Source organism: Podarcis bocagei, assembly GCF_964188305.1.
Source record: "Podarcis bocagei genome assembly, chromosome: 8".
NCBI classification, from domain to species: Eukaryota; Metazoa; Chordata; class Lepidosauria; order Squamata; family Lacertidae; genus Podarcis; species Podarcis bocagei.
This window is the reverse complement of record NC_138133.1, coordinates 46,981,087-47,125,265: the sequence shown is the minus strand read 5'-3', so window position 1 is coordinate 47,125,265 and position 144,179 is coordinate 46,981,087. Positions and strand designations below refer to the sequence as shown.

General features: G+C 41.6%; 3 protein-coding genes across 12 annotated transcripts; 1 reads left to right on the top strand and 2 right to left on the bottom strand.

Annotated features, from left to right (window-relative positions):
- Positions 1 to 40,514: 40,514 nt before the first annotated feature.
- Positions 40,515 to 56,454, bottom strand: IMPACT (impact RWD domain protein). Of its 6 annotated transcripts, none has more exons than XM_081206834.1 (11): positions 56,341 to 56,454; positions 55,490 to 55,618; positions 54,300 to 54,352; positions 53,767 to 53,829; positions 52,841 to 52,926; positions 49,675 to 49,806; positions 48,628 to 48,722; positions 45,087 to 45,160; positions 44,742 to 44,832; positions 42,207 to 42,341; positions 40,515 to 40,881 (listed from the first exon to the last, which is right to left on the bottom strand). In XM_081206834.1, the coding sequence occupies exons 1-11, from the start codon at positions 56,374 to 56,376 to the stop codon at positions 40,819 to 40,821; spliced, it is 957 nt and encodes a 318-aa protein (XP_081062960.1). In that variant the 5' UTR covers positions 56,377 to 56,454; the 3' UTR covers positions 40,515 to 40,818. The 6 variants fall into 6 exon arrangements, with proteins under 6 accessions (XP_081062960.1, XP_081062962.1, XP_081062959.1 ...); XM_081206836.1 differs by having other exon boundaries at positions 49,675 to 49,803; XM_081206833.1 differs by lacking the exon at positions 56,341 to 56,454 and adding an exon at positions 56,154 to 56,302.
- A 4,167-nt stretch (positions 56,455 to 60,621) lies between these two features.
- On the top strand, positions 60,622 to 129,731 carry OSBPL1A (oxysterol binding protein like 1A). Of its 4 annotated transcripts, none has more exons than XM_081206783.1 (29): positions 60,622 to 60,772; positions 69,044 to 69,169; positions 69,894 to 69,979; positions 71,179 to 71,253; positions 71,474 to 71,585; positions 75,103 to 75,188; positions 75,436 to 75,580; positions 76,106 to 76,173; positions 76,253 to 76,297; positions 77,798 to 77,871; positions 78,328 to 78,391; positions 80,885 to 80,980; positions 81,724 to 81,849; positions 86,389 to 86,470; positions 87,763 to 87,869; positions 99,554 to 99,716; positions 103,424 to 103,580; positions 111,957 to 112,032; positions 112,917 to 113,051; positions 113,445 to 113,542; positions 113,730 to 113,912; positions 114,905 to 115,012; positions 115,463 to 115,552; positions 116,344 to 116,470; positions 120,216 to 120,332; positions 122,002 to 122,125; positions 123,080 to 123,170; positions 126,790 to 126,813; positions 128,534 to 129,731. In XM_081206783.1, exons 1-29 carry the CDS (start codon positions 60,733 to 60,735, stop codon positions 128,634 to 128,636), a joined length of 2,928 nt encoding a protein of 975 aa, XP_081062909.1. In that variant the 5' UTR covers positions 60,622 to 60,732; the 3' UTR covers positions 128,637 to 129,731. The 4 variants fall into 4 exon arrangements, with proteins under 4 accessions (XP_081062909.1, XP_081062911.1, XP_081062910.1 ...); XM_081206785.1 differs by lacking the exon at positions 60,622 to 60,772 and adding an exon at positions 62,199 to 62,345; XM_081206784.1 differs by lacking the exon at positions 60,622 to 60,772 and adding an exon at positions 62,228 to 62,345 and having other exon boundaries at positions 69,047 to 69,169.
- Positions 129,732 to 130,598: 867 nt separating this feature from the next.
- CABYR (calcium binding tyrosine phosphorylation regulated) lies at positions 130,599 to 143,811 on the bottom strand. Of its 2 annotated transcripts, none has more exons than XM_081206821.1 (6): positions 143,560 to 143,811; positions 142,156 to 142,338; positions 141,917 to 141,970; positions 139,155 to 139,460; positions 136,049 to 136,690; positions 130,599 to 130,704 (listed from the first exon to the last, which is right to left on the bottom strand). In XM_081206821.1, exons 2-5 carry the CDS (start codon positions 142,301 to 142,303, stop codon positions 136,056 to 136,058), a joined length of 1,143 nt encoding a protein of 380 aa, XP_081062947.1. In that variant the 5' UTR covers positions 142,304 to 142,338; positions 143,560 to 143,811; the 3' UTR covers positions 130,599 to 130,704; positions 136,049 to 136,055. The 2 variants fall into 2 exon arrangements, with proteins under 2 accessions (XP_081062947.1, XP_081062946.1); XM_081206820.1 differs by having other exon boundaries at positions 136,049 to 136,189; positions 138,225 to 139,460; positions 143,560 to 143,808.
- Positions 143,812 to 144,179: the final 368 nt, after the last annotated feature.

The window sequence follows — 144,179 nt, the reverse complement described above, 5'->3', positions numbered from 1 at the left end:
GGAGCATTATTTATCTTTAGTAAATAACCCAAAATGCCTTTGAGGGTGCATTTTATAAATTAATTACTAATTACATTATTAATTGTTATCAAGTTTCATTTCTGGAAGGCTACAGAGATAGTTGAAATGCAGAAATTCTCCTGAGTCTGTCTTACAGTGTTTTATAGACCTCATGTTTAAGCAATGTGATTGATTTTTCTCATGTCCTCTTAAGTTTAAACTATATTATTCTGTTTTAGATAGATGTTGCTTTAAACTACTCTTTATGCAGGTTTCAATGAAAATGTTATGGTGGCTAATCATTCAGATATTTGTGGTTTCTCTTATACAAGTACAAATTTCCTTTCCCCCCAAAAAAAATCCTCTAGAGAAACAGCAAAACTGTAATTAACCTTTCTTTTTTTATTAAGTAATCCTCCCACTTTGTCATTTTACTTTTACTGATGCCAGTGATAGAACATAGAAATTTGATGGCATAGAAACAGAAAGGATTTGTATTCCAGGAGGAACTTGTAAGAAAACTGCTGGTAAAACTAATTCTGATCTTCCAACAGCCAGTGATGCTTATTTTATCTCTTTCAGCTGTGCTAATGAATAGTTTTATTAGCATATAGGTGTGTCACCCAAGACCCCTTCCTTCCCCAGTTTACATCACTTTCCATCATAGCCCACTCAGCTCTCAATGTATGCATGTGTTCCCTCCAGAAACACTGGCTGAAAGTTTGTTTCCTCGTAGGCAAAAGGTACCAGGTAAGACTGCTGCCTGAAATCCCAGAGAGCTACTGTTGATTGGTGTAGACCAGCCCTCCCCAACATGGTATCTCCTGGATGTTTTGGACTACAATTCTCAGCAGTCCCAACAAGTATGGTCCATGGTTGGGGATAACGGGAGTTTAGTCCAAAATGTCTGGAGGATACCAGATTGAGGAAGGCTGTTACAGACAATAAATACTAAGTTAGATGGACTGTTGGTCTGACTTGGCAGCTTCCTATTATTCCTCCCTCCCCGGTCCTATGTTCTATAGATCATAAATCCCTCCTATTCTTTTTTTCCTCTCCTCATTCCAAAGTCTTATGTGAAACAGGGGATCCTTGAGTCTTCTATGTCACTGTCCCCCAGGGGATTCCTGAGCCCCCTTGCAAGATAGGCATGTAAGTGTAAGAGATGGAATAGGAAGGCACTCGTGTATTCACCCTAATAAACTATCTTGACACGTTCAGAATAATGTGGCCTTTATTCCACTTTAAATGGGTCCCAGCAGTGCACCTGAAATTATCTTCATACAACTAGCAGAGTTAAACAGTTTGGAGAAGCTCCGTTTCCTTTCTTCTGGTTGCTTATAGTAATTTTCAGAAAGCAAGATGGACTTGACTGCCAGCCCTCGGAGAAAAGGGTTGCGGGTCCCATGGAAAGCCAACCATCCCACATAACAGATGGGGCAACTAGAGCTGAGCACAATTCCGGCATCACTGTCCAATGGATCTAAATATTGCTGTTATCAGTAATGCTAGACTAGGCTACTAATCTGCTTCTCATGTGAACCTATACTGTATGCTGTTGTGAAAGTAAGGATAGACAGTCATGTTGGGTCAAGTAATTAGAACTCTTAAGAATTCTGTATGAAACGACTACTTCTCCTGGGTGCTGTTTATGTTTTAAACGTCCGCATTCTAGTCGGGCCAGGTGCAACAATATGTTTATTCTCACCATCTGTGGTTGCATTGGGGTTTCAAAGGAACCCTGGAGGCTGCAGAAATGGTTTGCAAGTGGTGCCTGCCACCCTTGCTTCACACTGTTATTCTCTACTGGGCTTGAGAAATTGCTACTCAGGGCAGCCACTGTAGCTCTTTGTCTGAATTGTCGTAGACACCTGTTTATTGCCAAATGGTAGTAATGTAGCTTCAGGGTGTTGGTGGTGCAGGAGAGAGAGGCTGATAGTCGGAAGCTCTTGCCATTTCCTCGGACTACTAAATCAGCTTGGCTGCCCAGCCCTGCCATTGCTTCACAAACTGCAAGTAGCGGGTTGTAAAGCAGGAATATTCACAAGCCCAAACTTTAAGCTCAGTCTCTAAAACGAATCAGAGGCATCTGGCTGTTTTGCTGTCAGTGGGTAATGATGCAGCCGTGTCACAAACCCAGATGTGATTCTACATTTCTGCAGCTGTTCTGATGGGAATTTCAATGCCCCAAACATCTGCTACTGGGAATCATAGGCATGGCAACACAGACAACCTTTCAGGGCTGTTATTTTGGCTTGGGTTTTTCTTCTTCTTTCAAACTCCTCACCCCCACCCCCGGATATATTTTCCCCTATTTATCTAAAAGGTTTAAAACCTTCCTATGTGGGAATAAATGGCAATAATCTTAGATTCAGTACCAGGCAGTACAAAATCCCAGAAGCTGAGAGTTATGGCTTCATATGGCTGAGAAATGAGGTTTATAGAGGCTGACATGATAGGACACTGTCTGTCATGTAAATAAAGTGAAAGGGAATTCTTAAAATGAAGCCATTATTGTCTGTTGCATAAATATGTATTTAGATCATTTTAATAATGCAGCGGCGTGAGTCTTTCAGGTAATTACATATTTAAAATATGGCTCAGGAAAAGCTTTTTGAAGATAGTTGCATTTCAAATGATGTCAGCCATTTTAATGTATCAAATCAGAAGAAACTGGAGAAATACATCATGAAATAATTACTGATCAAATATGTGCATGAGAGAAGTACCTAAAAATAAATGTTTCTACCGATTTGTATGTGTGTCACAGAGAGAGAGAAACATTCTCAAGCTAAATCATTTCTATGCCATCTTTTATTATTTCATGGATAGAAGGGGGGAAGCTTTGCTGAAAATTGTCTGTATTCCAAAAGTTAACCTCTCAGCCATTCAGATGAACCAACAAAGAACTGAAAAGGGAATAGCATAGATTCCTATGGAAAATCAATTCATCTCTGTGGTTTTCTTTTAACTGTATCTAGCAGTCAGATTGATTTGTTTAAATCTAGGGAAACAATACCCTCTAAGTCATCTGCATGCCAAGTTCAGTCCTGGCATGAGATTTTATGACATAAATACAATAAAAACAGAATTTACTCTAGAAATGCTGACTTGGCAAAATGGCACACACCACCCCTGTCATAATTCTTTGATTTCCTGTATGTGAGACCATTAATAAACTGAAAGCAAACACAGGATATGAAAAATCAATACAAGGTACTGTAATGTTATAGCTGCAATAGCATTCCTAATTATGATTTCTTTTCTCAAGGAAACAATTTGGTGTCTAGCAGTTTTTCCTTGTCCCTGACCTATTTTGGAAAGTTTGTCTGAAACACAACCCACCACAACTGACAAGGTGTTCTAACTGAGCTTACTGCATAAATCGGATTTCTAACATGTTTCAGAGCAATAACAATGAGATCCCAGCTGTGATTTTTATCTCATGTTACCATAGAGACATGATGTGCTTGTAAAATGGTGGCTGCGGTGGTTGCTGCTGTGGCCTGCAGAGGTGAATCAGAATTACAATACAGGGTGTAGAGTTCATGGTCACATTTAAAGCATTCTTATGCCACCTTAATAGTTATGGCTTCCCTCAAAGAATCCTAGGAAATGTTGACCTCACAGAGCTACAATTACCAGCACCCCTAACAAACTACATTTCCCAGAATTCTCCATGACTGTTAAATTGGTATAAGAGTGCAGGCGCTTGAAATGTGCAACAGGGTGGATGATGAACACAGACACATGGGCAAGCTCCCCCAATGCACCATTTTTTCCTAACATGTTTTTCTCTCCCAATTAAGCATTGCATTGTTGTTTTAGCTTTGCTAGTCTCTAAAGGAGTTTTTCCAATGTCATCTATAGGGTTGGCTATCCCTGGCATAGGGATTTCAACTGCATAATGCATGTGAAAGACTCTTGAGTTCTTGAGTGTGTCATACAGATGGTAAGGATTACTAAATGAAGGAAAGGGCATGGTCCTATAGTAGTAATATTGATAGTGATCCCAAGTAGTCAATAAAACACAAGAACACGTGGGTTATTTGGGCTTAAGTTGCAGGTTCCAGATCTAAAGTTGCATCTCAAATACTGGAGGAAAGATTAGAAATGGGATATCGCTCTACTTCTGCTAAATCTACTTATTGGTATTTTAAAGATCCAGTTCACCTATATATTAAAATGAAATTCCTACACAATTATTTTTCTTATATTGCATTGACATCCTTCCATTAGTCGTCTTTTTAAAAGTGGCTTCTAAACATTGTGGAAGCATAGAAATTGGTTTAAAAACATAAAAAGAGCCGGCTAGATCAGCTCAATGGCCTGTTTGGTCCAGCATCCTGTTCTCACATTGGCTAACCAAATGCCTGTAGGAAACCAACAAGTAGGTCCCAACGCCTCCTGTGGTTTCCAGCAACTGGTATTCAGAAGTACTATTGCCTCTGATTCTATAAGAATATGTGGAGCTAGAATTCCCCTCATATGCCACTGCTTCTCTACTGATACACAAAAACTTTGAACAGGTCGGGAGCTGTACAACGATGCATGTTGACACATAAGTTTGTTACTTTCTTAATGTCCATACCCATAAATGCAGCTGGTGACCTGGGTCTATCTTGCAGCATGTAGTCCAGCCTTCCCCAATATAGTGACTGCCAGATGTTGTTGGACTTCAACTCCCATCAGGCTAGCCAGCATGGCCAATGGGGAAGGATGATGGGAGTTGTAGAAGTGGCAGATTTGGGTACTTTGACACCCTTTGTGAGGCCAAAACTTGGTGCACCCTCCAACCCCTGTTCTGCCTTTCCAAAGGTGGATAAGGATGCACCAAGCTTTGGGAAGGAGGTATGAGAGCTCTGGCAGGGTCCTAGAACCCTCCCACCTCCTTTCCAACCCCAGGAAAGTGTTAAGTAGGCTTTTGGAAGGAGGCAGGAGGCCTCAGGCCTCCTTCTCAAAGCCCATCATCTTACTTACCAGGTTTTGAGACAATGCTCTCTCAGCTCAGCACCCGGTACCCAGCACTGAGAGCCAGTGTGGTGTAATGGTTAAGAGCGGTAGTCTCGTAATCTGGGGAACCGGGTTTGAGTCTCCACTCCTCCACATGCAGCTGCTGGGTGGCCTTGGGCCAGTCACACTTATTTGATGTCTCTCAGCCCCACTCACCTCACAGAGTGTTTGTTGTGGGGGAGGAAGGGAAAGGAGATTGTTAGCCACTTTGAGACTCCTTAAAGGGAGTGAAAGGCGGGATATCAAATCCAAACTCCTCTTCTACTTCTTCAGTATGTGCGTACTACTTGTACATTCCCAAATCCACCCCTGGTTATAGTCCAGCAGCATCTGGAGGACATCAGATTGGAGAAGGCTCTAGTGATCAAAAAAATTAGTGATCTTCAAGTACTTCTCCATCCCCGTTCATTGGAGATTGCTTGTAGCAGATAGAGAATGCTGGTTCCTTTAACATCCAAGGGTTCTTTTGCTAAACATTATGACAGAAATGTGTTAGGGCCAAATGCAGACACACATTTTCTGTGACTTCTAGTCATGTCCTAATGTTATCTTCTGTTCTTTTCTGGTCAACATGTTTACCATTTATGTTCTAGAAATGACAACAAAGAACAAGAATTAGAGCTGTAAGCCATAGGAGTGTGAGGGAACCCAAATAAGAGGGGAAAGGCATCAAAGAAAAGAAAGGAGGGGTAGAGAAGATAATTTTTACCCAATAGAAATATTGGTTCTCAAACTGTGAGGACCCATACACAGTCTAAATGTTGCAATCATAAGTATGTGGGGTGATGAGGGAAAGACAGGGTTGTTTTTTTAAGTCCTGATGTTTTTAGTGTTTTTCAGAAAAGGAAAAATTACAAATCTCATTTATCAACGAACAATGTTATGCTTATAGAAGTATTTGGGAAGGAGGAGAGTGTCCCTTTTTAGAGGTTACCCTGGACATGTGAGATGGAAGCCGGCCTGCCAATAAAGCAAAGTTAGCTTTCTGCTTTGGAATTTCTGTCAGCGGCAATCATTGATACGGCTGTTCCTCCTTAATAAAATCCATCATGCACTCCAAAAGAGTAACTAGGACACTTAGTTTTTATTCCACATGCATCTCATTTGTCTTCAGCAGGTTCTTCCATAATCTCATCATTATTGCTATCACCCTCTGAGGACAGCTGACTTGCATTAATCAGCTAGGCCTCCCTCATTCCTCACTAGATTCTTTGCAGCTTTACTGTGCCCTTGGGCATCCTAACTTTACTTGAAAAATTAATAAACCTCCCCTCTCTTATCTTACCTTATTAATGTCTGTCTTTGTAACCCATTATCCCTGCATCTCATCAGTGACCATTTGAGGCTGTGGTGATCACCAAAGGATTGCACCCTGGTGAGGCAGCGCACAAGAGTGCCCTACATAAATGCAAAAGAGGAAGTTCAAAGCCCAGCTTTGTTGTTTAGGAGTCTGAATGGTTGATGAAGTGAATGTGTGGGAATTGTTAGGATTCCACAGGCGGCCATTAAGGCCCATCAGACATTTCCCTGTTGCCATCCTCATGCCTCCTTCCTCCACCCACCAACCAGCACACACCCAAACCTCCTTTTCTCTTTCTCTCGCTTTGCAAACCATGGGCTTGTTAGCCGTCCAGTATTTTGAAATACTGGTATGCTAATCACTTGTGTTTGCACATTTTTGGGGGTTGTTGTTGGTCATGGTTTGCAGTTATACTGGCTGTCTCCCTTGCTTACTTAAAAGTACAATCCAATTGAAAATAAAGATTTTGCAGGTTTGCTCATTTCACACAGAGATAGCAGCTGGTAAGTGTCTTTTGCAATTCATCAGAGGCCTCCCCGACCACCTGCTCTTGGCATCCTGCAAACAGCTGGCTCCGTGTATGTACCATAAGCTATTATCTTACTCAATAAATAATGAAAGAAAGAAAGAAGGCAGGATGGAGTCATTTCTTTGTAAATAAAATAAATTGATCACCATCTTTCTTTTCCCATCTAGAAAGAAGCCATCACGTTAAAGGTGTGTTCTGTTTAAACAATATCTAATACACAAACATGGACATGCATGTCCAGGCAACAAGCAAACTCAAATGCATGACAGTTTCTTTTTTCTAAAAAATTGCTGCATTTTATAGAGACCGTGGGGAGGTTTTTTTAGAACTTCAACTAATGTCACCAGATGCCCCACTATTGAGAGGGAAAGCTATGTTTTCCAAAGACTGTCCCACTTAACTCCCCCCCCCCCAAACGAATTTCTGTTCTTTAGTTCTTAATTGTAATGGATGTCAGCAAGTCACTCGTGTTTGTTTTGGCCTTGTGCTGCTGTTGGACGGCACCACTGCTGTGTTTTCTAGCTGCCTGGGTTTTGTTAAAGTAGGGCATTAGGGGGAAGCATTAGAAGCAAGAGAGATCAGTGCAAATAGTAAGCTTTCCATGGGCAAAGCTTCCAGATACAATGCACGTCTGATGTATGTTAAGATTTGTGTCACTATCTGCGCTTATTTGCATTGGTGGGGGTGTGCATTTCCATCTGTGTTTCAGTGCAGGAGGGAGTATACATCCCTGTACACTCTTGGGCTAGCTACTCATGGATAACACCATCTTGTTGCCTTGCAATTAACATGTAGTTCATACAAAGCTGATGAGTATCGCTGTGACTGAACATAATAATGCTGAAAGCCAGGCTATCAATTCCATAAGGAGATAGTTATTGCCGACCAGATTTAATAATAATAATAATAATAATAATAATTTATTATTTGTACCCCGCCCATCTGGCTGGATTTCCCCAGCCACTCTGGGCGGCTTCCACAGAAACCAAAAAACACTAAAATATCATACATTAAAAGCTTCCCTGAATAGGGCCGCCTTAAGATGTTTTCTGAATGTCAGGTAGTTGTCCATCACCTTGACATCCGATGGGAGGGCATTCCACAGGGCGGGCGCCACCACCGAAAAGGCCCTCTGCCTGGTTCCCTGTAGCTTCGCTTCTCGCAATGAGGGAACCGCCAGAAGGCCCTCGGCGCTGGACCTCAGTGTCCGGGCAGAACGATGGGGGTGGAGACGCTCCTTCAGGTATACTGGGCCGAAGCCGTTTAGGGCTTTAAAGGTCAACACCAACACTTTGAATTGTGCTCGGAAACGTACTGGGAGCCAATGTAGGTCTTTCAAGACCGGTGTTATGTGGTCTCGGCGGCCGCCCCCAGTCACCAGTCTAGCTGCCGCATTCTGGATTAGTTGTAGTTTCCGAGTCACCTTCAAAGGTAGCCCCACGTAGAGCGCATTGCAGTAGTCCAAGCGGGAGATAACTAGAGCATGCACCACTCTGGCCAGACAGTCAGCGGGCAGGTAGGGTCTCAGCCTGCGTACCAGGTGGAGTTGGTAGACAGCTGCCTTGGATACAGAATTGACCTGCGCCTCCATGGACAGCTGTGAGTCCAAAATGACTCCCAGGCTACGCACCTGGTCCTTCAGGGGCACAGTTACCCCATTCAGGACCAGGGAGTTCTCCACACCAGCCCGCCCCCTGTCCCCCAAAAACAGTACTTCTGTCTTGTCAGGATTCAACTTCAATCCATTAGCCGCCATCCATCCTCCAACCGCCTCCAGGCACTCACACAGGACCTTCACCGCCTTCACTGGTTCTGATTTGAAAGAAAGGTAGAGCTGGGTATCATCTGCATATTGATGGACACCCAGTCCAAACCCCCTGATGATCTCTCCCAGCGGCTTCATATAGATGTTAAAAAGCATGGGGGAGAGGACGGAACCCTGAGGCACCCCACAAGTGAGGGCCCAAGGGTCTGAACACTCATCCCCCACCACCACTTTCTGAACACGGCCCAGGAGAAAGGAGCGAAACCACTGTATAACAGTGCCCCCAGCTCCCAACCCCTCTAGACGGTCCAGAAGGATGTTATGGTCGATTGTATCAAAGGCCGCTGAGAGATCCAGCAGAACTAGGAAACAACTCTCACCTTTGTCCCTAGCTCGCCGGAGATCATCAACCAGTGCGACCAAGGCAGTTTCAGTCCCATGATGAGGCCTGAACCCTGATTGGAAGGGATCCAAATGGTCCGCATCCTCCAGGCGTGCCTGGAGTTGTTCAGCAACCACACGCTCAATCACCTTGCCCAAGAATGGAAGATTTGAAACTGGGCGATAGTTGGCCATACTGGCCGGGTCTAAAGATGGTTTTTTAAGAAGCGGTTTAATGACCGCCTCTTTCAGCGGATCTGGGAATGTTCCCTCACAGAGGGAAGCATTCACCACCCCGCAGAGCCCATCGCCCAGCCCTTCCCGGCTAGCTTTTATAAGCCAGGATGGGCAAGGATCAAGGAGACAGGTGGTTGGTTTCACTCGTCCAAGCAGCCTGTCCACATCCTCGGGGGTAACGGATTGAAATTGATTCCATGCAACTTGACCAGACAGGGCTCTAGCACTCTCCCGCCCCAGCCCTGCTCCCACGGTGGTGTCTAGCTCCTTCCGAATATGAGTGATTTTATCTGCAAAAAACTTTGCAAAATCGTTGCAGGAGATCTTGGGGTCTTTACAAGGCCCCGATGGTAAAGGTGGTTCCGTTAAATTGCGGACCACCTGAAAGAGTCTCCTGCTACTATTTTCTGCAGATGCAATAGAGGCGGCGAAGAAAGTCTTCTTTGCCGTCGCTATCGCCACTTGGTAGGCTCGACGTTGAGCTCTAACCTGTGTCCGGTCAGATTCGGAGTGAGTTTTCTGCCACCGACGCTCTAGCCGTCTCAGCGATTGTTTCATCGCCCTCAGCTCCGAAGAAAACCACGGGGCTGTCCGGGCTCCATGCAATCGGAGAGGGCGCTTCGGAGCCAGACAGTCGATAGCCCTGGTTAACTCCGCATTCCAGCGGGCCACCAGGGAATCAGCTGAAAGGCCATCAACACGGGATAAAGCATCCCCTACCACTCTCTGGAAACCATTTGGATCCATTAAGTGGCGGGGGCGGACCATCCGAATTGGTCCCACCTCCCTGCAGAGGGGAAGGGTCGCGGAGAAGTCCAGTTGCACCAGGAAGTGATCTGACCATGGCACTTCTTTGGTTTCATTTTTACTTAGTGTCAGATCACCCACGTCGCTAGAGGTGAATACCAGGTCTAAGGCATGTCCATGACTATGAGTTGGGCCCAACTTATTCAGGGACAGCCCCATGGAGGCCATGCTTTCCACGAAGTCCCGAGCGGCCCCTTGTAAGGTCGTGTCGGCGTGGATGTTAAAATCCCCTAGGACAACCAAACTAGGTGTCTCCAGGAGAACATCCGCCACGACCTGAAGCAGCTCGGACAGGGAATCCTTGGTGCAGCGGGGAGGTCGGTACACCAAAAGGAATCCTGTACTGCCCCTATTGCCCAACTTCCAGAACATGCACTCAGAAAGCTGGGTCTTCCCAGTAGGACGCCTGGTGCAGACTAATGACTTCCTAAAAATCACTGCAAATTTAAAGGGGGGGGATTCTGCAACGGACTAGTAATTTGATTAAGTCAGAGGTAGGTCACTGTTGTTAAATTATTGTGGAGAGTAGAGCCAAAGCTGATAGTAGCTTACTGAGCTCATATCAAAGACAAGGTGCAAACAGGGCCTTTTTGTTTCACAACTCAGTAACTTCCTTGCCACTATCCTACAATATGTACAGTAGCTTCCACTGACTTGAAAGAGAGCTTCAGCCTTATGGGACAGCGCCAGCATTTAGGGGTGTTGGGAAAATTAAAGCAAAGGTGCTCCACTTACCCATTGTTACTTACTGCCTCATCCCCGCCCCCGCAATGAGCAAAGAACTCACCTTGGAGCCAGAGAGATGTCTGTGGATGGTGAAGGGTTGCCACAAAGTTGAGAGAGGTCCACTAAGTCTAGCCTTCCTCTGTCCATTGTAAAATGAAGATGCTGGCAGCAGGGGCAAATCTCAGCAGGGAATAGGAAAACTCTGCCCATGTTGGTATGCCACCAACATCTTCATATTGCAAGAGTCAGGGGGGAAAGGAGGAGTTTGGTGGTGGCCTCTCCCATCTTCAAGGGAGCTGCTTCCACCACCTGCTACTCTGTGCTGGACCACAAGGTGAGTTTTCCCTTAGGTTAATGGGCAGCAGAAGGAACAGGATGTTTGGGTGTTCTTTCAAATGCTTGGGGGAGAAAAACTGAAGGTTTTAAAGCATTTGAATGGAATCCCTGTAGGGCCAGATTCATTTTCGAAAAGCACAGGGTTGCTTATCCATCATGGATGTCATTAGAAAATACTGCATTTTACCAAATTCTTCTCCAATAAAGAGTGGTGTTGTTTAATCTAGCTTCCTCAAAGTCCACCTAATCATTTTTAAATTATATCTAATTACAGCAAATAAAAGCAATCTGCTGCATGAATAATTTTATTAGGCATTTTAAATTTAGGATCTTATTCTAAATTATTCTTTGCAGGTAAGGAACTGAGGGCAGTACAATGGATGCTGCTTTCTCATATCTGTAGAACACTTTTTACTCCCTTCTGGACTTTTGCTACTTTGGAACAGATTTTACATCAAATGTATCTTCTAGCCAAAGTAGGTTTTACATTCAAACGCAAAAGCCAATTTAAGTCACAGTTTTAAAAACACCCTTTTAGCTGTTTATACCAGTTTGGCATGATTTTATGAAAGCACTAAGCTCAGCCCTAGAATTAAAGGAACAAAAGAAAAACAGTGCAGCTGTAACATAAGCTTTCTGTTAAGCCAAGTGGTTACAGATCTATAGAGGAATGTTAAGTCTCACAGTTCAGGACACTGAGAGAGAGAAAAGTGATAGGTATTAGAGAAAATGTTTTCCACTCCAGTTTGGATTCTGAATTCCAGAATGTGGCACTGGGTGGTTATTGCTTTACTACAGGGGTGGAGAGCCTTTTGAGCCTCCAGATGTTGCTGGACTAAAATTCCCATCCTTGACCATTGACCATGCTGTAGGGCCAGATGTCCCAAAGCATCTGGAGGGCTGCAGGTTCCCCATTCTATTCCATGGCAGCTATACTTTGGGATCCCACAGGGCTCTGTTGCATCCACCCATGCTTTTAACATTCATATGAAACCACTGGATGAAATCATTCGGAGATATGGACCAAGGTGCCATTACTATGTGGATGACACTAGATTTTATCAAATCTAGGTGAGGCAGTGGGTATTCTAAACCAGTGCCTGGATAAGGCCGATCCAAGGAACATTTGACCAGCTGAGTGTTGTTCAGCCAGTTCTTAAGGACAATAGCTGCAATGTGAGAGAGTTTTTGGATTCAGCACTGCTATTTAGAGGCTCAAGTGGCTTCTGTCGCCAAGACGCCTTTTATCAGCTTGGACTGATATACTTGCTGCAACCCTATCTGGACAGAGATAGACTTGCCACAGCTATCCACATTCTCTTAACCTCTTAATTGGATTGCGCGAGGCACTGTATATGGGGTACCTGGAAACTTCAATTGGGCAGCAAGATAGTTTACAAGGATTGGACATTATGATCTCATTTTGTCATCTGCATTGGCTTCCAAGCAGTTTCCAAGCAATGTACTGATCTTAACTTGGAGCCAGGTTACTTAGGATTGTCTCCTATAGACGTTTCCTACCTTGACTTTAAGATCTGCTTCAGGAGCCCTTTTTCTGTTACCCTCCACTAAGCCAGGTGCTGCAGGTGGCTACTAGGAAGAAGTGGTCTTCAGCTGTTGTGCCTCACTTATAGAATGTCCTCCCCAGAGAGGGTCCCCTGGCATCTACAGGCTGGCTTTTTGTACACCAGGACTTTGTTGTTTTATTTTTCACCTAAAAATGTTTTAATAATATTTCAATATTGTTTTTTCCCCCTGAAGTTTTAAGATCTGTGAAATGGTTGCTACTGCTGTGAGTTTTACTATATTGTTTGACCTCTGTGCTCCTGGTTTTATGCTGCATTTAGATTTTACGGTTTTAATTTCACATGCAATTGTTTCACTTTTATTGTAAGCCGCCTAGAGAACTTTTGCTATTGGATGAAATATAAATTTTGTAAATATAAACAAGCAAATAATCATTATGGAAACATACTGGAATAATTGGAACTAGTAAAAGTGAACGCCTTCCCATCAGATGTCAAAGCGATAAACAACTACCTGACATTCAGAAGACATCTTAAGGCAGCCCTGTTCAGGGAAGTTTTTAACTTGTGATATTTTAGTGTATTTTTGGTTTCTATGGAAGCCACCCAGAGTGGCTGGGGAAACCCAGCCAGATGGGCGGGGTACAAATAATATATTATTATTATTATTATTATTATTATTATTATTATTATTATTATTATTAAAGATATATAACAGGAGTTTGCTTGTGTACATGCAAAAATAGCTTTCTTAACAAATATATATCCCAAAACCAACAAAGAACTATTGAAGAGAAACTGAATTGTCTTACGTATTTCCAGTTGATGACATACGATATATAGCTGACAATTTATAGCCAAGTATATTGTATTGGATACAATTTCTCTAGGGATGCGGGTGGCGCTGTGGGTAAAACCTCAGCGCCTAGGACTTGCTGATCGCATGGTCGGCGGTTCGAATCCCTGCGGCGGGGTGCGCTCCCGTCGTTCGGTCCCAGCGCCTGCCAACCTAGCAGTTCGAAACCACCCCCGGGTGCAAGTAGATAAATAGGGACCACTTACCAGTGGGAAGGTAAACGGCGTTCGGTGTGCTGCGCTGACTCGCCAGGTGCAGCTTGTCATGCTGGCCACGTGACCTGGAAGAGTCTGCGGACAGCGCTGGCTCCTGGCCTATAGAGTGAGATGAGCGCACAACCCTAGAGTCTGTCAAGACTGGCCCGTACGGGCAGGGGTACTTTTATCTTTACCTTTATATTGTATTGGATACAATTTCTCTATTAAATCATCTCTATTAAATCTGGGATTGGATTTAGCTTTCAACTGATTAAGATCTTCATAGTTAATACTTTCCAAATGTTGTCATACTATCTATGAATAGTTGGAAGTTGTTTTACGTTTCTATTATGCTGCATTTTAAAACTTTACCCTATTAAAATCAGCTCCCTGCTAAACTGTGATATCGCTTCCTGGTTCATTACACCCAACAAGAGGTATTTTTCTGTGTGTGGAGTAAAAGTGCTTTGAAGAAATGCCTGAAACAAATGAGGCTGTTGTATCAGAGAGTGATTATACCCTGTAATCTTAATGTGCACAAGTGTCTGTGTTATCCTTGCACATCCTCACCAACAGTGAATACATTAGCCCATTTCACTACATCATTTCCAAGCAATACTTTAGCAAAACTAGTTTCAAGAAGGTATCCAGCACCTCATGAAATCTTGTTCATAAACAAGATTTATTTAAAAGTCTGCATCCCATCTCAGGCTGTTGTTCTCAGTCAATCTGGAGATCTCAGTTCCATTTTCCTTCATATAACGGATTAGCTCCCTTGGCCTCAGAAGTGAAATGAGCGCTTCAACCCCATAGTCGCCTTTGACTGGACTTAACCGTCCAGGGGTCCTTTACCATTTTTTTTTACCAAGTGTAGGAGCCCATATTATATCTAGCTGAGAAATAATATACCTAGAGTATCTAGCTCTATCATAAAAGCTTTAAGGCTTCAACCCAATAACCAATAATCTGGAACCAGGAATGGGAAAGAAATGTAATTCAGTTCACGTTTAAAGCCAAATTTCACAAATTTGTACTTTTCAAAACAATATGAGAACCAAAACACAGCCATCCTTTGAAATTTGCACTTATCCAAACAAAACAATGGGCGCAAAAATGCATAGATTGGGGGAAAGTGTTTATCAGAATGAATATGTTTGAAAAATAGCATGCAAAAATCCATTGCATTAGGGGAAATAGCATGCAAAAATGTGTACATCAGTCAAAACTATGAGTATCAAAGCATGCATTATGATGCAATGGTATTTCATGTGTGTAAGTGTTTTGCCTGGAGCCCAGAACAAAAGATCTCTAATGGACATAGCATAAAAGAACAGTGTGGACCCACACTGTTCATCCTAGATAACCACAATTCATTATGTAACTGTTGCATATTCATGGATGCCTAGCAATATCACTATTCATAGGACCCGTCTTTTCTTACATAACTTTTACCTTCCATAGATATAACCAGTTAAGCTTGTCTCTCGTCTTGTTGTGACCCACTCTCAGTACGTCACTAATTTCACAAAGTAAGTGTGCACTACCTTTCCACTCAGTACACAAAATGATGACTAAGGATGGATGATCACCCTTATAAGACTCTGGAGCAATTAATCACCCCAACTTCTATCACCTCTCCAACTTGACAAGTTTGCCATGTGACTAAGCAGTTCTAAGGGCGCACACAGTTGACACAAGAGCATCTTGAGATGGGAAACTGTGAAGGGGGTGGGGTGGGACCATCACTGCTGAGTTGTTGAGCACATCATTTGCCTGATCCTACTCACATAATAGAAACAATTCCCCACTGATTTCAGTGCACAATACAGACTGTTTGACTAGTACACTAGAGCATAATATTCCATATGAGTACTGTAGCACATATCTCTTTTTTGCTCAAGTGTTATCATTAAGTAGGAAATGCAGCATATTTTTCAAGCTGTCTGCAATTGCACTGGAAACCCACATATTTTTAGTTAAAGACTGAAAGTAAATTGAGGATATGGAATATCAATGGGAGGTAGTGCTCCAGCTGCTAGTGCAGCACTGTTAATTACACAATACTTTTATGGAGCAATTCAGTGGTAATTCTTACTGCTATTCCTCCTTAATAAGATCCATTGTGCACCATAAAATAGTAACTAGGACACAGTTTGTATTCCACATGCATCTCACATCTCTTTAGCTGCTTCTTCCATATCCATAATCTCATCATTATTACTATTACCCTCAGAAGACAGTTGACTTGCATTAATCAGACAGGCTGACATTCCCTTACCAGATTTTTTCCCCTGCAGTTTTATTGTGCTTTTGGACATTTTAATTAACTTGAAAAATTAATTACAAATTCCAACCTTATTAATGCCCGTCTCCACTCCCCAACTTCTGTAGTCCATTAGCACAGTTTTATTGGCACTGACCATTGCAATGCAGGGTCAACAAAGAATGGGGCGTTAAGTAAAGATCACACAGAAATGTTCTTAAGTGGGAGAACAATCATATCCACAAATCATGCCTGCTGGACAGGATAGGATCACATCCTCAGAGGCCATCTTCCATCCATTGCTGCTAGCCTACTGGTATGCTGATGCAAATGATATCCTGAATGTTGTGCATTGTTCTTTGCACTAGTACAGTTAGTTTCCAACAGAAGGAACACAGTGGCAGAAGTGGCTGCTCTTAGCAAGAACTGTTTCTTTTCTCCATGAACCCTACATGTTGAAGGCTCACTGGCAGAGCATCTGATTTCTATGCAAAAGGTTCTGAGTTCAGTCCCTGGCATCTCCTGGTAAAGCTGGACAATACCCCTCTCTGAAACCCCTGGAGAATCACTGCTGGTCAGTGCTACCAATACTGAACTAGGTGAACTAATGGTCTGAGTCCTATGTTCTGTGCTTGTTGTTGTTTATTCGTCTTAGTTGTGTTTGACTCTCCGTGACCCCATGAACCAGAGGATGCCTTGGAAACCCTCACTTTCTTCTCAGAGCTTCTCCTTTTTTATGTCCATGGAGTTTTCTTGGCAAAATACTGGAGTGGTTTGCCAGTTCCTTCTCCAGGTAGTCTAAACTCTTGGCTATGACCTGTCCATCTTGGGTGGCCCTGCACAGCATAGCTCATAGCTTCTCTGAGTTATTCAAGACCCTTCGCCACGACAAGGCAGTGATCCATGAAGGGGATTAAGCTTAAGATCCTGCAAACTTCAGTTGCATATATGCAGCAGTGAGTGGTCAAAGTTGCCACATAAACCTGAGTTTGATGACTGTGAAGCTCTTCATGGCGTAAGACGCATTCTAATGCTCCTTCCGCTGAAGGAAATCAGGAGTGAGCGAGTCGATTGCTCACTCTTTTCCAGTAATTCAGTAGCAAAGGTTGCACTTTGGAGGGAGCAGTGCTTCATGGATCCCACCAGATTTTTGAGAGATGGAGGAGTTCTGTGAATGACCAACATATTTTTTTTATCTGGAGCAAGAAGCTTTCTGAGGCAGTTTAAAGTTACACATCCTATTGCAACCAGGAGAAAAGCTCCTGAATAATTTAATAATCTCAGGCTGTTCAGAAGAAGAAGAAGAAACTCATTGCTTGGGTCCTTGGGACATGGATGAAGTTGTGTGGGTGGAAGTATATATTTATTCACTGTGGACTTTGATTAATTATTTACCAGTTCAACTGCCATTAACAAGATCTCTGAGTGGCAAGGTCTCTGCTGGAACGTAATTTAATCGCTCCCTTCATTATTTACACAGGTGAGATCCTCACCTTTTAATATAGAAATCTGGTACCAGGTTCCCTAAAGTCAGCTGAATAATTGGAACACCCCAGGCTACCAATTTAATTCAGCTTCTTCCGAGTCACTACTCTGGGCCCAGTTCAGACTTGCCTAGCATCAAATAAGAGAGATTACTCACTTGTACAAGAGCTGCAAAAATCAGGCTCTCGTTTTGCATAATTTGGCTTATACTGCAGGGAAACAAAGAGGAAAATCTGCCTGAAAGTTTCAAAATGTATTAAACGTTTCTTGTATTGCCAAACATAGTGTTTTCAGCTGTGTGTAACAAAGCAATAAAAAAGAAGCTCTGATACACACTTGCCATCAAGGTTAACTATGTAGTAGTGGATTTATATGGCAGGCACTTAACCACAGACAGCTTCTTTTGTCACATGAAAAGTATTCCTCATAGTTGGAGAGCCAAGTCCTATGACTATTATCTGAAATATACTCAGAGTCGAGAGTGGATTTCATGCTCTTTATTCAGCTCAAGTGGTGAGGAGGAAATGGAAGTTCCCCCCACAATATCTGCTTTATATACATTATTTACACAATGGGCTGCACGTGATTGGCTAATTCTGGGATTCTCCTGTAGGCCAATCAGACTTCCACCTGGAGCTGGATTGGGTGGCTCCTGCGGACCAATCAGACTGCTGCATTCTGAATCTTATTGTTCTAGGACCAATCAGACTGCTGCATTTTGGATCCTATTCAACTCAGTAATTAACATTATCTATGTGCGAAGGCGACATTTGTTGACTTCTTCAGTGGACTTCTTGGTGGCTTAAAGTGAACTAGCTTTATACTAAAAAAAAATCCTTCCAGAAGTGTATCTGAAGAAGTGTGCATGCACATGAAAGCTCATACCAATAACAAACTTAGTTGGTCTCTAAGGAAGGATTTTTTTTGTTATTATTTTGTTTCGACTATGGCAGACCAACACTGCTACCTACCTGTAACTAGCTTTATACTGTAACAAGTGCATATTTGTAAGTGCTTCTTCATGTCATTGCTTCTCTAGCCTTCAGAGTTTGTGCATCTGCGTCAAAACTGGTAAAAGTTTGGACAACAATGCTGGTAGGCAAAGCTTCCTGTGTCCATAATAGAGGATTTATTGAATGCGTTTCTCCAGTGGAAGCTGGTGCCAGTTGGGGCTGGTTAAGCAGAGGGTCACTTAAGAGCCTACATGGCGCCTAGCAATAGGTGGAGTTAATGCCAGGCACCATGTAGGAACTCTCCAGGACTAAAATCCTATGCACGCAAGAGAGTGTGCTCCTTGAATACAGTGGGATTTCCCTTTTGAGTAAAAAGGATAGGATTGGGGTGATACCACAGTGATACAGACCCCAAGCAAGCAGGCAGGCAGAGCAGAGAGTGAGAGATTTCATAAGGGAGGGGGAGGAGAAAGAAGGGGGCTCATGTTCTGTGAGGAAACTGAGTCCTGCTGCTGCCTCATTTCCCTTTATGGACCAGCAATGCCTTTCTCCCTCCCTCAGAAGAACTCTTGCACATTCTCTGTGGCACTGCTGTCCCCTTTAACCATGAAAATTCTGCCATAGCGGAGAGCAAAATGAATAATTTTCTTGTCAAAAGCTGAACTGTAGTGGAACAGAACCAGTGCTGCATGCAACAAATATGGGGTGGAAGAGAAGTCAATGTCTTCTTACATCCCTTGTTTTGGTGCTTCACTCCACACAACAATTTATTACATCATTTGGTATTCTTCCTCAGCCAGAAAAGTATATTAGGTGCGTAGGTGCCAAATCCCTGGGGCCCTGGGTGCTTGAGCACTCACAAAATTCCCCATGAAGGGGCCAGGCACCCACAAATTTTAGTGCCAGGGCCATGCACACTGCATAGCACCCGCAGCCCTGGGCACCCATGGTTGCGGGGCCAAGTTGGCACTCCTGATCAGAAGGTACCTCAAAGGTGAACTAGTCCACCTAACTCAGCCATTGTACTAAAGTCATTGGTAGTCTATCTGTTAGTGGCTGCTAGGTTGGTGGAGGCCCAGGGGTAGAAGGACGCTGCAGCTTTTACATTGGATAACTGGTTTAAGAGAGCTTTACATATAGCTACCCACCATCTGAAGGAAGTGAAGCAGGGCCAGACATTTGGTTGACTTTTATACTCCATATAAACAATCAGCCTGCAAAGAACCTTATTCCTCCTAAATATTACTTCATATGGAAATATTTGAGCTCCTACTTGTTTGCTTCAGACAATCCCTACAATTATCTGGCCTTTAGTCCTTGGTGCAGTTGATGCGAAACCTCCACTAGTTATACCCATTTTCTTACCTGTAACATTTTCTTCCCTGTCTGTCTGTCTGTCTGTCTGTCTGTCTGTCTGTCTCTCTCTCTCTCTCTCTCTCTCTCTCCACACAAACAAAACAAAACAAACAAACACACACACAGAGTATTTTTTTTTGTCTGTAACTGTGAAGATTTCTATGTTTTGTTTTACATTTTTTAAAAAAAGGTCACCTAGCCCAAACTGCTACTGATGCAGGAAAACTACCCCTTCAGCATTCCCTAATATATGGCCATCCAGCTTCTAATGGAAAATTCACCACCTTCCAAGGTTGACTGTCCCACTGTCAACAGTTTTTACCTTCAGGAAGAACTTCCTAATGCTCAGTTGAAATCTTTCTTCTTTCAATGTGAACACTTTTGATCCTACCCTCTGGAGCAACGGAAGACAAATTCATTCCATCTTCTGTGTGACAATGCTTCAATACCCTCCCACCAGATGTCAAAGAGAAAAATAATTACCAAACTTTTAAAAGACATCTGAAGGCAGCCCTGTTTAGGGAAGCTTTTAATGTTTAATAGGTTATTGTATTTTACTGTTTTGTTGGAAGCTGCCCAGAGTGGCTGGGGAAACCCAGCCAGATGGGTAGGGTATAAATAAATTATTATTATTATTATTATTATTATTATTATTATTATTATTATTACTACTACTACTACTACTACTACTACTACTACTACTATTAAAATAGTTAAAAATGACTATCACATCTTAATGGTCTGTTGTCCAGGCCAACCATACTCAATTCCTTTAGGGCTTGGTCTCCAGGCCCCCTCCAATCATTCTCTTCTTCCTCTGGATCCCAGTTTGTTAGTATATCCATCCTAATCTGTGCTGCCCAGAACTTGACACTGCACTCTGGGTGAGATCTGATGAAAACAGAATAGGGTTGGCACTATTCTTTGCCAATATATTTTGAATTCTGCACAAATTCAAAAGTTACCACTTGAACAGACAATGCAAACTGAATAAATGTTATATATGGGGATTGTGTGATCTGCATAATTCATTCTGATTTCAGAATCTAGGAGTAGCTCGGTCCCCTATGAAACAAGAAAGATATAAAGTTATCCTGGTAACCCTAGCACCTCTCTAAGAAATATACCATAGTTTTTGCTTTATAAGACTCACTTTTTCTCTCCTAAAAAGTAAGGGGAAATGTGTGTGCGTCTTATGGAGCGAATACAGGCTGCACAGCTATCCCAGAAGCAAGAACAGCAAGAGGGATTGCTGCTTTCATTGCGCAGCAATTCCTCTTGCTGTTCTGGCTTCTGAGATTCAGAATATATTTTTTTCTTGTTTTCCTCCTCCAAAAACTAGGTGCGTCTTGTGGTCTGGTGCGTCTTATAGAGTGAAAAATACGGCAATCTGTGCTGCCTCTTGAGCTAGCTTCTTTGACCTTATGTTCATGGGTTTGTAGTGAAATCGTGAGGAATACCTATGATTTTTATATATTTAAAAGCATTAAAGGTAGTCAAATACTGCAAAAGTTCCCTTAGAGGAAGAAACTCATGCAATGAGCTGTCAAAATGATTGGCTTGTAAACAACCTATGGACTTGAAGATGATTGACTGCTCAGAGTTGCTCAGTGAAATGCTTGTGAACTGAACAACAGTTGAATTTACCAAAGTAGAAAATCTGGAAAGAATTAATCCATGAATAGCAAAATCTGTGTGCTTCATATTGATTGTAGGAAGTTCAAAATGGTCCTTTTCAATGGAGTATGGAACCTTTCCCTAGATGTGCAGAAGCTGATACAACTGAAGTCATGACTTTTCTTTGATTTTCTGCTGTGTGTTGGTGGTCACTAGAGTTGGATGGCTTTAAAAAGAAATTAGAGAAATTCATGAAGGCAAAGGCCGTTGGTGGCAATTAGCCATGGCGCTTATATGTTACCTTCAGGTCCAGAGAATTATACCAGCTGCTGGAGAACCACAGTCCTTTATGATCTGCTTGTCAGCTTCCCAGAGACATTTATTTGCTTCAATTTATTTCTAGTCTTTCTTACTTACCCTTCATCCTTAGATACTAGGGTGGGCTTTATAACTAAAATACAATTACAAAATGATGAATAATCAGTAAAGCATATTGCAACAACAATAAAAGAATAAACAGTTAATAAAACAATTTACAGGGAGTATAACTAAAAAATAATGCTTCATTTCCAAAGGTAGTAACCAATGAAAGCTGCAAAGTGCTGGTGCCTGGTTAGCCTCTCAATTTGGGGGCCACCACAGAGAAGTTCCTGTCATGATAAGCCACTGCCTCCTGAACTTTTGAGGATGGTGGCACTACCAACGGGCTCTCTTCCACTGATCTGAATCTCCAAACTAGTGCATTGGGGTACAAGTCATTTAGGGCTTCATATGTTAATGAAAGCACATTGAATTGGGCTCAGAAGCGAATAGTCAACTGGTGCAGATGCTTGAGGACATTTGGCTGGCCAGTGTGGAATGCAACCCACTTCTAAAACTAGGAAATAAAGTGGAGAAAGTGGGTCATTATCCTGAAAGCATTCAGACAGAGCTTCATCACCTGGACATAATCCTCTGGAAAGCTCTTGCACATTAGGCCCCACTGAACTGAACCTTCTCTTGTGCAGTTCCTATCGATTTCTGTGAGGCTTTCACTGAACATCCCAGTAGACCGTGCCCCTTTTTTTGTACAAGTATTTCCTTCAGATCTATAGTTCAGCCCATGAAAGATGAATGGAGATGCCTGTGTGTATAACTATCTTTTAATTCTGGCTTGTCAAATTGTGACAGCCACTCTGGCATTGTCATGTTAGATTGTCATGTTCTGTTGATGTCAGAATTTTACCTAGAAATAGGAGCTGACATGATCTGAATTATGATATTTTTAACAATAAAGGCCAAACTATACCTTACACACAGATTTGTGTTACATTATCCTACTGGGCTCCCCCCCACCCCAGAAGGGACAATCCTAACATTAGTAGTAGTAGTAGTAGTAGTACCCTGCCCATCTGACTGGGTTGCCCCTGGGCAGCTTCCAACAAATAATAAAACAACAAACATTAAAAACTTCCCTCTACATAGCCTTATCTGCTACTTTCCTTTTTCATTGTGCCCCTATGTTGGTAGTGAGTGGGTTGTTTGAGGCAGCTGATTTAGACTTTGAAAATGGCAGGAAGGTGAAGTGCTGAACACCCTTTCCTTTCCATTTCTCCAGTGCCAACTACAAATCTAGAAGTGGCTGTTCCTGTGTAATATGCATCCAACATCTAGTTGCATCCTTAAGGCTGGGCCCAGCACTGCTTGTGCAATGGAAGGTCTATCTCCTCTCCTTTCTTCTGCAGTCCTCTCACCCCCTCAAAATCTGCTTCAGAGGGTTGGGGGACAACGACATTGGAGTAGATTTTGGGTGCACATGAAGAGAGGAAAGATGTGATTCCTAGCCTGGGTTTCTCAAACGTAAGTCATGCCAGGTGAATCTCATTTCTTTTTTTGATAGACTTACAAGCTTGGTGGATCCCCTGTGATATTCTTGTGGAGAAACTGGTAATATATGGGCTAGATGAGGTAACTTAGGTGGATTTGCAGGTGGTTGACTGACCAAACCCAAAGAGTGGGTTACCTAATGGTTCCTCATTATCCTGGAAAAAAAGTGACAAGTGGGGTGCCACAGGGTTCTTTCTGGGACCATTGTTGTTCAATTCCTTTGCCCAAGCTATAAATGACTTGGACAAAGGAATTGAGGGAACGCTCATCAAATTTGCAGATGACACATGGAAGATGGAGCAAGTTTGTTTCCTCCTGCCCCAGAGAGCAGGACCTGAACCAAGAAAGGAGATTCTGACTAAACATCAGGAATAACGTTCTGGCAGTGGAATGTACTCCCTCACAAGGTGATATCCATCTGTCATGAATGCATTAGTTGGGAATCCTGCATCGCAGGGGGTTGAACTAGATGACTCTCAGGGTCCGTTCCAGCTCTACAATTCTATGATTCTATTGTGACTCACTTTTTGTCCCAACTTAGAAGTCAGGATTAAGCCTGTAGTTTGGAGGAAAATTACAGCACTGCGTCTAAAGATTTCCAGAAGCATCACAAAACTGGTTATGAACATACTATTCTACAAAGTAATTGAAATGAAAACATGCCTGATATATGTCAAGGCATTTTGCCCCAGGCAAAATAAATTCTTTAGGCAACAGGAAAACTTAATGCTCCCTTGGAGAAATAGCTTGAGGTCAAAGGTAGCATTTGCTCTGTAGCCACATGTGTTTTCAATCTGCTTAGCCCTTGTGATCAGCAAAGCTCAGCCATGCCAAGGGGAAGATGGGAAGAGCTAGAAAGCAAAAGCATACAAATGAATTTCCTAAGAAAGATAAAGTACAGGCATAAATAAGCTCGTAAAAAATAGAAATAAACTTGATGCTGTACAAAGAGAGATTATATTGTGTCCCATTATTGCAAACGCCATATCTCAGCCTCAACAAAGCCTGGTGCATGTTTCCTAACAATGTTGTTCAGGGTGAGAGTGTGGGGACATTGAAGGGAGAGTTTGGAGTCCAGCCGTCTCTCAGTTGGGGAAAGGCCATAGCTCTGGTAGAACTTCTGCACTGTATCATTTTCGGGAACGGCTGTGAATGTCTCCAGTCTGAACTCCTGGAGACCCACTGCCAGTCTGTGTGGACAATGCTGAACCAAATAGATTCAGTATAAGGCAGTTTCCTACATTGTGATGTTTCAGGTAGCAGCAGGAAACTGGTGGCCACCTGGGTGAGAACTTGGTTTCTCAGCCATAGATAATAATCCGATGTGAATGAGTATTTTGGTGAATAGCTGAAGTTTTTATTGGTGTTGGTGGAGTTCTAGAATAAATAGTATAAAACTGACAGTGTTGTAGTTAGGTGTTGTAGTGTAAACATCTTGTATATATACCTAGGGGGCTGGTGGGACTGATAAATGCTGAGAGTAAGTAAATGTTTGTGGGGGGGTGTCTAAAAGTGTAAACGTCTGTAGGTGTAGTTTGGTTGAAGTTAGGGTGTTAATGGGTGTGGAATATGTCAAGGGATGAGTGAAATATTCAGTGAGTGGGATCATAGTTTATGGATTTTCATTGGGGGTTTTTTACTCACTTTATTATTTTAAATATTGTGTTCATTTTTTATTTTCTTTGTAAGCCTTTTTGCTATATTTTTGGATGAAGAGTAGCAATTAAATAACACTATAAATAAATAAACAGACCGACATACAGAGAATGTTGGGGGGGGGGAGAGAATGTGAATAACATGGGACAAGAGCAGCAGAGTTGATGGAACTGCTGGGCCAACAGGAATGGTGTAAACTCCCAGTACAGTGGTACCTCAGGTTAAGTACTTAATTCATTGCAGAGGTCCGTTCTTAACCTGAAACTGTTCTTAACCTGAAGCACCACTTTAGCTAATGGGGCCTCCTGCTGCTGCCGCACCGCCGGAGCACGATTTCTGTTCTCATCCTGAAGCAAAGTTCTTAACCCGAGGTATTATTTCTGGGTTAGCGGAGTCTGTAACCTGAAGAGTATGTAACCCGAGGTACCACTGTACTAGCCTTTGCTTCTAAACTCTGAAGCTCAGCTGAAGATGCTCACATAGCAGGGACAATAGCTCCTTAGGTGCAGAATTTCCTGATAGGACTAGTGTTTGTCTTCTATGCCTAATGGGGTCACTCTGTGTACCATATGAAGTGTTCTCTTATCTGAAGTACATTTTTGCAGCATGAAAAACGAATGCTGCTTTAACTCTTTCTGTAGCATGTTTTATTGCCGAGTAATTCACTATGATTTCCCCCAGCTTTTCCCCCTGCAACCTGTGTAGCAACAATTGCTGTTTGTACACCACCTGATTCTCTCTGCTCTTTTTCTAAGGTTAACTGTGTGCACTTGGTATGCCTGTGCCTTTTTAATGGGACTGCCTGAAGTGCTTTTCAACCCCTACTGCTTATCTGACTTTCAATATTCTCCAAGTGGGAGAATGGCAATTGTATTTTTCAGGGTCAGATATGATTTTGCTGGCAGCAGCTGTGCTAAATCTCTAGTTTGGTTTTTTAAAAGGAGGAGGAGGTGTTGGGGGGAGACAGTTCTAAATTGATACCCAATGTTTTTGATGCTTATGCAAGAGAAATCCTCAGAATGACAATTAATGTCCTCATACTGATTTGGGCAATGTTACATAATTTTGCTTTCTGAGGTTTTAGTCTACGACGTAACAGGATGAACTTCCAACTCAGCTGAGGCAAATGTAATTGAAATGTTAAACTTGAGGTGTTTTGTAACAAAAGGGCTGGCAAATACATTTCCAATGAACTTCTACACTTTGAACATTTACACTGAATCAACCCTAGTGCTCAGATTACAAAAGGGGGGGAGGGCGGTCCAGGGCAGATTACAAAAGGGGGGGCCTTGTTACCCCTTGTGACCGTTCACATAGCTCCTGTTTTTAAAAGAATATGCGTGTGATTTAGCTCAATCAATCAAACTGATAAACCCGGCACAGGATTATCCAGAGTTGATTCCATAATGTGTGAATTGACAGTAAACATGAAGCCAGCTGACAACTTGTTGGCTGGGCAGGTAGCATATCTCTGACAGGCCGGGGACATTCCTGGTTTTGAAGCTCTCCTTCTGCCCTTTGTTACCCATGATGAAACATTCATATTTTTCTACACTTGCTTTGCTATTTTCAGGGCAGGGTCTGAGTACAATTAAATCTAAGTAGCAGCTGGAGACCATTGTGGGGATTGTCAGTGACAGCTCAGATTGCAGGGGTGCCAACTTGAATGAAATATGGGGGGACAGGTAAGCCCCGCCCCACATAATTGATCACAGGACACGGCACATGCACACCATCTGAATGGCAATACCTATAAACTTTGGAGTCCCGCCCCCTCAAATATTTTATGGGGGGGGGGGTCCTGAAGACCTCTCTGCCCCTAGGGGTTGGCGCCTATGTCAGATTGTACCATGCTAACTAAGAAGTACACAGTTGATAGAATATTTCAGAACATTCCTATTTGGGAGGCTAGACAACCCACAACTCTGTAACACATATCAATTCCACATTCTTTGCCAGGACCTTCACGTGACAATAACATTCACATCTGCTTAATAGGATTATTATTTTTCATAATTTTGATGTGTGTTGCCTGCTTGTCATGAAGGTGCCATGCATCTAAATTCACTTTGATCTCTGTGGCTGGGGTGGTATGACAATAGTTTTATTTGAACTGGTCAAGAAGGAAATCCAGCCATAGAAGGAAATCCAGTTCATAGTATTATTGTCTCACCATAACTCCTTAATCTAAAAACTGAAATTAATGTACACTCATTTGAGAACTAGTGTAGTGAATGATGGGTTTATGAATGATGCGTTGGGAGTACCAGGTTAAAAGAACACTGGGTGATCCAAGTGAAAACACTCAAACTCACCCAATCCCTCGCTGCCTTCACCACGAGGCTAACAGCAGAGATCTACTTTACAGGGTTGTTGTAATTATTGCTGAGATTTTCCATCTTGAGAAATTTGAGCACTTAAAAAAGCACCATATAAGTACAGTATTGATTGTATTAATTCAATCATAAGACCTGACAATTCCAACAATATATGAGTCAACAGAAATTACATCTGCACATATGGGGTGGTATGCAATGCCATTCCTACTCAGAGTAGATCCATTGACATTAATAAACATGGCCAACTTAGATTCATCCATTTTAATACGTCTGTTCTGAATAGGACCTACTTGACTACAACCCTTGGATTGGAGCTAAAAGAAATAGAAGCTTTAAAGAGCTCTGCTCTTCAAATTCCAACTTTGGGGGAAAGCTATTATGAGTTTTCCAGTTATAGAGAGCAAACCCCTAACAAGAAGCCAGTACAAAGTGAAGCACCTCCTTTTAATCCAGAAATGTACTTCGGCCCATATTGCATCAGCTGCTCTGGATTAATAATACTCATATTTCCTTAACATTAATGACTGCAATATGAATGCCATTTGAGAAAGAGAACCTTAGCAGCATTTTAAACTATATTCCAAATTCAGATATTATCGTTAAAATGTGTTTTACATTACTCTTGAATTCCCCCTCTCCAGTGCAAATCTAAGCGTTTGCTCTTCGTTTTTACATACTAGATTGAACATTTTCAAAGAACCCTCTTCATTTCCCTTTTATCTCTTGGTATACCATTTCACTGCAGCCTCCGTTTCCCTCTTGTCTTTTTATTCAGTGTGTGACTCATCTGCAAGCGCAAATTACCTTCGCTAAAGTATTCTTAGGAGAAATAATTAGCCAGAAGCACCTCCTCTGCAGGCTCCCACATATGCCTCAGAGACCAGGGCGCTTGACATAAATCATTTAGTCCTGAGCCCTAGCACACACCTCTCCCAAAGGACTCCGTAATTGGCAAAGTAGTTGCCAACTGGGTTTAAAGTGATTTGAAATTGTTTTCCATACAGCCTTGCTGATAGCTAAAGGTTTCCCCTTTACCTCAAGCATGAGTTACAGTAACATGATTGAATGTAACCAGTTATTCAGTTCAAGCTGTGATTCTGATACAGTATAGACAATATAAATTCCCCGGAGCTCTGTGAGGCCACCTCAACGGTCCATTTAAGTCCAATTCAATTAGGCTCACTATAGTTCTTAGGATTTCGTAGGTATGTTTGCAGCAGCCTTGAGGCTTGAATGTGAGAACAGAATTCATCTAGGACTTTTAAATTAGGTCTCAGGTGTCATCATTCTAAATGAATTATTACACTGGTATGTTGTTCATGCCACTACAGTTAAGGTTATGTTAGTCTCTCTAGTCAGCCATTTTAACACACTGAGGGCTGAGAGATGCCTTGTAAGGTCCTTCTGTGGCTGCGACTTTTTAAAAAACCACATGAATTCTTAAAATAATTACACTATCAGGAAAATACATGGGCTTCTTTATATAGATAGATGGAGATATAGATTTAACAGGAAACTTCCTGGTAGATTTGAGTTTCCAAATGGTGTAAATTCAGGGAAAGCATATTCCTGTAGAGCTGGTAACATTCCCCCCCTCCCCGCCCCCTTACTGGATGCCATAAAGAAAAGGCATCTGCCCCAAACAATTAGCAATCTGATCCAGCAAAGATGACAGCATAATAACAGTGCATACTGTGAGTTCTTATTGAGCTCAGTAGGGCTCCCCCGTGGTGCGCAGGGAAATGCATTTTTATAAGAAAATGCACAACTGAAGAAGTGTAGAAGGCAGCAAGCAAGGTATGTAGCATTCCCAAGAAATAGAATTTATCCAGCATGAGCATATATTCTTAGGAAGAATGTAAAGCACAAAAGAAATGGATGAGCTCACTCAAGGGTAGCCAACATGGTGCCATTCAGATATTTTTGACTACAACTCCCATCAGCCCCTATCAGCATAGCCAATAGTCAGGAATTATGGGAGTTATTTCAATGACATCTAGAGGGCACTGCATTGACTCTACCTCATCCCTAAACAAATAACAAAGAATGGTTACTTGAGGGAGTGATTATTACTTTTTTCTGGGCTTACCTCTTGTTTTCTTTTAAGGTTGCTGCCCCTGAGTTAGGCTGCAAGTAGGTCTCTCTAAGGGATACGGGTGGCTCTGTGGGTTAAACCACAGAGCCTAGGACTTGCTGATCAGAAGGTCGGCGGTTCAAATCCCCGCAACGGGTTGAGCTTCTGTTGCTCGGTCCCTGCTCCTGCCAACCTAGCAGTTCGAAAGCATGTCAAAGTGCAAGTAGATAAATAGGTACCGCTCCGGCGGGAAGGTAAATGGCGTTTCTGTGCGCTGCTCTGGTTCGCCAGTGGCTTAGTCATGCTGGCCACATGACCCGAAAGCTGTACGCCAGCTCCCTTGGCTAATGAAGCGAGATGAGCGCCGCAACTCCAGAGTCGGCCATGACTGGACCTAATGGTCAGGGGTCCCTTTACCTTTAGGTCTCTCTACAGACCCTTTTGAGTGTTGATATCAGCTCTCTTGATATTTTCTCTGCCCTCAAAAGCTTAGGAGAAAACAGCCCTTCACTTGTGGAATTCCTTCCGCACAGAGGAGCACCTGTAACCTTCAACTGATACTTTCTTTCATTTGCTAAAGATGCACATCTTTACCCTGGCATGTGACAACACCCACACCCACCCACACCCACACCAACTCAGTCCAGTTGTGCTTGTGAGTTGTTTTCAGCTGTTTTTACAATGTTGTGACCCACCATGGAACCTTGTGGTGAAGGGTGAATAATAATAATTATAATAATAGCTGTTTGTTGCTGGTATTGTTATAAATATTATTTTCAGATGAATCAAGAAAACCACTGAGTTACTTCCAGGACTTCTTTTTCAGCTGGAACTTGCTAGAACTCAGTTCCAGCACCTCTCAGGTGGCCACCATTGTCATTATAAGAGAACAAGGGAGGCCTTCATGGTGAGTTCCAACACCTCTTTTTATAGAAAAATATCACTGGTTACTTCTTTGTATCCATAGACAATCTACAAGAGGACAGGCCAAGAAGGGAAAATGACAGAGCACCACTTGTTGTCACCTATAGCTCCCAGCTGAAACCATTCCAACGTATCCTTAATAACCTACACCCCTTCCCCATCTCAGAAAACAATCCTTCCCTTTCATAGCCCTTGGCTGGTAGGCCTTTCCTTGCTTATCAGACAGTGCCCTGACATGAAATAATTGCTCAGTGAAGATCAGAGATAGTCTAACCACCATGTAAGCTTTGTGCAAGCAAATCAGGATGAATTCTGAGTAAATTGGTAATCTGGGGGAGCCCTGACTCCCAGGGAAGTGCATATAGGGTTGCTTGCAGTCTAAATCTCCACCTGCTTTAAAATATTATATGCTGCTACACTCAAAGTTATCCAGTAACGGAACTTCAATGAGCCTATGAGTTGAGAAAGTTGACACCTGACCCCCTCCATTAAAAAGAAAGAAAACTGCTTACCAACATTGCTAGCAAAGAGCATGAAGAACACTATTTTTATTCTTTTTGTTTATCATGTCATATTGGTGATGTGTAGGTGGTGGCAACCCTCAGCACTAAATAACGAATAAACCATCATTATGCTGTGGCAGCAGCATTGATGTCCTGTTTGGTAATTATGGAGCAAAAGGATGTCCGTCTGTACTTGGTGGACTGAGAATAGATGGACTGAGAATCCAGGGTTCTGTTTCCCAGGGGGTTTGGACCAAGAGTTTGATATTATTTTTTTTTTGCTATTTTTCTAGCATGTTTTCTGTCATCTTTTTAAAGTGCTTTTTGATATATAGCCCCCCCCCCATTCCACCAAATGAATAGTAAATAGTTGTTCTTGATATTCTTTTTAAACAGCAAAATTTTCTTCCAATGGGAGGGTGGCAGAGAGGGGTCGGGACACACCAACCTTTGGTGAATTGAGATTAATATCCTGAAGTATTAGTGTCTTACCACTTAGAAAGCATGACACTCCCAGCTTCGTACAGGAGTCCTGTTTGTATAACTTAATTTGTCATACCTGCTTAATTCACAAGTGTCCTGTAAAGGATGATATCTCTATACTGGCTATTGGATGTTGAAATAGACCCATATGCCCCCCCTAATTTGAGTTGGGCAAACTACTGTAGAACCACATTGACATCTAGTGGCCAAAATGATACACACTGATATTGAAGGTATTTCCCAAGGAAAAGTATTTCTCTAGTGTTATATTTTTCTGGCATGTTTCAATTTGAAAGAGTAACATGTATTTTACATTCTTCATACTAATGTTCGTGGGTGTTTTGAACAATGGTTCAATATGTGTGTGTTGGTGGGGAAAGAAATGCAGAAAACCAGTGTGATGGAAAATGCAAAATGGGTTTTGGCATTAAGAATATTACCCTAATTCCACCTTCTCATGTTCCTATGAGCATTTGTACTTTCACCTCTGCCAGCCTCATCTGGCATCATTTACAACTGAGTGATTTATAGAGTGCAGTAAATATCCATTGTTGGAAATACGGGACCAGTATTATTTAAGTTCAACTCTTAAAACTAAAGCTGTATGCAGATTGTTTTCTGAAAACAATGGCAACAGCTCTCCTTGCAGCCAGAAGATAACAGCTGTTTATATTTTATTAGGTGTGGAGCAGTCTTACTCTAGATAATCTTGTTTCTCCCTTTCATCAAATAAAAGTTGTGTGTTTTTAATGCTTTAAGACTATGTCAGGTGGGGTAGCAAGAGTAGCTTTACTCAAGGGATATGTTTATTTTCTTTAAAAGGCCTCATATTAGTTTGATTCAATTTAATTTATCAACTTATACAATATTAAAATTAGGAAAACAGAAACAACACTCTGTTTTCTCTCTGGCCTGAATGAACCAGGTCTTTGCTGTGCTTGGAAGAGACATTCCTACTCTCCAGTAGCAGAGCAAAGCACAACGGTGACTGCCAGAAATGTTTAAACTTTGTTTTATTTACATCTGCCCTCATCCACCTTTAAACAAATGCTCCCTACAAAAATACCGAGACTAGAATAAATCACAGCGAGTTTGCTTTGGTAATGCTGTAAGTGAGTGTTTTCTCACAGAGTTTCCAAAAGTTGCAGCAAACAAGTCTCCATCAGCTGGCATCAAGACAAAGATGAAAAAAAAGCTTCCAAATGGCTTAAAAAGAAAACTACTTGGTTTTCTTACGAAAGAAATCATGCAATCTTTGTGTTAGCAAAGATACGGGGTCTAAATTCTCCTTTTAGAAAGATTCGTCATTCATGTACAGCATTTGCTATGTTGGGAGCAAAGCGCTTTCATGCATGCAAGTGTTACCTCTTTCAGTAAGAGTCATTAACTGTATATCACAACATGCCGCCCACCACAAAATAAAGCCAGGCATGCTCCTCTAGGGAGAGTGGGGTTAGATTGGTTACTTGTTAGATGCAGAGGTATGGTTAGTTCTTGTCTACCCAGGAAGTCGTTTGGTCTATCTACTCAGAGCTGGTGTCACTGTTCCACATCCCTTTAAATAAATGTTGGTCCACTATTTTAAAGCCTCCCTAGCCATGCACAATGACTGTCTCAAACGTACACACCTCAGCTTAACTGTGAAGTGAACATGGTTTTATGTTTTCAAACTGGATGGAAGCTGGTTTGAGGGGAAACGCATCCAAGAAGATAGGTGTGGATTTTGGCTAATGCTGTGTGTGCGCATGACTTCAATGGTGGAAGCGCATTGGAGCCAGAGTAAATGGCACAGCATAAGAAGCATGGATGCTGTAGGTTGTGTGTGTGTTTTTACTGCATCTGTTCCTGCGCCTTTAAAAGCACCTCCCCCCCCCCTTCCCTTGTAATTTATGGGTATTGGCAGGCAAGTTAAGACTGAAGGTCATTATTTTGAAGTGAAAAGGTGTCACCTTGTATACATGGCACCTGAATCCCCTTCATTTTAATAAAGCTGTGCTTTGTGTTTCTATGGCTCCTGCTCACCTGGAAAATTGACCGATTTGCCGTTGAATCTGAAACTTCCCAAGGGCCAGGCATGCTCCAGCTGGTGAGCCATCATCACGTGTAACGTGCCCCCCCTATGGAAATGATATGCTAATTTATGCCCCCAAATGAAGCATCTGTGTTGCCATTTGTGCTGCAGATACCAGCAGAAGATCTCTGACAGTTACTCAGGTGTTAAGAGTTAAGTGAGAAAAATCAGATTTATTCCCCATTACTGCCATAGCCACTAAAGCAATTGAGACTGGATTTTCCCCTTCCAGTGTTTCATGACGGCATCTTAATAGTTAGAGTCTTGGTGATGCATTACCAGAAAAACTTTCCCAGCTGAATTATTCATGTATTCAGCCTACTAAGCCAGATAATAAGAGATGGCAGAACCTTTCCTTCAGTCTCATGGGGCATATTCATATATTTTAAAGATTAATATTCTGGCCAAATATATACCTTTCAAGGTGTATTTTTGTCTAGCTTTTTCCATTCCATTCAATGAGTTTTCTATTATATTTGAATTTTATTCCCAAGAAACAAAACTAGAATGTACTCACTTTAAAATGAAATAGGTGTGTTGGATTACACACACACACACACACACACACACACACACACACACACACAAACCATGCACACAAACAGACATGTAGAGAAATCTTCCCGACTTCATTATACACCTTTAGGCGCCAGGCAAAAACATTCCTCTTCAACCAGGCCTTGGGCTGATTAACATTCTGTACCCTTTTAAATGTGTTTGTGGAAATGGGAGGGGGAGAGGGAGGAGTTAGTGTTTTGTTTTGTACTTGTTTTTATTATGTATTTTGTATTTTTATCTTGAGAACCGCCCTGAGATCTATGGATGAAGGGCAGTATACTAAATATAGATAGATCAATAGATAGATCCATACTGTCCAAATTGTGTTACCCTCCTACTACTGACTAGTAACATTCAGCCATTGCAAACTGTGCACTGATAATGCTGTAACAGCCCCCTTTTGGTTATAAGCATGAATATGGTCCTTGTCAAGTATCCATGTGTAATGGGAGATTAGAAGCTCTAGTTGCAGTCTGCCATTTTGTTCCAAGGCTACAAATGATTCTGAAATGAGAGCAAGGTTCAAGCTATGGACAAACTATGGCTTGCACAAGCCACGGTTTGCTGCATCTGGACAAAACAGCAAACTGTGGTTTGCGGCATATTGAATCGGATGTTTCTCATTTCCACCTCTTGAACATGAAGGAGCAGGAAAGAGGAGAAAGGGAAGCACACAGGCTCAAGACTAGCCATAGCTCATGCTCTTAACATCATGAGGCTTTCCATGGTTATGACTGAACTGGGCCCATACATGGCCTTTTGCAGGATTGGATTGGGAGTCTTAATGACTACCTACAAAATTGCTCAGTAATTGAAAGACCTGTGGATCAAACAATCAAGGATTAAAGGCACAGCAGAGGTCAAAAATGTTTATTAAAATTTATATCCACTGTTTAAAAAAACACCCTTAAAACAGTTTACAAAAAGATATCCTATCTTAACCATGGGATCAGAGTAACAATTCAGAAGGCAAACTGAGAGTTCAATTAGATTACCTTATCTGGTAGTAAGCCAGTGTATCCCTGTGCAGACAACCCACCCAAGTGTGTATTTTATTTATTTATTGCATGTACGTCCCACCATTCCTTTCATAAGTTCAAGGTGGCAAACATGATTTTCTCCCCCCCCCCCCAATTTTATTCTCCCAACAACCCTGTTAGCTAGGCATGAATGTATGCATGAAAGCGGGGCTGACGTTGTACTTTCTGGTTCTGCCCACAATTTCCATGTGTTTACTGTGTGTAGGATCTTGTGCAGCTGTTACATTCAGATTGTGCAACCAGAACATTTGGGCCCTACACAGAAGTAACAAGTTGAAGTCTGGAGATTGGGGTGTAGCCAGGAGGTTAGATCCTGCCTGCCTCCACATATCCATTTCTACACTTTGATCACCTGCTAACATAACTCTCTCTTGCATAGCCTTTAAGAAGATAGGCAGAAATTTGGCAGGACAGCTTTCTCCTTCATCTGATAAAGCAACTGTTTGTGTTCATCATAAATTTTACAAGTTTCAAATCTCCAAGGTTTTAAAAACTGCGGAAATTTGTAATGCAAATTGTGATTACTAATTCTCATTATAAAATAAATAGATTAAATAATAAAAAGGAATGTTGCCAGAATGATATAAAATCTTGGGATTACTTTTTCCTCTGAGATCAAGAACATCGATTGTACATTTACATTATGTACAATCGTGCAAAATACATTTTGCTGGATTATCTGAGGCAAAAATGACAAAACATTTTTTTAAATAATTACAGGATCATTAAGCCTAGGCAATTACACACAAATGGGCCAGCACATAAATGATTATTAACTGAACTGCTAGATAATGTTTCATACTGTTTGCTATTGTATTTGCTTCTGTAGGATGGCAAATCTGGGTTTCCATTTGGACAGAATAGCAAATAAACTGATGATCTGTTGTAAGCGCATTTAAACATGGTTAGGCACATACATTAAAGCCTACAATTTCCTCTGTGTAATTAAAAAAAAACTTTTAAGAATATGACTTTTGATCTATGCAAGGCTAAATTGTCTCATACTGCAGTGTAGCTAATCCACTATTTGCAACATTTAGGCCTTTGAAAAGTCTGCAAGGCTGAACCACATCTGGCAATTGAAATTATAATTTACCACACTCAGTAGTGATTAGATTACATATTTATTTAATGTGTATGAATCCACAGTTCCTGCTCATGGGGCACTTCCCCAAGAGGAAGAAGAGGAATCAGTTTTTGCCCACCTGCAGCAACCTGCCAAATCTGCTGGCCATAATGTTTTGGATGCCTCAGACTAAGGACCTGACAGCTTCCCAGCATAGCCTATCCAAGAACACCTTCACAGCTCTAGCTGCAGGCTGCAAAAATGGGGAGCTGTGCTTGGTGACTTTTTAGAGGAGAAAGTCACCAAGGTTTTCAGAGACAAGACACCAGCCAGTAAACACAACGGCACCATCTTTTTGTTCTAACTTATCTTCCTTTAATACTAAAGGTTTTTCTGCCACTGCAATGCAGCTAGGCCACCACATTCCCTCCCAATGACCAACAGTGCTGTATCATAACAAAATATCATTTCACATATTGTTGGGAGGAAAAAGTGAGCAACCCAACCCAAAAAACTTACCCTCTTTCTCCCTCAGAATAACTTGGCATTGTCTTCCTACTTAAAAGGTAAAGGGACCCCTGACTGTTAAGTCCAGTCGCGGATGACTCTGGGGTTGCAGTGCTCATCTCGCTTTACTGGCTGAGGGAGCCGGCGTTTGTCCGCAGACAGCTTTCTGGGTCATTTGGCCAGCATGACTAAGCTGCTTCTGGCGAACCAGAGCAGCACACAGAAACGCTGTTTACCTTCCCGCCAGAGTGGCACCTATTTATCTACTTGCACTACGACATGCTTTCGAACTGCTGGGTTGGCAGGAGCAGGGACCGAGCAACGGGAGTTCACCCCGTCACAGGGATTCGAACTGCCGACCTTCTGATCGGCAAGTCCTAGGCCCTGTGGTTTAACCCACAGCGCCACCCATGTCCCACTTACAGCTACCTTAATCCCCTAAATTTATCAGTGAAAACAGCAGAACAGCCCTACTAAACCCAGCACAGGACTGTATGCCATTAGAAAGCTGAGGTACATTAAAGGCTAGGTCACGGCACAATACACTTAACTGAAAGATTAATTTGTTGTGATGCATCTTGTTTGTGTTTGTGTCTTGTGTATGAGATACGCACACAAAACTTTCCTCCACTTCCCAACCCAGAAATTCAAGGAAGAGGATGCCCTGGATGGTACCACAGCTGGTGAGAAAATGTACACTGAAGAGAGAAAGGAAAAGAGAGAGGGGGAATTATTTATGTGGTGAAAAGTTGTACATCTGTGGATTTTACTTTTAAAGACAAAATATGCTTTACTATAGTGGATGCATTTCATAATACAGTAAGCCCACAACTTACGCACCTTTAACTTGTGCACATTCAGCATTATGTGCTTGGCAAAAATAATGATGATGATGATTGAAAATATGAAAATGGGGCAGAAAGGGGGTGAGTGTCTGAGCAAAAAAGACTTTGGCAATCTCCACCGCTACCGCCGCCATTGTACCCAATGTGTTTTGACTAGACATGATTTTGGCATTAGGGACATAACCCCCATGTAAGTTGAGGGCTTGCTGTATTTAGCTAATCTGTGCACACTCCAAAACAAAACTGACTTCCAAGATGAAGTCTGCATAGTCAATAGTAAGTACAAATTTTTAAAAAACCATATAGTTCTACTGACATCTACTGGAAAGAAACAACTCCTAATGCAGTACTTCAAAGTTGTTGCTTTATTTGTAAGACCATAAGTTTGTAAATGTAGACTAATATAATAATTTTAATATCAGGTGTAAACACATTTTAGATCCATTTAATAAATATTTGTTAAATATAGATAACGAAGTAATTATAAGTAGAGAAGCGAGTTTCAGGAAAACACTGTACCAGCTCCTCCTAATGATAGTGTTGGTGGATTAATCTGAACAAGACAGCATACAAGACCAAGAACCAATTCCGATTGTTAAATTTGCCTTCAGCGAATTTGAGCTGCCTTTGGCCTTGCTGTAAAATGTAATGGTTTCATCCCATGCATTTTTTGCAAGGCACTCATGTGCTTTAATTGCTATTAGCAAGAAGCCTTTGAAAACCTGTGTGGCAAGACATTCCAGGGCCAGTGACACAGCAGGGTTTAATTCCTCTGGATGATGAAACACAGTGTAGATTTATGGGTCCTCTGCAATGTTTTATTTATAAATATGCAAGTAGGGCACGCTGGAAACCAATAAGCAGACACCAACAGCAGGCAGCAAATTTACAAATCCTGCATCAGATTCCTAGAGAGCAACATGTGCAACCCTGCTAAGTCTATTATTGAGTTTCTACTCTGCAGTTTCCAAACAGTCTTCAAAGGCAGCCCTACATACAGTGCGTTATAGAAGTCAATGCTAAGTTTTACCAGAGCATCGCTAACTGTGAGTAGGCTGTCACTGCCTAGGGGGTGCCAGAGCTGGAACACCAGCCAAAGCCGATGAAAGTCACTACCTGGGCCAACAGTGACAAAGCAGGATTTAGAAGTAGCCCCAGACTACAAAATAGATCCTTTTGGGCAGTGCAACCCTTTACAGAACAGCTTGAACACTATCTCTCTGATAGCAAATCCCACATTTGGAAAGCCTGATGAGGCATGTGAAGGAGCTATATACACATACAGCACCGACACGTGTCTATGGCTGCTCTGTGCATGTGGGAAGATGCTGGTGAGATGCAGGAAATGGCTGCATAAGTGCAGTGCATTAACTAAAACACAGTGGTACCTTGGTTGTCGAACGGCTTGGCTCCCAAACAAATTGGCTCTCGAACGCCGCAAACCCGGAAGTAAGTGCTCGTTTGCGAACGTCTTTTGGAAGCCGAATGTCCAACGCAGCTTCCGCAGGAAGCTCTTGCAGCCAATCAGAAGCTGCGCCTTGGTTTTCGAATGGTTCCCGCAGTCGAACGGACTCCCAGAACGGATTAAGTTTGACAACCAAGGTACTACTATACAGTTAAACATTCCTACTTCTCTGAGTAAAAGGGTTTCGGTTTCGGCTCTCCAAAGCAAGCAAAGAGCCTTTTAGAAGCCCTCACCCTCTCCCCAATGCCAACGCTCGCGTTTGCAAACCCCATATCCTACTCGTCTTTCCTGCTAGCTACATTCCTACTATAAAGTGCTTCTCTGACCATACCCAACCACTTGCAGAGCACCAAACCAAGACCCCACACTACAGACAAGACTGCTTACTGATGACAAGGGCTGTTTCCTTAATAGCAATCAGGAGCAACAGGTGATGTTGGCAGCTAGGACAATACTTCCAATTTATAGAAGTACAGTGGTACCTCCGGTTACATACTTAATTCGTCCCAGAGGTCCGTTCCTAACCTGAAACTGTTCTTAACCTGAAGCACCACTTTAGCTAATGGGGCCTCCTGCTGCTGCCGCACCGCCAGAGCACGATTTCTGTTCTCATCCTGAAGCAAAGTTCTTAACCCGAGGTAATATTTCTGGGTTAGTGGAGTCTGTAATCTGAAGTGTATGTAACCTGAAGCGTATGTAACCCGAGGTACCACTGTATTATAATTTCAGAACTGAACTGTTTCATAACCCATTTTGTAGGTACTATGTGTTTCCTCAATTCTAACCAGTATTGACTCTGTCAATAGTCAACCACAAAAAAAGCTTTTGCAAATAACTATAAGAGCAGGTTTATTTCATTCAGTGTCAAGAGTAAAACTAAAACTAAAAATCCAAGAACTTTTAATGCATTTTTATAATGGAGTTACTGTCAGAAGCGATTTTATACTTTTGTAGTTGATGGATATCAAGTTCGCTTTTCTTTGATTTTGGTAAAGATGCCATAAATAAAAACCTAATCTAATCCATTCAATACAACTGTGCCCATGACATTTTACAGAACTGGATCGCAAATTGAAAAAAACAAATAAGACTAATAAATTCAGAGTAAAAGAGTTTGCCAAGCACATGAACTTGACGTCCTGTACTATCAACTTAGTGTCTCAGGTGTGTAGACAACCAAACAGCAATTTCCACTTGCAGACCTACAATCCACAAGAAGCGAGTTCAATCTTTTATGAAGAAACTATAAGCATTAAAATTGCCTCACAGTTCTATTTCAATATGAAATACACTTACAATCATCACAGTAGTGAGCAAGCTGTTCAAATGAGATTTTTTTTTTTAATCCCCAAGATTGCAAATCAATTAAAACATATGATTCAGCTAGCATTAAGAACTATTACATACCATTGTTCCAATGTCCCCACTGTGGAAGGACGTGTGGATCCAGAATTGGTCTCCACAGTCACTTACAGACTCATTGTTAAAACCATGTTTATGGAAGACAATCTTACTCGGTGATCGCCAAAGAAGAAGAAATGTTATGTATTACTTCAGGTGAACCTCACATATAAGAGCTAGTTTGATGGCCAGACTATAGCATAGAAATTTGCCAGTAAGAAAAACTGGGAAATGAAAATACAGTACAAACCAGAACTTGACAATAGGCTGAAGCTTCATTTTTCAAAGGTGTTTAAGATTCCTACTTGGTGCAATTAATTCTTCCTTCCCCAGAAAACCCTTCCCCAGAAGTGAAAGATAAGACAGGGAAACTCTGAATTTCCTCATTTAATTGTTCTTAACAAAGTAAGTAACTGAATACAGAAGAAATCTCATTTGTTTAAGGCCTTGGTTTCTGAGCAGCTGAGGCATTGAACAAACTGAAAACATTTTCTGGCCACTGAGTTCTGTTACTATGAAATATTTCTTTTTACTCCAAAATATTTCCATGTCTTCGAGATAAAACATTTAAGATTACAAAAAATCCTTTCACTATCTGAGTGACTGGTGTTTCAACTGCATACATACAGGGGGAAGATAAAATGGCTATGCGATTTTGAAAACTGAATTAATGTTACATTTTCTTCTTGTCCTTCCTTATTCTTTTGTTCTTCCCCAGCTGCTTAGATAAATTTTCCTAGAGAGAGGAGGAAAAAAATCAAAATGAGCACGACTTATTTCTTACTCTGCATAAGCTGCTGTGCTTTTCTGCACTGGTAGGATACTTTCAAGGTTAATGATCTACAATTAATACTCTGTTTAGTTTCATGTTTTCCTGATTCACTGAACGGATTCTGAAAAGATTGATACTTGTGTCATTAAGATTATTTCTGAATGGAAAAAGTTGTCTGCAAAATGATGCTAACCATTCATAACCATTGGAGACGTTACAGAACAGATTCCATTTCAACTTTTTGCCGTTAGGCTTTATATAGGAACTGTTTTCTCTTAGGTATGAGTGACAGACAATACAACTGGAGCTCTTTCTTGCCACCTGTGGGGCTTTCTGCACAGAAAACAGGCACTACATTAACAACATATCGTAAATAAATTACACTGTACTTTCCATGGCACACTGGTGTTGTTTCTGATTAATATAATTTTTAAAAGAGTAATGTTTAGACTATTATGCTTCATTTACCCCCTCTTTTATATGACCAAGATCAATAATACTATTGTATAACCCACTGAATCATAAAACACAATATGTTTTTTTCAGAGCAGGTGGCGTTTTAGGGCTCTGAAAGATTTTAAGTATTGGATGCATTCCAAAAAACTTAGCAACTGGTACAAAAGACAGTTGATTTAGATGAACATGAAGTTTTTACAGGTTTTATACCCTGTTTACAGAATTACCTTCAACACAGGGTAGAAATTAGTCTCCTAAAAATTCAAGACCCTCTGTCACTTTCTATAGCCTTTACCTTTAAAATTCTCCATCTCTCCCCACTGCCCACCTAATCTCCTCTTATTACATGTCTTAGCTTTGCCATGTTTCGTGGTGCTACTTGATCTTTCCCTCTCTGTCTTCAGTGCTCATCTTCCAACTCCTGTTCTTTCCTTTTGCCACAGAAATCATGCACCAAACACATCAAGCAGAAAAGGAAGCAAGACCGAAAAGTGGCGTTCAGCCACTCACAAGCATGCACCTCTGACTTTATTCCATTGTTTCCTTCTCAGAACCAGTCCCACGCTGAACTTGTGGGGAGGTGAAGGAGAAAACTGTCAGTCTGGGGATTGGGCATGAGAAATAATATTCACCAAAACACAACCTATTCCTTGAAAAAGCTTTCCCACCAAACTACTTTTAAACTTGGGGGGGGGGATTTAAATAGTAGTTTTCTCATGCAAGAAGTAAACTGAAAAATTCAGTTACGTGCACATGCCATTTTAGAGTATGTCTATGTGTGTGGCATTTCAGCAGCCAGTTAACAGAAGCCATCGCTATTAGGGTAGACTTACAGGGGACTTGGTGTAGTTCTGTTCCACAAGTATATTTCTGGCACAATTGTTGATGTGTTTAAAACGATCTGGTCCTAGCAGGATACCACCATACCAGCGGGACACCACCACCAGAACATTGCGGACATCCAGGATCTGTATAAAAACACTTGTCCATTAACATCTGGAAGATGAGCTGTGTGACTTGTGTCTGCCTGGATGCGCTCTCCTGTATACAATGAGCGCATGTCATTGTTGATGCCACGCTCTGGAATATTTCTAGAAACAAACATTACTCTTTTTTTGTTTTAAGCACAAGCCAACTCCGTCTTCCCTTGCCCAAAATTCTTTAATAAGAAAAGCTGACATTGGTCCAGAAACTCAAATTCTGCACTGGTACGTCAACAATTTAGGCATATCCAGCATCTACAGTGGTACCTCGGGTTACATACGCTTCAGGTTACACACTCCGCTAACCCAGAAAGTGCTTCAGGTTAAGAACTTTGCTTCAGGATAAGAACAGAAATCGGGCTCCAGCGGCACAGCAGCAGCAGGAGGCCCCATTAGCTAAAGTGGTGCTTCAGGTTAAGAACAGTTTCAGGTTAAGAACGGACCTCCGGAACGAATTAAGTACTTAACCCGAGGTACCACTGTACTTAATAAATTCGGCATCTGACTGTTAACTACTCTCGCTATTGGGGAAGAAGTACAGCAGGAAGAGGAGAGCTATTGTAAATGAAATGTAGAGGGCTGCAGGAGTGGAGGCAGCAGCGCCACCTGCCGGACCCCAGACGTCCCATTCAGCAAAGGCTAAAATCACTACAGGGGAAAAATCCAGCAGGTGAAGCTCTTCTGGCCATAATGTGTAAACAGGGGCATTGCGAGGGCATTTAGCTGAGTTTTAGGAGGATGCCCAGTGTGCTATCTCACAGTGTACGTAGGACCAAGAGACATGGATGGAGAGGAAGCTGCTGCAGTGACCTGCAACACCTGTGCCCTGATTGTCTTGCTGACTGAAAATGGGCAACACTACGCCTGCAGCAAGAGCAAGCTGGAAGAGAAGCTACAGCAACTTGAAGCCTCTTAGAGACCAGATATTAGATGAGGCTGGAGCATGACGGACTCGTGGAATGCTGGACACAATCTTTCACCTGCCCATTGCATGTATCTAGTTTTTAAATACAGCCATAAGGCTGATCAGCATGGAGAAACCAATTCATGGCCTTGGACCAGATTAGGACCATGGGCTATGCTTTCAAATTATCTCCGTTGCAAGATCCACAAAGATTCTTTAAAAGTTTTGTTGTTTTCACCAACATATACAAACAGTAAAGAATTCATGATAGCAAATATGTCAAAGAAGAGAATACTTTCCTCCCATCATTTAGCCAAGTAGGTCCTTCCCAAGGGTGCTCTCTGACGGGGAGTCGGTTTTTGAGCCATTGCTCAAAAACACACACACCAAATCTCTGGGAAGTAATTGCCGAATGCTTTAAGTCCCAGTTATTTTAAAACCACATTGGGATTTTCCAAAAACCAAATTCTGTCACAGACATCAAATTCCAAGTGTTCAAAACTGTAAAACATGAACAGGTCATGTTGTCTGCATCTCCCTTAGGAGGAGATCTACTACAGTAAAAGGAAACAGCACACAGACAAAGAAGGTGGTCCTCCTTTGTTTCAGACACAATTCATAGCAATTTCTTTTTTAATAAATCCCAGTTGCATGGCTACTCTTTTCACTGTTGAGAGACAGAGTACTATTAAGGCTTTTCTGGGTTCCCATGCCTTTAAATGAAGCGCTTCTAATTTACAGGTTCAAGCAATTTTATTGCCATCTATTGATTACATTGGGGGGATTAGTGACTAATCTCCCCTTGAGTAGCCTCCCTGAGAATTGCCCTGCGTCAATTTCCTTTCCCCACAGGGGAGGCTAATTACTTATTTCCTCTTTTTTTAATAGAAAGCTAGTGATTTAATTTTTTTAAAAAACGTACTTGATTCTTCTACTGTTTTAATCTGTTATGACCTGGCACACGAGGAGGATGAAGAACTTTTCAGCAGGTGCAGAATTTATAGTTAATTATGGTTTGATGTGACATATGAACTGGATTTCTATGTGATGTGATGTCACCATATTTTGAAACACTCAAGTCCCGTCAGCCAGTGATGTGTGGCATATGGGCAAGGAATCTCACTGCACCATAATGTAAATGTGATGTAAAGGAAACAGGGGAAATTAGGCACAGACTGCCATTTTCAGTGTTTCTGTCTCTAGTATCTTTCTGCGGATCTTGTAATTCTACACCTAGAAACTGAAATTTCCACTAAATAGTACCTAGATGGTAGGATGTTTTTATTACTTTACAGTCTTTCCATCATTTAGCTCCCATGTGTAAAAATACTCAAATAATGCTTCTAATCATTATATATCAGCTATCTAATCTATCTATCATCTACACTCAATACAGATTTGTAGAATAAACTTTATTTTAGAACTACAATACAAACGCGAGGGGGGGGGGAATTCTCCAATTACCAATTGGTTCCTTTTACCTGCATGAGATGGAGAAGACGTCCACCTGCGGCTGTTTCACCGTCATCTTCACAATCCTGTAAGAAAGTTTGCTTGTCTTCACAGTATATCCTAAAAGCAAAAAGTGTCAAGTAACAAAGCAAACATTCTTACATGTTTGCTGCTTATCCCATAATACATATCTCAACAATATTGTTTATGGGGCTCTTGCTTTTATTCAAACGCCTTAAAATCTATTATAACCACCTGTAGTTACACTGTATGACAGCGCGAGAGAGTTTTGATGCTATTAAGGTAACAATCAAGGCAGATGTTTCTCTTGTTCATCCCTCTGAAATAATTGCCACTGGAAATTGGCTACTCACCTGTATGCGTATATATTGTGAGTAGCACTGGCTATTTTCTTATTCTTGTACAACTCAGCAAGAACATTTTTCACCTATGAAGGAAAAAAATTTTTTTTTTCTCCCAACGTATAAATGCTTATATGCTTCACTTTTAAGGTTTTGCATACAAGGCTCATTCTCTGCAGTTACTGCTAAAACATTTCAATTAAATTAAATTAAATGCAACAGTGGTGCAGACTGCAATATGGCATCCATACTTCTGGTACAAGAAATTATTCATTTGCGCAAGTGCATGTTTCCTTGGCAGTAAATGCCACTGGATGCAGTGGTGTATACGTCTGTGCAAATGTGCCCAGGACAACAGCCTGCAAGCGTAAAATTTAAGACAGCCTTTGCCAACCTGGTGCCCTCAAGATGTTTGTACTACAATGCCTATCAGTCAGCATGGCCAATAGAATGACAGGAATTGTAGTTCAAAATATATGGCGGACGCAAGGTTGGCAAAGGCTAATGTAAGATTTGGTGTAATGGTAAAATGCACCCAGTACCACCTGAGATAGTGATGCTCAAGGAAGTTAATGTGTTAACCACAAAACTCCAAAGACCACAAGTGCAATGAAGATCTTTCCAAGACAACCAAGGGTGCCCCAGAGTACAACTTCAGCTACATGGACTGTTGGGGCTTACAAGGAACATGGACTGGGATGGGGGAAGAAAAGAAAGGAACAGGTTACAGATTGACAGAAGGGCTGATTCTTTGGGTTAGCATTTTTTTTACCATTGTTCAGCCTCCATGTTTGTCTGTAGTACCTTCTACTGCTTTTCTTTGGAGGAAAGTGTCTGGAACTTGGACTGTATCACCAATGTCCTTAGTTATGATAAAACTATACATATTTTAAAAGAATGGCTGAAAAATGTGATGCAAACATAAGCGGAGATCCTACATTTCCTTCTCTAGACAGCAGAGCTCATGGAATATACCTTCCCATCTCCACCCTCTCCACAGACCTCTGCAATTCTCCTCTGTGGGGTCCTTCAAAGTGGTATTGGGAAATGAGGGAGTCCATGAACGGAAGATGCACTTGGGATTCAAGCCATTGTCAAAATTTTAAATGAAGAGTGTGGGTGGAGTAAAGAGAAGGTAAAGATGAAGGATATAGCAAACTGTTGAGGAAGGAAAGCACTGGAGGAAGATCGACCTGCAGCTCTTAGCCTTGGGAAAATTTTGTATGCTTAGAAACGTGAGCAGCTAGCCAGGTACACAGGGCCAGTCTTGTACATTTGGCAAGGCATGTGAGGAGGTGAAAAATGGGGCCCTTGATATCTTATTAAAGCAAAACACTACTGATCAGATGCCTGAGAAGATGCACTGCCTGATCTAGAAAGTCACAAGGGGCTCTTTGTGTAAGAAAATGAAATACGAAGCAGTAGAAATAACGTCAACAGGCCTTTACAGATCAAGACATCAAAGGCTGCTTCTGGGGGTTGGCACCCCAGACCCACACACCATCTTCCTGTTTGAGCTCTAGATCACTCTGTGTAGCCTGTAAAGCCTTTTTCTCACTCAGAAACTTAAATCAACAGGATCAACAGTATGTGGATTAAAACAACAACAACAACACACACTGGGTTGCTGTTTTGCCCAATAGGTTACAGAATCTATTGTGTTAATCTGTGGAAATAATCAAGATTCCTCCAATACCCCTTTTACACATTTAATCTTTGTCTGCACTGTAGGCCCTAAGAGCTCAATAAAGAATTAGATGGTAATTTATTAGTTGTCCTTCCCCCCCCCCATATCTCCTTAAACGTAGTTATCTATTGTTCTGTTCTTATCAGATGGCTCATGTTTCCCTGTACTAGATAAACCTTGTGATGAAAAAACTGTTTTAATAAACAATGCATAATTAATACCACTTTAAGCAAAACATTATTAAAGCTGTGAGAGCTCGAGAAAACATGCCTGGCAAGCAAATTGCTTTTAATTCAAAAGGAGAGAAAAAAAGTCATCTCTCTAGAGTTATCAAAATACATCTCCAATATTTATCTTTGCAGTATTCCCATTATTTCACAGCAAATTCACTTACTATGCTGGGGAGAGGGAAAAACTGATATAGCATACCTCAAGACACAGTTCTGCAAAGAGAATTTTGCTTTGAAAACAGTTTCCCAAATCATATATTTCCCTTTCTAAGGGGAAAAATGCACCAAAGGAGGGCAATGTAAATAACTAACTGTGCTAATAATCAACCAGCAATTCTAGAACAGTTTCCACCACCACCACCACGCAAATGGGACTGAGCTGGCACAGTCTGGTATGTGTGCATTAATAGTGCATTCCTATGAATATCTACTCAGGAGTATGTCCCACTGAGGCCAGTGGGCTATACTCCAAACTCTAGTGGTGCAGCAATAAAACTTTTGGCAAATCTGCAAAACTAAGCAGGGTTTCAAATTGGATGGTGGACCACATGTTGAGATGCCTGCATTGCAGGGGGCTGGACTAGAGAACTGTCAGGTCCCTTGAAACTTCAGTCACCACAGGTATTCATGTCAGCAGAGGGGAACAGCCTAGGAAACAAAGGAGGCGTTTGCACTGCACCAAATCCCACTACGGTTGCTCACAGTTGTATTTCCCACAGGTAATTTATTTGCAGAGGCATAAAGCTGGCCAAGGGACGCGGGGGGCACTGTGGTCTAAACCACTGAGCCTCTTGGGCTTGCCGATCAGAAGGTCGGCAGTTTGAATCCCCACGACAGGGTGAGCTTCCGTTCCTCGGTCCCAGCTCCTGCTAACCTAACAATTTGAAAGCACGTCAAAAAGTCCAAGTAGATAAATAGGTACCGCTCCGGCGGGAAGGTAAACGCTGTTTCCGTTCGCTGCTCTGGTTTCGGTGTTCCATTACACTAGAAGCGGCTTAGTCATGCTGGCCACATGGCCCAGAAAAACTGTCTGCAGACAAACGCCGGCTCCCTTGGCCTGTAAAGCGAGATGAGCGCAGCAACCCCAGAGTCGTTCGCGACTGGACTTAACTGTCAGGGGTCCTTTACCTTTTTTAAAGCTGGCCACTGTGGATACTTTGGTCTTATGCTTTTCAAATAAAAGCTTTCACAGAACAGATAATGCCTGTAGGACTCTGTAAGTTATCCCAGAGCTGAGGATAACATGTGCTATTTCTGTGCAATCCACTGCTCAGTTTCAAGCCAGATATACAACCCTATCGATTCAAAAGGTTACCACTCATCTTTTCTTATCTGATTATCTTGAATCCAAATTACTGCACACCTCTTTTTTTACAAATATCCTGAATCCAAAAGGCTACCATGCATCTCTTCTTTCAAGATGATCCTGAATCTAAATTTTAATCTGGATAGCAATATTTAAGCCAATAAAACCCTCTGGAATGGATGACAGAAATCTGTATTTTGCAGAAGAAAACATATTTGTGGTGTCTGTGTTAAAGCAAATAAGAACATATGCATACATGCTTACAAATGTATACTTATAACCTAGAGAGGAGGAGACTGAAAGGCCTGTCAGAAAGCAGATTTTACTAACCTGTTTGGGGCTAACAGCAGGTGCTAAATGTGCCTGGAAAGTGCTTCTTCGGTCTGTAATTGGGTTTCCATGATAAATTGGAGGCAGCTCTTCATCTGCAAATTTAAGAATTTAGGTTTTGTGCAAAGGTGGGCTACTGTACCATCTCTCCAACTAATTCAGAATGCCCCTGCTAAACTAGTCTCTCCCACCGTCTCCTACGATCACAAGCCTCACTCCTCTCTTTTAAATCCTTTACACTGATTTCTTTGCTTGCCTTCCATCAACTTTTAAAGCTTTCCTTCTCTACAGCTTGCTACGAGTTTACTATGGGTTAAAAACTGAAAATAAAATGCTGCCTAAACTGGGAAGAAACTCAGGGAATAGCTGTGCGTGAGCCAAAGGCTCACTTCATGCTCAAGTACGCAACACATGCATCTCTTACCAATATTTATAAAGCGCAAGATATAGTGGGTGGAATCTCCACGCCTGACTCTTCTAATCATATAGCATAATCTCACCTAGGATCACACTCCTGTCTGTTCTGCACCATGCCATTTGCTAAGCCATTCACTGTACCAACAATAACTTCCCTATTGATCCCTTCACATAGAAAGCAGTGTGAGAGCTATGGCATTTTCTGATCCCACCTCTGATGTCCATGTGCTGAGTGAGGTGGATATCTGAGGAGGGAAGGTTCAGGAAAGAATGATCAGGGTTCCAGTTCCCACAGAGATCTGCACATGTAGTCTTCCCTAGCTCAGACACCCATCTCTAACATGCAGAAGTTGGAGGCAAGCCTTAGGGAATCAGTCCCTTTGTAAAATGTTCACCCCCTTCACAAAGGCATCAGTTCCTCTTTTTATTTTGCCAGACCCACTTTTTAATCAAAAGATCAGACAATACAGTGCAGATACCTAACACAAAGTCACAGGAGGACAAGGTGATTTGCAGTAGTGCTTTCACATGGCTTGGCTCCACTTCATGAGCGCCGTTTCATATATATATATATTTAATAGACACAAAAGTAAGAGTGGAAACATAACTAAACAGCAATAGCTACTCTACCTTCTTGGCTTTCTGACAGATCAAAATTCAGAGTTACAGCTGCACATTCCTGGAGGGGTTGATACTCCAGTGAAAAATTCTCTTCGTACTCCAGATCAGTTTCTTCTGTAATTTTTTTAACATCTGGTCCTACTGGTATAAAAGCAATACCTGCTTTAAAACACTTTCTTGACAGTTCAAACTATTTTAAGTGATTGGTAGCATCTGTGGGGAAGTTAGTGGTACAATTACATTTGCAACTGGCACTTCTTAAGAAACACGTATAACACATACTTTGAAAAATAAATAAAAAGGATGCATTGGTCATTCAGAGGGCAGAGCAAAGTATTAATTATAACTGTCTAAACCACATGTAAAGTACAGTGGTACTTTAATTCATTCCGGAGGTCCGTTCTTAACCTGAAACTGTTCTTAACCTGAAGCACCACTTTAGCTAATGGGGCCTCCTGCTGCCACCGCGCCACTGGAGCACGATTTCTGTTCTCATCCTGAAGCAAAGTTTTTAACCCAAGGTAATATTGCTGGGTTAGTGGAGTCTGTAACCTGAAGCGTATGTAACCTGAGGTACCACTGTATTATAAAATATTTTGGACCAAATACTAGGAATACCTACATGTGCAATTGTCACATAACAACCTACAGACAGGTTGCATTATTTTTCTGACATCCAAGTGCTTCCCATATCAGAAAAAAAGGAAAATGCATGAAGTGACACTCACACATCGTATTTTTCAGGGTTTAAAAGAAACACAAGGGTAAATTTTGCATGTGCAGATTCAGAGAAGAAACATAGCATAGCAAGTATTACACAGATCTTGCCATCTAACTTCTGTGCATTTTGAACTTGCAAAAATTACCTCCAGGGATCACAAACATGTGTGCAAACATGGTTTGTATGTCTAAATTTCCCATTCCCGCTGTGTGACACATATTCAAAAGCCTTGAAAAACGTAGTAAGCGTATCACTACAGATAAACTCAAGCAAAGTTCAGATGATTACTAGGAAATTTCAGCAATAATCTACAAATGGGGTAAAGCAAGGCAAATTATTTGGCATAGATTTCTATAACGCCCCTTATTTTGCTGAATGTTCACTATATCTCTCAGGATGCTCCAATCATTTTCACCCACATGCTGATTCCCTAGTACATGACACCAAAACATTATACCACTAGAGGGCAGAGAGAACTACCAAATGCAGGCATGGCTAAATGAACATCTGGGTTCAAGAATGCTTTGCAGAGGATAGCAGAAAAATATGTGGGCTGCAAATCCTGCAGTTTTCAAAGCCACACCAATAGTTGCCCCCCCCCAAAAAAAAAGTACAGCAGATCACATTAGAGATCCCACCCTAAGTGTTGTAATCTACCTATTAATTTCCCCAGTAAACGCGACACCCTTCAGGAAGAAACTAAACAAGAACAATCATACTGAAATGTCTCTTATTTATTTTTTGTATCAAGATGATAAAATTGCAATTTGGAGGAATAACAAAAATGCCAGACTACATGCCTGTATATTCCAACTGTGTTACTGTTCTGTTGACAGAGAAGCAAGACTTTGGTATGATGGCTCCCTCCCTTTGGAACTCCTTCCTCTTATAAATCAGTCAGTTCCATCTCAATTATTTTTTCAGTGTCTATGGAAGACCTTCCTTTCACAACAAGCTTGTTAAGTAGAGATTTTTATTCCCTGCCTGTATCGGCACTGGGCTTGAAAATTGTTTCTATATTGTTTAACCGCTTTTCATTTGTCTTGTTGGAAGCAATTGATACATGAAATAAAAATAAATAAATAAATATTCCAGAACCTTAAGCCACATACAATGTCAGTGGTGTAGCGTGGGTTGTCAGCACCCAGGGCAAGGCAAGTAATTTGCACCCCCTAGAGCAGGGGTCTGCAACCTTTAAGACAAAAAGAGCCACTTGGACCCGTTTCCGAAGAAAAAAAAACTGGGAGCCGCAAAACTCGTCATTATAAAAATAACTTTTTTGTCACTTTTTATTATTTCTTTGTTTGACCCCTCAGAATTACTCCTCCTCATAGAAATAAACATAAAATTAACAAGTTACCTTTTTGTGTGTGTGTGTTCTTCACTCCCCTTCAAAACAGTGACCAGCATACATGCCCCCTTTCAATGCAGTGACCAGCGTACATGCCCCTTACAATGTAGCGGGCGGGCGGGCAGGAAGGTGACGTCGGGACGGTGCGTGACTAACGCACGCAATGTCCCCATGCGATGTCACAGCCAGTACAGCGCCCGCCACAGTGGGGAGTGTCGGGGCGCACCATGCGCCTCCTCCCCTCGCTAATATCCGCCCCGGAGCCGCGGCAAATGTGTAAAAGAGCCACATGCGGCTCCGGAGACGCGGGTTGCAGACCCCTGCCCTAGAGTGAGTGAGCCAGGTAGGGGCAGAGAGCTGCGAGTGCGAGCGCCCCCCCCCCGATGTTGCACCCGGTGCGGCCGGCCCCTCCTGCACCCCCCACGCTACGCCACTGTACAATGTTAACTAGTACTATTTCCACTGCATAAATATTTTTGTATTCCTGGTTTCAGTTCTGCTATCAGATATTTTTAAACACTTACTAAACTGCAGCTGGTATTCCTGCTTTAATAGCACTCTCACCGTTTCTCACTTTAGGAGGACTGCTGAAGCCTCTGAGAAGTGGCTAAAAGTGCCTTTCTAATAATAATCTGCTGATCTAGTGGAACTAGATGTAACACTTTGCTTGAAATTGGGTTTTATTGGGGGGGGAGGGGGGATATAGAAAGCAAAATTGATCGTTTTCTCAAGCAACTGAAAGCGTCTTAGCCTGCCTCTGGCTTTATTTACGCTGCCTCACATGATCCAGCTGCACGGGGGCCTTACAGTGAACGAAGGCAAGACTGTGTAGACTGCCACAGCCCTTCCCATGTCTGATCATAAGCCCTGCATGTACTTCTGGTTATTGGGTCACATGGTGCCCAACAGGCTTTAACACAGCCTTCTCACTTCCCACTTGTGGTTTTTCTACATAGTAATGATCAAAAGTGATCATCTAGAGTTATATGCAGTGCCGTGTGAGCAGAGTTATGTGTGTGCAACAGGACTTCTCCTTCCTTTCCCCACGTGTTCCCAAAACCTGCTCCGGAGCGTGTCCCAGACCCGTTTGTTTAGCACCTTACCTGAATCAGAAGACTGCGATTTTTCTATCAAAAATTCACGTATCTTCTCCACCCATAGATAAAGGATGCTTTCACCAAGATTCTGTCTGAAAAGCATGGTACAAAATATACAAATCTACTCTAAAATTACTTTTTTAATGGATAGCATCATAGAAATCTATACGTTTCAGATGTGGTTTAGGAGCCTTCTTGTGTAAAAATATCCTATGATACACCACTTTCATTCCAGGGACACAGAGTGGCTTGTTCTTTAGGTTTTGGAAGAGAGCAGTCAGGAAGTGCAAACCTATGCATGCTTCCTCAGAAGTAAGTGCCACGTGATGTTACACCATAACGCATGGCCTATGCCTAGTTTTCCTATAACAGTTGTCTCATTAAAACAGAATGGACTATTTTGTATAAGATCCATAAATCTTCATTTCCAGCAAAAGGTTCTGCTTCATATTACTTTTTCAACATTGCTGCCATCTGCTGGAATTATGTATAAAACATTTCAGGACAGTATTTGGATTTTTAAAAATATAACCATGACATTTATTATGATTACATTTGTTTGCTTGTTTGTTTGTTATTCATTCATTCATTCCCCGCCTTCTACTCTGACAGGACTCAAGGAGGCTTACAAATAAAACCAAGAATAGCTAAAAACATAGAAAAAACGATTAAGCATTAACAGAAGTCAAGCACATATATAATCTGAAAACATACAAATAACTGCAATAAAAGCAGCATGGCAGCAGCTATGCTTCTTCCTCATCAGAGCACTTGAAAGTCGTGGCCCTTTTAATACGATTTACAGATACATCTGCACCCACTCTCCGCTGGTTTGTGAAAACATAGTTTTCACAGAAAGCAGATACTATGCTAGATCCCAGCTTCCCATGCTTCTTTCTATGATTCGTATTCCTACAAACAGTACAACTTACACATAGAGTTCTTCCAGATAATTTGCAAGTTCCGCATATTCCTGTCCAGAAAGCCAAGGAGCACTAGAATAAAAAAAGGAACATACTAGTTTAATATTTGCATCATTTTAAAACCATTTTCTACTTCAAGATACTAAAAACACCTCATCGTGATTATGATTTTATATGCTTTGGCAAAATCAAATCATGTTGCAATTATACCTTCTTCTTCATACTGGGACAGTACCCATATCACAAAATATGATAATAAAAAACTAGGAAGAGACACATTTTCACTTGCTTTCTCTCTTATGTTGCTATAATTTAGAGTTTGCTGAGTTCCTTTAAACCAGGACGATTAGCTGATTTTGGCCAGAGGGCTACATTCCCTGTTGGTCAAATCTCCAAAGCTGAAGTGTGTATGGTCACCACACACTCACTTGCTCCACACAAGCCTGTGTATCACACACACAGATTGGTTACATATTATGAAACTAAGAGTTTGGAACAAAAGGCACAGAAGCGTTTTTCAAAAATATTAACTTATCACTTACTTAATTTGATAAATAGGTGGTGCTGTTGTCGGATATTCAGGAGGAAGGATCACCTGAAAAGTTTTAAAAGTAGATTAGCCAGAAATTTTCATTCCAAATCTAGCTGGGGACAGGGTGGAAGAGAAATGCAGGACAGTTCCAAAACATTGTTAAGGTATTAAATAACTGGAAACACTAGTACATAAATTCTTAGATGACAGTCCTGCACACAAAGTGAGCCTTACTTATGCATAAACATGTACAGAATCAGTATCTTAGGTACCTTATGTCTCTCCCATAATACACAGATTTTACTTTTCCCATTTTTTTGGCATTATACATGAGACAGATGCAAACATTAAAGGACAGAACCCACAGAACTATCTTGCCAACATTAAAACATACTTGGAGAAATAAAAATCCTAACCTACAAAGAAAGTTTTGCTTTTATAAAAGTTACAGAACTCTGCAACGACTAATAAAGTAGGATGTGTCTCCCTACATCTGACTGCATCATTTATAAATCAATTGTGTGCTAAAGAATAGTCCTAGTTATTCTTAAGTAGGGCACCAACAGTTTCAAGACAGGGTGGGGTCACATTCCTCACCACATTCCCCAATGATGCATTGCCATGCTAGCTCTGACCTCTAAAGACTGCATGTTGAGTGCAGTCACCATCAAGGGAATCCCTGCTCATAAGCAGCACCTTGTGCTTACAGGCTTCACAGGATCGCGACCCCCGATTCTACAGGGTTCCTGACTGTGTGGATGCCCAGTGCAGAAGCGGCTGTGTGTTTGAAGGGATCCCCTTGCAGACAACCAGTTATGGTTCAGTTGTCAGAGGGTGTAGCTGATGCAGAAGAACTTGCCCTGCTCTAAGCTTGAAATCATGAATGCCTTATATGTGAATAATGCATAATGAAGGCTAAAGTTAAACCCAAAAGATTTGAGGCCAAGCCACAACCCAGAATTCCTTCATTCTTCATTTTACTTGTATGCTGCTTTTCCACCAAAAGAATCAAGCGCAAAGCAGCTTACAACAACAACAACAACACCTCTCAAAATCAATCATTTCAGAATAATGTAATAAAACATTTCAGTACATTTACAACGTTACACCTCCTGACAACAGCAAAAGTAGGTTCAAAGATGCCCATCTGAGATATCCAGTTGCAAACTCAAAGACCAATTATGTTACAGGAAAACCTACCTGCACACAGAGTCTCCACTTTGGCTTTTCCAGGCAGTCGCTAATCTGAATGCAGAATACTTTTGCATCTTCATCAATGGTGCACCATTCATCACCATATATAGCAGACAAGGCTTCAATTTCTTCTGTCTAACAGAAAATTATGCAGTAATATTTTATTTTATTTTATTTATATACTGCTGAACTACAATAATTCCTAAGTAGTGTGCAATAAACTTGATGCAATGTAAATCAGTTAAAATTACAAATTCAGAATTCAGTTGTTGGAATAAACAAAGTCTTCAGTAATCAGCACAAGCCGGCTACCCAACACGGTGGCTGCTTAGGAGCAAGGTGTAACAGAATCAGAACATATGAAGAGCCTGCTAGATACCCATCTCATCCAGCACCCTTGCCTCACAGTGCCCAAATCTAGGTGGACTTTAGGAGGCTATCAGAGAAATCCACTAAAGAAGGATTTATAAGCAGCAGCTAATAATGATGGTCGCATTAAGGTAGTGCGCCTCTGCATACCAGGTGGTGGGAAAGTTTCCTTAGGGGCATCCTGGAAGCATCTATCCGGCTACTCCTGAATTTGGTAGAATTGGGTCAGATCCAACGGAATTACGAATATATTAATATGCTTCAAGGTGATAGTAGACTACAATGCCTATCATTCGGTAACCATGCAAGTTGGGGTTGCAGGGCGATGGAGTCCAACCATATCTGGAGCCACATGTGCGCCCCCATCGCGACCTTAGCATGCAGGCAAAACCCCTTAGGCAAACGCCCCGTTTCCCTGACCTGCCCCCTTCTCCTGGAAGCCGAGCCCGACGCCCCGCCATCAGCCTCCCGCTCCGCAACGCGCTCACTTGTCTCTGGGCCGTTTCCGGGTCACTCGCCGCCATCACGGCGCGGGGAGGCGGAGCTCGCGCGTCCAATCAGCCCAGCACCCGGGACGCAGAATCCTTGCCCCCGAGAAAGAGGTTAGCGCATGTGCGTAAAGGCGAGGTGCAAAAAAACTCCAAAATTTTGGAGGACGTGTGTTGCGGCCTCTCTTAAGAGCCGAGAGTCGGAGGCGCTCGGGTTCTCGTGGGGAGGGCACGGTCCCCTTTAGGAAATGGGTATGGCTGAAAGGCCACGGGGAAATGCAATATGCAGCAGGAGAAACGCATGAAGACCAAAAAGATGCAAAAATAAGGTGTCTTTTTCAGCTTCCCAGTCGCGGTAAACAGCTGTTCTGTAATTCAGCAGAAAATGTTTATAGATTTGGGGGTGCTGTAAAAGGGATTTGGCGTTTAGTAAATATAAACACAGACTTGAACGCAGTCCCATTGGATCCAACAGAATCTGCTTTTTATTGGTGTTTATGGTAGTAGCTTGCATTGACGGTTTTGAAAAGCTAAAACACGGAACCATTGGCCAGCTTGCAACGTTGACAGGACTGTGTGGAAACTCTCACTATGAATAAATTCATCAGAATGGGAGTGGTACACATGGCCTCTGCAATTTGCATCATTATGAACTTGAAAGTACAGTTACGATATTGCTTCAGGACCAGGGGCAAAGCAGATGTGGCAACAACCACAGAAAATGTCCTTACCTGCTTGAGCACCTGTGCACATATTCTAGGTGCACCCTGTTACATACATTTAAATGCTTTTACCACATTTGTTGGATTGTTCACATGTAGTCTCCATGCCAAGAACGCGTTTACTAATGCTATACACAGTGGCGTAGCATGGGGGGTGCAGGGGGGGCCGGCCGCACCGGGCGCAACATCTGGGGATTAGGGTTAGGGGGCGCAAATCCACGGCTTAGGGGGCGTAAATTACTTGCCCCGGGTGCTGACAACCCACGCTACGCCACTGGCTATACAGTATGTGAGTAGACAAGTACAAGTGATAAGTGCATTCAAATGTTCATTTCTGTATAAAACACTTCCATACTAAGCATTGTATCTATGGTTGCCATTAAATCTGCTGCGATACAGCATGTTGAACACTCCCAAGCAGAAATCTATGCCAAACTGAGCCAAGCAGTGGCCCAAAACATTACTGGAAGCAATTACAGGGGAGCCATAGAATATGGGTCAAAACAGACATGGTAGTGGCCATAAATAAAGTGCTCACCCAAAAAATACACAAAGATGTCTACCTAGAACAGTGTTTCCCAACCTTTTTTGGGCAAAGGCACACTTGTTTGATGAAAAAAATCTCGAGGCACACCACCATTACAGCCCCGTGACGTCAGCGCGCAGCGTCACGCCGGGAGGGACGCACGAAAGTGTAATTTTCAATTTTTTCCCCTCCCCCTTGCCGGGGAACCTCCAAGCTTTGGGGGTGGGGGGGGAGGCAGCAAAGCGAGGCAGGAAGGAGAGCGCGGCTTGGCTGGGTGAGCTTTGGCAGGGGCAGGGAATGAGAGCCGCGAGGCGGGCGCTGCGGACGGAGGCGCTGCCCGCCGAGCTCACAGGCAGCCAGGCAGGCAGACGGCGAGAGCCCCGCGCTGGGTGGCCTCTGCTCACCGCCGCCGCCCCGCCTCTCGCCGCCCGACTCGCCCGCCTCCCTCCAGGCAACATCTCGCGGCACACCAGGCAACATCTCGCGGCACACTAGTGTGCCGCGGAACAGTGGTTGGGAAACACTGACCTAGAAGTCATGTGTTCCAACCTACAAGCCATTTTTCCCAGTTGCTAAGTCCCATTACTCATTTCCACTATCTACAGAAGTTAGATATATCTAGACTTAAAGGCTTTTCTGCATTTTTCCTTTGTGTGCTTTTTTTAAATATAAACTTATATGGCTAATTTCGTTGAAAATTCAGGTAATTAAAATAATGATTATCTTATGTTTTGACATTAAACTATGACTTCCTAAAGGAATGACGTTGATAGGTCCCTCTAAAAAGAAATGAAATACACAATATGTGCAATTGGGGGGGGGATCAAGAGCACTTGCCTTCTCACTTTTTGGTGTAATGCAACAGCAGATGACACATCTACAGGGGAAAAAATGAAAGGCCATGCTAGTCAAGTTAATGATGAAATAGTCTGGTTTTTTTGTGTTAACTCCTTCTAAAATCGGAATGTATTCCCATAATAGGCCTTACCACATCATTTATTTTGAATGTCTTATGGGCTTGATTTGAGGTAATTGTGTGAGACAGGTAGACCTGCAATCATAGGTTTGTTGCAAAGCAAACTGTGTTCAGAGTCTTAGGATTCATATTGCATCTGAACATGAGCAATGCAGTCTTTGGAGAAGACTGTTTATTATCATGACGGCTATGTTTTACATGTTTTAACCCTCTTTTTAAGAATCAGTTCAGATCTTTATGCTTTCTGTTCCCAACACTTCACCATCATGTCCAAATTAGAATGGTTTCATCTCCCCTTTGATGAGGTACCCTACTTCTGTGCTGAGAGTACACACATCCTGCTGTAAGGAGAGATCATGTACAAGTTAGGAAACAGGAAACGTGAAGCAATCTTGTGCTTCCTATTCCAAATTTCCAAGACTATTCTAACAGCAAATTCACACAGGAGACTGCAGCTGTATTAACATTTAGTAAACCTTGCAGATCCAAGTGAGAGTACCGTTTGTGAAAACTATGCCTCCACGTGGGTGGCTACAATTCTTACAGTGGTGGCAGCTCAATGAATTTCAGATCTTTCTCTGAAGGAACTTGTAATTCTCTGGAGGAGGAAGAGGTCTCAGCCACTCCTTGTGAGTATCCATGATAGCTAAACTCATTTTTGAATGGTAAGAGTTCCAGGAGAGATAAGCATCAGCACATCCTAAACACATTTTACACAAGGATCTTATGCCAGCTGGTGCATTATGTAAGCAGTGAGTCAAGTCGTTACTGAAAGTAAACAAAACATCTCATTTTTTAAACTTAATTTGAATTAAGTTTTTAGCATCACAAGGAACATTTATTTAGGATTGTAATATTAAATATAGGACAGAAATGTGTGTGTGTTGCAAAAGTGTTATTCTATAAAGTACGAGCAACAAGATAGGTGGGCATGATTTTAAAAGACCATGCAGTTAATATTAAAGAGAAGAATGTTAAAGTATACAGCCTTGCTTAATCAGAATGATGTGATCTATCTACCCCAATATTCTTTATCAAAAAGCACAGGAAATAATTTCCTGATCGCGTACTTAACTACTTAGGTATGGGAATGGAGTCTTGGTCCTGTTATCTTGTTTCTCTTGAAATATCCATCCCTCATTACTTTATCTAATCTCCTTAATCTATTATCACCATTGTGATAATGAACTTTGACGGTGGTAAATTCCATAGACCAAGGCTGTGATTATGTCATTGCAGCAACTTTTATTTGAAAGCTCCTTGATATTACAGCTTATGCTCTGAGAGCCATTTTTGTAGTTCTGTTGTTTTGTTTACAAACTTCTGCAAGATTATTTCATTGGCTAGACTCCAACCAAAATACAACAGTTGTTCCATTCACTTTTCAAAATAATGTGTAATGTTCTGAGCTATCTCTTTAAGAAAAGAAATGAAGTGTTCACATCCTTCTAAAATGCAGTCCTATACATATTTACATTAAATTAAGCCTTTTAAAAAACTCTGTAGGTGTTGCTTCCAAGGAAGTGTGGATAAGCTGCATGCTTCACTAACACAGGCTTTCAAAGGCCTTGATAGGTAGTTTTGTTTTAATACTGCCCCCTTCTCTGTACCTCCTACTCAAGAAAGTGATAGCCAGAACTCTACATATGCATCACCAGTACCATAAAAGCATAGATTTTGTATAGTTTTTGTAATGTTCATAACATTCAATTTCCTGGTACTTTTTATGTGATGCTATTTCACAATGTTATCACTATATTTTAATAAGAAGAACCAAACACCACTAATAAAAACCGCCCACCTCATTACATCTTCCTTTGCATCTTTCTGGCTTCTAGTTCCTTCGGGTTAAACATGTCTAGTCAAGGAACAACCTACTCTTGACAAATTTTCTCACGGCGCTGTAGCTCCTGGCCTACTTTTGCAGTACATTATCTAATGGGAAATGGAAATTACTTTGTTTCAACACACTGGCACATTATTATAGTCTGTAACTATTAGCAACACTTTACTACAGATCTGTCTGCAGTTTTGGCATTATCACAGCTATTGCAAAATTATTCTCAAGTGCTGAAGGCACAAGTTAACACACTATGAGCTACTGCAGAAAACTGGATGTAGGAATTAGGAGCACATGTATATAACCAGTCTGGGATTTATTTCATTCCATGCCACAGGGTCTTCTTCTGACGCAAATAAAAATACTAGGTAAGAAAATGATAATTAACATTTAGTGTAGATTTTTAAAAGCTTCATGTCAGCAGTTAAAACCTGTTTTCCACTGTTCCATTTATTTTTCTAGCATTGTTATAGCTTATCATTCAGTTCATTGTCCTTGTTTTAAAAAAAATGAGTTTTTTCTAAAAGTTTATTGAGAAGCCTGTTTTAATGAGATGCCTCAGCTCATTTATAAAGCTCATATCAAAATCAGATTATGCTATCTATATGAAGATTTTCTCTACATATTCTCTCCAAAACATCTTGCAGACATTAGTAGAAATGAAATAATAATCTAAAGTATTTATTAATATTGCACAGTAAGGCTTGGAAATGGTCTTGTAAAAGCTTGTCAGGTGGGAAGAGTTTTTCCTCAGTAAATATACATGTGGAAAGTGATTTGGTGGATCAAATTGTTCATGCCAAAATAAAACCTGTTTGCCTTAAGGTGCCACAAAACATTTCGTTTTTGCTTAGCTCTGTAATTCTGCAGGCACTCCTTACACAACTTACTATTTACTACAGACCTCAATTTAAGAGTGAGTCTTGCAGTCCAGTACTATCTCATTGGGTTCAGGGATACCTAACTTCTGCATAGCATTGGGCTGCTATCGAGATGCAGTTAGGCTGTAATCCTCTGAGCACTTATTTTCCAGAAGTCCTATTGTACACAATAAGCAATTACAGTTGTGCATTCTGGTCCAGCTATTCAAATCCTTGCAGAACCAAGCCCTGCCATGGGCATAGTCAGGATTTATGTTGGGTTTGGGTGTGTGTGTGTGTGTGTGTGTGTGTGTGTGTGCAGGACACCCACCTGTCATCATCCTCTGGCTGGCTCTGGCTTGCAGATTCAGGCTGAAATGTCTCAACAACAGTTGTTTCAAATTACTTTCTTTTCACCCTAAGTGCTCAGAAAAATCTGTCAACATCTTCACTAGGATGTGCCACAACATCATTGAAGTGACCCCAGGGAGTACTGTATTTCAATTTCAAATATTCTGATTATTTCTACTTTTAGTAAGGTATTTTATTTACTTGATTTAAGGGGGCAGGCCGGGGCAGCTGCTCCCCTGCCTCCCTGCCTAAACCCAAGCCCTTCAAGGTGAGAATGAGGAACCTGTGACCCAGATGTTGCCAGGTAAAACTTCCCTAAATGCTCTGCACCGGCCGCGCTGCCTGAGGCAGGTGGGACTTTGGAGCCTAGTTGCAAAGACGTGTTGCTCTTGTTCACGAGGTGGCAGGAGCACCCGCGGTTCCCTTACTTCCTCGGGGCGGTGGGGCAACAAAACCTGCGGCGTCTAAGGGGTGCCGGTGTCTCAGCGCCGGCCGAGTGCCTCGCGCGCCTCCGCCGCTGGGTGGAGCTTTGCCTCTCCGCTCTCGCCGCTGCCTCCCGGGAGCCTCTTATCTTGGCAGGAGGAGGAGGAGCGCGGCCGGGAGGGCCACGCGGTCACGTGCGCGGGAGTGGGAACTACAAGAGAAGCCGAGGGGAGGGGGCGCGCGGAGCGGACCGCGGCTGGTCGGAAAGGGTTGCGCAGCTGCCGGCCTGGCGCCGCCGCCCGAAGCGGTGAGAGAAAGAGGGGAGGTGGAGAGTGCGCGCACACACGAGGGGAGGGGGGTGTTGGAGGCGTAGAAAGCGCAAGCCCAAAGAGACCCCCCTCCTCCTTTCCCCCCTCGCCTCCTTTCCGCGCGCGCCTGCTGATTTGCTAGGTGGGGCTGCGTGGGGAGCTGAGGAGCTTCCCCCTCACTCTGTGTTTGGGGATGGGAGTTTGCGCCTTCTTCCCAGAACCTGTGAGTGCGCTTTCTGCCTCGCTCGGGGTGTGCTGCCCTGCTTGAACCCCGCTCCCCAGCAGCACCCACCCCCTTGGCTGGCAGCTGCAGCGCGCTTCGGAGTGGCGGGGACCGGGGGTTGCAAGTGGCGAGCGCGCTCCTGCCAAGTGCAAGCGGCGGGGCCGCTCCCTTGGCTGCGCTCTCAGGATGTGCAATAATAGCAGAGCGGGGCGCAGGAGGTCCGGGCAGGCTTTGCGCAGAAGTGCGGGTCCTGCTATATAGCAATTGCTTGCGTCTTGTTGGGCGGGGGAGCGTTCCTCCACCCTACCAAAAACCGTCACGTGTGACAAGATGTTTTAATTTTGCGGGCTAAGTTCGCTGCCTTTCGAACTCGAAAGTTCAGAGGGGCCAACAAGCCTTTATCTCTTTTTTGATTGGACCGCTGAAAAAGTGGCAGCATAGCATGGGGAATTTTAGTATCTGAAGCCTGTCGCATCTTAGGAGGAGCTTTACTTGCTGGGCTCGGTTTTTTTGTCAGAGAAACAGACATGGCTGGCGGGGGGGGGGGGCACGAGGTTGCAAACCCACCAGAATTCCGTTTCCTGCTATTTGCTAAGGTGTTGGTCATTCATGGTGCGATGAAGTGCCTTTGGTACACGTGTTACTCATAGATATGCATACACTCGTATATTAAGGTTCTGTGTGTATGTTGAGTCCTAGAATATGCAGTTTTATTCATATCTCTCCTTAAGGTAGTTTATCCTGCATTGCATCGTGTTGAAACAGATGACCCTTGGAATTCCTTCCAACTACACAATTCTGTGATTTTATTATTCTGTGATAACTATAATAATCAAACCTCTGAGCATATGTGATACCTCGGGTTAAGTACTTAATTTGTTCTGAAGGTCCGTTCTTAACCTGGAACTGTTCTTAACCTGAAGCACCACTTTAGCTAATGGGGCCTCCTGCTGCCGCTGTGCTGCTGGAGCACGATTTCTGTTCTCATCCTGAAGCAGAGTTCTTAACACAAGGTACTATTTCTGGGTTAGCGGAGTCTGTAGTCTGAAGCATCTGTAACCCGAGGTACCACTGTAGTTGTAACATGAAGTCATCACAGAAACTATTATGATGGATGTGCAGTTGAACATGAGAATTAACCAGTGTGTATTTAAAATTAAAATGGAAGCCCATTTGTACAGTGATTGAACACACATTTTCGGACATCCACACAGGACTTTTTGGCTCTTGTGTTTTTTGTGTGTATGGCTAAATGTAAGATAGGGAGTGAGAAGACTATCAAACAGATGGAGTATTCTAACTAGTGTCTTATCTTCTTTTAAACCTAAATTGGCATTGTAAAATTTGGCACACACCCACACTCTGTTGTATAGCATAGTTTTGGCACCCCCTGCAGTGAGGTACCCAGTGCAACCACACCAGTCATGCCACTCTAAAACCACCTCTTATTCAGTGGGTGCAGTAATTAAATCATGCAACAGGGATTTCAGGGCACTGTTATTGGCAAGATCAGAGTTTTGTGTTATCATGCCCATCACGGAGGAGTGAGGCCGTTGTACAGAGTGCATTCTGTTCCTTGATCCTTATGGAGACTGTGCAACATTGCATGGAGCAGGAAAGATGACGAAACATCCCATACTGGCATTATGCAGATCCAGCAGCGCTCTTTCAACATATCCAACTGTTAGAGCTCTTGACAGTTCTGTGTTTGCCAGTGTTTCTGCTCCTTTTTACAGAGCTTGGGGGGGGGGGGGAAGCAGCATCCTCTAGTCACCCTTCTCCTACCAGTGTAGGCAATAATGCTACACTGTTCTTTCAATCACTCTTATTTGTATCCAGCAAATGCAAATACCCTACCAAATGGAGAGCTGCGAGCTTACAGCAGAAAAATGACAATTGGCATATTAGACTTGGTACAAGCAAGTCACATTAAATTCACCACGGCTTATTTTGGGGATGCATTTGAAGTTTTCCAGTTTAAGGGTCTGATACTGTTTCACTAATTCCTGTAGTCTAAACGTGTGTGGTTCTTCAGCTAGTGTTGTTTCCATCTGGTCCATACAGATAAAACAGCAATTGGCATAGACAACTGTTTGAACTGTGCAAGCTGCATAGTTAATATCCTTCTTGCAGGCAGCACAGAGAGTTGGGTCAGTGAGAAAACATGCCTGTATTTCCACAGCTTGCTTTCCATTATCTCATCCATTTATTATAGTGCTGAATTGGGAGTGTGGAGGCACATAAAATTTGGGAGTGTGATAAAAAAGGCATCATTTAATTCAAGATCACACACCAAAAACTGCACAGAGGGGAAATTAAATAAATCATGTTCAGTCTGGTGTGTTTCCACTTTAGCATTTTCATTAGTAGTAGGTGTAGTAGCAGTAGTAATACATACAGTATTCTACTCTTCCACATTTTCATACATTAAGGAGAACAGTGTACACTGTTGCAGGAAGGGTGGCATTGAAATGTAGTAGTAAATAAACAAAATAGTAACAGCAGCATATTAATAGTAACAGCAGACAGAGCTAATAAAATCATACAGTCTGACAGTCTCTCTCTCTCTCTATATATATAACTAAACACTTAATTGATGAACAAATGGGATGAAATCTGCAGCAGCAAGGCCAGCTTCGTTGCTTGTTAAACCAATGGGGAATAATGTGTAGCTTACAAGTGAGTCACATGCAGGCCACCCCCCCCCCCATGATACTTAGATCCGGCCACATGATATTAGTAAAAGTCAGTGTCTCAGCTAAAACAAGCATGCTAAAATCAAAGCATTAGTTCTAGTTGAAAAGGAAAGGATAGCATGACAGTGGCAATGTGTCCTTTTCTAAAATAAAAAAACTCCAGACTTCTAACCTCATACTATTTCCTTTTTTCAGTCCTTGAGGATACAAGGATTGACATGCAATGGGATATTTTTATCACTTGATTAAAAACAAAACTTTGAACCTTTTTCTAGGAGTGTGGTGACTGCAGCACCAGCATGATCTTGATTATGCAGAAACCCTGAACTATCAAGATTTAAAGATAAAGTAGTCAATGCCATCTACTAGAACAATGTATAGGAGCTCTCTCACTGATCTGAAAGATCACAATGCAAACACATTCAAACATTGACATGTCTCCCAAAGAGCTTACCAAATGATAGGTAGGTCCATTGTATTATATAATTTGCATACTTTAAAGCAAGGGTAGCCAATATGGTGCCCTGCAAATGTTTTTAGGCTGCAGCTTCTATAATTCCTAGCTACAGTGGTAGCTTGGGTTACAAACACTTTGAGTTACAGACTCCGCTAACCCAGAAGTAGTACCTCAGGTTAAGAACTTTACCTCAGGATGAGGACAGAAATCGTGCGGCGGCAGTGGGAGGCCCCATTAGCTAAAGTGGTACCTCAGGTTAAGAACGGTTTCAGGTTAAGAATGGACCTCCAGAACGAATTAAGTTCGTAACCAGAGGTATCACTGTACTGCCCATGTTGGCAGGGGCTGATGGGAGTTCTAGTCCAACAGTCTGTAGAGAGCACCAAGTTGGCTGCCCCTGCTTTAGTGGTTCCCCTTCCCCTAGTCCCTAGTGCAGACTTTCTCAATCTTGGGTTCCCAGATGTTGTTGGACTACCACTCCCATCATCCCTGACTGTTGCCCTTGCTTGCTATGGATGATGGAAGTGGTAATCCAACATCATCTGGGAAACCAGGGTTGGGAAAGGCTGCTCTAGTGTTTATAGGTACAATCCTGGTGGTCCAAGTGCCCTTTGATTTGCTGCTATACTCCTATGTGCTGATCTGCTTTTGCTGTTTGAGTCAAAGACTGAATAACTGGAAACTAATCACCTACCAGAAGTCACAATGATTGCCCAAACCTTCCTTCATAAGGAATTGCATAAGAAGGCAAAATTGGAGTCACTATGTGCCCTGTTCTATGATAGTTGTCAGCATGGGTGAAGCCAGGATTTATAGGGGGGGGGGGAGAACTGAGCTATCTGTGATGTGATTGGTCAGTTAGTTAAGTATTTTTATTTATTTACAGCTTGCCCCTCTGGTTGCACCCATGGTTGCAAGTGATTAGAGTGGTGGAATATTGGAAATCTTAAAAACTCATTATAATGCTGCAATTGATTAGTGAGGATGCAGTTAAGCAAGAGAGGTGGGGTGGGAAGAAGGGACCAAAAATGGAAGGACTGTACCTCAGTGGATATAGTACACAATTTCTATGCAAAATTCTGAAGGTGACTCTTTGACTTCTTCACGTAGGGCTGGGATACTCCTATCTGAAATCTTGGTGAGCCACTAGCTCACTATTGTCTAGAAGGATCTAGATATAAGGCAACTACCTATGTTCCTAATTCTCCTACAACATCCCCTTAATATATCTTCATCACAGATCCTGATGTGCAACATTTGCTCAACTGTGAACAATATCTTCTGCATACTGCTTTGCTTAAATGAGAGGCTTCTACAGAGTAGAAAAGGTTACTAAACTGCCTGTTTCTAGAAGATATGCTGTTACCTTGTGAGTCCTTGAGTGTGAGGAGGTGGGGAGGGTTGCAGAGTAATAATATAATAGCCTGGAACACTTAAGCATGTTTCAAGAGCGGCACTTCCAGTTCTTCATGCACTAGCAAGCCTCCATAAACCTAAATAATACACTTCTGAGTATTTGGACCATTCTGTTGAACCAATGGAATTCTTGCAAATAAATACATTACCAGTCTAGTTCACCTGAGGACACTACAGAAATGTGAAATTCGTAAGTTTTCTGTTTGAAACCCTTAAGTTGCATTCTACTACAACTGAGAATTTTGATTAATGCCCAAACAAACCTGCTTAACTTAAATGGTAATCATCTAGGTAATGCTGAGTCATGGAATGAAGAGAAGGCAGGTTCAAACTTGTCTGTTAGATATGCAGCAAGGATCTTAACTATGCCATGTATATGTTGGAAGTGGCAGAATCCAGATGACACTTTTAATGGCACTGGAAACATTTCTGACCAACTTACACTGGTCACAAATAGACCCTTGAAATGAACCTAGATGATGAGATATACCCCAATCTTACAAAGTCCTGACTATTGTGCAGAGATTCAGTTAAGTTTATATATTGCAACTTTGATTGTCCAAAATGTGGGGTTGTGCCACCAGCAACATTCTTTGTAATGGCTAGTCAGACAGTTATTGATATACAGGGATTGTGCATAGACCACCTACATGCCCTCCAGATCATCTGAAAGGCATCAGATGACCCTAAACCCATTTCTGAAATTTGAGGGGTACTAGAATAGCTTCTGGAGAGCACAAAACCATACACATATGGTCAAAATATGGGCTGCACATGGAGCTGCTTGCATATGTATCCATACAGGACTTTTTAAATACCTGAGCTACTGTACCCTATTAAAAATATTTCTAAACAAGTGCAGATTCATTGCTTTTGGTTGATACTGCACTCAGACATATGGTCTTCATGCAACCCCTTCCAGCTGATCAGCCAATTGATTTTGGCTACATCAGGATCACTGAGGAGGGGATGCTTTGCCGTCCTCCCACCCATGACCTCAATGTAGCCCAAATCACTGTCCCCATGCTGCTCTTAGCCATTTAGGAACAGCAATCTAGGCTGCATTGGGATTGTTATAACTATTAATGGTAAAGCAGGTGTGAACTGCTCTGGAATCTTCAGATGATGGGTGGTATACAATTATGTTGTTGTTGTTAGTGATGGCCACCAACTTGGATGGCTTTAAAAGAATCTTAGACAAATGAATAGAAGATAAGGCTTTAATCAGCTGCTAGCGATGATGACAATGTTCTGCTTCTACTCTCAGAGGCAGTATAGCTCTGAATACCAGTTTCTGGGAATCGCAAGTCAGGGGAATGTTGTTGTGATCTGGTCTTGCTTATGGACTTTCCATAGGCATCTAGTCAGCCACTGTGAGAACAGGATACTGGATTGGATGTGCTTCTAGCCTGATCCAGCAGGTCATTCTAATGTTCTTAATTAATCAAAGGCAATTCTATTTGTTAATTAACATAGCAGAATCTGTTTAAAATATGCACCGTAATTGAACTGTGGAATTGGCATGCATTAATACATCTTGTGGTAATGAACTTGGTTGGCTATAAAAAGGGAATTATGAAATAGAAGATGAGACTATGTGCTACCTCTAGTACTGGAGATGGTGTGCTTTTTGGTTGCTGGGAAGCACAAGAGGGGAGAGTGTTACTGCACTCAAATTAGCCTCTGTGGGATCAAGGTGTTGGACTGCCATGATAGGCCTCTGTTCTAATTTCAGCAGTGCTTTCCTTATGTTCATGCTGTTTCTGTGTGCTGGGTTCTAATGTATTTTTAATTGCTAATTGTTATTTTTTTGTGTGAATGTTGTCACTGAGTACTCCTTTGTTTAGGGGAAAGGGGGTGGGATATCAATTATACAAATAAATAAAATAATTATCTGTATTTTAGTAGAGATGAACACTGAGGCAGAACAGCAGCTTCTCCACAATGCTAGAAATGGACACAGTGAAGACATCAGGCAGCTGCTGGGAACTATGGACAAAGGAGAGGCCGTCTTTAACATCAACTGCAAAGGTTAGTATAGGCAGCCTTTTGAGTAACACCTGGGACATTTATAAGTGTTGACACCATGGCTTCATTGGAACAAAATGTATACATTACTGCAGGATATTGGTCTTCTTGTAGTCCTTGGGAGAATGTAAAATATACTGGAATATTTCAGGCCAGATGTCATATCAAAATACGGTGTGTAGCTTCTTGGATCCATTGCGGGAAAAGATACATTTTTGAGAAGGTAGCAGAAAGACCTTGTGTCATCTGGCACCACTGCTTTGTAAAAGTGCCAACTATGTTTTGAATAAATGCCTTGATGGATTATGATCTACTCCCTCAGACAAAAGCTAAGCTAAAGCCATTAGCGAAACTCATAGCAACTCGGCCTTCCTTTTTAATGTCACCTTTCCTCCAAAGAGTGCTGTATGTTCGTTATCATAGCAGCAATCCTTTTGAGATTAAGGTTAAGCTGAAAGATAGCGAATGGCCAAAGGTTTCCCAGCTGAGTGGGGAGCCCATGTTTTCCTGGTCCTTGTCTGAAACTCAAGTCTAACTGCTATAATGCTTTTACTTCTCACTGAGGATGATATAAATTCAATTGCTATCAAACACATGTGAGAGCATCTTAAATTGGTGCAGTGCAGAATCATGTAGGATCTTTTTCAGTTTTCTTGGATGATATAACTTTGCTTGCATGAAGGGATGCTGTAGTTTAGATTTGTCGTGTTTTGTATTGTATCTTCAGGCAGAAGCAAATCTAACTTGGGATGGACACCTCTTCATCTTGCATGCTACTTTGGGCACACCAGTGTTGTCAAGGATTTGCTGAAGGTATAAACTTGTAATCTTCTAATGAATTAATATTTTCTGTGCAACAGAAATCAGCATTTCTCCTCCAAAGCAATTAGCATTTAACACTGAAATGTTTAACTTGTAGGTCAAAAGGTTTAAATAGTTAGATGCTGAAACCGTATGCAGAAGTTTATTATGTCCCCATTGCACTGTGCAGGTGTTTCCTGTTGTACATAGTGGGCATGAATTGGGCAGAATCTTTATCAAACCTTCTGGCTTCAACACTTCATCACACCCAACACCCCCTTGCATGTCCACTATGTGCACTAATCAGGAACCCTTGACATATTTTCAAATAGTACAATTGAGCTACTTTAAGTGTGTGCGCGCGCATGTGTATATGCATACATGCACACACACATGAAGCAGAACATGTTGATACTCTTAGCAAGTACAGTGGACTAGAAGGGATCATGCTTCAAACTGATTAAAATGTTCAAGCTGTGTCACTTATCTGTGAAGGTATAAAGGACTCTTGATGCAAGTAAGAGTGCTCCTTCAGCTAAAGGTTTTCAGCATTAATCCCAGTATTTAAAATAAATGGCATTGGTGGTTTCTGAGTCTGAAAGATAAGAAACCAAGTTGAATCGGTTAGCCCATAGGCCTTTAGGTCACCAGCAGGAGTTCGGAATGAAATCTAGGCCTCCTGGCTCTAATTTTGAATTCTGTATGTCTATGTAATTGTTAAACCACATAATCCATTTAGTTCTGCTGCATGTGTAGCTTGATCTGACCTCTTTGTAACCCTTTTGAGAAAGAAAATGAGCTGAATCCAATTTGAACAAACTGGATTAAAGGTGGCGATGAAGTAGACTGGCACACAAGAATTGTTACCTTCCCAAACACAGAGGGCTTAGAGCTCAGATCAAGACCAATATAGCTTGCACTTGAGCACAGAGCATAGCAAGTGGACATGGGTAAGGCAGGCTGGCCAAACCACCTTTTGGAAAATGTTAATTTAAAATGAGTTTGGCATGGAGCAAGTCTTTACTATGCTGGCTAAACTTTCTATTTAGAAATTTTGGAGTACTGTCATTCTAATACAGCCTGTCACTATCCCAGGTAAAACAGATTTTATGTGGAAGTATGCACCATTGAAAGCAAGAATAGAGTTTGTGTGAATGGTCAGAAACCAATTTTCTTGGATGCGAGCGCTACTAAACAATCTTTCTTTATAGGCTGGTGCTGAAGTAAATGTATTAAATGACATGGGAGATACCCCACTGCATCGTGCAGCCTTCACTGGGCGCAAGGTAAAATTAACAACTTCAGCCTCTTCTCAGAGGCGTACCATTGTTCCTTGTGACTGTTCTCCCTGTCACAGACACCTTGTAATTTCCCTGTTAGAAATGTTTGTTCTGTTTAATTATACGTGGCATTCACTTCCCAAGACCAAAAGTACAAAGCAAAAGTAAACTGGCTAAAAGGAGGGAGAGGTCTCTGTAGATAATGCAACAAAACTTTGTCTTTCAGGAGGTAGTTATGCTGCTTTTGGAATACGAAGCCGATACTTCCATTGTTAACGGGAATGGGCAAACTGCAAAAGATGTTACACATGATAAAGAAATAAGAGAGATGCTGGAAGGTATCCATTCTGTAAGATATATGAACTTTAGAGAATTGGCATTCTGGTAAAGATGCTTTGCTGCTGCATCATTCAGTATGAACAGTGGTGATGTCTTCATCCTTCTTAGAGACTATTTTGCCAAGGTGACAGAGCACTTCTTTTTCCTAATGATAAACACTGTCGTGGCTGCTTGAAACTGTGTCTGCATTGAACACATCCTGTATGGCACGATTAGACCCTGCTGCAAAGCTTTTACAACACTAGAAATGTGTTGATGATGTGAAGAAAACTGCTTGGTAGTTGCTGGTTCACATGATAAACCTCTGCACTGACATTGCATTGACACATAGATATGCAAATTTTGCCAAGGACCTGTGCCTTGAAGCTATTAAGTACCTAGCAGCATCCCTGTTAGTGTTCACAATTAGCACACCGGAAATCTGTGGTTTTCCCAAGAGCTTGATGTAAAAGGAGACAATGGCCTTGTGTATCATAACCCACATAACTTAAGCTTTTTTGCATGTGTAAACTTCTAATTTAGTTGCGACGGTAATACGTTATTGAGCCTTTGATGGGTTTTCTTTCCTCCATAAGTGATACAATCTTTGACCATTTCAATAGGTGGGCTGTTGTATGGGTGTATTCAATAAATGTTGAGTCTTTCACAGTTGTTTTTTAAGGCAGTAAAGTGCCATTTATTGCAGAAAAGTATATACACACACAAACACAATCAAATCTGATTTCAGTGGGGCTTACCAAGTACAATGTCCTTTATCCCAAATTACTTTTTTTAAAAAAATCTTATAAGATATATGATTTGTGTGTCCTATGAAACCAGTTCTATTTTTTTGTAAAGAATGTTCTAAGCCACATGTTGCCGATTATGTTTAGGGTGGCTTCCTTGAATTGGATACTCTTTTTACATAAAAGACCCCTTGTGCATTGTTTCATATGCCATATTTGTCTGAGGTGATACAAGGAGTTCCTTCAAATTAGAAGACCTCAAAACACTTTCCAACTTATGGTGTATATCCTAAGGTTTGTGGCAGAGACCAGTGTTAATTTAGGGGGCACTATTCCCTGAGACACACAGCAGACAATCTAACATGGGTTGAAACTTTTATTTGAATTGTCTGAGGACATTAGAAATAAGGAGTTGAATCCACTAAGTTCTACTAGGTATGAACCCACTGAAATTAATAGACCTAAGCTAGCCAAGTTTATTTTCATGGTCCTGCTCTGAGTAGAACTAATGTTGGATGCAGCCCAGAGTCAGCATTCTTTTTAATACTGGCATCAATTGCACGTTTCCTTCTTCTGTCCTAGGATAGGAGAAATGTGTACTTGAGTCACTTCTAACATTGACTTCAGAAGCTTGAATAGCATTTTAATAAGGTGCCTGCAGTATCATGCAATGCACCTTTCCCACGTAGATTTGTCAGCTATAACCAGTTTGTTGAAACTTAAGTGGAGGGTTTAGTATTTGCCAATGTAAATGTCAGTTCTACCTAAAGTTCCCACGTGATCAATTGCTTCTGATAGGCTACTTTTCTACAGTCAGGGAAGAAAGCTAGGTTACAACTTGCCTACACAGTTTGTGAGAACTAGAGACACTCGTGCTTAGAAAAGGATAAAACTTTCACAGGTTTGAGAAAGAGAGGGAGACAACATGCTGTGTGAGAGTGAAAGATTGGCACATAGTTCAGACTCACGGAGTTTCCTGTCACAATATATGATGATAATGACCTCTCTACTTGAACAAATTTATGGAGAAGAGGAGGTCTATCAGTGGCTATTTACAATGACAGTCAAGCTGAACCTTCATGTTACTCTGATTTACAAGTACCAGGAGACAAGCAACAGGGAAGGTAAGATGCCTTCACCTTCTAGTTGCACAGTTTCTGGAACGATTTGGCTAGCAGCTGTTGGAAACAGGGCACTGCACTAGGTGGGACCTTTGTCTGATCTCCCAGGGCTGCCCTTACCTGGGCTCAATGAATCACTTGCCTTATCCATATCTTCTGCTATTGCTGCCAAATTCTGTAGTGGTTCTAACAACTCATTCCCTTTTTAAAAAGATGCATTCCCAGCACAGATGATATTAGAGATAGTACTGTCTCTACTTCACAGGGCTAGAAGCACTGCTTGCTGGGAGTTGTAGTATGGCAGAAGCAGGAAAAGGGAAGGAAAGAACTGTTTGGGCATAGAAGAGGTGAGCAAAGGGTCTTATGTAAAAAGAGTGTGTTACTGGGGAAAGCTGCTATTAAAAGTATAAAATCCACCAGTATTTTGTTTTAGGACACACTCCCATTAGTTTGTGGCATTTATAATTATGTTGTAATTTGGGATAGAAGTGCTTTGGGATGGCTGACTGGGGAAAGCTCCACTAAAATTGTGTCAAACTTTATGTTCTGTATTTCTTTTTGGTTTTTCTTTTTGGTGGAGGGGCTACGTAATCAAAGCCCTGTAGTTGTTTTAAGACTCTATGATCTTTAATACATATAAGCCTTGGAATGATTAGAAATTGTATTACAGTACTTATGTAGATAGCAAACCTGCTTAGATATGATTCAGATAGCGTCTATATTTTGTGGAGAGAAATAATAAAGATTATATTATGATACAATTGACTTTCGCTATCCAGTATTGCATTTAGAGTTAACCCTTACTTAGCAGGATACTGAGTGCAGGAGTTGCTCAGTTTTGCATTGCTTGGTCTTCTAGAATTTCAGTTTGCGCTTAGTTTCAAAGAAATAAACCTTGTTGGTTAGCATTTGCCATTGAATTCCTCTGTAAGCAGAGATGAATGCTGATAGCACTATTGCCAAATAGCTGCACTCTTATGACTGCACGCCGTGGGGGTGGACATCATTTGCATGAACTGAGTGTGTACAAACCTGTTCCTATGGATATGATCTGGGTATAAAAGCAGGTTCGGTTAAAGCTGCTATCCAGATAATCAAAGATGTAGTGTGTTCCCTGCATGAGACTCTCCAAAGCCTGCTTACTAGGACCTTTTAACTGGAAAATACTGGGGACTGGACTTTTGGCTTTATGTATGCAAAACATAGGGATGTGGGTGGCGCCGTGGGTTAAACCACAGAGCCTAGGACTTGCCGATCAGAAGGTCGGCGGTTCGAATCCCCGTGACGGGGTGAGCTCCCGTTGCTCGGTCCCTGTTCCTGCCCACCTAGCAGTTTGAAAGCACGTCAAAGTGCAAGTAGATAAATAGGTACCGCTCCGGTGGGAAGGTAAATGGCATTTCCGTGCGCTGCTCTGGTTCGCCAGAAGTCGGCCACGACTGGACCTAATGGTCAGGGGTCCCTTTACCTTATGCAAAACATCAGCTCTACTGCTGAGCTGGTCTATATTGTTCTGGAAATTAACAGGCTTGAAGTTTAGGGAATATAAATCTGTGACCTACTGCTCAGGAGGGAAGAACCCACAAATGTTAATTGCTTTTTCATTGGGAATCTAGCAATGAAAGAAACTTCCCTATGGGAGGATGTTGTTTTAATTAATTATTTGTACTTAGCTGTAGAAAGGACTGAAGAAAGAAAACTTGAAGAACTCCTCCTGGGAGCTGCACGAGAAGGAGAAACTGAAAAACTCACAGCACTGGTACATACTGTGTTACCATTCTCTTGATATTTTTAAGCCATACTATACAAGTAATGATAGAGATACAGGGTTTTTAAATCAAAATAAATAATAGGCATGGTGGAAATAGATCTCAGGCAGTGGAATGGCCAGGAGCTCTGGTTGTGCTTTCTGTCTATAATTCTGCTCGGCTGTCTGTGGTGTGTTAGAAAACGTAACTGCAAAAAATTACAAGTATGATTAATATTTTTTTTATAATTGTCTCTAGTTAAACAGGTCAAATTCTCCTGACATCAACTGCACTGATCAGGTGGGAAATACACCATTACATTGTGCAGCATACCGTGGCCATAAGCACTGTGCTTTGAAGCTCCTAAAATCTGGAGCAGACTCCAAAATAAAGAACAAAAATGGTATGTAAAAGTTTCATTTTATTAGCTCTAGATTTCCCCTTTCACACGAAAAGCAAAGTGAATGTGTTAACTAAAAATAAAACATTATTTTCATCTAACTGGGTCTAGAGTATTGTATTTTAGCACTGTCAATTGGCTTTGTATTAGAGAATTTTAATCCGGGTTTGTGTTGCCAGTAAATAAGTGCCAGATGCCGATGAAAATAAATACCCAATAATCCTATTTTAGCTCTTACAAAGCCCATATGCTTAACCAGTACCGTCTGATGCATTCTTGAAAGGACTTCTGTTGCTAATGTCATTCTCACATTAAAAAATTGAGCATGGCTATGTTTAGTAGAATAATTTTTGAATTAATCCTTTGTGATACCTTGAGTAAAATGCCTGTTGAACAATGCCTCAAACCAAGAGAGCATCCTTTGCTTTTCCTCTCAGCTGTGAAACATAAGGTATATTCTCAGAGTTGCCAACTGTATTGATTCTGATCCAGCTACGATGAAGTAAATCTGTCTGCTCTTTTGAACAGGTCAGACGCCCCTTGCTTTAGCCCAAGGTGCAGAAATGAAACACATACTTGGAGGGGGCATTGGGAAGGTGGGTACAGCAGATTGTGTGTTTAATCTGTACCATTAACGTGGGTCGACTTGTGTTTAATTTCTCAATTCTTTTGTAGGTGAGCAACAAACCTCCGAAACGATATGAAGGACTACTCTGGAAGGTGCCTATCTTATTTCCCTTTTTTGTCTTCTCCTTATGTATTAATTGGCCAGAGGTTTTTTTATTTCAAGCCATAGCAATAACACAAATTGATAGACAATTCATTCACTGTACTAACTCTCAAGATAGAAGCAGAATTCATACCATAAATGCCCTTATCTTGAACTGCTTTGCTAAGGCAATGGCTCTTGGGAGCGGGCCAGAGGCCAACGTGTCTCCTTTCTCCGGGGCTGGATTTATGCTGACCTTTTTAGCGTTATTAGAACAATATTAGCTATATTGTTCTAAAACAGGCACCCCCAACCTTCAGCCCTCCACAAGTTTTGGACTACAATTCCCACCATCCCTGACCACTGGTCCTGTTAGCTAGGGATCATGGGAGTCGTAGGCCAAAACATCTGGAGGGCCGCAGGTTGACATTCTAAAATGTCACAGGGGATACAACCAGTGGCGTAGCGTGGGGGGTGCAGGGGGGCCGCCCGCACCGGGCGCAACATCTGGGGGGGCGCACTCGCAGCTCTCTGCCCCTACTAAAATCCACAGGTTAGGGGGCACAAATTACTTGCCTTGCCCCGGGTGCTGACAACCCACGCTACGCCACTGGATACAACTAAATAATGTTCATTACCTTAACGTTATTCATCCCTAACAGCAGCTCCCTTTCCTACCTGGTTCCTGGGTGCTCTGCAGTGCCCTCTGGTGTCATATTTTAATAAAGCATTATTAACATTCTTAGCAAAATGTAATGTGACCCTTACGTCTTCAAAATCATTCCTTGCCTCTTTCATCATCATCATCATCATCATCATCATCATCATACCTTTATTGTCATTGAACAACCTTAATGTTATAAATCATGAGAGTAGATCCGCCCCAGGTTATATCTTCCATTTGAGCTCTTCCATTTCTAATATAACCCTTCTGTTCCATATTGTTGTCTTAAAGGCTAGCGGGTGACAAAATGTCTTAACTTCCCTGACATGTATGAAATATAGGCTGCTTGAATCTTTTCTTCATATCTGATCAATATTACTTCAAGAATTGAACCAATTACAGTTTATTGCATTATAATGACCTGTGCAGCTAGATGCTTGGCTCAGAAGGGTGGAGCTAGATGCTTGGCCCAGAAGTCACAGGCTTTGGGGATATACTTGAAAAGAAGGCTATTGTCCCATCCTCACTTTAACTAAACGTCCACGGGGTAGCCTAGTAGTAACTGTACTTGGAGCCTTTTATACCTCTCAGGTGAAAATGTTCATCCTTCCCAGGCTCCAGCTGGAGTTTTCAAGTAAGCATTACTTCAGTTTACTATCAGTCAAGTATCACAGAACAAATAGCAGATTAGTCATCTTCTGGCCTCCTGAGATAATTAAAACAATTAAGGATGTGTTGTTCAGCATTAAAACTGCTTAGTAATTCTTATTATTGCTTGTCATGCAGCAACACATGGCAAATCAGCTATTGCTGAGGTGATAGACTCCATTTTTGTTTTGTTTTTAAGAGTTCAAGATTTTTTGGGTGGAAGCCATATTGGGTAGTACTGGAACATGGAGTCCTCTCCTGGTACCAAAAACAGTAAGTGTGAAATTGAGCATCTCTCTAAAGCCTTTTGAATGTATAAAATTGATACCATCTGCTTTTGAAACATGATTTTGAAATGGTTGAAAAGTTGAACTTTCTTTACCTATATATAAGCTGAAATTTATTTCTTAAGATTATAATTTTATCATTCCATATATTTGAAGAATGTGGTTTTTATTTATATTATGATGGATTGACTTGTATTACAAGGAAGACTACCTTTGCATTTGTTTTCAGCTCTCTGAACACTCTTCATGTGTAAATATAATGGGTAGTATTTTATTATTAGTCTAAGTCCACTGAGTTCAGTGGGTTTATTCCAAGTACGACTCAGTCAAATACCACCCAATCACATTCTACTATAAAGAAATTCTGCATCACTCCAGAAGCCTTTTGGTGGCTGTAATACTGATGATGATGATTAATTATTTGTTCTGCCTTCTTTTGAAGGGCTGATATTGGGAACAGTAATCGCCGCCAAGGATGCAAGCACTTAACACAAGCCATTTGCACAGTAAGCAAACTGGGGAACTCAGAAATATCTGTTATGATTGTGGACAGAATGGGCTAGTGTGTTAGGCTTAGGTATGGAATATCCAGGTTCAGATACCCAAGCAACAGAGCAAACATTTTTAGCCAAGTTTGTTCTGTTTTTATTTTTGGTGTTATGGTATTGTTGTTGTTTAGTTGTGTCCGACTCTTCGTGACCCCATGGACCAGAGCACGCCAGGCACTTCTGTCTTCCACTGCCTCCCACAGTTTGGTCAAACTCTTGCTGGTAGCTTTGAGAACACTGTCCAACCATCTTGTCCTCTGTCGTCCCCTCCTCCTTGTGCCCTCCATTTTTCCCAACACCAGGGTCTTTTCCAGGGAGTCTTCTCTTCTCATGAGGTGGCCAAAGTATTGGAGCCTCAGCTTCAGGATCTGTCCTTCCAGTGAGCACTCAGGGCTGATTTCCTTAAGAATGGATAGGTTTGATCTTCTTGCAGTCCGTGGGACTCTCAAGAGTCTCCTCCAGCACCATAATCCAAAAGCATGAATTCTTCGGTGATCAGCCTTCTTTATGGTCCAGCTTTCACTTCCATACATCACTACTGGGAAAACCATAGCTTTAACTATACGGACCTTTGTTGGCAAGGTGATATCTCTACTTTTTAAGATGCTGTCTAGGTTTGTTATTGCTTTTCTCCCAAGAAGCAGGCGTCTTTTAATTTTGTGGCTGCTGTCGCCATCTGCAGTGATCATGGAGCCGTTATGGTATTATCTGGTTCTTATTTGTTATTGTTGTTGTTTAGTCGTTTAGTCGTGTCCGACCCTTTGTGACCCCATGAACCAGAGCACGCCAGGCACGAAATTCTTATTTGTGAACCACTTTATAAGGAGTGTTGAGGCATAGATATTTTAAACAGCTGAGGAGAATTATGTATCCTCTACTTACGGCACATGATAATTCCTCCCATTCCTTAGAAAAATCTACTAGAATTCTACATGTTGGGGCATTGTGTTCCAGGGCATTCCTTTTTTTAGGGTATCATTTTTTAAATCAACCTAGCTTCTAAAAAGGCTAACAGTCAGGGAACAAGCAGTACAACTTATAGTTTTGCAACATGCCCTATCCACAGTAATAAACTTATAAAACGGCCTCGGTCCAGTATATCTGAAGGAGCGTCTCCACCCCCATCGTTCTGCCCGGACACTGAGGTCCAGCTCCGAGGGCCTTCTGGCGGTTCCCTCACTGCGAGAGGCCAAGTTACAGGGAACCAGGCAGAGGGCCTTCTCGGTAGTGGCGCCCGCCCTGTGGAACGCCCTCCCATCAGATGTCAAAGCGATAAACAACTACCTGACATTCAGAAGACATCTGAAGGCAGCCCTGTTCAGGGAAGTTTTTAATATGTGACATATTAGTGTATTTTTCATCTTTGTTGGAAGCCGCCCAGAGTGGCTGGGGAAACCCAGCCAGATGGGCGGGGTACAAATAATAAATTATTATTATTATTAAAAATAAATTACTGTGTAAAATTCACACATCAGCTTAAACTTATTGTGAGTAGGGGTAAAGAACGATGACCTCCAAGTGGGACTCAGAATTCATAGCCAAATATATTTTTGAATACAGTCACACAATGCCAAGGCTGTGATTAAAAAGCAGAATTACAACAAAGGGGTTGCAAACGCTGCAGGAAAATGAGGACTCTGCTCTGTGATTTGTACAGTATGCAAAACTAAGCAAGTTGGCATATATGCTGTTTTGCATTCTTCTTTTGTTAGTTACAGGGTGGGGGAAAGAACAACAGAGAACATAGAATTCCAGTAACCCTTTGGTTACTGGAAGTACTGCTGGACCTCACCTTGACTCCACGAACCCTGACATTTGCCCATAACATGTTCAAACCTATCCTTAACAGTCATGATTAATAAAAACTTTCAACAGGGTTTTCAACAGGGAACTGACTGCTTTTAATGAAAGGGCTGTGCTGTTTTCATTGTAATCATCTATATGTTTTTAATGTATCTTCTATTGATGTTTAACTGTTTCCTTAATGATTGGGGGTTGGTTTTTTTATTATTTCTCTGTTTTTAGCTGTTCTTCTTTTATTTGTAAGCCACCTTGAGCCCCTGTCAGGGAAAAATGTGGGTTAGAAGTAAAGACATAATAATAGTAATCTGATATTTTTTTTAAAAAAAATCAGATTCTCAGAATGATGTTGTTGGGTTTTTTTGCACCAAATTTTCTCTGAAAGAATGAAGTGGGCATGGATTTAACGAGACACAAATGCACCAACTGAATTATCTCTGACAAAACTCATTTTGCTTGATAGTTTGCTATTCATTTTTTTCCAGTTAGAGAGCTTTAAGTGAACAAGGTCCAGACAAACTAGGGATGCTGGATTTGACCTGTAAATTTTTCAATAACTTAGTCACTTTTGCAGATGGAACTTGTATAGGAAGCACTGTGCAGTTTGCTGACCTTCTGTTTCTGACCTGCTGTCTCTGCTTCCAATTGAAGGTAAAAAGTACAGACGGCAACCTCTTCTCAATCAAATGCTTTGATAATACGGTTCACAGTTTTAAAGTTCCCAAGACCAATCAACAGTCAAGAGAGGTAAGTATTTCTTTAACCGATACTTGGTAACTTGCGGATTCTAGCCAAGAACAAAACCACTGCTTGCCTAAATGTCGTTGGATAGGAATCTTTTCGGGCTGAATTTATTGAGTTTTTGTAATGCCACACTAAATTATCTTATTGCTATGATGAATGGTGCTGTGTCGTTGTTGCTTTGTCTACTCCTTGTGCTTCACAGGGAAAGCAAGGCAATAACTAAACTGCCTTCTTCTCACTCTGCCTGAAAATTTCCCTCCCAGTATTTTAACTTCGCTGCAACTTCCTTAGCTAATCAGACTAGGGAAGGCTGACATTAAAGGCACCCCATGTCCACAGTGCTCCATGCAGGGTCAAACCCAACTTTTCATGAAATGCCTATGAGAAATGACAGGGACAAATAAAACAAGTGTTTATGCTCTTATATATATTAATTCATATACTATTTGTGCCCCATAAGCTTTAATTAAGAAATGCCTTACAAGATGCTTGCCTGTTGGTCTTAAAAAAAGATCCCCCCCCTCAAGATCAGTCCTTTTTTTTAAAAAAAGTCTTATCATACCATTTCCTTCCTTTATTGCTATCTAACTTTTGCCACTCCATCTTTGTCACCTCTGTTGGTAAACTCTCAAGATAAGAGCCGTGGTGATTTGTGTGGACTTATACCCTATTAAAAATTAAAAACTAGCAAGTACTGCTTTCTGCTCAAACCTCCCCCCTTTTTTCCCTTTCCTTTTTTTCCGCAGAACTGGGTACAGGCAATAGAAGACCATTCAGCATACAGCACACACTATTGTACTCAGGAACAACTGAGCGATGAAGAAGAGGAGGATGACACAATATCAGTTGCTGAGTTACAAGCTTCCCTCAAAGTAAGAAAAAGCTTCTGTATCTCATGCTACGTAGAGTTCTTCTTGACTCTCTGAATTTCTGGATAACTTTTACCCTAGGCCTTTCCTCTGGAATACACCAACACGAGGTGCCTTGGTCTGTGCAACTAAGGTTTAAAGGTGTACATAATAGAACTTAAAAGGTCTGTTAAGGAATCGCTTTCCTTTTGCTTTATCACACACACACACACACACACACACACACACACACACACGGCTTTATCTTTAAGCCACTCTCTTGCATTTTGAGCTGCCATTTCCCTTTGTTCTGTATGAGAACAACAACGGGTTGAATTTCCTTGCTTTTGCAGCCAGATTTGGGGATGAGGCACAGATCTGGGGATTCTAGAGTATGCACTTCCAGTATTTTGAATTGCTGTAACAAGCTCTTCAGCTTCCCACTCCCGTCACTGCTATCAAGCTCAGAGAGATGCAGACCTTGTTGATATAGGGCTTCTTTTGATTTCTGCTACAAGTGCTGCTACTGTTTCCTCATTTTTCATTTATTAACATTATTCCTATTGTAGCCCAGCATTCAGCTAAATAGTCTTGGCATGAGTTGTATAAAAGAGCATGCAGTTCATGATAACTGTTAAGTTAAAAACCACTTCCTGAAGAAGTGAGACATTTACAGATAATGCTACACATTTTAAATTCCTTTGGATTTGGGGGCGGCACCAGAGACTTGTGGTATATTGGTAATACTTTGTTAGAAATATACAAACAGACACTACATGGCAAACAAATACTTGTAAAACAGCAGTAAAACAGCTAATCCTGCATCCGACTCCTAAGGTGCTTCACTTTACAATTCACATCTGTTAGTACTGTATATCCAACAAAGTAGTTCTGTTAGTTCAAGGATTTCTGGCTGCATATTGGAACTTCTCCTCCCTCTTCTTTAAAACAGCTTCACATATACATATATACAGTGGTGTCTCGCAAGACGAAAAGAATTCGTTCCGCGAGTCTTTTCGTCTTGCGATGTTTTTCGTCTTTTGAAGCACAGTCCGTCGCAACTGCGCCTCTTCAAGCAGCTTTTTTAAAAAAGCGCAAGACGTTTTCGTCTTGCGAAGCAAGCCCATAGGGAAATTCGTCTAGCGAAGCAACGCAAAAGCGAAAAACCCTTTCGTCTAGCGAGTTTTTCGTCTTGCGAGGCATTCGTCTTGCGGGGCACCACTGTATATACATGTATGTCCCAGGTCTGAAGGTCTTCATGGTGTTACTTAAAATAGTGTGTAGAATATATTAGCTTCTTCTACTGTGGTTTTTTTAAAACTAGCTATTGGGTAGATATAGTTCTTCTGAACACTTTCCTGCCTGCCTTTAAGTTGTCTAATAAGAAAGTAATTAACTTTTCCTCGGATACCAAACAAGAAAAAACAGTCACTTTAAGTTACATTCATTTAAGTCATTAACTGGATGTAATTCACTTCTAAAGCAACGTAACACTCAAAACAGGATGCTGTCCAGAGTAACACCTTCTCATTTACTGGAGGTGGGGGGGGGAGCGGGGAGAGGGTTTTACTACTTCAAGCCAGAAGAGGGAGCTCATCTGTTTTGTTTAAATATTTCTGAAGACCTGCGTAGGTATTTTTTTAAAACAACAACAACAGTATTTAAAGATTATTTGAAAACCTCTGATTATAGGAAACAGTTCTAGCATAAGAAAAAAAGTTCAGTAATTGATTTTCATTATAGTAATAAGGTAAATAAGTAAGTCTAACAAAATGCACAGTTGCAGTGCTAGTAATTTTTTTATCCTAAGAATAATTTGATTATGTATATCTGAACTCTTATCTTGCATAAAAATATACACTTCCTGTGGGAAGGGGGATTATTGGTTTGTTGTTATTATTATTACTATATATTTTGTGGTTTATATATTCTAATTTTATGTTGTGAACTGTCCTGAGATCTACAGATGAAAGGTGGTATACTAATAGTAAAGGTAAAGGTAAAGGGACCCCTGACCATTAGGTCCATTCGCAGATGACTTTAGGGTTGCAGTGCTCATCTCGCTTTACTGGCCGAGGGAGCTGGCGTACAGCTTCCAGGTCATGTGCCAGCATGACTAAGCCGCTTCTGGCGGACCAGATCAGCGCACGGAAACGCCGTTTACCTTCCTGCCAGAGTGGTACCTATTTACTGTATCTACTTGCATATTGGTGTGCTTTCGAACTGCTAGGTTCGCAGGAGCTGGGACCAAGCAAGCAATGGGAGCTCGTCCCATTGTGGGGATTCGAACCGCTGACCTTTTGAGCAGCAAGCCCTAGGCTCTGTGGTTTAGACCACAGCGCCACCCATGTCCCATATACTAATAGTACTAATTTGGAAAAGCAATTGACGATTTTTGAAAATTGGGTGGCCAATTGGGGTTGTAATTAGATTAAATTTCTCCAGTATTTTAAAACGTCTTAATAAACTTCATGAGTTTGGTCATCCCTAAATACTGGCAAAACTTTGCTTGAAACTGAATGGAAGGTCTTGGTTTAGTAGCACCAACAAAAACCCTGGAGGGGAAAAATGAATGAAATGAGTCCCCAGTGGTGCAATGGTTCAATGTTTCTGGCTGTTAACTACTACACATGCCAAACTAATACCTCTTTGGCTTCTTACAGCTTTTGCCTCTCTTTATGCAAAACATGTTCATGTCTTGGCTTGTTTTACTGCATTCTCCTGTTCTAGTATCTTAGATTAATTTTAAGCTACTTTATTTCCTGTAATCATCCTCTACTATCCATGCTTCATCCCAATTTCCTTTCTTTATACTGTACAGATCTTCCAAGTGGCATACCTGAGAACATAACTACAGCATGTGCAGAACTCCAAATAGGGCCAGTACATGCTGTACTGTTGCAGATAGTTTCTGGAGAAACCTTACAGCGCATTGCTCATTTCAGGGCAACTAGTGAATAATTCTGCTTAGTCTAACTTGCTTTATCAGTGCCTTAAAAATTTATGCTGTGAAATTTGAGCATCAGCTGTGTCACCTTGAAAACAATTGTACTTCTGGAAACTAGAGGACGTACCTTCAGCCATAGAGGGCTTTAGTTCGGAAATTGATGTCGTGTTTGTTCTTGTTCTGTCCCAGTATGATGGCGCTTCCAATAGAATAAACTATAGCTCAGAATCAGCAATAGCCATTATTAAACACTGAGTGTGGGTGAGCAATGTGGCAAACTCAGGATTCATTTATTGGCTTATTAACAGGGTGAGCCTATGTATGTCTACTTAAAATTAGGTCTGAGATGAATGGGACATATATCTGGATTGCAGCCTAACTGAAGCTAACTGTGCAAAGGACAAAATACATACTGGTGGGAAAGCTGTACTTTACAGTATGTTGTTGGATTCCCACTCCCACCAGACTCAGCCAGCATGGCAGATGGTCAAAGATGGTGAGAATTGTAGTCCAGCCACACTTGGAAGGCCATGGTTCCTTCCCCTAACTTGAGATAAACAAATAGGTATAATACTTCCTTGGATCAACCTATAATAATGTTATGTGGGCGCCTTGATTCCCCTGAATCCCTCAGTGCCAGATTCCCCTAAATATCTGATAGGTGTTAGAATTTCATCAAGCCTCCTGAATCCCTGGATCCAGCAGGGATTCAATTGCCAGGCCAGCCTGATAATGGCCACTAAGTATGAGTTGTTAACTTAACCAAGATGGTAAATAAACCATATATTATAAAGACACCACAATCTCTGCTGTGCCTGGACCCATGGAATCTACTCTGCTGCAGAGATTGAGGTGGCATGTAACAATATATCCAGAAGGGTGTGCAAGCCTCTGAATTATAGTAAACTGCATATGCTATTACGTTTGAGTAAATTGCTTATGCCACTGTGTTTGCCCATTAAGAAGTCCTTTCACCTATTTTATCTCTTTAGGGCCAAGGTAAAACTCGTAAATAGCAAAGAAAGTTAGGAGAATTGCTTCTGAAATTCATGGGTAGCCTTCCCCCCCCCTTTTTATGAGCTGCTATGGTTCTTGGATGTCCTTTATATTGTGACACTTTAGAAATAAAACCATACATAAAAAGAATGCTGGATTAACACTTGTAGATAACTTTTTTGGTAAAAATTCACATGTAAATAATATGAGCAGCTGCTCTCTTTTTGAAATAGAGGGCCGAAGTAGATGAGAATTGGAAATCTGTAATCAGATCTCCGTCCCTTTGTTTTTGAAACAAGCAACTGCAATGAAGGTACACCTGAATTAGCACTGTGGAACGGTGAGGGGACACTTGACATTTCCTCAGTGTAAATCCCCGCCAAAGCTGATATTTGTCTCCTTAGGGAAAAGTCATGGTTCCTCCATGGCTGCTGTCTTTTCTGCTTCTCTTTCTCCTTTTCTTAAAAAGGTACCTTTAGATTAGAGATCTGTGGTGGCATCTCTCATATGTCACCTAGTTTGCCACAAAGTTTTATAATGATGTAGGTCATGTTTAACTGGAAAGAAACTCTTTAAGATTCGTTATTCTGAAAGTGTAAATATCTGTTTCCTCTCCACAGGTTGCACAGTCATGGCAACAAAGACTTGATAAAGAGATTTCTGGATTCCTCACCATAATTAGGTCATGTGACACTTCTCAAGGTGACTTGTTTTCGTTCATAATAAGGAACTCTCTTGTTGCTTTGAAACACTTTCCAAGCTGATCCGCAAGATCAGCCTTAACTAGTTTCTCAGTAAATATGTTCTGTCTGACCAGATGTTTCAATCAGGCCTTAGTAATGGATGCAAAGTTAGCTGATCTCATACTCAGCATAATTTTTGCTCTTTTGTGTCCGGATGTTTGCAAGTAATTTAACTCACACATTTTGATACAGTTTAATATCTATTTTTCAAAAGGTTAACTTCCACTTTCTGTGTGTCCCTCAATATGCACAGAGAGGGGGCAGGTTGGTTTAGATACAAGCAGCGACCATTTTGCGTGTGTTTGATTGGTGTATGACCACTGGTGTTCAAGCCATTTTTGGCCCCGAAAGGGGCCTGGGCAGAAGGGATCAGACTTACTTGCACTTTGCCGATGAGCACAATGAGCTGGAATGCAACCCCCTCGCAAACGGGGAGTTGCCTCTACTGTGTGAAATTCGAGCATTTATTTTAAGAAAGTAAACCTGACAAGTATTTTAGTACTCATGTTTCATAAAATGGTGTGCATTTAAGCTGCAAAACCTTCTTCGTCAAGGCAGTATCTAATGCATTTTTAGAAATGAAGAATTCACTGGGGACAGCAGCCTTCTCAACCTTATCATTCTGGAGTTCTCTTGCCAAAACACCTGAACTTTCTGCAATGCTGTTAGAATAGCACTTCATCTTACAAAATTCTTATACAGGCCTATAGTGTTCAGATGTTTCTAACTTCTATTGCTCTCAGACTGTCAAAATTTTGTGCAACATTTGTAAATGAAGAACAGGAGGATACAAGATTTTAGAAGTTGTTGTAGCTGACTCAGAAACACAAATTTGGGGTTATGTGGTAATGTGCCATCCAATTGCTATGAAGGAAATGTTACTGTTCAGATATTCCCACGAGCTTGTCCAATAGCAGTCGTACTGTGGCCCATCAAAAGCACTGTCTTGGTTTGTCCTCCTGTCTTGTGATCATAAATTTAATAGTAAATTGTACTTCCTCCTAGCTAAGACCTGTGGGTTTTATTACAGCAGAAAGTAATTAAATGTTCTTTAATTAGACATTCTTTTTTCTCAAGTCAAAGATATCAAGTGTATCCTATATAAGAATGGCTGATGGATGAAAGTTCCGGGTCATGCTTCTGTGAGACTGTTTTAATAATAAACTTTGTTGGTTACACGAGCTAATACAACAACAAAAGGTGGGGTGGAATAAAACAGTAACACACATATTACCTGCCCTTCTTCTAAAGGAATGCCTACTTCATTTCTCAAGAAAGCTGAAGGTGTTTCTGAAACATCAAGAGAAACTTGTGAAGCGCTGAGCAATTGTCTCAAACTCTTCACTAAGCAAGAAGGGGTAAGTATTTCTATATGACATACTCTCTGTGAATCAAAACAATGGCAAGTATCTATAGAAGAACGACATAAGAACATCATTTGGATGGGATCTTTTCTGTCCTTTGCAACCTTGAGTTCTGATTGCTGAGCAATATTCCCTACTGGTTTGGACACTTAAGAACTTCAAATATTTAATGCAATGTCACTTAAGTTCATAGCCTGAGAAAACTTCTGAAGTGTTCTCACAAATAACAAATGCAGTTTTAGCAGAGAGACATTGATAATAGAACTCTAGAACACTGGTCAAGTTGATAAAAAGAAAGAAAGATTAGAAGTGGAAGAAATATTGGGTGGAATGTGCAGTCTGCTTCCAGGGGGAAGCAAAAACAACAATATTGTGGCTCCTTAAGGTTATAGTGTAAGCTTTCATAGATGAGTCAACTTCCTCAAATGCATGAAGGTTGGCAGGTATATGTATATGTGGGGGAGGGGAGGTGGTAGAATTGTAAGCACTGGGGTCAAAAGCCAATGAAATGCAAAAAAGAAAACTCAAAAGACAACTGAATTAAAGCTTAAATGTATGCAAGATCAGCACAGTCACTATTCACAATGGCAGAACTGTAGGCCCACAACTTATGCACATTTAACTTGGCAAGTTACTTACTTGGTTGAAATAAAAAGGGGTGGGAAGGGGGCAGGTTCTGGGAATACCGACTTTGGCAATCCCATCCACCATTGAACCCAATGGGTTCATGCCAGAATGTAATCCCCACATTGTGTACTTTGTAATTGGAGATCACAATCAACCTACATTAGCTCTGTTAACATGTTGGGGAATAGGAAACCCTTGTCTGTATTTAAGCCCAGGTAGAATATATTGAAGATTGATTCAGAAGTTTCATGATGGAATTTTCTATTTAATGTTGCTTCGTTCTGGTGGGGGGGGGGACTAACTTTCAGATCAGCGGTAGAGTACTCTGAAGTGTTCTCCCACTGATTATTATTTTTTAAATGTCATTATTTCTGTTAGATCTGCATTCATATAGACCTGCTTGTCTTGTGTAGAATGCAGAAGGCATTGCTGGCAAGTAGGTGGCAACATATACTAAATTGGAAGATGAACAGGTGAATGGATCCTTGATGTGGCTAATGTTAGGTCCTGTAGTGTTATTACCAGAGGAAATGGGGACAGAATTGACATTGGGTTAGACTGTGTTTATAATCTGCAGGATAGCTTTGTTCTCACTTCAGCTAGAATTCAGTTGTCAAAAATCCTGTCTGCTTTAGACCAGAATTAAGGTTCTTCCTAAGATGGTTCAAGTTCCACAAAGCCAGCAGTTTAAAAACTAATGCAGACATGACTCATTATGGGTAAAGATGCTGTGCAATGCCACAAATTGTGCATACTTTCAACTTAGCTCCACGTACCCCCACTTTTCCTTAAGTCTTTCCAGCCCAAATACAGATGAGGATGAAGTACCTGGGACCAGCAAATATGTTCCATGTTGTGCTGGTCCTTAATATGTTGCTAGAGGAATCCTCCTTTGACTTTCCATGTGCCTGTTGTTGCTTATGTCCGAAACCAGCAGGATGGGTTCTTTTAGTACAGTACTCTTTACCATCCTTATGCTGGCTTGTCACTGAGTTTTTTTGTGATGTACTACAGCAGGGGGCGGCAAGGTTTACTGGCCATGGGCTGGATCACTCCCACGGAGATTGCTTGTGGGCAGGACTGGCACAGTGCAATGCCGGAAATTGCGTCTGCGCATGTCCGCGGTGCTGGAAATTGCTTCTGCGCATGCCCAGACACCAAAAATTGTGCCTGTGCAGAAGCAGTTTTGGTGTCTGGACATGCACAGATGTGATTTCCGATACCTGCGCAGATGCAATTTCTGGCACCCCTTGGCGAGTCCCCACACCGCGCTGTGCTGGTTTAGCACAGCGCGCAGGGGACTTGCCGAGTCGGCGGCTTGGTTCAAGGGTGGCTTGTGGGTCAGTAAAATGGTCTTTGTGGGCCGCATCCGGCCCATGGGCCACACGTTGCCGACCCCTGCACTACAGTAAAACTGAATAACATGAGAGGTCCGAGTTTCTTATTCTGGATTTGAAACTCCAGCATGAATGAAAGAAAAATATTCACTATCCTATGACTTCAGCAGTGGATATGTTGCAAATTGTTTGAGGATATTTCGGAACCTGAAATGCTTGTTGGGGATAAAACAGGTTGAGTGGTGGTGTGCTGCAACAGAAGAGAAGTGAGATTTAACCCCTTAGGTTGAATCACATGACAAGGACTTAAATTACTAATGTGCTTACATAAATCCACTGCTTATAATAAATTAATTAAGCTCATGGGAAGACAAATAAAGCTACAGTGTAGCCATTTGTTTTCAAGGTAAATTGTTTTCAAGGATAATTGGGTGCATTATAGAATGTTGAGCTGTATTATACGGTATTGTAAACTTGCAAAAGCTCACCGTTAATCTGTATAAAGTTATGGCTGAATTTAAAACATTTTTATGGTGGTAGATGTGAGTTCAGCTTTGTTTTTCCTTTAGCAAGTTGTATTGCAAATGAGGAAGCTTGAGCTGACCGTGACTCGCAGCACCAGTTACATGACAATGCAGCCCATACAGTGAAGCCATTGTAGGCTCTGCAAAAATAGTCTTGAATAGTGAAAATCTGAGCATATGTCTTCTCTTGTTACACTTGAGATAGGAAAAAGTGTTGGAAGAGGGAAGGATTTGGCAAGTTTAAACATCACAAATAAAGGCTAAAAATGCACCTGCGATTACTTAATGCATCTAAGTAATTATTCATTTGGACTGTGTTCTTAAGTAATGTATATTACTTAAAGTGAACATTAAGATAGCTGTGTATGGGATTTTTGCTAGGAAGGTGAGGGATAAAACTGAAATGCAATGAAGTACTGGTTTAGAAACAGACTTAAGCAGCACTCCAAAGCCAAGCATCCCAAACAAAAACTTTCCTCAACGAGACTTTTCTTCAGAGGTTCCCACTGAATAGTCACAGCATATATTAAATTAATACTGAGCAGTATTTTAAAAAAATTAAGGGGAAGGGCCATAGCTTAGTGGAAGAGCATCTGCTTTGTATGCAAAAGGTGCCAGGTTCAAATTCCAGTATCTCCAGATAGGGCTGGGAGTTTTCCCCATTTGAAACCTGGGAAAGCTGCTACCTTCTCAGCAGCACTGAGTGCTGAGCTAGGCTGACCAATGGTCTGATTTAGTATAATGCAGCTTCCTGTTATTAACCACTGTTTTTTCCTGCAAGTTGCAAGATGATTTTACCCATACTAAATATATATGTGTTTGTGTGCCTCTTTTCCCCATTGACTGGGGTATGGGAGGAAAGTTTCTTATTCTGGATTTGGAACTCCGAAATTCTGAAATGTCCTCCAGGAAAAGAATGTGTAACAAAAACTTCCCTTTCTCTAGCAATTAAGGTGGAGTCAATTTTTTAAGAATGGGGGAATGCAGGGTTGTTGTTGTTGTTGTTGTTGAAAAAGGAGTATTATTCTGTGTGGGATATGAGTAGTAAACCTTGCAGAATGATGGCATAAATCTATAGAGAGAGTGGAGGCTGCATTTGCTGTTTGTTAAGCTTAAATGAATTGTTTTCCTGCTTGAAAATATTTACAGTGGGGGTTACAGACACCACTAACCCAGAAATAGTACCTCGGGTTAAGAACTTTGCTTCAGCATGAGAACAGAAATCACGTCGCAGCGGCGCAGCAGGCCCCATTAGCTAAAGTGGTACCTCAGGTTAAGAACAGTTTCAGGTTAAGAACGGACCTCCAGAACGAATTAAGTTCTTAACCCGAGGTACCACTGTATTGTAGATCCCCAGAGTGATCTTGGGATAGTTATCTGGATCAGGACTGCAGCATGGGGAGAGGCAATCTGGCTCCAATGGAAACTTCTCCCTACCACTGCTATGCAAAACTGCAGGACCACAGAAGGGGGCCAAAGGGATAAGCCCATTGACCCCACTCCAGAGAAGGCCCCCTCATGTTGGCATTTCTGCAGTAAAAATCACACTGAAAAGCAAACAACCTGATTAATGCCATAGTTCAGACCTTAGCATTGCATATATTAAAGTGCAACACTAAATATAGCTGTTGTGGTCAGGGTCAGAATAAAAACTGTATAGTACTGGGTTACAAAATGTGTAGGGTCCCTTTGTACCTAACCCAGTTTCTGTCATCCATGCCCATTAACAAATGTACTGAGATCGGATGGGCACCTGTCCCTGATTCTTTCTTTTTATTAAAATAGCTTCAGAGGACATTTTTGGGGGGAAAGCTTATGAAGTTTGTTGCTGAGTGCTCCATGTGACTCCACTTGTGAAATAAATCTATTAATGTGTTGGTGATGGTTGTTTCTTTAAATAGCACCATTTTATATTCTGTTTCGCAAAATGAATGGAAAATTAAAATTCTGAACGAAATGTGAGATACTCATTTACATTCCCCCCCCTCCCTGAGAATGTGGTTCAGATTACAGGGATATTTAACATCCAGCTAGGTCACTCAGGCTGCAGTCTTAAACTCGTTTAATAGGAGCCGTTGAACAAAATGGGACTTATTTCCAAGTAAATACGTTTAAGATTGTGCTTAGAGGGGAGGGCTGCTAGGCTTCATAGCACTGTTTGTAGGCCAAGCCTAGGCTCATTTAGTTGTTCTTCAGTGGTGTAGCCGTCACATAATGTCTTGTTGGGTGGTGATTCTGGGGTTAATCGTCATCATTTAGGCATTGTTTAATTCCCATTCCAACATAACCATCCAGGGGTCCTTTACCTTTACCTGCTAGACTGTATGGGAAATATCTATGCCAGTACAATGTATTTTGGGGGGTGGGGTGAGGGGGTAGCAGGAGTTTTTTGTGTGTGGTTCAATAATCCATGTGGGATTAAAATGTTGTCTCACCTGTATGGAATTCTCAAAGTGTGTATGTTTTGTTTGTCTTTCTTTCTTTTTGCTGCAGCAGTAGCCATACCACACACAAAAAATATTGGAATTGTGGTTTTCCACACTGCTTTCTGAAGACCTTATTTCTTTTCATTTTTTTCTTTTTAAAAAACCTCAGCATATAACTGCTTTTTTGGGGGGAGTGGGGGGCGCAGCTATGTTTACCAGTTTAATTGACAGGCATGACTTAAAGTGGTCCAGCATTTTCTGGCCTTAAGGTAAAAGAATGAGAAGTTTCACTGTTTGATTTTTGCCTGTCCCGGAACTGTGAGGAATAGGAGTTCTACAAAAATGGCTGGCTTCAAGTTGGTATAACAAATAAAGTAACTAAACATCCATCTCCACCCCGCTGCCTTTTGAATTGCGTGTTGTGGTTAAAGGTGGGGCAAGACACACTTTCTTGTCTGTCCTGAACTTCAGAAGACTCAAACCTGTGCATATTTACGCGTGCAGGAAGAAGTATTTCCCCCTGCGTTCAAAGGGACTTAAAATTTCGAATAGACATGTTTAGGATTGCACTTTTAAATCCTCCTGAATTCAGTGGGGCTTAATCTCAGGTAAACGGGATTAGAACCGCAGTAGTATTATTCCTTGGCAAGCCCTCTTCTTGACAAAAGTTGCACTTAGGCTTCAACTGTAACGCGTGTCTTCGTGGAAGAGAGAAATATTTTCGCAGCAGGCAGGGTGCCTCCGTGTGGCTTGCTGCACACATGCTCCCCTTCCCACTCTTTAGGACCCAGCAGGAACTGGAGTCAGTACTTAGGTTAACGGGTTTGCAGCTCCGGCGAAGGCTTGGCTCCCCTTTCCCTTGCATCGTCCTGAAGTGCGCGCGGGGCGGGCGGAAGAGCGGCTTCCGTTTCTCCTCCACCATCCCTCTCCGACTCCGCGTCTGTCTTGGCCAACTCCAGGAGGCGCGGGGACCGCGTGGGGGCGCCCCAATTTGGCCCTCCAGAAGCCGACGAGCAGCGCTTCTGAGTCAAGGGCTTTCTTTTTTTTGCTGCTGCTTGCAGCAGCCGGTGCAGGGAAAGCACCGGCGTCCTAATTAAGCTGGTGCTGCGCCTGCTTGCTTGTATCTCCGCTATCCTTCGTTGTGGTTGTTGTTGTTGTTGGGCCGGGACGTCTCTTGAAAGCCTTCCCTGCTCGGGAGCTGCGAGCCTGCAAACTGCCCCCGGGGGTGGGGGGAACCCGCTTGGCTCTCGCGATAAGCCCTGCAGAGGCGTTGGTGCAGTTGCAATAGCGGCGCCGATTTGGAGAGCGGACTAGAAAAACGAGAAGGTGACTGAGGCGGCAGCAGCAGCAGCCGAGACCTTGCAGGGCTGCGCGCGAGGTCAACAATGCCCTGGTGACAGAGGCGGGAGGAGAGGACTCCGGCTGGGCAGCAAGACGACCTTTGCCAGCAGCTCCTAGGATTCACCGTGTGTGTGTGTGTGTCAAGGTGTGGAGCACAACAAACGAGCTGGAACGGTAGGTTTCTTGGGGCATGCAGGTCTTGTGTGTGTGTTTTTCTTTGGCATTACGTATCTGTGGGGAAATATTCTTGAGGAAGAGATGGAAGGTGCAAGGACAGGAGGGACTGATCTGGGATTCTGACACTATGGGAAGGACATGCTGCCAGGCTTTGCCTCTCTACTAGGCTCAAAATCTATTCCATCATCCCCTGACCCTGGTAGCTTGTGCTATAAAGCTGAAAAGTTTGTAGTTTCTGGTGCTTTGTTTTCTGATGCTGAAAGTTTAATGGCTTCCTTCTGACATTGGAATGCGTTCCTCTTCGCTGTGTCAATGAGCCTTTAAAATGCCTATGTTCTGGACATTTTTTTAGTAGTGGGGGCTCCTTGAAAATAAATACATTGAAGCTTAAGTGGAGGATGCAAGTAAAATTATAGTTTGTGGTATTACTTCACTGACAGCATTGCTTTTATAGTTTCATAGAAGTTGGTATTGTTGTATTTCAGTCTTTGCAAACTCCAAAGAGATGTTCAATATTGACATTGAGGCGTTTTCAGCCATATCACTATAGTAGCACATAGATACAGGTAAGCTTCCTGTCAGGTGTGTGTTCTGTAGAACAAAGGATATGCTTTGGCTTTAAAATGCAGTACATACAGATCTTAATCTTAATTTTAATTTGAAGGTATGAAATGAGGACACTGAAACTAAAACTAACTAATTTACTTGAAGTCTGAGACGTGAGTGAAGTTCAGTAGTAACCTTACAAACTGCTATGCCCTTGGAAGTTAAACCCTATTGGTTTTCAGGGTTCTTACAAATAAATGTATTTAAAATTGAAATTAAATTTTTCATAACTTAATTCTGTTTATTCCTTTGTGGGAAGCACCTTACTTCTTAAAAGAGTGATGCTTGGCTGGCTTTATTATTTGCTGCAGTGCTTCTACTTAATCCACAGTTTTCTGGAAACTATCGCGCCATCTGCAATGTACATTTAAAGTACTGTAGAATTGTACCACTTTAAGCAGTCATGGCTTTCCCTAAAGAATTCTGGGAGGTGTAGTTTGTTAAGGGTTCAAAGAGCTGTTAGGACACCCCTTAGAGCTACAGAGAGCTACAGTTCTGAGTTCCCTGAGGATGGATAACCTACTTTGCATATTATAACTGTGAGGGGAATAGGCGAGCTACCTACTGAAGCATTTTTTTTGAAGGTTGGTCTAGTGGTGGTTGTGTTCATGATAGTTAAATAGAACCTCCAGGTTCTGAGACAGTCTACCTTTTTGTATCTCTCGGTGTTGGGTAAACAGCAGGTGAGGGATGTCACCTTTAGGCTAGTGGCAGGTTGCAAAATCAGGCTGTGGGAAAATGCTCACTTGATTAAATGGACCTTTATGTCTCTTCTTATGTTGTAGGGGAATGCTGTCTTACACCCACTTTTACTCATGCTGAGTTTCCTACATGGGTATCGCTTCGGTGTAGGAAATTATGACATACACAGCATGGGTGAATGGGGGTGAAAAGTAGTGCTGATGTGCAGTGGATCCTGTGGGAACTATGTCATTCACTGGGTACTACTAGATCTGAGTGGCAGCTTAACTAAACCCATTAACCCCTTCCCCTCCACTGTAACCAAGCTTAAGAAGGTATAGCTATATTTGTTCCCATTCATCCCTTGCTACCATTCCAACTACAATTTTTAATTGTAAGGTCCTTGTGGGCAGAGACAACTCATTCTCGCTTTCCGTTTTCTCCCCTCTTTCTCATATTTTATTTCTTTTTCTTATGCAACACTGGAAAACACAGGGTAGCAAAGTTCTATGCAAAGATGAACTTGCTCCAAACTTTAAACATTACAACAATTCCGCCTACGATTATGTTAGCCCATCCCTCATTCTTCTAGAACGAAAGGCTGTTATTTATTGCCTACTTGAAGGTCCCATAAGAGACTTCAAGCACTTATTAAGGGAAATCTCAAGTGCAACTGCAAATATCTAGCTTACCTCATCTGAACTGCTGCAGACCATTAAAAAAAATAATTTCGAAGGAAAGCAAGGTGATGGATTCATCCCTAGAATGTTGATCTTTCCCAATTTATTGTGGCCCTTAGGGGATTTATTTCCAGCTCCAAATAGTATGAGTATTGTGTGTTGTGCAGATGTCTCTTCATGACACTTGGCACACTCCCTGGAAAGATGTGGAAGTGCATAAGCCTTGCTTATGTGTTACAGGGCTGGCCCTACTCCAAATGGCACCCAGGGCGAGGAATATTTCAGTTCCCACCCATTTGCTGGGTTTTTGAAACCCTTTTTGTGCATTGTGTTTGCAGCCCTTTTCATGGTTGTGATGCACAAGTTGCATACTGTGTATGATTTGTTCTTGTTAGACAAGATGGTGCATGTGTGCATATGGATCCTATCGCAGTCATGCCCACACTGTTCACTGAATGAGACTGTTGAAAGGCTTCCTGCAAATAAAAAGCATCTGTTAGTACAGCCCTGGCCATGCAGCTCAATGTCCCCAGCTCTGCAAGTGAATATGTAGTTTTCAGCTGTTGAGTGGATCATTCAGTGAATAGCCTGGAGCCCAGGTGATTGTGTGCTCTGGCTGGCAGCAGCTCTCCAGTCTTTCAAGCTAATGTGTTTTCTAATCCTGTTACTTGAGATCTTTTAACTGGATCTTTAAAAAGACCTGCTGCCAAGAGCATACTCACAATCCTTACATCCAAATTCATGAGATCCAGAATGTTGCTGTTCCTGCCTCCTTCAGTCCAGATGGCGATAAGATAAAGTGCAGAATGCAAATTATAATGTAAGGCAGTGGAATTTGCTCCAGTTTGTTACTATTTGACATAGAAATTTGAACCAAGATTTTGTAACTCTTCCAGGGTACATGGTAATTCTTAATTAAATCTTGTTCTGAATATCTATCTATCTATCTATCTATCTATCTATCTATCTATAGATATATACACACATTCCCTGGGTCAGTTCTTTTCCCTTACCATTTTTGACCAAAGTGTGCACTACAAACAGGAAGAAAACATACTTTCTCTGCACAGTAAGTTGTGGACCCAAGCATATGACCATGTGGGAAAATAAGTGATATTTGGGGATCTAAAGCGCCCCTTTTTTCAGTGCCAAGTTAATCAATTAATCGGTTATGTCGATACTTGAAACAACGTGGTGATAGATCAAGGTCCTCTGTTTAAAGTTGGCAAAAAACCATACAATTACAGGGTAGTATTCCTCTCCTTACAGAAGGCCCTTCGCTCCAGAGAAGGCTTCCATTAACACAGACAGAGGGGGAGATGTACTTTCCCCCTTTCTCTCTGTGATGACTTCACTTTCCTTCTACACCCCTCCAAAATATGTTCCAGAGAATTAGGGAACCTCTTTGGAACAGCCATAGGAGGTGGTACTGGGAGCTGTCATTTGGTACAACCCATATTTTATGTGCACCAGTACCAATTTTGTGAGACATATTGGTACTGGTGGTTCAAGTTACTTCAGCATAAACAATAATACTTTTAGCTGCCCTTAAAGACACAATGTTAAATCGAAAACTATAATTTTAAGGGTTAATTCACTTAAATGACTCTGTAATGACTATGAGCAGTCTTTCAGTCATGGAAGTTTATTTGGGTGGAGGACAATATTAAATTGCGCATTGCCTCCCTAGTTTCAGCCTCATGTTCAAAGCTGTAGCTTCTTTAACTTCTCATACTAAGTTTCATCAGTATTGCACATATATCTCTAGTTCGCTGCTGTAGATATGAAACATGTGAAGTACCGTATACAGAAATATAGGCCTTCAAATAAATCAGACTTGGCCTGTATGATGGGCACAATCCTGCCATTCTGTTCATACAGCCGTTCTTACAATATATTAGGGACAGAAAGAGGGATATGGAGGGTGGCAACATGGAAACAGGCCTTTTTTGAGGTGACACCTCTTTTGTGGAATGGTCTCCTCAATGATGCTTGCCTGGTGCTTTCATTACATATATTAGGCGCCAGATGAAAGCCTTTCTCTTTAACCAGGCGTTTTGCTGATTAACATTCTGTGACCTTTTAAATGTGTCTGTGGAAGAGGGTGTTATTGGTTTATTTTGCTTCGGTTTTACTATGTATTTTGTGTTTTCATTTTGTATTTTTATGTTGTGAACTGCCCTATGATCTTCAGATGAAGGGTGGTATACACATTTAAATAAATAAATAAATGTACCTACCGTCAATTTTCCTTTAATTCCACAATAGACTTCATACGGTGAGCCTGTCTTGTAGAACACTCAAGGAAAACACTGCTGCAAAGAATGGCCAGATTTATGAACGTTCTAATTTGAATCTGCAGGGCCTTCTCTGTAGTGGCACTCTGTTTATAGCACTCCCTCCCTCCTCTTGGAGGTGCATAGAGTGCCTTTGTTAATGGAGTTTCACTGTTGTCTTTAACACCCATCTTTTCACCTAGGCCTTGGGGTAAATTACGGTAGGTTGGTGGGTGACACCAGCTATTGTTGACATACTGTGCTGCTACAGAAAAACAGTGCTTTTATGGTAATTGGTTTTGTCACTGTTGTAAAATTTATTTTTGCTTAATGTGAATAATGCAAACCTCCCTGGAATCCTGATGAAAGGCAGTGTAGAAATATAGCATTGTAAATAAATCATTGTAAAGGAATTTGAAACAGAGCCACCACTATAGACCACAATGTATTAGAAGACTGATAATGCCAGGAGGCTTTCTGAGGGATCCTAGGCCAATCATTTTTTGGTTTAAAAGTCAGTACCAATATGTTAAATAAAACCGGGAAAGAAACTGCCTGTCAGTGGAGCTCAGTAATAATGGCATAATATACCTAGAGTTGCCACTAGCTAAGGAGCTGCATTCAGGACTAACTGAACTTCATAGAATCATAGACTTAGGAGAGCCTGTTACCCCCAAGCTAATACTAGCAGTTCCATGAATTATACAAAAGTTGCATTAACTGATTAGTAGGAAACTTACTTTGCCTTTCATAGCGCCTTCAGTTTTAGTTGCCAATTTTTGCTTAGACAAATTCTTTTTGTAAGCTTTCCTATTCTGTGACACATTAAAATGGTGAGACAAAACTTCATGGCGAGTGCAGAAGTTCCCTGGTCATCTTAATCCACTTCTCTGAGCTTGTTGACATGGTTTAGTTAGCAAACTGGAGCCTATTCTTGAAATAGCCTTGAGTTTCATGTTCTTGGGAGAGATGAGATTTTATTCATACATGTTTCTACTTATAGGTGAGGAATCTGAAACTGGAGCATGAGCAAGAGAAAAACAAGATCTTATCTGAAGCTCTAGAAACACTAGCTACTGAACACCATGAATTAGAGCAGTCACTGGTCAAAGGGTCACCACCTCTGAGCATCTTTAGTGAGGAACAGTTCTATGATGCTGTTTCAGGTAAGTGTGTGACATAGAAAACTAAAATGTTAGGGGTTTTTTTTCTTTAAAAGACCAGGGTCAAGGGTGTGCATGTATTTGTGTGTTTATATATAAACATATGGATATATACATACCTTGACTTCTCGGAGTAATGAACAGAAGAAAAGGACTATCCTGTCACAAGTAGTTTGCAGTATAAATTTTGACTCTGGCTAGGAAGAATATGTTGAAAGGGGCAAAAGTAGCAAGATTTGGGTGCGAACAGCTGTAACCGGATTTGGAGTAATGAATTGTTTACTCTATAAGTAGTAGGTATGTAAATCTTGGTTTATATACAATAGAGCTCAATTTTTATAAGAGCCATGGTCACTCCTAGCCTGGCTGCTTTTTGCCATCTGTCTCTTGCCTTTCCATCTACAGACAAGGACAAGCTAATGAAAAAGGAATTTAGATCATGATTCAAAAACAGAAATGTGGTTGGTGCAGGCTCAGGAGAAGTAACACTTTAAAAACCCATGTTCAGTGTTTAAAAACAGATTAAAACATAATACACACAATTTCTAGCTTGCCTGACCAAAATGCATTAGATTAAATTGAATTGCACTGTTGTGAGGAGAAATGCGCTGTAATAAACTAGGTGTTCAAATAGGTTTCTGCTACTGAAACCATTCAGCTGGCTAGGATTTCAGGGTCACCTTAGAATGGACAAGTAGTTGTCTTGGCCATGTATACTGTGTCCTCTGCAGAAAATAAGAACCAGACCTCTTTGTTTGATTCCTATTTTTGGATAATGACTGAAGGAAAAAGCCTGTTCTCTGAGAATGAGGGATGCAATGTGGGTTGGAATCTGCATGCTGATCAATTGAGTGGAAGGCATAAATGAAACTGAATGCAGTTGCCCTTTTGTAAACTTTATTAAGCTACCAAAGGATTTGAGAAGTTTTGCCACCAGCAAAACCCCTCACCAAGGTTAAGAAATGCTGGAGAGAATGCGTGGTTTGGCTAGCTTGCTTAAGAACCTTCTGTGTGTTACTTCTCTACAGGCAGTGAGAAACGCAGGAGGCTATGGTCTGCCTAGTAGCCATTTGTCTTGTTGATGATTGTTTCTCAGCATTAAATTGTCTTGTGAAAATTATTTATCAAAGGCCTTTCACGGAACCTGAAAGACAACACAGCTGCTCCTAATGTGTGCATGCATATCATAAGTGTCTTCTGATATGTAGAAATACAACACAGACAAATTTAGTGACTGTGCCAGAAGGTAAAATCTATCAGAACTTAAGGAAACCATTCTGTTGGAAGAACAGGGTTGTCTGGGATATAGGTTATTATTGTTATTTATACCCTGCCCATCTGGCTGGGTTGTTAGAATACATACAGATGTTAATATAAAAGTCTAAGCCAGAATTTGTGCACTTGTACCCTAACAGAACATCTAAAGCTCCTCAGGTAAAACTACATGTCTGATATGCTTTGTGCCTCCCTTTCGGGGGGGGGGGGGTTGGACTCCATCTTAGTGCTGCTGTTTCAAGGGAATGTAATTTCTCATTTGTGAAGTTTGATAACATGATCAAATTTGAATACTGCACCAAGTTGTCGATTACTGAAATGCTATTATTGAGGGATATTACAGTTGCTTGAACCAAAGAAAATAACTGGGTGGGAATAAGGACAGTTCCCTTGTATGAAAGGGATTGAAAATTCACAAGAAAACAATCATCTTGGGCAGATAAAGCCATTTTTTTTAAAAAAAAAAAAATAAGCTTGGCTCTAAGAGAGGGGAGAAATGTAGGCTATTTGTTTTCACTTGAAACTGTGTATTATGGGCCTTGTAAGCTGCAGTTTTAATTAATTGATGTAAGACTTTACAATTGGCAGGTCACCTGGAACCATACAAATCCCTTGTTTTACGGACTTACCTAAATTAATATGTTTGCCTTGTTATGCTGTCCTTCTGTAAGTGGATAGGAAGAGTCTGTTTACAATCTTATATCCACGATAGCAAACTCTTTTGAAAAGTAAAGCTCCCTGTCAACTTGGGATGTCTGTGAGGAGATCAGGAATTATGCAACCCTAAGGTCTCTCGTATTACCTGAATGGTTTCCTGTGCACCATAATTAACCTGTAAAGCTTCACTTGTGCCTTACAGAACAGCTTGCTCAGCAGCTAGTTGCCTAAAAAAAAAAAGTCTGCATGTTTGGTATAACAGGACTTACCTAGTGGACACCTAGCTAGCTAATATCTGCACCACATAAGTATTAAAATGCAGTAAGAGAACTCTCCTGTACATTTTGGTATCTAACACTAGGAATAACTGACTGCAAAGGGAAGGTTATGAGCCAGTTTCATGATCTGAAGAATCTGCTTCCATCCTGACTTCCATGTCTCCAAGTGTCTTGGACTGTTAATATCCATACATAAAAAAACAGCCAATATATTCCAGCTCTTGAAATTTTGCATTGCCATCTATGCAAATATAGTGTTTGCTTTGATCAGATTTGTTTATAGCACAAACTGTAAACATTTATGCAAAAGGTCTGTGTGCTGTCCTCAGTTCCTTTTCTGTGTTTGTAGCTGGGATAGAAAGTAAGTGACTAAACTGGGTTTTGCCAGACACTGGAAGAAAAAAAACACACCCTCAGTCTCTGGGGAAAATATGTTCTATGAAGCCTAGGATTGTTGGTGGTGGGTTCTAAACTCTTTAGATAGCACCTCCTTCTCCCTATGGCTGGTAAAAATACAAATGAGTGTGTTTAAAATAGCAGATGCAAATCTGAATGTGTGTGTGTGTTCATGTGTGTGCGTGTACACACACACACACACACACACACACAGAGTTGGTGAGATTTTGTACTCCACATTTAAAAATAGAGTTCCACTGGCCCTGAATAGCATTGCCTAGTTGGCTTTGCTACCCATTTGGGTGAAGGAAGGTCATGGAACTTGTAGTAATGTGTAGATGCAGCTGATAACAGAAACCCTGGGCATCTGCCAGATGGGTATGATTCAGAGAAATGCTGGTCCTTGTTGAGTGTATTTCAAAGGATTGTTATGTGTGTAACCAATGCGAATGCACGTTGTGTTCATTTACCATGTTTACCATAGTTGGTAAGAAAAAATGTTTTCCTTTCCTCATTGGGTTGGACTTGCTGGTGAGTATATTTGCTTTAATGTGTCCAGCTGTGTTTCACTATATTTTTATCCTTTATTGTTGGGGCATATTAGTTTGAAAAATCTTGATGTACATTTTTTAAAAAAATTAACTCAGGCGAATACCTGGTGTTGAATTTAACTAGTAGCACAGGAATTAAACAACACACCTAGAGGAAAAGGCTGGATTCTCATATTAAAACTATGAAACAAAGAGTTGTGTAGGAACTCGTATCTTAACCCTGATTCCAATAAGTATGGTTAAAGGATAGGCTAATATCGCACCTGTAGCGGGCCTAAGTTTAGGAGTTGGTAAGATGTTTTGCTGGTACCCTGTACTTGTCTGTCCCTGCTCACATTCCCATCTTTGTATAATCCTTGGCGCTGAACAATTTGCTCACCCATGTTCTTTCAGAGACTCAGTCTCTACTTGTACTAAGTTTTCACTGGACAAATGCTGTCATCAGTACACCATAGGCTACTTAAGTTTCATTACGCTGTGCAAAGGAGGTGTCCATTAGCCTGCGAAAGGCTAGCCTGAAGTGTGTCTCATTTGGCGTTCATCTGTCTTACAGATTCAGAATCTGAAAAATCATTGAGTGGATTTGAAACTGTGACAACTTACTCATTAGAAGACAGCGTGGATTCTAGTGACACTATAACGTCTGACATGTCTGGAGAAAAGATCTGTAAAACTGGAGAGACTTTGTCAAATGGCATCAAAAAACACAGGTAGGATTTTTGTCTAGAGAGGCTGCAACCTTTACTGCTGTGCTAGAAAAAAAAACCCCTAAATGTGGTATCTACAAAAGATACTTGGGGATACTTCTGCCTTTCCCCTTGAACAGTGGTGGAACAGAAGTTCATTAATATGAGATCATCTTTTTTGCTGTTAACATTTTTTTAAAAAGTGAGGTACATTGATGTGACTACACCATGTTGCAAATGAAATACATGAATTCTTAACAATGCATGTTTCTGGCTCATTTAAATTTGTCTCACTGACATCAATACTGGTCTCTTGTTTCTTCATGTTTTTTTAATGTGGGTCTCTTACTGCCTTTTAAAAAAAGTTTCCAGTTACTTGATCGCCTTTGCATTATCATTCATTCAATGCTAATATTGGCCAGATATTTCAATATGTTTTTGCAAACAAAAAACATCAAAAGCAAGAGGTCATATTGAAGACAAATGTCACACATCTTCTGCTTCATCTGTTCTTAACTTTTTTACATGTAAAAGGAGGACAATAGATCCCCTGTGACATGTAACAAATACTGCACCTTATTTCTCAGGTTTCAATGCAGAGAGAATTTAATATGTGCACATTTATTTTTTACTTCCACTGTTTCACTATCACTAGTTGCTTGGCATAAAGATGGTGACCTTATTTTATTTGCTGAAGACAAATTCAAGAGAGAGAGTTCTGTTTAAATACGTTTCACTCTCATATGTATCAACATTTCCATGCTTGCCTCTTGGCTCAATTTAATGCATTCTGATCACCGCAAATGGCACCATGGCTTGTGTGCAGAATGAAACCTGTCATGTCTTCACTCACAATTGTTGTAGGACTGTAGAAATATTTCAGAATTTTTAGGCACAATGAAATTTAAACGAATAAGCAGTCAAAATTCCACACACACACCCCAGATTGACTCTGTTTAATAAATGATAACCAGCACTCCCCACTTCATCTCCCATGCCCCTTCTCACGTTAGATAAGATAGTTCTGTTAATGCAGTTTGCACAGTGTTCATTCCGTGGAGAAAGGAAGGATTAGGGTTCTTTATCAAATAATTTTTTGCTAGGCAGCAAAGATAAGCTCAAAGCAGCTCTAACTATAGGAAACAATCTGCAATTTGGCAGCTTTCCACAATGCTTGTTGTAAAACTCTATTGCCAAAATGGTAAACAAGAGGTGACAAGAGCCGCCAAGCTCTTATTTGTTCCTCCAGTCCCCTGGCATTTCTCTTCTTTCCACTACAGATGTCTCTCATTAGGCTTTTTGGTCACTTTTTTTTTTAAAACTTCTCTATAATTTTGCTCCCATACCCTTATTCAGCAATAATTATGTATTTTGCTGTTTTTTTATGGACTTTTTGGTAGGGTTTTAAAAATGCAGCTAGGGCGTATTCTTTTTTAACTTTCCAGCACACATCTCTTTCTGAACTATATTGCAATATCTGACCTGTCATCTGGTGCTATTTAGGGAATTGGTGTCTGCAAATACTGTATATTGATGCAGATTCTCAGAGCTCTGTGGGAAAACCAATCTAAATTTTGCCTTGGAGCAAACTTCCTCAGGGGATGAAGCTGTTCAGTTGTCTTGGGATTCTTGTACTGTTTTCTTTTCTTGTCATACCGTGACTACTGTTGTAACATACATTTATGTGGGCAATGTTTTACCAAGGTTTGTCTGAGTGTTTTATGTTTGCATTTATAACTAAATATATATATATACAAAGGGGAGGAAATGCATGTGTAATTTTAAATGTAGCTTTGATACAACACTAAGGTGAACATACTTTTATGGTAAAAATTGTAAATAAATATCTGTCATGATTCTAGAACCGCAGTGATGTTTGTATTACATACAAAAAAAGACATTCTACTAAAGTTTGGAATTGGACATGTTTTGCATGAGGCATGTGACTTTTCTGCTAAGAACGTAGCAAACCAGTTTGTCTTGGGAACGAGTTGTCATTTCATCTTTCACATTCACTTATGGGTTCTCATGCTTAGGCTTACATTATGTGCAGTTCTGAAACAAGGATGGGGGGGGGGGGGAATAACTAAACACATGCACAGGCCTAGTAGTGTCTTTTTGTCTGTGTGTTTGTCACTTGTTACTGTGCCATTTCATTTTTAAAACGGAACAAGAAACTGGCTGCTCAGTTTTCCTCAGTGGAAGTTCATTTTGAAGTGTAATAGATCGAAGGGGCAATTCTGACCGTGTTACTCTGTCATAATCACATTGACACTGGCATAATCCTGGTTCAGCGTTGGTGTCAGCATTGAGAAGGGGTAAGAAAAGCTGCTAATGACTCTAGGGTGCTGATTTCAAATAGCAAAAATATTTAAACTTCCACAATGATACCTTGTAACAATGTTTTAAAAGCCCCAAATATACAAAGGTTAACTGGGGGCTTATCAGTGAGCCAGACATGTAAATAATGTTCATTAGCCCAAGTACAGGCAGTGACTATTTTAGTTTAGTACAGGCAGAGATCTCCATGATATGTAATGGGGTGTACCTTGTAGATGCTTAACTGGCTCCATATAGCTGCACCACAGAATCATTCAAATTTAAACACACTGTCCTGTAAAATTTAGCCTTGAATATGAGAAGTACCGGTAAATAGAATAGGTGAAATGAGAGCTAAAGCCAGCTTCATGTGCAAAGAATGTGTCTTGTTGCTTGTTTTTCTGTGTCCCTGGTGCTAAACTTAGGCATTTGCTATTGGTTGCTTGAGATAATTGGCATGCTGAAACTCTTGGAATTTTTCATTGTTGACAATACATAACTAATGTTGAAAGAGTGCATGATCTGAAGCAGAAAAGAATATTTGCCATTTGATACAAACCATATGCAGCTTGTACTAAGCATGTTATTTAAGGCATGCAAGCCATTGGTATAGCATAGTGAAACTGGATGTAAACTGTAAATATGGCTTTTATGAGACTAGTAGATCAGACTGGAATTTTCATTTAAAGTTCCTGACTCTTGGGCATGTTCTCTTCTGTACATTCTATACATTAATAGTGAACTCAATTATTGGAATACTGATCCTTATCTAGCCAAAATAGCACCATCAGCGTGCAAGAGGGAAGCATGCCTGGGAGCAGATGGGAGGCAGGGAAAAGAAACCCCAATGTTTGCAGAATGGTTTGGGGGGGGAGCCCTAAGAGGAGCAAATGCCAAGAACTGCCCAGTGAAAACTGGGAATATCAGTGACCACAGAACTCTGGCTGACAGTTGAAGGAAGGGAAATGGAAAACCAGGATGGTGGTGAAATTGGCGTATCCTGGGAAATCCTGGGCATGTCTGGCTGGAACCCTGAACAGGAGCATTCCACACAACAACACTTTGTTGTAGGTCCTACTTGAGTTCCGTAATAATGAGATGATGATACTAGCGAAAAGTGCTTTCACATAGCATACCCTGCTGTCATCGCTAAAACAATACTGTAAGGTAGGTAACTATTGTACCCATATGGCAAGTGGAGGCTGAGAGTGTGGCTTGGCTAAAGCCATCTCTTGGGTTCCTGACTGAGGCAATCCCATTACCTGGGGACTCGTAGATCAGTCTTTTTTAGATCACTATGCCAGGATGTGCTCCAGATCCATTTTGGTCAAGTTCCATGGGCTTCGTCAACTTATCTACTATGCCTTTGTTGTTGTTGTTTTGACTTATTGGAACATTCACCTGGCCGGTTTTTGAAGGTTATGCCTTTATTTTTATTGCCATGAAAATGCAGGTCTTTTTACTGTTGTAAAATAAACTAAGCATTCGCTATAAAATTCACTGCTAGAACATACACACGTGCCCCTTCAGAATTGCAGCAGTAAAAGTGGTACAATGTTTTTTTAAAATAAAAAAACAAAAGAGCATTACTCAAGTTAAACACTAGTGTCAGCTTGTCTTCTGCAAATAACCTGTGCAAGGAATGCGCTTATTGAGACAGAACACACACTTCCTTGGTATAACGCTTCCCTCTTTATTCACTGAAACTCTATTGAAATTGGGAGGCCCATAGTTAGCTGCTTTGGTGAGTTAATGAATACCATGCCGTTTAGGGCATATAGCATAAGGAATGCAAAATGTAGTACTGTGAAATAAAGCAAAATATTTCATAGAATTAAAAATCTATTAAGCTGAGAAACCATGTTCCTCTTTCTTACCATTGCAACCTGGTGGCAGCCATTACATCAAGCGGTAGCAGGGAAGGGCCTCTCGCTTTATCACTGCAACTGAGAGGCCAGTGACTGCCTCTCTTAGAATTTTTCTACCCCAGCTGTTTGTTAAGAGAACTTGACACTAAGAACTTGAACCAAATCGTCTTACTTCTTCATTCCTCCTGAACCATTTCTCCATTGTGTTGTCTTTTTTAATTATAACCCTGAGGGCGGTGACTCTATTGTTTTGTATTGATCTGTAAACTGGTCTGGGGCATTTTTTGGCTGAAGGGCAGGATAAAGATTAGTGTAAAATAAACAATATAAACCTTGCCCTCTATCCTGATGAGTAACTGAAGAAAGCAGTTCTAAAACTAGAAAACATTTTCCTGCCCTTTTTGCACTAATTTGGATGAAATCAATTCTGACAATCTTTTTTTTTTTTTTTTTTTTTTACTGATCTTTTTCACTGGAGTAAGTAATAAATGCTGGTTGCTGATGATAGTTGCAAAGAAGTATAGGGAGGCATATTGTTAAGGAGCTTTAGAGTCATGCAAGTGTTTTTTTCTGAAATTGAAGACTTCTGTCTCACTTGTGAATTCTTTTTCAGATATCCTGGACTGGGCACTTGCCTTAATAACGGGGCCTTCCTGTCTCCCATCAAGTGGAGTCAAAATGTTATCTGGATGCAGGCCTGTCCTGTGAAGGGACCGCTACTTCCTTCCCAGATATAGTACTATTAGCTTAGCTGGGGTAGAAGTGGGGGTGTAAAAATTATTAATGGGGGTGGGGTGGGCAGATAGAGAAGTCCCCTAAATATAACTTAAGCACATTACTGTTTCACAAGTGATATTTATGTCTATACTCTAAATGTCAACTTGTTTTAACCGTCATGGCTTCCACCCAATGAGCCCTGAACTATTGCTGTATAAAGGGACATGGACTGCTTTGGGTATCTTCACAGAGTTCTTTGGGGGAAAGCCCTGATGGGTAAACCGGTTTTGAAATACGTAGTGTAGATGTGGCTAATGCAGCATGTAACATGGGAAGCATTGAATGGTATTCCCAAATAATGTTACTATTAAATTTTGAATGGTGGCTGAGAGCATTTTATTCTATTTCTGTGCAATTGTGTTCCTCGCCCACAAAGTTTTGCTTAATAGCCACCTTCACTATTGGGGTGCAGTTGTTTCCTTTCCCCTTCAATTTTGTGCAATCTAGCATTAATCTTAATGGAAAGTTACAGAAAACCAACTTCTCTGACAACTTTCCACTGCATTTGCTTTCTCTTTCTGTGGGCTTGCCTTCTCTTGTGCTACAAAATAATGAAACACTAATATTTGAACATGCATATCCTTAGTGGTACACACAGGCAGGAACTGAGCTGTGTAGTTTGAGAACATAGAGACAGGGACAGACTGTTGCTCATTCATGATACAGCAGAATACTGTCAGTGTAAGACATTGCTGACCTCTTTCTTGACTGGGCAGCATTTTCAGCAATAGGGTTAAGCTCGCAATACCGTAATTAGAGAGGAGAGGGGGAAAGAATGCGTTGTGTAAGGAAGCTAAAGACATAAACAAAATAAAACCCACTGGATCAGAACACAGATACCAATCTAGTCCAGCATCCTGTTCTCACAGTCTCCAACCAGATGCCTATGGGAAGTCCACAAGCAGGGCCCAAGTGCAACAGTGTGTGCACGTCACCTGTGATTCCTAGCAACTGGTGGCTAATAGCCATGTATTCCCCATGTTTAATGACCAAAGTCAGTGGCTATCACTACGTGTTGGAGTGAATTCTCACAAGAGTAAATTCTTAAGGCTTTGAGCTGAGTGACTGACCTGCTTAGCGGAGCAGGGAAGCTCACTTGCTACTGACAAGTGCCATAGGAGTCAGAAAAATATCTGAAGGGGAGGTTCAAAGCAACCTTGCGGATTTCCCAGCTTTTGGCTTCTCCCTACCATGTGTGGCCCAGGATGCCACAAAAACATGTCTCCTCTAAGGAGGGAAAATAAAAGAAGGAAGACTCTGGGGGTCCAGTACACCAGGCTGGATCTGTTTAGTGGATCCTTGGAAACAGTTTGTTGAGTAGAGAAGTACACTCAAAATGGGTAGTAAATCCAAGAAAACAACTTTACAATGACAGGAGTCTGCCATCTGACTTCCTGTTGGGCTCAATGAGATTGAAGCAACACTGTGAAATTGGGACTATTTTCAGAGACTTGGACAGGATTTTGTTCGTGGCAGGCAGAGTTTTAGTTTGAACAGTCTCCATATAGCATGAGGATTGAACACAGTACTCCCAGGATGACTGTTCTCAGGAAAGTGAAGAACAATTTTCTCCAATTGTGTTTCTTACTATAAGGGTAAAACACCCGGTTACAAAATGTCAAGTGTTTTTAGTGATATACAGATTATTCATTTTGGTGTTCTTTTGAGGAAAATCATAACACGAAGCAAGTGCACATGTAGGGTTGTGTTTTGTGTTACTTTAAAAAACAAAGAGCACACTTATTTAATACTGGAAGAAGGAACGTATTTAGACTGGGATTCCGCAGGCCTGGTGACTGAAAAAAGAGCAAATTACGGTATGCTTGGAAAGACAGCATCTCTTTGGTGCACAAGTATATTAAAGGCCACCTAGCTTAAAATTGTTCCCTTAAAAAAAATTCAATTTTTCATGCTGACTTGCATGCTAACGGTGCTTTTTTTTGGGGGGGGGGGGAATTCACTGACTTTATGTTGGCCTGATGTAGAAATTAATAATGTATTTTGCACCATTAGAACTGGATAAATACAAGTTAGGTTTTCCTGCCATAAGGGCTTTTGGCAGGTTACCAGGTATTTTTGCTTACTTTAATCTCACAACCCTGTGAGATAGGTTAATAGCCCTTCTAGTGAGTTTGATTAAGATGTAAGATTAAAAGCTAACTACTTGCAATTAAGCTGGTGGTTGTGGTGGGTGGTGGGATTTAAAAAAAATAAAAAAATACAAGTGTAAAAACATTTGTATTTTCTGTTGTTGGCAAAATGAAGACACATCTGGTGCCGAAAGGTGCTGTAGTACAGGCTTTGTAGAAGGACAATCTTTCAGGGAGTTGGACAGTGGCATTGTAGAGCAGTTACTTCCAGTGATAATGCATGTTCATTTTTCCTGTTCCATTATGGGCTCTTGTCAAACTGGTTTTGTAGGCTTTTTTGCTTCAAGCAATAATTCTCACGGTATTCTTACAGAGGCATGACTAGCACCTGCTGCAATACCCATCTACATTCTAGTGTGATTGTTGCGGGAACACGTTGGATGACAACCATGAAAAGTCATTCTTTCTTGGCATTGTTAGAACTGGTTTTTGAGCTTTTTTTAAAAAAAGACAGCTTAATGTATATTTGGGGCAGGGACAAAGTAAGAGAGAGCCATCCAGATAATATCCCACCGTTCAGAACAGTCTTCCTTAGGTGTGAATTTGTCTGGATCACAGACAGCTTCTAGTCTAATCTAGTCAACTTCATCACTCAACTGAATTATATGGGACTAGGGGAAGCAGTTGCATAGTAAAGAAATGGAACGGGCTTCCCCCACCCAAAGGTAGGCTCCTTAACACACTTAATGCCTTTACCAAGTGTCCAGAATTAAGTGGGATGCCACCCACCCACCTCTCGTGCTTCAGAAATATGTTTACACAGGTGCACATCTTTTCTTAAAGTCCTGTTTTTTAAAAATTGCTTTTACAAATTGAGCTGTGGTTACTCATACAGAATACTGGGCTGTTTAACCTTAAGTACTTAATTCTTAATTAGTTCTAATTTAGTTCTTAATTAAATGTATGACAATGCCTTACATATACTCAAATTTAGTATAATTATTCATACTTTTATATTGAGGACAGATCTTCTCAACTACCTGTGTGACAAAACAGTTTGTCTGAATTGGTTACCCAACCAAAGTTGCATTATCTTTATTGCTACTATGCAGCACATTTGGGTGGTTTATATTGAGGTACATAACTGGTTTGTGATCAGCGATGTATCATGAGCCCTATTTGAATAGAAAAACTGAGGGTTGGGAGACCAGTTGGCTGTTGTTAGACAGGTTTCTGTTCTGTCAGTATTGCATACACTCTTCATTCTGCAAATACTTAAACTAGAAGTATATTATTCAGGTCTAATGAACTTGGTCTCTTGCCCCCACCCCCCCCACCCCATCTAGGACAAGCTTGCCTTCTCCAATGTTTTCCAGAAATGATTTCAGTATTTGGAGCATCTTAAGAAAGTGCATTGGAATGGTAGGTGAAACATAGCTTCGAATAAAAAGCTTAATCATAGTCTTTATAGTAAATGTGTAGCAATAGATTATTGATCATATCCCCCCAAACTGGCTTTTGAATAAAAGAATTAAGGACTGACTGATGTATGCATGCATTTCGGAAGTAAATGGGTGTGTGTCTTATATAAAATCAAATGTCACAAAAGTGTGGCAAGCTTTTATCAGCTGCAGCCAGCATGAGCAATGGTCAGGGATGATGCAAGTTCTTGTCCAAAACATCTGGAAGAAACTAAGTTGGGGGAATCAATTCTGGTTTGTAGCCTGCAGGTAAAGCTTGTTAGGTTTTTTATTTCTTATACAGTGCCTGTTAGGTACTTTATAAATTAATGCTGTAATTAATAATTAATATTGTAATTAATAATTAACAATAAAATAATTACAGCTTAATTAATACCGGCCCTTTTGCATTAATGCCTTCTAAGTGTTATTTCAGCTCACTGTAAATCAGCCTTCTTTCAACTCTTTTCATGATTTGTGTTTTAGTAATATTCTCAAGCTTAGGGTGGTCCTTTTCCTTGCCCATTTTATCATCGCAACCACCCTGTGATGTAGATTAGAGTGAGTGAGGGACTTGGAATTGTTTTGTGAGTTTCATGGCTTAGTGGAAATTTGAAACCAGGTTTCCCTGATACAACTTCAGTACTCTACCCGTTGCATGCTGTACGGGCTCTTGTTTAAAAGGGAGGCAGTGTTCCTGCCCCCCACATTCCTTTCATATCACCCTCTACCTTCCCCAATATGTACCAGCTGTATTTGATGATAAGACATATACCAGCCATAATGTTGGCAATGCGCAGTAGTATATGTAAACATTTTTAATAAATGCTTTTAACACTCTGCTAGGAGCTGTCGAAGATCACTATGCCAGTAATTTTTAACGAGCCACTGAGTTTCCTACAGCGACTGACAGAATATATGGAGCATACATACTTAATTCATAAGGCCAGTTCGCTTTTGGACCCGGTTGAACGAATGCAGGTACTCTACTCAAAATAAATGCATCTCGTGTTCTCTGAATGTTGCATACTGTTTCACGCAGGTAGATAAAGAGAGCTGCTTATTATTACAACATCTGAAACACTGTTGTGAACATTGTTGTGCATGAAATAAAAGTAATTTTGCCGCCAGCTATTGAATATCAGAGCTGTTAGGTTGGCATTAAGCAGTACTGCTTAACTCTTTGGTTTTTCTATTTTTAAAGTGGTGGTTGTAATTGACTTTTTCCTCGTTACGTGTTTTCATGATACTTAACTACTTGAATGCTTACCTCTTTCTGAGAGTTAGTGCTTTAAAAAACCCCACACAAAATAATTGGTAAGATTTTCTGCTTTAAACAAACATAAATATAAGTTCAAATTGCTTTTTCAACAGTGTGTAGCTGCCTTTGCTGTCTCAGCTGTTGCCTCTCAGTGGGAACGTACAGGAAAGCCATTCAACCCATTACTTGGAGAGACGTATGAACTGGTCAGGTAACAAACTCACAGTGCAGTTTAACTGGCTGGCTCATTGAGAATTGAAAGTTAATGTCAGATATTTAAGATTTTGTTCACTGATTCTTTTTTAATGTACAAAGCTGATGTGACAATGCCTCATTTTATCCCCTTTTGTAGAGAAACTACAAATATCACTCAACTGTCACTTTCTTTCCATGTTTAGAGAGGACCTTGGATTCAGACTCATTTCGGAGCAAGTTAGTCATCACCCACCAGTCAGTGCTTTTTATGCTGAAGGACTGAGCAATGACTTTGTGTTTCATGGTTCTATTTATCCTAAACTAAAGTTCTGGGGAAAGAGTGTTGAAGCAGAACCCAAAGGGATAATAACTTTGAAACTTCTTGAGTAAGTTGATCTGTTTGATACCTTTTGGCTGCCTTAGGCAAAAAACAAGTGGCATGTAAACTGCAGTGTTGTATAATGTATACTGGGGGTTCCCACACTGTGGTCGTTCAGGTGGTCTGTGTTGTGTTGGTGAACTTGGGAGACAGCATACCCATCATGTTAAATGCTGATTTTTAACTGTATTTGCATTGTTTTTTAAAAATTTCCTGTATATTGTATTTGATTGTATTACAATTTAAATGCTATAGATTACAATCAAATACAATATACAGGAAATAAAAAAAAATGCAAATACAATTAGAAAATTATACGGCATCCTTACTAAAGCATTACAATTGCTAAGACAGATGGAAAAAACATTAAGTGCTCAGCCAAGACGCTCACCAATTTTCAAGTGGTCTGTGGGGGAAAAAAACATTTGGGGAGCTACTGTTCTATCCTTAAACCTGAACATTCCCTCCCCATTTGTAGAGATGAAACCAATCAGGCATGGTATATAAGTAAAAGGATGGAAGGCAAACTGCACAGCTCTGGCTGTCAGAGCTTTGAGAACCAGAGGATGGTGTGCCCATCTGATATGGGCAGAGCTCTTTCCTTGTCATAGTTCAGATGGACTGAGCTACATCTGTAAGTATGGTATTTGACTGAGCTTAGGCAAGGTCAGCTGCTGAAGTCCCTGTCGTTGAAACCTGTGCAGAAGAGTTGGCTATTCTGGGATTGTCTTAAATGTGTTTGAGAGATTTCCAAGTCAATTTAGGATAGGAGACTTTCATGGTTCATGCCTGAAACCTAGATTCATCTGGCCAGGAGTTGGGGAGAGAGTTAAGGTAGGACTGACTGGCCAAGATTTGCTAAAGCCTACAAAATTGTGAGAGCGAAAAGTAATCATCATCTTACGCTTCCTTGCACCGTGAAAGATTTTGACCTAAAGGCATGTTCTGATGACTTTTGTTTTGTGAATCTAAGAGCTTATTCTCTTTGCTCCCTTTCAGACATAATGAAGCATACACATGGACAAATCCTACATGCTGTGTGCATAACATTATTGTGGGCAAACTTTGGATTGAGCAGTATGGGAATATGGAAATAACCAATCACAAGTAAGCTGGAAGTCTTAACTTGCTACTTAGCTTGAAAGTGTGGCATGCTTATACTGTAACAGATATAAAATGCACTCTTAATTCCAATGCATAAGAAAACATTAAAAGCATAATCGGTGTTGTCAGGCAACATGAATAGCACTGCTCTGCATCACTCAGATCCAAAATGTTCCTGGAGAGAGTGTCAGGGAATATTATGTTACTCTTTCAGTGGTCAGAGATCCAGTGTATTTAATTTATATTAGATCAGGGCTTCTTTTTTCCTTTAACGCTTTCAAAATATCTCCTTAGTAGTAAAGCTCATAAACCCAAGGCAGATATAGTACATATATTATGCTGAACGCTACAGGAGCCAGAGCTTGCATGCTTGAAGTACTTTAAATGGCTTAGCCAGTATTTGATGTGAAAGTGTAAATTATGAGAGTTAAATTTAATTTTCTGCCCCCACAGAACTGGTGAAAAATGCATGTTGAACTTCAAGCCCTGTGGCCTTTTTGGGAAGGAGTTGCACAAAGTGGAAGGTTACATTCAGGATAAAAGGTAAGCAAGCCTCTCTGCTTATATTTCTAAGGCAGATGGCAGATGATTTATTTTTATTTTTTACAAAAATGCTGAAATGCTATTAGCCTAAATTATGTTGCATAACTAGGGATGAGAAGCCTCAGGCCCCAGGGGGCAGATTTGGCCCTCTAGGCTACCTCTCTTGTCCTCAGGCGTTTGTTCAGGTCACACCCCTCACTGGCCCTGCTCCCATTTCCTTGAGTGCTTTGGGCTGACTAGAACGTGGTCTTAACTGTGATAAAGCCCCTTGCCTGCCTGGATGGAGAGAGACTTGTGTATGAACCTCTGACTTCTGCATAGTTAGAATGCAGCTCACTGTACAAAGGCAAGAGTCACATTCTTTGTGTTTCCTTCTTTTGTCTCTGTCCCTGCTCACCAGTGGCATGCAATTTTGTGAGAGGATAATGCTTCCTTTGGCTCTGAAAAATGTCCCCTACACCTGACTTAGATGTTCATTAGCTTCTGTGAGTTGAGCATTTTCTGTCTTAACTTCTGTTTAGAGCCGTAGTCTTGATTCAGCCTTTTCAGATCAAGGACCCACCTTTAAACTCAAACATGCACTGAGAACCCATTTCTTAATTTTCTACCATCTGTTTCTATGGTGGTAAGAGATGCTGTTGCAACCCACCTTAGGTCATGCTGTGACCCGGTATTGAGTCCCAAGCAACCAATTGAAGACCAGTGGTTAGGAGTGTGAACCTGAATATTATAATAAGTCAGTGCTTCTGCTGTTCCTTAATTTGTTTGTTTTGTGGGGGGCTCTTTGACAGCAAAAAGAAACTTTGTGCACTCTATGGAAAATGGACTGAGTGTTTGTATAGCGTTGATCTTGCAACATTTGAAGCTTACAAAAAGAATGACAAGAAGAACACAGAAGAGAAGAAAAACAACAAGCAGGTATTGATATTAAAATGTAACTTGGTAACAGTGATGTGTGTTTAAAACTAACAGCAGTAAAAAATGTCCTCAGCTAAATACCTGATGGTATTGTTCATGATTTGAAAGGATTTATGCAGCCATCCTGTTTTCCTCAGTGCTTTAAAAATCCTGAAAATGTTTTTTTTTCTTCTCCTTTGGACTTTGCATGCCTAGTTGACAATGTGATCCAGTTTGGACAATCTTGCAGAGCTCCATAAACCATGGTTTATAAAATGAGGAAAGCACACTGGGCCCAAAGCACTCTTCTCTCACCGCCCTCGCCTCTCACTCATTTGCACCAGCTTTGGCACACATTGGCTTGTATTAAGCTAAGGGTTCCTGTTATGTCAAAGCAGAAGGAACTCTGGCTTACCATTGGTTAACAAGCCAGGAAAATAAGCTAGGTTACATCCCAATGTACTGTTCTAGTTTACCAATATTAAGCTAGAGTTCCCTGCTTCATATGCAACAAAGAACTCGGGTTCCCTCACTGCAAGGTGAGGTTACAAGGGAACCAGGCAGAGGGCCTTCCCGGTAGTGGCGCCCATCCTGTGGAACACCCTCCCATCAATGTCAACGACATAAACAACTATCTGACTTTTAGAAGACATCTGAAGATGTCTGAAGACATTCCCTGTTTAGGGAAGTTTTTAATGTTTGAAGTTTTATTCTGTTTTTAGTCCTCTGTTGGGAGCCGTCCAGAATGGCTGAGGAAAACCACCCAGATGGGCAGGGCATAAATATTATTATTATTATTATTATTATTATTATTATTATTATTATTATTATTAACAAGTCAGAATCTTTACTGTAAACTCCTTTAGGGGAGGAGTTCTCAGGCCTGACATATGTTCCTGGCATCATAACCTATGGTGGATTAAACTTTGGTTAATGGTCCAAAGCAAACCTATTTCTTGTTTTTATGGAGATGGCAGCATCTTGTAGTCCTGTAATTATAGAGGTATATAAAAAATGCTTTCAATAGACAAAAGCTCTTTAAACTTCATCACATTGGTGATGTTGTATCCTCTCCTTTGATTGATTTTTGCAGACAACATAAAATTGCGGGGAAGGTAGGCTGCCATGAAAAGTTTGTGGGATTCTCTCTCTTTTTCTAAGGGGTGTGTGTGGCTTTGTACACACAATTGCAAATTGTGGCGCCTGCTCTTGGGTTGATCAGCCCCATGGAAGGAGCTCATACCTTTTTAAAGACCTTCAAATTATTCAAGGTGAAAATAAACTAATTTTTACTCACCAAAACATAGGGATTGTTGCAACTAAAGTTGGGATACATTTTAGCACATGTTTAATTTTGGTTGGATCTTTCCCTTAGTTTGTATGTGAGAGATACCAATTCTGGTACACGCTTAATGTTTATAATTTCAGAATGTTCCAGTAGTGATTCACATGAATTGCTACCTGTAACGCAGCTTACTTCACTTATTATCAGGAGTATGGAAAGGCTCTAGAGACCTACTGCAGTCTTTGAGAGGCAGCCCTGTGAAGGGCCCAGGGGGACAGGAAGAGCAAACAAGAAAAACATACCATTCGTATATGCCTCTTGTGTTACTAGCAAACTCTGGTTATGCAGAAGATGGCTGCTGCTGTGGTGCAAAATACAGAATGCTTAAATATATGGAGCCTTGCTTTGGCTTGTAGATACGTGGAATTTACAAGGAAGATGGAATTGGATAATAGCAGATTTATTAATGGTAAGGATTTGAAGCTGAGATACTTCCAAGTCCCTTCTAGAAAGTTCTGGCTTCACATGCTCAAAAGGAGAATTGAATGGCTTGGGCCACAATCTTTATCTCACACTAAGATCCAATAAAGCTGGCGCACAGGACATAGAACAGTAAAGAAGGTTTAAAAAGCCAATTAAGAAACAGGAAAGGGAAGAGACGTGCATGGTTGAAGGGGAGAAAAAGAAAACAACAAAACAGAGCTTTGCTCCTGGCAATTTCTTCCTTTTAACAATCTATGGTTTTGTAAATTTGCATACACTCAAACATAAAAGATGTAGACAGTTTCCCCCAGGCAGTCTGCACATTTATTTCCCTTGCCCCCAATTGCATACGAACTGGAATTTTTTAAAATAAAAAAAACACACCAAGGAATTGACTTGATCAGATCAAAGGTTTGTCTCGGGGGAAGGGTGGGGGAGAGCCTTCTGCCCTCCATACGTTGTTGGATTCGATTCCCATCAGTCAGAGCCAGAATGACCAGTGGTCAGAGATGACGGGAATTGTAATCCAGCAACTTCTGGAGGGCCAGAGGTTACCCTCTTGTCCAGCTTTCTGTTGCCAACCCTCAGCAAAACGTTCGCAAGCAGGACAGGTCAAGAGATAATTCAGTCGTATATCCATAGTACCTATACAATTAATATTTGCCCCCGTCATTTACATGATTGGTTAGTTATCACACCACTGGGACTAGGTGTAGTTGGAAAGCACATGAAGCGTTAACTTATTTAAGCAGGTCTTGTTGATGCCTGGATGGCAAGACTACCTGGGGAGCATTTTGGGAAATCATCACTATTTAAGGGAGGACTAGGCATCAGTTTTGGGATGAAGGACCACATTACCTTGGGGGGTAGTGAGGGGCTGCATAATGGGGCAATGGACTGACCAAAGCAATAAGTAGATAGGATACATGTTTTCTCTCTCCTCTCAAGCTTGTGGTGTTGCACGTAGGATGTGGCCCACAGATGGCTCACTTGTGCCTTAATGGGGCTGAAAAGTATCCACATGAACCTTTTGACAACATTCATCTTAGTGTAGCATACTATATGCAGGCTGGTTTTGCTGCATTTCTCAAGATCCTAAAATAAAAACTAGGTTATTCCGAATCTAGCATGTATTTCTAGAACACCTTTTCATCGAAGCATACGTTTTCTAATGCAGGCTTGTATATAAGGCCAGGTATCTTACTAGCCTGTGGAGAGGAAATGTGATTCTGCTAAGCTGCTTATTAGGCAGATCAGTAAGAAACAAAGCCTTCTTTCCATTCCTCCTTCACCAGCCAACATGGTTTTGTGCTGGCTGCAGAGGGCAGCGCATACTGCCTTCTCCATCCAGCACAGAAAGAAAGTGGGCAAGCAGAGTAGGGGACAGATTGCTCCATCCCTCATCCGCCATCTTACTCACCTGCTGACATGGAATTCCTTATTGCCTATGGATGTTCCAGGGTGGTCCAAACAAGTGACATGTCTGAGAATGATCCCTCCCTCCCTCCCTCCCTCTCCTTGTGCAGAGTATTTGGGAATTATTAAATGTTAACTCCCATGTTGTCCAAAATGGTCTCCATTTTGACCATGTATCTGTAAATACCTTTATTTGTTTTTTGAAAGGTTGGAGATATATATAGATATACAGTGGTACCTCGGGTTCAGTACTTAATTCATTCCAGTAGTCCGTTCTTAACCTGAAACTGTTCTTAACCTGAAGCACCACTTTAGCTAATGGCACCTCCTGCTGCAGCCACGCTGCTGCTGCCCGATTTCTGTTCTCATCCTGAAGCAAAGTACTATTTCTGGGTTAGCCAAGTCTGTAACCTGAAGCGTATGTAACCCGAAGCGTATGTAACCCGAGGTACCACTGTATATAGATGATATATATAGATATATGATATATATATATTCCATGTGTGCCTAATTCTGCTGCCTCTTTTAACTACTAGAGCTAGTTTGCAGGTTCTTGTTTTTCATTTTACTTTCTTCTTATAGATGGGCAGTTCTGATGAACCAGATGAGATGCCGTTGCCAGATTGTGAAAGTGTGTGCGTTATACCTGGAAGTGTGTTGTTATGGAGGATAGCCCCAAGGCCTTCTAATTCAACACAGGTGAGTAACCTTGACCAAGACACTGCATTTTGTCAGTGTGTTGCTCTGTCTCATGCACATGTGCTGCATGGATTTGCATTTCTTTGTATATGTAAGAGTGAGGTCTATCTCATGTTGCCTGGGTTAAAGGGTGTGTAGGTGAAGAGAGGAGAGAATATGGATAACTTTGCACCAGCTCGTGCCTCCATTTCAGGAAAACAAAATTCAGGTTACAATTAGGTGTCTGGCAGTTAAATTTGATCCTCTCGCTGTAGTTTCCTCAACCTCTTAGCACCTCCATTACTGTGTGTAACATTTGTAAAAGACAGGATTATTCTTATCAGTGTAGAATTCTTTTGATAAAACCCTTAAGGTTTAGTTAGCCTTTTCTCTTTCCATAGCAAACATGAGCAAGGCTACCCCCTTCCTACCCTTAAGGTTTAGTTAGCCTTTTCTCTTTCCATAGCAAACATGAGCAAGGCTACCCCCTTCCTACCTAGACACAAGGCGGGATCCAGTGCTCCTGTTTCACTAGCACAAGGGATGTGTATTAGCAGAATTATAGTTTTGTTCTTGGAAAGCATTGTATAAATTTGGGATTTCTGTTGTTGTTTAGTCGTGTCCAACTCTTCATGACCCCATGGACCAGAGCACGCCAGACACTCCTATCTTCCACTGCCTCCCGCAGTTTGGTCAAACTCATGCTGGTAGCTTCAAGAACACTGTCCAACCATCTTGTCCTCTGTTGTCTCCTTCTCCTTGTGCCCTCAATCTTTCCCAACATCAGGAAGACTCCAGGGAGTCTTCTCTTCTCATGAGGTGGCCAAAGTATTGGAGCCTCAGCTTCAGGATCTGTCCTTCCAGTGAGCACTCAGGGCTGATTTCCTTAAGAATGGATAGGTTTGATCTTCTTGCAGTCCATGGGACTGTCGAGTCTCCTCCAGTACCAGTTTAATGTTTTTTGGAGTATTGTGATCCTCCCTGAGAGCTTTTATGGCAGAATATAAACTTTAGACTCTTGCTTCCTCAACACATATACCGCAGCGCATGTCAGAATATATATTGTATACTTGGATTTGTGGCATACTTGTCAAAAAACTTGTCTGCCTCTTTTTTTGCTCTTTAGGCCCAATTAGAATTCTATCTATTTAACATGGAGAGTTGGATATCAATTAGCTTCAATTAATCCCTACCCCTATTATTTATATACCATTACATTCTCAGCATTTAATACTAGTAAATGTTTGCAATCACATTGGAGCCTATACTCCCCATAATCATATTGTGGTGATCCAAGTTCTGAAATATTCCCTTGCCTGTTATTCCAATTGATGAGCAAATAAAACAAACCTGTCCTTCATCATGCAGCTTAACACTTTTTGTTATGTGGACACTGATCCTTTTCCATTGATCCCATTCCAGTTCTTGTAGTCTTCTAGTTCGTCCTGCACAAAATCCCATCTGTTTTCTGTTTGAAAGGCCACTTAGATAATTTGATGATACCTGTTCATTTCATGAACACTCCTTTCCCCAAGGTCACTGTAATGAAAACATTGAATAAAAGGCCCCAAGACTGATCCCTTGAGAAACTCAGTTGGATACTTCCTCTGAGAATGTATAAGCCCATTAACAGCTGGTACTTGCTCATAAAAATAAAAGAACATTCAAAAAGCTCTTTGTTGTTTTTCAGATGTACAACTTCACTACTTTTGCTATGGCTTTGAATGAATTGGATGAAGAAATGGAAAGTGTTATTCCTAAAACGGACTGCAGGCTAAGGCCAGATATAAGAGCTATGGAAAATGGTGACATAGGTAATTTAAAGGGCTAGCTGAATTTTTTTAAAAAAATATATATCCAAATGCTTCATTTTATAGGACATACTTTTTATGTATAGATTTGCTTTAGCAATCAAATTTTACAGAGTCCCTTGCAAAGGAATGCCTGTTAGTGATATAAATAGTAATCTGATGCTAACTTTTTAAGAATATTTACATCTGACATTCCCCTTCTACAGCTAGCAAGGCAGCTCCTCCTCGTGCAATGGTTCTCAGTTTTGTCGTTGATTTTATATAAATGAAAATTTATGCCTTATGAATATGAGTTTCAGCTTGTCCTTTCTCACAGTGTCAACTTTTATCAGGAGCTGGTTTCTGATTTTGTAACAATACCATCAAAATTACTCAGACTTTACTTTACACAAATGCAAACTCGATATATTAACAAATTTCAGTTGATTTCCAATGTAAATTTACAGAAGCAAAGAATATGTGAAAATGCTGCAATGTCAGGGTTGTATCTAACACTATCACTGTACATAACACTATCGCTTTGCTCCCATAATATGACTTCACCTCCCCTGTGGCAGCCTTTTGTACACCCTCAAAATCTGCTCTGGGGGGTTGGGGGGGACACACCACCTGAAGCAGAGCTTGAAGGCATGAGAGGTGCTATAGGTGGGGATAAGAGGAAGGTGAAGTCCTGTTTGCTCATGCCCTTAGTTAATGTACCTTACATGCCTGTTATCTTACATCATTTCTTAGTTAGTCCCATTATTTGGGAGCAGGGGAAATATTACAGTGAAGCTGGTGTTTGAATGATCTACCAGTTCACACCACTGCACAAAAACCTCAAGATTCTAGTTGTGCCAACCAAAACGGCATTAAAATTCTACCCCCGTCACTGACATAGCACTATTCCAGCTATTGGGAGTATTCTTCCGTAGGTTTCAGTTGGATCCAGCCTTTTCTCTGTCTGTCTCTTGGTAGATGTAGCAAGTGAAGAAAAGAAGAGGCTTGAAGAAAAACAAAGAGCTGCTCGTAAAAACAGGTCAAAGTCAGAGGAAGACTGGAAGACAAGGTCAGTAAACTGGGGGCTAAAGCACTTGATTTAATAGTTTACAAATGCTTTTTCTAACTCTCTTTTTAAATGTCTGCATACTTGGGAGTGCCTGGCAATACTACACATGTCCACTGCTTATGTGCTGCAGTACTTTGCCATTTCAAATTGCTCATAGTCTGAAAACTCACTGCACCATCATTTTCGAAAGAGGCCTTATATTTTACAACAGCGATTTAACTACTTACTTCTGTTCCTTTCAGTCATTACTCACTAGATTTTTTGCCCGTGTTGAAGCTTTCAAAAGCGCTTAGGTTTAGCAGTAGCCCCTTGGAATTAGACTTATGAACGAGGTAAACAAATTATTTCCAGTACAGCCACACACTGGAGTCTGTGAAAATCCCTAGCATTTTTAGGCCAGCAGTGGGGACTCAGAAGTAATTTGTAGCTGGTCCCAGGGGAATTTAGAAAGAAGGGTACTTTTGACCTCCTGTGTCTCTCCAGCAGTGTTTGATTGAAAACATTAAAGGTAGGCAGACTTGGAAACTCTCCCGTTGAATACTCTGTTGTATCCCAAGCAAGTTAAATGGTTCTGGGACAGGAGTGGGATTACAATTGCGAAGAAGTCTGATGAAATGGAATTTTGGTACAATTCTGTCTTGAAGTTTAAAATTTGGAATTCATATCCAATAAATGCAACGAGTCTGCATTTTGAACTTGTGAAGTAGCTTCAAGCTCAGAGTGGGTTTGTGGTTTTTGTGCAATTTTTAAGTCTCGGCACTCATCGGTGTGCTTTTCCACTTGAGCCTCCAATAGATGCATACCTCATGTAATACTTCCACCCATATTCCATGAAAACATGAGGTCTGCATTCCCTCATTGTAAAAGACATGCATTGCCTGTGAACATACATGCATCTGTGTGGACATACATACATGGACAGCCTAGTGTTAAGGTTTTTTATAATCTTTGCAATTTAAGTTGGTTTGAAATGTGTCTCAGGGCAAGTTGAATGATAGGGCTGTAAAGTTACCTTGTGAAATGCAGCCTACACTCCCATTCTTAAAAAGGCATTTAAACCACAACTTCTGATTGTAAAAACATATTGAACTTGATTATTGTGCTTGTGAAGTACATGCAACATTATACCAACTTGAAGGAAGCAGGCTCACTCTCTTGTATACACAGTCCATACAAGGTGATTTTGGTGCTAAATACAGAATGCAGCAATATGCCAAATAGACTGTTTCTTTGCCACATTTAATATTCCATGCGTGTTTCTTTCATAATGGTAGAAATTCACATACCTTTATTGTGGGCATGTTCACAAATAACAATGGTTGTGAAGCCATTTCAGTCCCCCAAAATAGGACTTTAAAATACCTTTTTTATTATTATTTGCCAGTAAGCAACACTTTCTAAAACTGGAGAAATGACTCTAAAATGTTTTTTGAACTGTTGTTCTTTTTATTAGGTTTCATTTGAAATTTTTGCCACTTACACCTCACATTCTGGTCCTTTTACACAGATGTTATACTGATAGGACAGATAGTGTCAATATTAAAAAGTGATACAATTTTGTGCTTTATAATGGTAGAACACCAAAGTAATCATGTATTAAATATTCAGTTGCTCCAGTGGCTGTATTTAAAAAAAAAAATAGTTCAGCCAGAAATCTCATAATTGGGAGATTTAAATACTGCTAAGTAGGGATGAAAACACATCAAAACACTTCAATACAAGTTCATCTAGTTGCATTGGAAACTCCAGGATGAAAAAAGTTTTCCTAAAAGAAGAAAGTACTGTATATATCAGGCAGGCTAAGAGGCTCGATAGCCCAAATTATGAAAACATTCAATTCTTGGTTCAAATTCATGTCCATATTTAAAATCCGTTTAATTGTTTTAGGTACTGTTGCTGTTTCTTCAGTATAATTAAATTCAGCAGGATGTTTCAGTTGCTTTGCAAACAGGTCAATGAACCCAAATAACCCTGGACTATTGTGCAAAGAATGTGATGGGATGAATTGCTTCTGAAATAAAACAGCTGAAGTTACGAGTGACAAAGATTTCTGGCTTGTAAAAATAAATTGTGAAATTGCATGTTTAATGCAAGATAAAGGCAAGGTTTTGCAATACGAGCTGCTTTAAGGCACATCAGTAGTCATTGTGGGAAACGAGGCCTGCCACATGGCAAAGTACTAATTTTCTAAATGAGGCAAACTACCTCCCAGACCTTACCTTTCTCACAGAAGGCAACAACAGGGTCTTCCAGCCTCTGAATAGGGCAGTGCATCAAATCATATCTGTTTCAGAAATGCAAACTTTCTACTGCATTGGTCAGTGCGTAGTAAAAATCAGAATTGGGACAAGCAAGTCTTTTTTTAAAAATCAGTGTGTAGCTAGGACAATGATACATTGTTGATTTTAATGGGACATGAATGCTTGACTGTGTTCTGGGCTACTTTTATTATCCCTGGTAAAGAGCCAAGTGCGTTGGTGTGAACAGGGACAGAATGGATTCCCAGTGGAAGTGTTTTTCTCCGTTGCTGGGATTATTCCTCTTCATTGCCCCACTCTATATTTTTAGCAGGGAGATTGTGAGATTGTTTTTTAAAAAGAAAAACAGTAAATGCCATTTTAGAATTCCGGTCCTATGTTTTAACTGTGAACAGAGAATGTGAACAGAGTGAATGGTGGACCGTGACTCCTGTATATTATACTATTAACACAGTGAACTCCTTGTAAAGAGACAGACGGATAACATGCTGTATTATGCTTTACTTTGAATTATGCATTTATTTCTACAGAAGTTGTATTTTTACATGGAATTGCTCAGTGCTCCTAAATGCCTACCATATGTTACAAACATTATGCAGAGAATTGCTAGAAATTGCACCCCGTGATAACTTGCCATAATGCTGGGTATCCTACTACTCTGGTGAAAACTGTTATGTGCAGTGCAGATTCTTCTGGGAGGCGTCTTGCTGTGGTTTGAAAATTCCCATCCTGGTTGGGGCTGACTCCACACTGGAGTTGGAGCCCAATCTATGGAGGGCAGCAGACTGGGAAAGGCTCTGCTGCAACCACAGAAAGTCAGATGCCTTTGGTCCCTCCTTCAAGGTACTTGCAGTACAAGCTTTTCAGGGGGAACATGCACACTTCCTCATGCTGGTTTTGAGTCCCAGGAACATAGTTGAAGGAAACAGAATGAGAAAGTGACACTTTCCTCCAAGTTCGGCTGCCAGTTTGAATATTCATAATCAGGAACCTTTTCTCAGATACTTTTTGTCCTGTCGCTGCCAGACATGGTTTCTATTTAGAAATCAAGTACCTCTATACTGAGAACAAACTAAGCTGTACGTTAGGAATTAAAACTTTAGAAGCTTCTTAAAGTTTCCTCTGGCTCCAGACTTGGGAGTGTCATTGTGTATTCTTCGGTCAGACGCTACTGAGCAGTCTGTGCATAATAGCTTTTACACAAACTTCCAAATGTTGCCTTCATAAAAATACTTATGCAAAGTAGGGGGCATGAGCTAGCTGCCAACAGGCACTAGACTCTACACTTTCCTTCATGGTTTGCTCATTCAAATGTCTTATTGTTGCTGTAAGTTGCATTATGTTTTGTCTCTTTTTAAAAGTCAGCCAGTGGCCCAGGGACCCAGGTTTGATCTTTTCTGATACTTTTTTTTGCTTGCTTTCCTAACATGTTTGGCTTTGCATTTTAAGGCTTGAAATTGTTTCCAGTTCCTATAAATTAGTGATACTCGAAATATGAATTTGGTCCTCTTATTAGAATTCTGTCGGCTTTCCAACTTACCCAAATTGACTATTCTGATTTTGGGTTTTTATTTATTGGGGAGGGGGAGTGTTATTCTTAGAAGTTCTGGTAAACTTGATGCTTAATATTTAAATAGACCTTGAATGTTAATGTCCAGGGTTTCTTAAGATGTACCTGGGAAGGAAAGGCAGAGGCATATATTCTTTTCCAGTATCATAATTTTTAAGATTGTTTGGTAGTTTAAGGGTGAGTTTATACCATCATGGAAAGAATTTTAATCTCCATATGATGATTCTCTCCTTACCTGTCAATTCTTTTTAATACATCCAATTTGTCAAATTTTGTGAAGTACAATCAAAACCTAACCTTCAAAACATGGATGTGGGGTTGTATATACAGTAATTCTTCACCAGAGGAGGGATAATAGTGTTAAAACTCACTGTCGACTTTTCTTCCCTGTTAAAATGATCATATAAACTCAGTTTGCACAAGGTGCGGTTGAATAGTAAATGTACCCAACAATTTATATTGGATTATTTGCAGTATGTATGTATGTATGTATGTATGTATGTATGTACTCACTTCTGCCTATTCCTAGCACCCTCGTGCTTATTGGACCAGTTTGGACAGTCTTTTCTAGCTTGTAAGAAGTGTCCTGCCATGCAACTCCCCTGATGTGCATTGCTTCATTCTTGGCTTGTATTATGCCAGTCTCCCTTGTGTCCCAGCTGCAGAACTGTGCCTTAGTACAAGCCAGGAATAAATGGCAGGGCTAGCACACAAGGAGGTGGGAGGAGCACTTGGTCCCAGCACTTGTTCTTGGCTTCATAAACTGGGGCTTATGTATTGTCTTTCTACACTAAACTGAGCCATTGATTGAAGGACCATTGCAAGATGGCTAGAGTGTTGCAGCGACAGTGCTACCTACCTCCTGTCACCTTCTCTTTTTCATAATGAACACCTCTGTTTTTTGGTTTGTTAAAAAAAACTAGTGTCTGTTGGGTTTTTTTGTTTTTTTACCCTTTTCACAGCGAGATAAGAAACTGAAGCTCGCCTCTCTTTCCAGGGCTGTTTTGGGTGCTTGCTTCAATTAAATTTGCTAGCTGTTAAATTTTGAAAGCTGGACTGATAGGCATGTAACTAACCTGCAAAAGGAGGACTAGCTTCCAGGATCACATAATTATCCGTTGTCATGTGTCCTTACATGACCCTTTTGTCTCCACGCCCTCTGAGCAGGTGCATGGGAGTGGAAAGGAAGGCTGAGAGGAAGGAAGGAAAGCTGGCCAGCCCACTATAGTCTTCTGGCTGAGAGCTCTCTCCCCTAAAGGAACAAACAAAATACTTGGACCCATCCCTGAAATGAGGCCACAGAACAGTTGCCTCCTAATTGTGTTTCTCACTCAGTGATAAATATAATTACTTTCCCCATTCTCTTGGTTGGATCAAAACGTAAGCAGGGGAAACAGTGGCTCAAGTAGATAGCGAGGAAGATAATTGTATTGCACTTCCATTGTTTCTAGAATATATATGGCAGCTCAAGCATACATTGACTGGAATATAGATACTATGTTCAAAAGCATGTGACCTTTCTCCCTCCTTTTCAGGTGGTTCCATCAAGGGCTGAATCCATACACCAGTGGGCATGACTGGCTTTACTCTGGGAACTACTGGGACAGAAACTATTTCAGCTTGCCTGATATTTATTAAACTGCATCGGGAAGTCTGAGACTAACACAAACAAGTCTTAATCAGTTTTCAGTGTTTTCCTTTGTTCCTGTACTCTTAGAAAAAAACCCAGCTCTGAATTTTAATTGAATGTACTATATTCAGCAGCTTCTGCAGCAATTATGGTAGCACAAGATTACTGGGAGGAGATTTTGTCCACTCCCCTATATTAAACCATGTATAATATGCATACACCACATCCGTTACAGGGAGGAAGAGCACTACCTATATTTGCTGAAGAAACAGTGCAACTCATGTTCCGTCCCACCCAGGTCAAATAGAAAATAGAAACCCTTTGGGTTTTCTGTCTTTCTCTTTGGTCAGTGATAATCTGCTCACACAATGGAAATTTGAAGCCTCTTATGAAACAAATATCAAAAGCACACTCGGGAAATGCAATACTACCATGGCTTGGAGGCAGAGAAGGGCATGCTACTCTTGAGAAGAATTACCCAACTTTCTGAAAGTGACGTTCCATTACTTCATAAAATACTGGATTATAGATTATTAGCCTCAAAATGTTACTCTCTCTGCACCAGCCTGCCCTTCCCATTCATCTCAAGATACTAAGTAGGATTAACTGGTATAAAATACTCAGAAATGTCTATTCCATGTTTAGTGCAGTGTTTTGAATTTGCTCTTACAACTTTTATTACCATGCTCAAATCTTTATGGAATTAAGAGCCATTTAAATCTTTAAGAGTTTAACTAAAATGAAGTATTTTTTTTTTAATCTGCAATGCACTTAAAATGTGCTCAGCACTATCATAGGTGGGAGGAACTGGTCCTAAGCAACAGCATGGATATTTCAAATGTATCTGGGTATTTGCTGTCAAAAGCAAACTCTCAAAGGAAGTTGTGCGCATTTCAAAGCCAGCAAGGCAGCTCTGAAACTACTGTACACAGCAGATTTACCCCTTTGTTTGGGGTACATTAAACTTTATGGGATTATATATTTGTATAAAACTGAGTACATAAATTCCCGAGGGCTTGCTGCTCCTGTATAATTTAATTGCTGTTTGGAAGTATAGTGTTAACTGAATAATTTAATTGCTATTAATAAAGACTTTAAACTGCCTCATGGCCAGAATTTCTTTATTGCATTCAGGGAGGTGGGGTATCAAACCAGGAAAGGGTGGATTTTTTAAGCTTTGCAAAATGTTTATTGAATCAGTTCACCCTAAAGCATATTGGTGGTTGAATAGTTAAGATAGTAAAATGAATGAGATTAGTTATCCTAATTTCAGCAATTTTATAGAAGTCCTATTATTTATCTTCCCACCACACTGCGGGGGGGGGGGGGGAGGTGAGAGCATGTTAGTCCAAATGGGCCTATTTGGAGGGCCAATGGTAACCCACAACTGTCTTACTGCCCCAGGTTGTCTAGCATACAGCAAAGGCTTGCTTCACATATTGTATAATTTTGAGGTGGGAAAGGACACTTTGTGTTGGGCAGGAGAGATGGGGCCCCTAAATTTTCGTAGTCTTCTGCCATACCAGGGAACTTGGAGAGAGGGAAATAATTAGCCTCTTTCTTAAGTATGGGCTTTAGAACTACAAAGAAGCAGTGAGTACTGCCGCTTCTCTATATATCCAAAGTCCAACTTGAAATAAGAGCTTAGCCTGCCCCCCCCCTCTCTCTCTCTCTCGCCCTCGGAATTGCCAGAATGACCACAATTAATGTCCTGCTACTACAACCACCCAAAAATTGTGGGTGGAGGCTTTCTAGTTCCCACCTTGGGATGGAAAAACCAATGGCTGAGACAAAACAGCATTCTTAATAAGGGCAACGTTCATTTAGACTTTCTTTCCTAGCAGTCCATTTTAAATTTCTCAAATGGATCATAGGTCAAAATGAGGAAAGTGTCCTGATTTTAGTTCACTACTCCTTGATTACTAGTCTTATAACTAAATACCAATGCTTTTTAAAAAACAGTCTTTAGATAAGAGCGCTTGCATTGCTTTATTGCGTGTATTAGTTAATCAATTTCTAATTAAAGATGCAGGTTTCCATTCTGGGGTGAAATGTTGAACAGCACCTCTTCTCAATCTGGGAGGGAAAAAGTTTAACTCAGTGAATTTAGCATTTTTTGTACATAGCAGTAGCAAAACATCGGCGCATATGCTCTACCGCATTCTCTTGCAGAAAGGTATAAGGACTCAGTGCATTCTAACCTGACAGCAACTCTCAAACAATCTCAGCCAGAGGTCGTTATTCCCAGCCCTATAAACCAAGTTCTTTTAACTAGAGAAATCAGTGGTTTGAGCACCCGAACTACAACCAGCAAAGCATGTGCTCTGTGGCCTTCCTTGCGGCAAGAAATTGGAAACTACAGTTTGAAGTAGGTTTCCAATTTCGGCTTTGAGGCCGTGTGCGAACAATGTTTTGCTGATTCAGGTGTCACAGCAAACCGACTGGTGCTGACCAAGAACCTTGAAAGAGCAGCAGCATGCAAGAGCAGAGTGAGGGCACCATGACTCTGCAACTCATTTCCGATCCTCTTAAGGGGGTGGGCTAACTTGTAGCACCCCCACCCTCAGCTGTATGTTTGCTTTCGTCACATATGCATTAAAAAACAATCTCGGCAGCAATCTACAATCAAACACGGTCATGACAAACATAATGGATCTCAGCTCTACCCCACTACAGAAACAAAACAGCATATTCACTGGGTGATGAAAAAGTGGTAAAACAGAGGACTATCTTATTTCTAGTAGAAGTTCCACAAATGGGGCACAGTAGCAGAGAATGCCCTGTCTTGGGTCATCAGAAGCAAGACCTCCTCCACAGATCTTTAACTCCAAGGGTAGTAGATAGAGAGAGATGTATTCGGGGACCAGACTCTATAGACCTATAGACAGCCAGTATGGCAAATACATGTGGGATGAAAATGAGATTATGGGGGAGCAGAGAAGAGCAAATTCTGGAGGCTTTTGTTGACATGCAAGGGCTGCTTAGAGAGAGGCAGAGATTTAGTAAGCCCTTGCTGATGTTAGTCTCCCCAACTTCAGAATTATTTCCTTTGTGCAAGTGATTCACAAACCTATCTGCCATGACAGACAGCAGGGATTCTATTAACTCTGTTTTTTAAAGTACAATCGTGCACAACTGTAAGGGTGCCAGGAGAAAGAATTACAATTACAGTAGTTTGGTGCTCCCTGTTTCCAGCTGAAACATTGCAACCAGTGCCAACCAGAAGGGGCACTGATTTCCACAGATGTCATGGTCCTACCACCCAAATGGGAACAGAAAGCTAAGGCAGAGCGTCTTCCTAACCTCTTCTGAACTATACGTAGCAAATAGGAAATTAAGGCTACAGCCATACCTGGGAGTAAGTCCCATTGGATTTAGTAGGACTTACTTCTGGGTAGACACAGAATCACACTTTGTTATAGCTTTTCAAAATAATTTATAAGTTTTTGTGATTCTTACAAATGACTTCTTCACGCAGCTCATCATGCAATGAAGGTGTAGGATTTGAAACTAAAAACCCCTTCCACAATGCCAGCTTACTCAAGGGCTAGCCTGCCTCTAACTGGATGTTCCATACAGCTATCAATTGAGATATCTTTCTTTCTCCAGGTTCAGAGGTTGTCTGTCTCTGAATAGGCTGATGGAGACTAACAGAAAAGCATTATTAGCCTCAAACTCTGCTTGTGGGCTTCATTTTGAACCTGGTTTCCATTGGGGGGAATCCAGGGATGCGGGATTAGATGGGCCTTTGGAATGGGCCTGCTCTTCTATGAAAAGCCTTTTCATATAATCTGATCCCTACCCCATTTTAAAGAAAAGATTGCTCTTTTCTATCTATCTTGAATCAAGTTTTTGCTTTTAGACTGTGAATACAACCCAGTGCTTCAAGAATCTTAACAAATCCCACTGTTCTGACGCATGAAGGTTTTTATTCTGTAATACTATACAACTGACAGGAAAATGATGCATTTTAGCATCTCTATAGCCTAAAAAAGTTTCCAGAGTTGCTTACAATGATCAGACAGTCAGGTCTCGCTTTGAGGGAGAAATTTAAAATCGTGTAACTACACGTAGTTATTGGGAAGGTGGAAGGGAGAGTAAATTTTTTGGTTGGAGTACCTGAGAACACATTGGGAAAGAATGGTGGTTGGAAAGAATTGGGGGAAGGGGGGGGTGAGAGATGGAAGGAAGGATGAAAAAGAGAGGTGGAGAACAGAGGAAAAGGCGGAAGGAGGATGCTGTGCTCTGGCAATCCCAGAAATAGTTTCCCTCTAAGCTGGCCTATCATTACTGCAGAGCTTGTGCAAGAAACAGAAGTAATGATCATTATCACCATCTTTATATAGCCTTAATTAATACAAGTAAAACATTAATGTGTACCAATATCTACTTTTGTGTTGTCCACCCCCACCCCATCCAAGCTTTTAGCCCGGCTATGAGCCTGAAATTTGTCCTTCACCTCCAACTACTACATTAAAGGAAATAGATGTTTATGTACAATTTTGGTGCAGCTAAACTGATACTGTCTACACCGAAGGTGGGAATGCATCAAGTCTGTAAGAGCTACATGGTGTTTTAACAGATGCCTTAACCCTGTTTACGTGTTACTTACAGGTGGGACATAATTGTGATGGTTGCAGAACAGAACCATGCTTTTAGCCCTGCCTGCACCTGACATACATCTGTATGTGAATAACATGAGAAAATAGGCATTGAATTACGAAATTCGAAGCTCAGGCATGGAATTGCTGTCCTACACAAAAATCCACTCCTAGAGACCCTGTCCCCCTCCTCCCCATGGCTTTTCCTAACTTCATCAGGGAGATGAATTTTGTTGTTCCCATTGTCAAACAACTGTAGATCTACCAGTAGAGCCCAACCTACCTTCTCCGCATGCCCCCTGCCAACCTGGTCTGCACTGCCAGGAGCTTGCCAGGATTTCTTAGACAACCCAAGCTGGAGATGCCAGGGAATGAACTGTGGACATTCTGCCTGCAAGTCATGTGGTCTACCCTCACCCTTCCAAATGTAAAATTCTCCTTAGCAGAAAGCTGCCACCACTGCACTCTTTTACAAATGTTTTACCTGCTATATTTTTAATTCTGACATGGCTTTCTGCCTTGTACTGATGCAACTGTCAGCTCTCATCACATCCACGCTATATATGGAAAGTACATGAAAGGCAGATTTAAACCACATGGCTTCCCCAAGAGAACCTTGGGAACTGTAGTTTGTTAAGGGTGTTTGGAATTGCAAGTCTACAGTTCTCCAGATTCTTTGGGGCAGATCATGTGCTTTAAATGTCTAGTGTGTTTGTGACCTATGTTATTGGAAACTACTCCCAAAAGTATGTTTACTTTATGCCCATCTTTGAGGGTCACATCTATTCATGGTTTAATTTCTCGATAGGACCGAATTACACCCACCCACCCTTTGTAGGCTATGCTATCTTTAACTACTTGGTCAGTTCATGAAGATGAGAACTGTAACTATTGCAGAACTGTTTTAAGTACAACAAGGCATCTGCATTATGAGGCACACCAGGATAGAATGACACCACCAAGCCCTCAGCAGCTCTTGAGCTCCTTGTGGCTTAAGCTGGCCTCATCTGCTGCCAACAAAGTTGCATTTGACCCATTTACATGATGTTTGTAGGAACTGATCTACTGTTTCATAATCACTGCAATTTTACAACACCAGCACTTTGACAAACCCCAGATCATCCCCGAATTTAAGTCTAATATCTCCCCCTCCCTGTTTGGCTATTCTCATACACTCTGATACACTGAGTAATTGGCCCTCAACGCCATGACATGTGTCCTTTTAAACAATACATTAGACAATATCCAATGTCATGTGAGGAGTAGGGGTGGAAGTGGATGGGTAAGGCCTGTGTCAGAACTGGACGTCTGTTCCACAAGCAGGCTGACACTGTTGGTTGTCACCAATACAGAGTAGCAGTTCTAAAGCATCAAAGCAAAGGCAAACCGGGTAAGATTTTCAGAAGTAACAAAGACAGCATTTCATGAATTCTTGAAAAAAGAACGGAACTGATCTGCATGTCTCAGCAAATCTCTAGAAAACCTGCAACCTATTCCATACTTTCAAGTTCAACAACAACCAGAACAAAACTACTTTTATCTTTCACATGCAATAGCAGCTGGAAAATAACTCTGAGTGGAGTTCAACTAAGTTTTACTCAGACTTATTCAAATGAATGGCTCCAATTTAGTGATGTTTATTAATTTTAAAGGATCTGCTCTCAGTAAAACTTAGTTGAATGCCACCCTCTATTTTAAAGATAGCTCTTCATTAATTCTGCAATGTAGAAAACTTGCAGCAAGTATTCTGTGGACCTTCATCAAATTTCTAACCCAAACTTAGTCTCCAATAACGGACAATGCACATGAAGGAAAAGGAAAACAAATGACAACAGATTCAGCAAGGGGGCTCACAAGCTTCAAACCCGTTTCTCAGAAACTGGCCAAATGCACATTCCAAAGGAAATCAACAACATCCCTTCAGTCATTTGCTGAGTATTTTTTTAAATGTTCTATGAACAACACTTGATTTGCCACTGCATCTCTAAAAAAGGGACACACTCACCAAACCAATTAAGATGTGAATGGCATCAGCACCCTCATACAGCTCAGAGCACTATGTCCTTGGAAACAGGGTCCCAGGTGCATAACTGGACAGGGAACAGATGTGCACAACACAGTGCTCCATGTGCCATTACCCTCTCTACGCGCTAAGCCTCTCTCTCCATGCACTACAAGTCCCATCGTCCCTGGCCATGCTTGCTGAGGCTGGTGGGAGTTGTAGTTCAGCAACATCTGGAGGGCCAAAGGTTTCTTTACACCTGCATCAAGTCCTCTCCTGAATACAAAAGTCCTACCAATGAATTGCGGGGCAAGGTGGAGGGTATTCAATTTCCAAACTTTTAACTTTTCTGCCAAACAGAACAGAATTTAATTTTCATTAAAAAAAACAGAAGCTAAGCACAAACTTTTGCATCAGAGCCATCACGTGGGAATACATTCCATTGAAATCTGTAGGATTTGAGTTCCAAGTTGAAAGCTTATGGTCATTGCCAACTGAGGTGTGTGCAGAGAATTCCAACATTATTTTAGTGTCCCATTTTCAGCAGCTCACAACCCTTAAAAAATAAACTACTTGTCTACTATTTATTTTTCACCGTTTCCAATATGAAAATGGTACAGCTTCTTCTCTAGAGGGAAATGCATAAAATAAATGTGGGGTTAGGGACACCCCCCCCCCCAGTTTGCAACCATGGAAGAAAACTTTCTGATCCCAGAATGGCTGCAGCATATTAGAAATGTAGCCCACTAGAGAATACATCTCTACAATCAACCAACCAACCATTAAAATAATAAACAAAGTGAACTGATCTACTTACCCTTTTGCTATTCTGTCCTGCGCACAGAGGCAGTAGTAAATGTGATCTCTCCTGCTATACCATAGCTGCCTGCAAAGGGTGCTTTATCCCCAGCTCCTGAGCCCTTCTTCCCATTCATCACATCTTCCAGTGGTATGGCAACTGAAAGAAAAACTGGAGTTGGAGGCCTGCCGCTATCCTGTGCAGAGTTAAAATTGGGATTGGCCATTTTCGGATCTGCTGCCCTGGCAACTGGTACAGGTATCGTAGCGAACCTCCTCACAGTCCCGCCAGTATCCTGCTGTGCAAGGACAGCATGGCCAGGTATGGGTTTCCAGTCCTGTTTATTCTGAACAGAAGAGCCCACTAAAATGAAAGGTGGTGCATTTCCTTTCTTCCCTTCTTCCATCATCACATAAGTTGGAGAGGACACTTGTGGTGGTTGGCCTTGTTGTAGCATCTGTGGCTGTAGATACTGCGGCTGGTCCTTACCACTAGATATGAATAGGGTTGCCTGGGGAACAGGAGCACCAGTTCCAACAGGTGGAAGGGGTGGTGGAGGTGGTGGTGACTTGCGACCTTGTTGATGCATATCAGTTAGACAATAGAGAGTCCACACATTAGAATATGGTGGTGGTTGTCCTGGTTCGCTTGTTGCCATGGCTATAAAATAAAAATTTAAAGAAAATTTGCTGGCATGAAAGACCATCTAGTAGGATGTACGAACTGCAGTCACATTGCATAGCCTTACCCACAACTTTATGCCACAAAGAAAGGATGTTACAGAGAGGAGAGAATCCCTGAAGGCAAAAGGGAGGACCTTGGCATGGCTGAAATGGAGAACAGCAGAAGAACCGGTTCTCATAATTTTCGAAATAAATCCAAAGTATCAGATTCACAACTTTGGGGGGCAATTTTTGTCATTAGGTACTTCTGTTGGTTGTAAGGATACTGTTTTCGTATGGGTGACCCAAAGATCATGGGTTGAAAGTGTCTCCTCGACCACAAGTCCTGTCCAGCCATGCCAACCCTTTGTGTTCCTCTAGCTCCTGTCCTCTTCGGCATTCTCTCTTCTGTAAGATGCTTCCAGACCTTACCTACCTACACCTCTCTAATGGGAAGTGACTCTAGGGAATAGTGTGCCATCGCAGGGCACACTAAGGCCATGGGAAAGGTGCTAGGAGAGCTTCTCCAGCTCGAGAACAGGAGTGGGCTACACACTTCTCACAGAGGGAGAGCAGAGAACGAGAGGAAACAGTGTCGCCATGGGAAGCCGATCCTCCAGCTGCAGCAAGATCTGCAGTTCTCAGCAAGAAGCGATTAGTCCCCTCTCTATCAACAATCTGGAGAAGACCAGGCCTAATGGGACAGCCCAGGCAACCACCACCATTTCTTTTAAATGCAAAAACCTAAGCAGTGCCATGGCTGAGCATCTGAATACTAGTTCGTTTTTTTTAAAACACAACCTGAAGCCACAGTCACCCACATCACTTTCTGCTAACCGTTGTGAGCATGTGTGTAATTTTGATTCAAGATGCATAGTCTATTGTGAGAGGGGCTAATCATGGTTTAAAGAAGGGCCAAAAGGTATTGGCCTAACTCCCCGCTGAATGTCATCCTGCTCCGGCCCAGTCTGCTTGCAGGAAATGATACAAGACTTGAGCAGAAAAATGGGGCAGCTGGCACTCACGCAAGGTACGTTTTTGGGCCTACTCACATTCAACCATGCACCTGGAAAAAAACAGAGGCAAAAATTCCAGACATGCACATTCCAGTTTGGTGCTGTGGGCTCTGTAACTCCCTAAACGCAAAAGTGACCAATCACTTATCTCAACACTGCACTGCCATAGATACTTGCATTTAAATAATTAAAGCTCCAGTCCCCAAGGCACTGTACCAGCACAAGGCCTTTGGGCCGCAACCACACCATTCATTTAAAGCACATGGTTTCACTGACAAAGTCCTGGGAATTGTAGTTTAAGGGTCTGGGGGCTCTGTGAGAGGTAAACTGCAGTTCCCAGTATGCTTTGTCGGGGGAGCCATGTGCTTTTAATGTACAGCATGGGTGTGACCTCAGTCTCAGCTGAGCTATGGGCACAAGTGCATTTGAGGAGATGGAGCCATCTGTTGATTATGGAGCAATAATAGCACTACAACATGGAATAGGCAGCTTTCAGAAATATCTTGACTTTCTTACCTGACATAATAAAACCTGGATCAGCTGAACTCAGTTCCTCTGCAGTATCCATCCTGTCAGGGTCACATTCTGCATCATCTGCAGATGGATCTAGAATACTAGCAAACTGACCTGCATTCTGTGAAGCCATCAGCGGATTAAAGAGACATGCTACAGTGTCTACGAAAGGAATTACTATCTGCTGCGGAAACTGCTCTACATACGGTGGTGGTTGGGGCTCTCCACCAGCATTGGGATCATCATCACACATGGGGGTGAGCTGTATGTCTGATGTGAGCTCAATTTCACTTGAACAAGATTCAGCCTGCAATGGGTCTTTATCAGGAGGAGGAGGTGGTGGTGGTGGCGGGGGCGGCTGTTCTTCCAGCAAGGGGTCTGAGGAATCTGGATCTGCTACGTCAGCAGGTGGCTGCTCAGCCTGACTGCCTGAGGTAACTACCTCCCCAAGAGCAGAGGTGTGGCTTTGAGTGGCGGACCCAGCCCTGAGAGAGTGCACAGAAGCTGCAGGGGCAGCAGGTTCTGCTTCTGCTTCTGCAGGGGCAGCAGGTTCTGCTTCTGCTTCTGCAGGGGCAGCAGGCTCTGCTTCTGCTTCTGCAGGCGCAGCAGGCTCTGCTTCCTCGGGGGCAGGCTCTGGTTCTGCGGGGGCAGGTTCCGGTTCCGCAGGGGCAGGTTCTGGTTCCGCGGGGGCAGGTTCTGGTTCCGCGGGGGCAGGTTCTGGTTCTGCGGGGGCAGGCGGTTCCTCTTCTGCAGGGGCAGGCGCTACTTCCGATGGGGCAGGGGCAGGGGCAGGTTCCGGTGCGGGTGCGGGTGGCGGGGCCTCTGTGACTGAAGCAGCAAGATTCTGTATACTTTGGGATGAGGTAGGGAGTGTCTGCACTGAGATCGCCACATCCTTCAGTTCAGCTTCAGAAGAAACAGGTTCAACTTTACCTAGCATCTGGGATGCCAGCTGGGCTGGATCGGCTGGGACGTAGGCGAGCCCAGCTCCCTTTTCGTCCCCAGCCCTGTCTACAAACTCGTCCACGGTCGATGGGTACTGGGTTGTCTTGGTGCACTGTTCACGGCGTGGTTCTTCACTTATCTGGTCCTCTTCTGTGTCCGTCGATTTCTCCTTCCGTTTCGGTTCGTCACTCATCGGAGCCGTCGTGTCCACCTCTGGCCTATATGCATCTCCCACGTCAGCCCTCTTGCGGGGCACCTGTGCCGCTCCTGCTGTCCCTTCTGCCCATCCTTCCACTGCAGGGTGAACAGGAAACAAGGTTAAACAGCTTTCTTCTCAAACTGCTTTCTCTCTCTCTAAGCCACCAACTTGCAGTTGCCTAAAACCACCAACTTCCAAGTCTAGTTTGAAAAGCTTAACACTTATTTATTAATTGCTGGGATACTCAATGAATGGCTAACAGCTTGTGAAACGTTGAGGTTGTTCCATACATTCAACTGTCAGATAGTGTCCACTTGTCATTTCAAGGCTGGACAATAGGAGCCGGTTTTCTGCAATTCCCCAAAGACTGGCTTTTAAAAATACTTTCGCTTTATACTTTAAATGCTGAACAGGAAATGTCATAATGACCTAGACAACATTAATCCCTTTCCATAAAGCCACTTATTTCCTTTGGAGAGGGGTTACAGCTCAGTGACAGAGCAAGTGTTTTTTAAAACTTCTTCCTGTAATAGTTAGCTCATGATCTGTGGTTTTTATATTTTTAATGTGGTTTCAATTGTACAGATGTAACTGTTGCAAACCACTTTGCTATTTTTTATTTAATTTTCATATGCAAGTGTTTTTTTTTTATGAACAAATACATATACAAGGTCTGCTGTTTGCTCCCCACTGCTGCCAGGCAGGACTGGGAAAGACCTCTATTCAAAACCCTGGGAAGTTGCTACTAGTCAAGTATCAACAATACTGAGGTAGATACTGGCCTGATTCAGTATTAGGCAGCTGTGTTCTTTATGGAAGGTGTCTGCTGAGCACCACTTTCTATAAACCCCAGGTTCCTACAAATCATATGTGGATCCTTTCTACTTCAAACAATTCATCTGCTTCTGGACTATTACCAAATAGTGGTCATGGGCCTTATGGACCTGACCTGATCTCAAGGCCGAATAACCCTAAATAGCCACTATGAGGCGGCTGCCCCCCTGTGGCCACATGTCCATTTGGCAAGTTGCATGTGCACTATTCACTCCTTGTTTTCCTCTTGCATCCACTCAGTAGCCTATTTTAGAAAGCAGGGGAGACCTTTTCGTTGTTGCTATTGTTAAACAACTGGGCATGAGAATCCTCATGGACCTGCTGTGAATCACTCTAGAGATCTACCTTCCGGCCACCTCTGCCTTACAACATAGATCAGGGACATATTTGGGGACAGGGTATTTTGTGACTGCATGAATAAACTTCCCCAACCTGCAGCTACTTATTTGTTGCATATTTTCCACAAAAATACAAGTCAACTTTCTACCAGGGATGAGGAAGCTGTGGGGCCTTCCGATGTTGCTGGGCTAGAACTCCCACCATCCTTGACTGTTGGCCATGCTGTCTGAGGCTGGTGGGGGTTGTATCAAAACAACCTCTGGAAGGCCACAAGTTCCACCGTCCCTGACTGCTGACTCAAACAGTCTCTCTTCAAATTGCCATTTAACGGGATCTCTCCAAATCCAATTTAGCTGCCTCAGTTATAATCCCTTTTTGAGGGAGACAGAATAACACATTGCAGTAGTTCTGTGATACTGTTTACAGGGGCGAAACGAGGCTTTATCTCACCCAGGTCTAAGACTCAGTTTGGCGTGCGCGCGCACACGCACACCCCACCATGTGCATTTGTGTACCCTCAGAGAGGCTGGAAGCCTCAGTGGTGCCCCTCTGAAGGCTTCACCCGGGGCAAAAAACCTGGCTAGCCCCCCCCCCCAATAGCAACAGCTCTGCTGTGTAGCATATTTTAAAAGGCATGAGATTCCAGGACTCAGGCTATGATATACGTGGAAGACTGATGTGGCAGAAAAGGGGTTTCTAATTCTACAATTGAACAACTGTTACTCCTGCTACTAATGATACGGTTCAATAGTCTTTAAACAGAGATATCAAATCTTTTTAACCCAAAATGATAATTCCAATACAAAAACTGCAGGCTATCATTTAGAAAGAAATACAGTTTGCATAGCGCCTGTCAATATATTCTACATACTGTCTAAAGTTTATCCATACATACAATTCCTAATGATTTAAAACACATGTGCAAAAACACAAGATTGCTGATTTCCCCCCAATACCAGGAAGGACATATACAATCACCCTTCCCATGCTGCATTTTCTTGTATGGGGTGAGTTTCAGTTGGAAAATGGGATGAGGAGGAGAGCCCCTTTTCCCCCATGCCAAGCTTCCACTTCAAATCGCACCCTCAGCGGCTGCACTGTATTTCTTTTAAAAAGAGGGAGGGAAGGCAGGAATGATCCACACTATAAAGTGCATTCAATGCACACTTAAAGCAGACTGCTTTTCCCAAAGAATTTCAGGAACTGTAGACCCCCCAACCTACAATTCCCAGGACCCTTAACCAACTACCACTCCCAGGATTCTTTGGGGGAAGTCATGTCCTTTAACGGTGTCTTGGCTGTGCTTTAAATGTAGGGCATGCATCTGCCTGTGCTAGTTCTTGCCCCAAGAACTATTGCTTTGCTGCTAATGTCTTACCTCTAGTCATATGAAACTCTCTCACCAGGTCTTTAATGTCTAAATTAGGGTGGTCTGGAAAGAAAAGGTGGGAAAAGCCAATTAATTTTAATTCAGGGTATCAGATTTTACAAAGGCTTAAGGGGGTGGTTTGCTGACAACTTACAAATTGGAGCCATTGTGGCAGTACTGTTAGTCCAAAATGTCACTGAATTGCTCTATAAACTAGTATTGAACTTAAAAAAAGAAGAAAAGCAAACCTTCTCGGAAAAGTATCAGTTCCCTGAAATACACAGCAGCAAATTCAGTAATGTTAGAGGGACTGGCTTTCAGAACTGCTCTGCTCACTCCCTCAAGTAGAGTCTTGAGGCCATAAGGAACCACCATCCTGGGCTTTGTGGTATGCATTGTTGCCACTTGAAGACAATACTGCAATTTCACAACTGTAAGGAAAGGAAACTGGATGAAATAAACTGGTGTTTTCTACAATCTACACTACTTTCTACCCATAACCCACATGGAAGGTATCACTCACAGTGATTTTTCAGGGCCTCTAGTGGACAGTAATGAGGAAGTTTAGCATGTGTAGACCTCTTATGGGAATTTTTGGAGGGGAAGCCATGTTAGGCTGCAATCCATACCTCCCTCTTTGCCCAGTTCACACTGCTAAATACTTGCACCCCCAAGGGTAGCTGTAGAATGATGTCATTTTGTGCATTTATATTCTGCCTATTAGGGTAAACCCTCCCAAGGCAGCTAACAAAAATCAATACAAGATAGCATTTCAAGAGGTGTTAGGCTTCTGCAGCAAAAACAGAAGTTGCTTCCAAACCAGTTTACTGAGCATTCCTATTGATTTGTTTGCACGTTTGTTCGAAGGGTTACACACCTCACTTTCCAAGGTATTTCCCCATCACTCTCCGAATCACAAAAAGCACCACCTGAATTTGCAGATATGCACTTGAATCACACCTGTAAATAGCAACAGGTGGAAAATGCCCAGAGACTCTTATGATGCCTTACAGATTAACAAATTTAATATGGAATAAGCTTCTATCAGGTGCATGGAGTGTTATACTGAGTTACAGAATACATATGGGAATTTTTTGGGGGGTGGGGGTGTAAAAAGTGCAGTCAGCAAGGGAAATAAAATGCAGAAAGTATTAATTATGCACATTCACAAAACAGTTAAGTACATCCCTATCACACCTGTATTGTATTTCCAGCTATATTTCTACTCAAACCTAAGTGTGTGTGTGTGTGTGTGTGTGTGTGTGTGTCTGCACAGACATACATACACACACAGACAAATATGCATCTGATGAAGTGGACAAAGTGGTCCACGAAGTTTATGCCATAATAACTTTGTTAGTGTTTAAGACACAAATCGTTTAATTATGATGCAGAGGAATGTGCTGGGAGTCTTCCCCGAGGGGAGGATAACTACAACTGAAATAAACCATCCAGCCATAGTAGGGCGCCGCTCCCGAGCCCTCGGGCCCGGACTCCGACGCCCTTCCCCGCACGCCCCTCGCCCAGCTTGCAGGAAGCCGCCCCTCGCTCGGCTCCTTGTTTGCTCCCCATCCAACCCGCTCGTTCTCCTCATCAGCCACAAGGTGGCTCCCTCGCTCGCCAAACCGCCGCTGGCTCGAAAGCCGCCCGACCTTTCTTTAAAAAATACTTCGCTATTCGGCTGCGCCAAAGCTCCCGCCTCGCCCCTTGCCGGAGCCTCCTCTGGAGCGGCGAAGGAGACCGGCGGACCTTTTATATCGAGATGCTTCTGGTGGGCGGGGCTAGAGCGCACGCATTTGTGAGGTCACAAAGGCCGAGTTAGACCAGCGCTAAGGAAAGGGCGGGGAGGCCGGCCCTGACGTTCGCCAGGCCTACTCTAGATATACGCGCGAAGCCCCTCAGCGCGGCCAACTCGGGATGAGCGCGCGTCTCACTGAATCAGGCGCGAAGAGGGTCAGGGCGTCAGGGGTCCAGCTGCAGTTATGACACGGCCGTTACATAAATGTGTGTCACTATTACAATAAAAAACCCGCCAGTAGCTTCACACGTGACGAGTTATCTAGTGTAGAGAATTAATATGTCCCTCACTGTTTGCATTCCCAGGTGAAACTGACTTGGCTACGCTCGTTTACCTGAGGGAAGCGAGTGGGGGAAGCTCTTATTAAGCCTGTGGTGTTCAACAAGAGGCCGACCCCGTGCTGGCAAAAGGCAGTTTCCCACATTTGAATTCAAGTTATATTGGCAATAAGAGACGGTTTGGAATAATGCCTAG

What these genes read in the sequence shown, in the direction of transcription:
- CABYR (XM_081206820.1), bottom strand. Translation starts at nt 142,303, where the DNA reads ATGCATACCACAAAGCCCAGGATGGTGGTTCCTTATGGCCTCAAGACT. An exon ending in ACTGATACTTTTCCGAGAAG is followed by an intron (nt 141,971 to 142,155) that starts GTTTGCTTTTCT and finishes TTTTCTTTCCAG; the next exon opens with ACCACCCTAATTTAGACATT. An exon ending in TCCAGGTTTTATTATGTCAG is followed by an intron (nt 136,190 to 138,224) that starts GTAAGAAAGTCA and finishes TTTTTCTTTCAG; the next exon opens with TTGCCATACCACTGGAAGAT.
- OSBPL1A (XM_081206783.1), top strand. Translation starts at nt 60,733, where the DNA reads ATGCCACAGGGTCTTCTTCTGACGCAAATAAAAATACTAG. An exon ending in GTCATGTGACACTTCTCAAG is followed by an intron (nt 86,471 to 87,762) that starts GTGACTTGTTTT and finishes CTTCTTCTAAAG; the next exon opens with GAATGCCTACTTCATTTCTC. An exon ending in GTTCTATGATGCTGTTTCAG is followed by an intron (nt 99,717 to 103,423) that starts GTAAGTGTGTGA and finishes TCTGTCTTACAG; the next exon opens with ATTCAGAATCTGAAAAATCA.
- IMPACT (XM_081206833.1), bottom strand. Translation starts at nt 56,192, where the DNA reads ATGGTTGGACTCCATCGCCCTGCAACCCCAACTTGCATG. An exon ending in ATCGCAGTCTTCTGATTCAG is followed by an intron (nt 49,807 to 52,840) that starts GTAAGGTGCTAA and finishes CTTTTATACCAG; the next exon opens with TAGGACCAGATGTTAAAAAA. An exon ending in CACAATATATACGCATACAG is followed by an intron (nt 44,833 to 45,086) that starts GTGAGTAGCCAA and finishes TTTTGCTTTTAG; the next exon opens with GATATACTGTGAAGACAAGC.